At 38.7% G+C, this 112854-nt stretch overlaps 4 protein-coding genes and 3 pseudogenes across 7 annotated transcripts; 2 read left to right on the top strand and 5 right to left on the bottom strand.

Moving 5' to 3' along the window:
• Positions 1 to 4098: 4098 nt before the first annotated feature.
• On the bottom strand, positions 4099 to 4572 carry LOC149008042 (non-specific lipid-transfer protein pseudogene; annotated as a pseudogene).
• Positions 4573 to 19936: 15364 nt separating this feature from the next.
• LOC149008041 (non-specific lipid-transfer protein 1 pseudogene) lies at positions 19937 to 20410 on the bottom strand (annotated as a pseudogene).
• Positions 20411 to 33623: 13213 nt separating this feature from the next.
• LOC149008040 (non-specific lipid-transfer protein pseudogene) lies at positions 33624 to 34116 on the top strand (annotated as a pseudogene).
• A 4717-nt stretch (positions 34117 to 38833) lies between these two features.
• Positions 38834 to 82333, bottom strand: LOC149008039 (uncharacterized). 2 transcript variants are annotated; one of them, XM_089166808.1, is made up of 7 exons: positions 82163 to 82333; positions 81772 to 81886; positions 43085 to 43172; positions 41083 to 41694; positions 40817 to 40963; positions 39636 to 39986; positions 38834 to 39558 (listed from the first exon to the last, which is right to left on the bottom strand). In XM_089166808.1, exons 3-7 carry the CDS (start codon positions 43085 to 43087, stop codon positions 39055 to 39057), a joined length of 1617 nt encoding a protein of 538 aa, XP_089022934.1. In that variant the 5' UTR covers positions 43088 to 43172; positions 81772 to 81886; positions 82163 to 82333; the 3' UTR covers positions 38834 to 39054. The 2 variants fall into 2 exon arrangements, with proteins under 2 accessions (XP_089022934.1, XP_089022935.1); XM_089166809.1 differs by lacking the exon at positions 43085 to 43172.
• Positions 82334 to 84184: 1851 nt separating this feature from the next.
• On the bottom strand, positions 84185 to 91940 carry LOC149008038 (Basic-leucine zipper (bZIP) transcription factor family protein). The gene is made up of 4 exons (XM_089166283.1): positions 91103 to 91940; positions 88987 to 89119; positions 87471 to 87555; positions 84185 to 85964 (listed from the first exon to the last, which is right to left on the bottom strand). The coding sequence occupies exons 1-4, from the start codon at positions 91690 to 91692 to the stop codon at positions 85597 to 85599; spliced, it is 1176 nt and encodes a 391-aa protein (XP_089022409.1). The 5' UTR covers positions 91693 to 91940; the 3' UTR covers positions 84185 to 85596.
• Positions 91941 to 101693: 9753 nt separating this feature from the next.
• Positions 101694 to 103236, top strand: LOC149008037 (uncharacterized). 3 transcript variants are annotated; one of them, XM_089167515.1, is made up of 2 exons: positions 101694 to 102032; positions 102248 to 103236. In XM_089167515.1, exon 2 carries the CDS (start codon positions 102463 to 102465, stop codon positions 103087 to 103089), a length of 627 nt encoding a protein of 208 aa, XP_089023641.1. In that variant the 5' UTR covers positions 101694 to 102032; positions 102248 to 102462; the 3' UTR covers positions 103090 to 103236. The 3 variants fall into 3 exon arrangements, with proteins under 3 accessions (XP_089023641.1, XP_089023639.1, XP_089023640.1); XM_089167513.1 differs by having other exon boundaries at positions 102210 to 103236; XM_089167514.1 differs by having other exon boundaries at positions 102207 to 103236.
• A 6889-nt stretch (positions 103237 to 110125) lies between these two features.
• CHIL (Chalcone-flavanone isomerase family protein) lies at positions 110126 to 111464 on the bottom strand. The gene is made up of 5 exons (XM_089167466.1): positions 111356 to 111464; positions 111125 to 111208; positions 110856 to 111011; positions 110535 to 110761; positions 110126 to 110432 (listed from the first exon to the last, which is right to left on the bottom strand). Coding segments are annotated over exons 1-5 (630 nt in total). The 5' UTR covers positions 111357 to 111464; the 3' UTR covers positions 110126 to 110270.
• Between the last annotated feature and the right edge of the window lie 1390 nt (positions 111465 to 112854).

Genomic DNA, 112854 nt, shown 5'->3' with positions numbered 1-112854 from the left:
ATTTCTTGGTGTTCACTTTATTTATCAAAACCAGTAGCAAAGAGGAGGGCTTCTTTTGCCTTGCAAGATTTTCCTCTTCTTATCATCAATGAGATGGCAGTTTATGCTTTGGAATAACACCAGTTTTGAAAATTTTCCCCACTGTCACTTTCATTGTTTGGCAAGCTTGTCTCCTACTAATTGTTGGTGAGAAATTTAATGATGCTAGTTGTTGTCATTTAATTTCCTGCTTTAACTTTCGAAGAGTAAAGTTCTTTCAATTTTTAATTTAGTAGAAATGCTTCCTAGTACCAAGGGAAAAAAATGAATAAAATGCAATTAATTTTAAACAAATAATAAAACCAATCCATAATTTATGCAACCTAATTCAACATTCATTTATCATATAAAAAAATATTATGAAAATCTATTGTAAAGGCTCAAAATGGTAGACCATATACACCCTATCGAGATACACAAAGTATGTTTAAGAAACTTTGGCTTCCTACCTACTTAAATCTTACTAATTTGGAAATTATTGCCTTAATGTATTAAATGGAAGCCCTCATGGTCCGTTGGATAGTGCGCCATACACTAGGGATTTGAATTTTATATCCTTCCAAGTGTATCTTGCACCATAAATGCATGATGACCGGTCAAGAAAATGAAAAGCCGCAAACCCCCAAAACATGGTAGCATTGATTGGTTAATATCTTAAACATTATCCTTGTTGGGAAATGCCATGTCAGCATTGCCACATCAGCCTTCATTAGTTTTGATGATAGCAAACACGAAAGTACTAATGTCCATATCAAGTTGTGACTGTCCAGTTATTATGAAAGAAAGTGGACCATACCCAATTCATTGGACCAAACTCACCGGATGTCTAAAGTTAAGGCCAAGATCAAGCCAAGATGGACATGAAGTCTAAGTCAAGATGAGCATGAAAAATGGAGTACAAGAAGACTCAACAACATCAATGATCATCAACTCAAGCTCAAGCAAGAAGACTTAGAAAATGAGGACTTAAGTCACTTCATGTACATTCATACGTAATTGCACTCAAGTATACACATATATTGTCATTAGACTGACCTAGGACATGTTAGGAAAATGTATGAGGCTTAGGGTTGGCAAGAAATACAAAACATCCAATCAAGTCCCTGTTTGCATCTAACTGAGTTGTCTATGCTTTAGACGGACGTCCATCTGATCTAGACCTTCGTTGGTTTGGTCATAGACAGCCAGACGTCCGTCCGTCTGGTTTTGACTGAAGCCTCAACAACTAGTTTTTAAACGGCTACTTTCCAGACAGACGTCCGTCTAGACTGAAATCTGGACTAAAATATGCTCGTTTTCTCTTCGTTGGGGATTGGGTTAAGGCATTCAAAGGCCATCTATATAAGCCCAATTCACCCCATTTGAGACCTGGAACCTTGTCAATTGATCAACTACTCCCCAAGTACTCTCAAGCTCTCAAATTATAAGGAATCAATTGGGTTTTGCCTCTCATCTTCACTCTACCTTGAAGAACATACCAAGGTGTTAAGCAAGCTTGTAGAAGCCAAGTTTGAGGTGATTGAAGGCGTGGTGGTGCATTCATTTTCATTTGAGCATATACTCTCATTGCATCACACTCACACAAGAAGTAAAGTGTCACACCTCTTGTTAGGTAACATCTTTCTCTTGTATTTGTTCAATTTTAGTCTAAGTAGATTAGAATTGATTTTGGATACTCCTGTCTGTGAACAAAGATTGTTTGGGTACTCTTGCCCGTGAACAAAGATTGAAGAGGGTGCTCTTGCCCTAGGATAAACAAAGATTGTAAAGAATGCTCTTGCTTTATTTAGAAAAAAGATTATAAATGGTGTTCTTGCCCTATTGAACATAGATTGTAAGGGTTTGATCTCTACCCATTGTATTGAAAGAGAATAACTAGTGGGAATATCTTTTGTGACCAAGAGATGAGTGGATGTAGACTTGTAAAGTTGAACCACTATAAATTCTTGTGTTGTGGTTGTTTGTTATTGTTTAAATTTATTTGAATATTCAATTTATCTTGAATTTGCAATGAAACCGGAAAATTGGGCGATTTCACTTTTTGCAACCTTATCACCCCCCTCTAGGTTGCACCAACAATCCCTTTCCACAAAAATTTGGCTCAAGGATGGCATCTAATCTATTTTTAGATTTATGTCACAAACTACTAACTTTTAATGAGGAATTCTGTGTGCGTTTGCGTGTGTGTACATAGACGTGTATATATATGAAAAATTTTCGGTTAACCGGATTGTCAACTGACCAAATTATCAATTGCTTTTCTTATGCTCATCAATCAAACTTCTTAACTGTGAATTGATGTCAGCATTTGTAAGATTTTTTTAGTTAAATCTAGGTTTTCTTTTCATTTCGTGTGTAGGTAAAGAATATGAATGCCCAAAAATTAAGGAAGTGAGTCTGCTCCAATTGGCTTTAGTGCACTTGAACATTAACAGAATCAAGGCTTACATAACATATCTATGAGGGGGTTTGAATTAGGAACCCTACCCGATGGTGTTGCTAGAAAAGGCTAAGCCAAGGTCAAGGCCTTGACCTTGGCTTAGCCTGGCCTCACCCAATCCTAGCATATCCTTCTCAACCTAATCTCTGTATTTCCTATCCTCCTCCGCCAAGGTCGGGCTTGCTTAGGCCCACGCCAGAGGTATGCACCAAAATAATGGGAAATGTGGTTCAAGATTGATCCATAAAGCATCACAAGCGGAAGGGTAGTATTATATAGCAATGTCATATTGGATAGATCGGCAAAATGGGACAAATTCTCTTTGATATCCGTTGAAAACTATTTATTCTCTTACTCCTTTTTTGTATGTTAGTGTAATGTTCTAGTCTCCATGCAAGGAGAAGGTTGTTATTTATTCAAGATCATTTTTAGGGATGTCAACAGTGCAGTTTGGGGCGGTTTCGGGCTGAAAAACACCTAGCCCAAACACGGCCCATTAGCAAAATAACGGTTTCGGGCTGATTGCGGTTTGGTGCGGTTTGGGTTAACGGTTTAGATTCGGGTTGACTAACGGTTTATTGTGTGTAAGAAAAAGAACAAGAAGAAACAATTGAGCATTCTACAACAAAAGCGAAAATTATATGGAAAGCAAAGTTGCTATTGGTCAATTTCCATTAAAAAAAACCACCCATTCTATAGAAATCAAGAACCTAGATATTAAGTATAGTAAAATGACTATTTGATCTTTGAATTCATGCTGAATTTTTTTTAATTGTCTATACCAAGTTACCAACTACCTCATGGTAATATAATGATTCAAATACTATTTAATGTAAAATTACAAAACGGGTTATAATGGGTTGCAGTTTGGTTTCGGGTTGGTGCGGGCTCCACAACCCTCAGCCCAATTACGGCCCATTAAGGTTCGGTTCGGGCCGGTTCGAGCTACAACGGGCCGGTGCGGTTTGGGCTATAACACTTGAGGGGCTTAACTATTGGATATTAGGATATGTATAATTCAATAAAGCATTCAATAACATATTGATTAGATTTCTTTTCAACAAGACAAAATTAATTTTTCCTTACATCAATTAAGAGATTAGATTTTTATCAACACTAAAACAATGACAATTTCCATTTTCAGATAATAAACAGATGGGCATGACAGTAAATCCATGTCCAACAATGTTTGGGTGTTAATGTGATGCCTAACGCCTGAGTGGCCTTCGGTTGATTCATACCAGTTTTGATTGGGTTGGGCCAGCCTCTATTTAAGGCCTTAACCTTGGCTTAACCTGAAAGTAACTCAAGGTCAAAAGCTCCTAATTTTGCCCTTCTGATTTATCGGTAAAATCTCAACTTAATTAATTCATCTTCATATCAGAAGAATTCTCAAACACACACTATTAAAGTATTATTATTACTGGTTCATACAATCTCATTTTATTCAATCCGTAGTCCACCATAGATGGTGAGACCACAGGGCTTGTTAGAGAAACAGAAAAAACAGAAAAACATGACAACTGAGTACCACAGACAAATTACACTCAAAATGAAAATTTCCACGTTGGGCGTCTACTGAATCATGTCTGAGTCCAAGCTCTCGTCGCATCTCAGTTTCACTGCACCCTGCAACGATAACAAGAACCCTTATTTAGTTATCCATTTCTTCCACTCTAAGTTAATGGATGTTTCACAGTAGAGATAACTTAAAATCCAAGAAGAAAAATTCAAAGAGCTTACTTGGAACAGTCAGTGGAGGTGCTGATCTTGTAATGGAAGTTGCTGATACCACAAGCACTAGGGAGTTTAGAAGCGTAATTGAGATTGATACCAGAGATAGAACTGTATAGGGTCTTCAAGCACTGACAAGTTTTCTGACGATCGGCGGTGGTTTTAGCTTCAGAGTTAAGGGCCCTCGCACCATTGCAGCAAGTGGAAGAGACGGAACCACCATTACGCATGTAGCTGAGGCAGCCTGAAAGCTTGGTCTCCACCTCAGAGCATGTGATGGTAGCTTCAGCATAGGGTGCAACCACCACCATGAACGCCAGAACAAGGCACACAAGCTTCCCAACTCCAGAAATGGCCATGGCTACGTACTAAACCCTCCTGAAGTCTTTTGAGCTGAACTGAAATGAAATGAACGCCTTTTATGGTTTCCATGTCTAAGTTCGTATGCTTATATAGAGAATTGTAGAGAAAAAGTAAGAAAGCGTTGGATCCAAATTTCAGTCTAGGTGAAGGAGGTAATGGCAGGTAGTTGAGCAAAATTATTTTGGTTCTCATATCAGTTGGACTTAGACTGGACTAATTAAATACCTTGCACGCTTTCATGGCTGTTTGGATTCAGGCAATGAAAAATACATTTGCTCTTCAACACTACTATTAGTTGCATTTTGTCAAAGAGATAGAAAAAATACAGTATCTCTGGCATGATGTCTCAAAACAAAGCTATTGAGACCGGATTGTAAACACAACCATAAGTAGGTAAATGCGACCATCTCTTAACTAATGAAGCGATTACTGAAGCAACCTAACAGAGTAATGAGTGATGGATCACGTTTCACGCCAAGGCTCCAACAAAAAAATAAGGTAAGAGGTACAGCATGCATCTGTAATTGACAATGCAGAAGTATTGAAGTTTACAGTCGATCGGATGCATTCAAAATGCAGACTTATGTGATTCACCTAAGGTAAGCTAAATCTAGATCCAAAATCAAGTGAACTTCCGTCATTTCTAAAGTTATGATTCAAGTCCCTATGTAATGGGGATGAAATTAACGCATTAATGAGCAAGCACCACTTATTATCAAATCCTAGGAACTGGAAAAGTTTAATCAAGATGGTCCTGTCCGCCCTATCATATGCTTTAGACATATCCAGCTTTAAGGCTATAAAACCTTTCTTATTGTGTGTCTTGCATATAATGAAAGATTTCATGAGCCACCATAATGTTATCCGTGATTTGTTTGTTGGACACAAAAGCTCCCTGATTAGGGGAGATAAAACTAGGAAGAAAAGCTTTTCGCCTCTTGGCCAAGGTTTTAGCAATGATTTTATACGACACATTACACAGGCTGATAGGTCTAACATCAGAAACCAGTTTTGCCTCATTCTTCTTAGGGATGAAAAGAAACAAAGTGTGATTAACCCCATGGGGGAGGACACCATCCACGAAGAAACCGATAATGAACCTAAAAACATCATCACATAATAGATCCCACGATTTTTGGTAGAAAAACCCATTGAACTCATCCATCCCAGGTGCTTTGTGTGGTCCAAGTGAGAACATTGCATTCTTGATTTCTGTCATGTCCGATGCATCAGATAGACCTCCTCCAGCAAGGTCGATGGGCGGAAACCAAGCATTCAATAAATTCAGGGTCAAGGGTTCCATGCGGCTGATAAAGTTTTTCCATGTATCCTACAAACACCTCGACAATCTCAATCGGGTTTTAAACAAGTCGCCCATCAGCTTCAATCACCGAAATTCCTCTTTTGTGAAGATTGATTTTACTAGCAAGATGATAGAATGTAGTATTTCTATCCCTATCCGAAATGTACATACCTCGATATTTCTGAAACCAAAACATTTCTTCAGCTTCAATAGCCCAAGCCATCATTTGTTTTTTTTTTTTCTTCTTTTTCTTCCTGAATGGGGTTTCGATCAGGGTCTCCACTTTATTCCAACACATCAATTTCAAGAGACTCTATGGAAAATATTATCCACAAGCCCGAATACCGAGGAATTCCAATTTTTTAAAAAACGGGACAAGTTGGCCAAGTTCAAGTTTTTTCCCAAGCTGATTGTAAATCCAAAGAGAATCTAGGATGAGAAACCACGCATTTTGAAAGTGAAACAACTTCCGATTAAACACGGTGTTACCCAACGGATTAAGGATCAAAGGGTTATGGTCGGACCCCATAGTCGGTAATTTTTCAACTCTTTGATTTGGAAACCAACTAATCCAGCTAGGAGAGGAGAAGACTCTATCTAATTTCTCCTTGACAAGGTTAGGGGTTTTTTGTTTATTTATCCAAGTGAAAGAACAACCTGGCGTGGAGATTTCTGAAAGATTTTCCTCATTTGTGATCTCCTTCAACCCACACACCGCACCCGACATTCTAAACACCCCCCAAGTTTGTCATTGGCATCCAATAATTCATTGAAATCCTCCCAAAATCACAAACGGATCCGAAATTTGTTTCAAAAGACAAGCCAGGTTCGACCAAAATAGTGTTCGATCAATATAATTAGGTGGGGCATTAATGAAAAAAATAAAAAAAGGTTCCCATTCCTCCATCCTTTAATCAGAAACAAGGATTGATCCGAGTGGACCACCTCAGCCTTGAAATTGATCGAGTTCAGGGCCACAATCCCTCCTTTCAGCCCTTTAGAACCATAGCTGGCTTCATGTCCCAGAATACAATATTGGTTGCACAGATTCCTTTTCTCCGCAAAGAAGGTCAAGTGATCCCGGCATTTTGTTTCAAAAAGGAAAACAAGATCTGATCGATGTTTCTTTAGGATTTATTTTAAACACTGTTGGGTGATATTTCCATTAATCCCCCTCACATTCCATGTCAAAAATTTCATAACGTAAAAGAAAGCATAGAAGTAGCTAATCAAATCCTTCCACCTATTAACAACAAATTTCTGTCGCTTATCTCCCCAAGACCGAATCCAAAGAAACGTATATTGGAACTAAAGAGATAATAGGATAACAAATAAAAAAGATTGGTCAGGAAAGAAGAAACCAGAATTCTCCAGCTAAACTCAAGCATTCAAGCAGATCTAACTAGAAGCAGATTTAAATACAACAAATATTCAAAAGTTAAGCAGAGAACCTATTCCTAGATTTAGGTGATCCCGAGTGGCCGAATATGGACTCGAAACTGTCACCGATGATCTTCACCTGCAAGTACAGACCAAAGAAAGAAAAAACACAAAGACACAAAAATAGACTGCAGCTACCAGAACCAGTGGGACAAGAACGCACAAAATGGACTAGAAAGGTAAGAAAATCGTTGCCGAAGAGAATGAAATTATGGGAGTAAATGCCTTGCAGCAAGTACCGTTCCATGGTTAAGAAAAACGCAGAGAAGTAAAGGCGGTAGCTGAGGGTCACTGTAGCTGAAAAGGAACATAAATTCCTCCCAGCAGAAGCTCGTTACATTCTCAACCTCCCATCTCAAACACTTCCTTACCTGTTTCGTTCTTGTGGTGGCATTCCCATTACTGACACCCCCAGAAGGGATTTAGCTGCTGGAAACTAAGAGAAACTCGACCAAAAATCTGATAGGGTGGAGAGAGCAGAGGGGGAAGGGGAGATAAGACGATAGCTTCATGTTTTCGTTTGACTACCTGAAGATCATAATTGTGTGGCTCTTCCTCCAACATGGAGGCCAACGAGACTCTAATAGAGATATTCAGTTGTATGGGATTTTTGACACTGGGAGGTGGCGGGGGTTTAATGGTCCTTTCACATGTGTATATGCTTCATGTGTTCTGGTGCAAGATCACAACACTGATTATCATTTAAACTAGATGACTGAAAAATGTTAAGTTACCTACATATAGGGAGGTTATAGTTAAAAACTAAAACAAAACCAAATTTAAACCACCAAAGTTTTTCAAAATTAATGGAACTCATGCATGAAAGGACTTAATTGAGATTGGGTTTATTTGTTTCCATGGATCTTCACATTCTTCTTATTGTAGGATTGTACCTACCTGTACATGAGCTATGCTTCTTAAAATAGTTCGCTTCGCTTGCCATTTTGTTAATTACAACGGCTGGTCAACCAAAAAAATATAATTAGGGAGAGCGTTTAAGCTACAAAAACGCTTCCAATTTTAGAGACAATCAAGCTAAGCAAAACAACAAACGCATCGAAGAGCATTCAATTTCAAACCACCTTCCATCTTCCATGCAAGAAGAGGAGACCCACACCGACCTTATTAATCCTATAAATAGTCACATAGAGAAGAGTATGTCATTTCGTTGATCAAGCAAAACACGAATGGGAAAGAAAGAAAGGCAGTGAGTGTTAAAGAGATAGCAAGTGTGTGTAGCTATGGCAAATTTTGGTGTCATGAAGGTTGTGTGCTTTGTTCTAGCTTGCATGGTTTTGGCAGCACCAGATGCTGCAAATGCCCTCACATGCAGGCAAGTGGTCTCGTGGTTGGCTTCTTGCCTCACCTATCCACACAAAGGATGCAAGGTGTCTTGGGCTTGTCGCGACTTCATGAGGGCACTCAACTCCGCCACTAGAACCGCTCCTGACCATTGGGCAACTTGCCGCTGTCTCAAGAGCACATATAGAGCTACTCTGGCATCAAGGCAGCCTATGTTGCTGCACTTCCTAGCAAATGTGGTTTCCATCTTCCCAACATGATTAGCCCTTCCACTGACTACTCCAAGTGTATTTCTTTTGCCTAGATAACCCTATGAATTTTCATATCCTTTATGCTCCTATCATGCATCTCAAACTCCTTGCTCATTGAATTGATAATGGTCAGCTCACAATTTGGTTTTCGTTATGTTTGCAGGGTGAGCTGAAGCGCCAGTGCTCAAAGTGAAGAAGATCAATCAATTTGTGTAGATCATGCAAATCCGTATTAGTGATAGAGAAGTTTGAGAGACTTTGGTTATCAGTGTATGCTCAAGAGCGCATGCAAGGTCATCTAGGTACATGGAGAAGCCAATAGCGAGACCACTTGCTTGATTGCATGTGGGCATCTGCAGCATGTGTTGCTGCCAAAACCATGTATGCTAGAACAAAGCACACAACCTTCATGACACCAGAATTATCTATAGCTACACACACTTGCTAGCTCTTTAACACTCACTGACTCTTTATTTTCTGTTAGTGTTTTGCTTGATCAATGAAATGACATAATCTTCCTTATGTGTTTAGTTATGCAATGCCCCAATCTCCATGTAGAGGAGGAGGTCGTCATTTATCCAAGATCAACGTTACTTAGGTAGTGAACTAGAAACGCTTGAGGGGGTTTATCTATAGGTTAGGTAGATTTCTATAATCATTCAATAAAACATAACTGATTTGTAGCGGCATTTAATCATCTCATATAAAATAAAACATCTCCATAATAGCCATAAATCTTTAAAGTCCCCAAGTACACTTAATCTTTCAAGAATTACAATCAAATTAATCAAACTATCCTAAAAATGTAATAGACATGGTGTTCTTCCTCCTTCACTTAACCATATCATCCCTTGGTTTCAGTTCATCATCTGTAGAAGTTTTGGCTAAATTTCAAGAGGAAACTTAGCAAGTACAACCATATAGCCAAAAAATCTGCTGCTGAATTCATTCCTCAAAAACAGTGGGAGATTTTCCATTCAATGTTATTCAAAAGTACAGCAGATAAACCCAACCTCACTGGTTCTGCTATTAAAGATAAGATAGAAAACATTTCGTAATCTAACTGAACCTGGACCTTGGGAGCTCCATGGCATTCTACTGTAACTCCTTTTAAATATGTTCAGGTAAATAATTGTTGACTTACTTATAATCAAATTTCTAATTTAATTTAATTTGGGTGTTTTAGAATCAAAATTCTAATAAAACCATTGTACATTTTAAAAGTCATAAGTTTAAGGTCACAAATCGTTACTCTTAAGCTAGGGCATTTTATGCTCAAAATTCTATTTAAATTATTCTAGGTGTTTTTTAATGATCAAAGCGCAAACAAGTTTAACTCAAATCTTAGTACCAATGTAAATATGTGTACCAACCTCATACTATAATCAATAATTGAAAGCCAATTCAAGTAATTCTTGCACCTAAGCATATGTTTTATAGATCGAAAATCCTAATTTGGAGCATCTATGTTAAATTTCAAAAAACAAAGGTTTCCAAGAGAAATTTGAATTACATGATCTATTTAACTTTTTATTTTTTATTTTTTTTATATACCACATAATGTATTTAAAAAATATTTTTTAACCATATTGATTATTGATAGAAAGATGGTGTCTCAGTCTCAAATGATGTGAAATATCTAATATCTTTTATATATCATTTTTATGAATGAATGAATCAATCAAATGAACATGAAATCAATTTGCAAAGCGGTTGACAAATAAATCATTATCAGAATGTAATTCATAGTTTTTCTTTATAAAAATCTTATTTTTCAACTCAAAAATTGCCAAAACTATTGGTATATTTGAAAAAAAAGTTCAGTTAAGAAGAATAAAATCATACTAACTTTTATTCCAAGTAAATGCAATTTACACTTCTTTCTCTTTTTTTGGGTACATAAAATGGTATTTACATTTCTTTTTTTTTTTAGGTAAAAACAACTGGGTTTTAATCAAAAGGATATGATAGATACTTTGCGTCTTTGTCTTTTAAAATGTATTATGTTGATGGGGAATACTAGGAATATTAAATGTGCCACTGTTATTTTGAATTTTTTTCTCCTTTTGGGTGACATTATTGTTTTTTTTGTTTTTGGAACAAGTGATTTATATATATATATATATATATATATATAACAGATGGGAATTTTTGGGTTTTTATAAATCATGAAATACTGTGATATTTTGTTTATACCGTATACATTGTATATATAAAATTCCCTTTTGCACCCCTTTTTCAAAAGTTCTTGAATGTCCTACACATCAAGCTATTGCAGGCATGAGCATCTTTGGTTCCTGAGTGTGTGTATTTCAATCTTGAGGTTCTAATAAAAGTCAAATACTTTATTTAAAAAAGAGTTTGCAATAAGGAGCAATGTTAACATTTATTTCGTACAATCACCCTCATAAGAAGATACACAACAAACTCAGCTGCCTTACGTATACACATATTAGTACAATTCAAACTTCTCTATCGCGTACTCATGTGGATTTTTAGGATCTAGACAAATTTATTGATCTTCTTCACCTTCAAGCACTCTCACTTCACCTCACCTGCAAACGTAATGAAAACCAATTTGTTAGCTATAAAAGAACACCTAGACCATCATCAAATTCTCTTAGCTAATAGTTTGAGATCCATGCTAGGAGCAGAAAGGATCTGAAAATTTATAGTGTTATCTAGATGAAGAAACTATACTTGGGGCAGTCAATGGAAGGGCTGATCTTGTAGCGAAGGTAGAAACCACATTTGCTAGGAAGTGCAGCAGCATAGGCTGCGTTGATGCTTGCATTGGCTCTGTAGGCACTCTTGAGACAATGACAAGCTGTTCGGCGGTCAGGAGTGCATCTAGCAGCGGAGTTCAGTGCCCACACTAACTCAAAACAAGCCCAGGACACCTTGCCTCCTTTGAGTGTAACAACCTGTGAATCTATTTGGAAAATGTGGTGTCCACCTTCCCTACAAGATCAGCCCTTCCATTGACTGTTCAAAGTATATTTCTTCCTCTAACAACCCGTGAATCTTTTAGATCTTTTTTTTCTCTTGACCATTGGATTCGAAACTCATAGCTAAGTGAATTTAATAATGGTGGTTATGATTCTTTTATGGCTGATAAATTGATTTTTGTAATGTTTGCAACGTGAGGTGAAGTGAAGATGCTTGAAGGGGAGGAAGATCAATAAAGTTGCTTAGATTATTCAGTATAGTAAAATTTATGTGTAACATCTAAGTTGGTTTTTGTCATGTTGTGGTGGTAACTATATGAAACAAATGTAAACATTACTCCTTATTACGAATGCATTTAATTTTCTACAAGACAAAATTAATCTTTCCTTACATCAATTAAGAGATTAGATTTCTGCTAGAACCAGAAGACCAGAGGCACAGTACAGACAGACCAATAACAGAATAAAAAAGAAATAAATATATAACGAAATCTTTATGTCAGTATCACTTACCCGAATGTAGTAGAATGAACGAAAGGAAAACAGCACGAACTTTCACAAGGTGAGTTGAGGTGTACGAACTGTACTTTTCCTTAAGGTATTTGAACGCCCCCTTTATGCTGCTGGGTTTGACCTTGACGTTCTTACCTCCAAGATACAACAACTCTTAGATCCGAAGGCAGCACTCCAACGGAGTCTACTTGCAAAGGAGATCCGAAGGTAATATACCGGCACCGAATGAAGAAAACAAAAGAAGGAATTTTCTAACACTAGATTTTCGAAATTCTGTTTTTCACCAAAAAACGGAATTGCCTCTTGTTCAAAGCTTAACTCTATTTACTAACTCGTATGGACACCTTCAGAGGGCTGCATATGTACGTAAGGTCATCTGCAGAGAGTTGTGACTGTATGATCGACCACCTCTCTCCCGCAAAACCCAAAGCCGGGGTTTTTAGATCCATGACCCGCTTTCTAGATCCATGACCCACGACCCACGTCCCCAAGTCCCAAGTCCCATCATAGACAACTTAATATTATTTATATAATATTAAGGTGCCCCATGGCTTGGTTAGACTAGGGTCTACGGACCACTACCGCAACCACGCCCGACTTGGTCCAGCTCGTTGCATACGCGTGATCCACACATAGCTCTCTACCAGCATACACCCCACTTAGGAGCTATATACGATTATATAATCATATAATCATTCGCTCCATCCGATGTGGGACTAAACGCATATGGTAATCTAAATCACCTAATATACATCCGGAAGAGTCCTATAGAAACAAGAGTCCTAAAACAAAACTAGGGAGATAGAGTTTTAATGATTTTGAAACTTATCTAAATAGTATATTATATTATATTATTTTTTTTAAAAAAAAATAACAACCCCACAAGAAAAACGGAAAGAAGAGGGATAAATTTGACTAGTAGGACACAGGGAGGGCGGATGAACCACACAGGGAGAACAGCGAGTATGGGGAAGGGATGAACCCACAAGGGAGCCACCACATGCACAGGGGATCTCGAAAAACAATGGGACAAGGTACCTACTTGGCTATGAGTGTTTAAAGAGTTGCCTAAAACTCTATCGAGGGCGGCCACACCTCTACACTCACAGGTAGCCGAGGACAGTAACACACCCACAGAGGATTGGAAAAGAGCCGCCAAGAATGTTATCCCACAGGCAGTATTGAGGTCTCATAGACCACATGGATTATGTGAATGACAAAATAGACCAATCGTTGGTGAATTTAAAAGGTGGAAAAGAGATGCGGCCGACCAAATAGGGGCGTTTGCTGAGAGCAAAGGACAAACGAGAACGAACGAGGCAAAGAGAATGGCAGGGCAAGGAACAGGAAGAACGGAAGAATGCCTCGAACTGATAAGTGTATTGTACGTTGAGTATGCCATATGATATGGGATGCTCTCTCGAAGAAATACACATTGGAGGATGGGCGATGGTAAATATGTGGTGGCAAATTTCCAAATTTCATAATGAACGATGATGAGGAAATTCCAAGATGACAAATCGAGCGAGGCAAGTTAGCCAAGGAAAGGATGATTGCGGATGCTTTGTTACTCACTCTTTGATTGAGAAGCTCCTAACTCTTGGAATATTTTAAGTTGAATAGAAACACAAGAGGAAGGAGTGGACATTTGAGCGGTTGTTGTGAATAAAAATTGAAGAGAGGACAGAGCAAGGGACAAGAAAGAAAAGGCAGGAGTTGAAAGTCAAGGCAAACTGTGGAAACGGAAAGCGAAGCTCAGAGAGGTCTTCAAGTGAGGAAGGATAAAGACTTCAAGAAGAAGAATAGGAGTTGCTTTACATGTGGTAAACCGGGTCACTACAAGAAGGACGGGGTTAAGAGGAAGGTTGAAAAAACCAAGATTAATCTCATTGAGGAAGACATCTAAGCGATGACAGAAATTAATTCGGTTGAAAAACCAAGAAAGCGGGTCAGATCGGGGCAATGAGACATATTTGCAAGACGAACATGTTCCAAAGTACACTCCGAGTTATTCGGAGATAAGGTCTTCATGGGAAATGGATTCCTCTTTTGTAGTTGGCAAGGGCCAAGTGACTTTGAAGCTACATCGGGAAGACTTTGGTGTTGGACAACGTGCTTCATGTGCAGGATATTAGGAGGAATTTGGTGTCGGGGCCTCTTCGAACAAGGTGGGATGAAATTGTCTTTTGATTCGATAAATTAATTATTACTAAAAATAATGTATTTGTGGGCAAGGGATATTTGAATGAGGGGCTATTTGTACTCAGTATTCATGATTCAATAAATGATAAGCGATTCTGTTTACTTTGTTGAGTTGTATGACTTATGGCATGCTAGATTAGGTCATGCGGTACTCCTACATTAAGAAAATGTGTAAGATTGGCTTAATTGAAGGAAATCTAAAACCTTCTTTAAATAAGTGTCGGACATGCGTTGAGGCTAAATTTACAAAGAAGCCTCATAAGTCGATAAATAGACAAAGTGAATTACTTGGTTTGGTACACGGTGATCTATGTGATTTTAAATCTTACGAGTCTAGAGGTGGAAAAAAATATATGGTGACTTTCATTGATGATTTTTCACGGTATACTATGGTATATTTAATTCACTCTAAGGATGAAGCATCTAATGCTTTTATTACATACAAAACGAAGTTGAGAACCAACTAGGTAAGAGGATTAAAAGACTTAGAACCGATAGAGGTTGAGTATTTTAACGCAGTTTTCTTGAGAGTAATGGAATAATACATGAGACAACAGCACCATATCAACCAGAATCCAATGGAATAGCTGAAAGAAAAAACAGAACTTTAAAGGAAATGATGAATTCATTACTTATTAGTTCGGTTTGTCTTTTGATATGTGGGGGAAGCTATGCTAACGACTTGTTTCATCTAAATCGTATACCTCACAAAAGTTTGGTATGATTCCCTATGAACTATGGTTTAATAGAAAACCCAATCTTAAATATTTAAGAATGCGGGGCTGTTTGGCTAAGGTAGCAATACCTATACCAAAGAAAAGGAAAGTAGGACCAAAGACTTTGATTGCGTATTTATTGGGTATGCAAAACATAGTTCAGCATATAGATTTATGATCCTTAAGACCTTAGATGGAATATGTGAAGAAGGGGACATAAGAGAATCTAGGGATGCAGAATTTTTTGAGAATATCTTACCTTTTAAGTTGCCTTCAATACAAGAAAAGGGAGTTAGTGGTGAGTCGTGTCGGTCAAAGAAAGGATTTGGAGAAGTTGCTAGTGATCAAATAGAAAATGATGATCACTTATCAAGTGGTGAAGGTTGAGCAACCTTCGAGAGGTAAAAGACAAAGAACCTCTAAACACTTTGGAAATGATTGGATAGTCTACTCAATAGATGATAATCCAACTTGGTTGGCTTATCTAATAGATAAGGATCCTTTTTCGTATAGGGAAGCAGTGACATCAACAGAGATGTTTTTCGGAAAGAAGCCATCAAAAGTGAGTTGGACTCAATCATTTCCAATCACACTTGGGAGTTGGTTGAACTCCTGAGGTTCTAAAATCTTAGACACTAAGTGGATATTCCCAAGAAATTAAAGGCGGATGGATCACTTGATAAGTATAAGGCAAGACTAGTAGTTAAAGGCTTAAACGAAGCAAAACATTGATTACTTTGACACTTTTGCTCCAGTAGCAAGGATCACTGCTGTAAGGATAATGATAGCTCTTGCATCCATTTACAAGTTGGTTATTCACCAAATGGATGTAAAAACAGCTTTTCTAAATGGTGACTTAGAAGAAGAAATCTATATAAGACAACCTGAAGGTTGTGTAGTACCTGGCCAAGAGCAGAAGGTATGCAAACTCAAAAAATCATTATATGGTTTGAAACAAGCGCCCAAACAGTGGCATGAAAAGCTAGATACAGTACTTCTAGCTAGTGGCTTTCTGGTAAACGATGTGGAAAGATGTTTATACAGTAGGTTCCATCAAGGTAAAGGTGTGTTTATCTTGGTATATGTAGATGACATGCTCATAATGGGAACAAATTTGGACATAGTGCAACAAACTAAGAAACTTTTAATGTCAAAATTTGACACAAAAGACATGGGTGAAGCGGATGTTATTCTTGGAATCAAGATTATCCGAAAGAATGAGGAGATAATATTATCTCAAGCACACTATGTTGAGAACTTGCTCAAGAAGTATAATTCGGGATGAGAAAGCGGTCAAGACACCATTTGAAACGACTTGTCATCTTAAAAAGAATTTGGGAGATCCGGTTAACCAAGCGTTACTCCCAGATTATGGTCAGATTTGACTTGATGAACTGTACTAGACCGGATATTGCTTTAGCAGTTGGGAAGTTGAGTCAATATACTCACAATCCCGGATTACAACATTGGACTGCCATTAATAGATTATTACGGTATCTAAAGGGAACAGTGACTTATAGTCTATGTTACAGTGGGAATCCTGCTGTACTAGAAGGATATTGCGATGCAAATTGGATCTCCGATACCAATGAGTCATTAGCAACAAGTGGATATGTATTCACACTTGGCGGTGGAGCAATATCCTGGAAATCTGTTAAGCAATCTTGTGGAACTAGCTCCACAATGGAAGCTGAATTCGTAGCCTTAGAGAAGGCAGGGACCGAAGCAGAATGGCTTCGGAGTTTTATGGCTGATATTCCGTTATGGCACAAACCAATGCCCTCGATATCACTTCACTGTGATAACATGGCAGCAATAGCTAAGGCTAAAAATCGTGTATATAACGGAAAAAGGAGACATATTCGGCTGAGACACAATTTGGTTAGGCAATACATAAGTGAAGGAACGATAGCTATCGATTTCGTAAAGTCTGAAAAGAACTTAGCGGACATGTTCACAAAGGCATTGCCAACTTCATTAATTAATGAAGCATCTAAAGGAATGAGCGTGAGGCCTATGTCAAAGGTCTTGTGATGGACACCCAACCTATGTGAAGAGGTTTTAACCACGAATTAGGTTCAAAGGGTAAAAACGAAGTCACGAGGGGACCTGTTTAGTACTACTATTGTTTTGCTCATTCTGGTTAGATGGTAAAGTAGTACCACCACAATGTACGAGGTTGAGCAGTGGGCTCTTAATTAGCCAAATCCTACGAAATGTGGGGGTGTGTTAACTGTGGTGCGCATCGGGCTAACCTAAGTGAGTGTAGAGGGTGTGGCCGCCCTCGATAAGAGTTTTAAGGCGAACTCTTTAAACACTCATAAGACCAAGATAGGGGATAGGGCCTAGAATGTCCCATTGATATATTTCGGGAGATACGGACGTCGACTAGTGGGACATGGATGGTGAGCTAGCCAGCTATGATGAAGAGGAAGGGTTCAAGAAGTCTGACTTCACCCATACTCTGTAGCGTAGTTCATCAGACCTAGTGTAGGTTCAAGTCCAGAAGACACCTCCAACGATGTGTCCTACTAAGTCAAAATTTATACAGCACCTCTTCGTTTTACTGATATTTTGAAACTTGTGGGGGATTGTTGGATTTTGTTTTTAAAAAAAAAAAATAATATAATATAATATACTATTTAGATAAGTTTCAAAATCATTAAAACTCTATCTCCCTAGTTTTGTTTTAGGACTCTTGTTTCTATAGGACTCTTACGGATGTATATTAGGTGATTTAGATTACCATATGCGTTTAGTCCCACATCGGATGGAGCGAATGATTATATGATTATATAATCGATATAGCTCCTAAGTGGGGTGTATGCTGGTAGAGAGCTATGTGTGGATCACGCGTATGCAACGAGCTGGACCAAGTCGGGCGTGGTTGCGGTAGTGGTCCGTAGACCCTAGTCTAACCAAGCCATGGGGCACCTTAATATTATATAAATAATATTAAGTTGTCTATGATGGGACTTGGGACTTGGGGACGTGGGCGTGGGTCATGGATCTAGAAAGCGGGTCATGGATCTAAAAAACCGGCTTTGGGTTTGGGAGAGAGGTGATGATCATACGGTCACAACTCTCTGGAGATGACCTACGACATATGCAGCCCTCGAAGGTGTCCATACGAGTTAGTAAATAGAGTTAAGCTTGAACAAGAGGCAATCCGTTTTGGTGCAGAATTCGAAAATCTAGTGTTAGAAAATTCCTCTTTGTTTTCTCATGGTGATATACCCGGATCTCCTTTGCAAGTAGACTCCGTGAGCGCTCGGATCTAAGAGTTGTTGTATCTTGGAGGTAAGAACGCAAGGTCAAACCCAAGGCATAAAGGGGGCGTCAAATACCTAAGGAAAAGACGGCGACACCTCAACTCACCTTGTGAAAGTCGCGTTCCTTTCGTCATTCTACTACATTCGGGTCAACCATCGGTTTAGGGGTTTTAAAACCCTATATCTCGCTCGAGAGAGGCATATCTCGCCTCTCTCTCACTGCAACCCTCAAAACTTGCCGGAAACTTTATTTTTGCCAGAATTTGTTAGAGATTCAACTTCTAAAGATCCTTAAAACATTTACAACATCAGATTATCATTATTCAAGCCTATTTCAACTAGATCTTCAACAAATGTAAGATTTTTCCCCCAAACTTGATTTTTTTTTCAAATAAAATGTTCTACAATGGGTGTGTGAGTCTAGCATAAATACATGTTGATGTACTAATTTTGATCTACACTTTCATGAAAACAAATTTAATGTGACATTTAAACTGACATGTGACATACTACAGTGATGAGTTGACTAGGGAATCATATGTGGCCACCGTTCAGAATTAGTTGATGCAGAATGTTGAGCGATACTCTTGTTGTCTTGTAATCTTGTTATTTTTATATTCTTGTGATTGTGAACTTATGGATTATGATTTATGACTTACTAAAAGTCTAAAACTTCTTATGGTTTTAAAATTTTTAAGACATTTAAGTTCTTTCATAGTTTGATGTGTAATGTATTTGATACTTGATAGTTGATAAACATGAATTACTTGATATCTCCAAATTACATGTTGTCTAACCTTGCATTTCACATCATTTCAGTTTCACACATAGGGTGGAATAGAAGACATACTTAGGGTTATTTTCTCACAAATCTAAGGCTACCAATGTGTTCAAAAGGCTTTAAATAGGCTAAATACCAAGTTTCAACCCAACTGGGGCCCTAAAACCCACCGAAATTACGCCAGAATTTTGGTAGATCTCGACCTAGATCTCGCTCGAGAGTGAGATCTCCCACCATGCATATCAGTTTTGATTGGGTTGGGCCAGCCTCTATTTTAAGCGTTAACCTTGGCTTAACCTGACAATAAATCAAGGTCAAAAGCTCTGAATTTTTCTCTTCTGATTTATCGGTAAAATACCAACTTATTCGATTCATCCTCATATCGGAAGAATTCTCAAATACATACTATTATTGTATTATTATTACTGGTTTATACAATCTCATTTTATTCAATCCGTAGTCCACCATGTATGGTGAGACCAGAGAGCTTCTAAGAGAAACAGAAAAAAACAGAAAAACTTGACGACTGAGTACCACAGACAAATTACACTCAAAATGAAAATTTCCACGTTGGGCATCAAACGTCCTTTATTGAATCATGTCTGAATCCAAGCTCTCGTCGCATCTCAGATTCACTGCACCCTGCAACCATAACAAGAGCCCTTATTTAGTTATCCATTTCTTCCACTCTAAGTTAATGGATGTTTCACAGTAGAGATAACTTAAAATCTAAGAAGAAAAATTCAAAGAGCTTACTTGGAACAGTCAGTGGAGGTGCTGATCTTGTAATGGAAGTTGCTGATACCACAAGCACTAGGGAGTTTAGAAGCGTAATTGAGATTGATACCAGAGATAGAACTGTATAGGGTCTTCAAGCACTGACAAGTTTTCTGACGATCGGCGGTGGTTTTAGCTTCAGAGTTAAGGGCCCTCGCACCATTGCAGCAAGTGGAAGAGACGGAACCACCATTACGCATGTAGCTGAGGCAGCCTGAAAGCTTGGTCTCCACCTCAGAGCATGTGATGGTAGCTTCAGCATAGGGTGCAACCACCACCATGAACGCCAGAACAAGGCACACTAGCTTCCCAACTACAGAAATGGCCATGGCTACGTACTAAACCCTCCTGAAGTCTTTTGAGCTGAACTGAAATGAAATGAACGCCTTTTATGGTTTCCATGTCTAAGTTCGCATGCTTATATAGAGAATTGTAGAGACAAAGTAAGAAAGCGTTGGATCCAAATTTCAGTCTAGGTGAAGGAGGTAATGGCAGGTAGTTGAGCAAAATTATTTTGGTTCTCATATCAGTTAGACTTAGACTGGACTAATTAAATGCCTTGCACGCTTTCATGGCTGTTTAGATTCAGTCAGGCGATGAAAAATACAGTTGCTCTTCAACACTACTATTAGTTGCATTTTGTCAAAGAGATTGAAAAAATACAGTATGATCTGGCTTGATGTCTCAAAACAAAGCTATTGAGACCGGATTGTAAACACAACCATAAGTAGGTAAATGCAACCATCTCTTAACTAATGAAGCAATTACGTACTGAAGCAACCTAACAGAGTAATGAGTGATGGATCACATTTCACGCCAAGGCTCCAACAAAAAAATAAGGTAAGAGGTACAGCATGCATCTGTAATTGACAATGCAGAAGTATTGGAGTTTACAGTCCATCGGATGCATTCAAAATGCAGACTTATGTGATTCACCTAAGGTAAGCTAAATCTAGATCCAAAATCAAGTTGAACTTCCGTCATTTCTAAAGTTATGATTCAAGTCCCTATGTAATGGGGATGAAATTAACACATTAATGAGCAAGCACCACTTATTATCAAATCCTAGGAACTGGAAAAGTTTAATCAAGATGGTCCTGTCCGCCCTATCATATGCTTTAGACATATCCAGCTTTAAGGCTATAAAACCTTTCTTATTGTGTATCTTGCATATAATGAAAGATTTCATGAGCCACCATAATGTTATCCGTGATTTGTTTGTTGGACACAAAAGCTCCCTGATTAGGGAGATAAAACTAGGTAGAAAAGCTTTTAGCCTCTTGGACAAGGTTTTAGCAATGATTTTATACGACACATTACACAGGCTGATAGGTCTAACATCAGAAACCAGTTTTGCCTCATTCTTCTTAGGGATGAAAAGAAACAAAGTGTGATTAACCCCATGGGGGAGGACACCATCCACGAAGAAACCGATAATGAACCTAAAAACATCATCACATAATAGATCCCACGATTTTTGGTAGAAAAACCCATTGAACTCATCCATCCCAGGTGCTTTGTGTGGTCCAAGTGAGAACATTGCATTCTTGATTTCTGTCATGTCCGGTGCATCAGATAGACCTCCTCCAGCAAGGTCGATGGGCGGAAACCAAGCATTCAATAAATTTAGGGTCAAGGGTTCCATGCGGCTGATAAAGTTTTTCCATGTATCCTACAAACACCCCAACAATCTCAATCGAGTTTGAAACAAGTCGCCCATCAGCTTCAATCACCGAAATTCCTCTTTTGTGAAGATTGATTTTACTAGCAAGATGATAGAATGTAGTATTTCTATCCCTATCCGAAATGTACATACCTCGATATTTCTGAAACCAAAACATTTCTTCAGCTTCAATAGCACAAGCCATCATTTGTTTTTTTTTTTTCTTTTCTTTTTCTTCCTGAATGGGGTTTCGATCAGGGTCTCCACTTTATTCCAACACATCAATTTCAAGAGACACTCTATGGAAAATATTATCCACAAGCCCGAATACCGAGGAATTCCAATTTTTTAAAAAACGGGACAAGTTGGCCAATTTTCATTGAAAGGGGGTTCAAGTTTTTTTTCCCAAGCTGATTGTAAATCCAAAGAGAATCTAGGATGAGAAACCACGCATTTTGAAAGTGAAACAACTTTCGATTAAACACGGTGTTACCCAACGGATTAAGGATCAAAGGGTTATGGTCGGACCCCGTAGCCGGTAATTTTTCAACTCTTTGATTTGGAAAACAACTAATCCAGCTAGGAGAGGAGAAGACTCTATCTAATTTCTCCTTGACAAGGTTAGGGGCTTTTTGTTTATTTATCCAAGTGAAAGAACAACCTGGCGTGGAGATTTCTGAAAGATTTTCCTCATTTGTGATCTCCTTCAACCCACGCACCGCACCCGACATTCAAAACACCCCCCGAGTTTGTCATTGGCATCCAATAATTCATTGAAATCCTCCCAAAATCACAAACGGATCCGAAATTTGTTTCAAAAGACAAGCCAGGTTCGACCAAAATAGTGTTCGATCAATATAATTAGGTGGGGCATTAATGAAAAAAATAAAAAAGGGTTCCCATTCCTCCATCCTTTAATCAGAAACAAGGATTGATCCGAGTGGACCACCTCAGCCTTGAAATTGATCGAGTTCAGGGCCACAATCCCTCCTTTCAGCCCTTTAGAACCATAGCTGGCTTCATGTCCCAGAATACAATATTGGTTGCACAGATTCCTTTTCTCCGCAAAGAAGGTCAAGTGATCCCGGCATTTTGTTTCAAAAAAGAAAACAAGATCCGATTGATGTTTCTTCAGGATTTATTTTAAACACTGTTGGGTGATATTTCCATTAATCCCCTTCACATTCCATGTCAAAAATTTCATAACGTAAAAGAAAGCATAGAAGTAGCTAATCAAATCCTTCCACCTATTAACAACAAATTTCTGTCGCTTATCTCCCCAAGACCGAATCCAAAGAAAGGTATATTGGAACTAAAGAGATAATAGGATAACAAATAAAAAAGGATTGGTAAGGAAAGAAGAACCCAGAATTCTCCAGCTAAACACAAGCATTCAAGCAGATCTAACTAGAAGCAGATTTAAATACAACAAATATTCAAAAGTTAAGCAGAGAACCTATTCCTAGATTTAGGCTTGATTTTTTTCACCCAACTATTAATCACCGAGAAAAAAAACAAACAAAAAAAAACAAAAAAAAGGGGGGGGGGGCCGCTCCCCCCCCCCCCCCCCCGGCCGCCCTTGGGGGGGGGGCCCCCCCCCCCCCCCCCCCCCCCCCCCCCCCCCCCCCCCCCCCCCCCCCCCCCCCCCCCCCCCCCCCCCCCCCCCCCCCCCCCCCCCCCCCCCCCCCCCCCCCCCCCCCCCAGGTGATCCCGAGTGGCCGAATATGGACTCGAAACCGTCACCGATGATCTTCACCTGCAAGTACAGACCAAAGAAAGAAAAAATACAAAGACACAAAAATAGACTGCAGCTACCAGAACCAGTGGGACAAGAACGCACAAAATGGACTAGAAAGGTAAGAAAATCGTTGCCGAAGAGAATGAAATTATGGGAGTAGATGCCTTGCAGCAAGTACCGTTCCATGGTTAAGAAAAACACAGAGAAGTAAAGGCGGTAGCTGAGGGTCACTGTAGCTGAAAAGGAACATAAATTCCTCCCAGCAGAAGCTCGTTACATTCTCAACCTCCCATCTCAAACACTTCCTTACCTGTTTCGTTCTTGTGGTGGCATTCCCATTACTGACACCCCCAGAAGGGATTTAGCTGCTGGAAACTAAGAGAAACTCGACCAAAAATCTGATAGGGTGGAGAGAGTAGAGGGGGAAGGGAAGATAAGACGATAGCTTCATGTTTTCGTTTGACTACCTGAAGATCTTAATTGTGTGGCTCTTCCTCCAACATGGAGGCCAACGAGACTCTAATAGAGATATTCAGTTGTATGTGATTTTTGACACTGGGAGGTGGCGAGGGTTTAATGGTCCTTTCACATGTGTATATGCTTCATGTGTTCTGGTGCAAGATCACAACACTGATTATCATTTAAACTAGATGACTAAAAAATGTTAAGTTACGTACATATAGGGAGGTTATAGTTAAAAACTAAAACAAAACCAAATTTAAACCACCAAAGTTTTTCAAAATTAATGGAACTCATGCATGAAAGGACTTAATTGAGATTGGGTTTATTTGTTTCCATGGATCTTCACATTCTTCTTATTGTAGGGTTGTACCTACCTGTACATGAGCTATGCTTCTCAAAATAGTTCGCTTCGCTTGCCATTTTGTTAATTACAACTGCTGGTCAACCAAAAAAATATAATTAGGGAGAGCGTTTAAGCTACAAAAACGCTTCCAATTTTAGAGACAAACAAGCTAAGCAAAACAACAAACGCATCGAAGAACATTCAATTTCAAACCACCTTCCATCTTCCATGCAAGAAGAGGAGACCCACACCGACCTTATTAATCCTATAAATACTCACATAGAGAAGAGTATATCATTTCGTTGATCAAGCAAAACACGAATGGGAAAGAAAGAAAGGCAGTGAGTGTTAAAGAGATAGCAAGTGTGTGTAGCTATGGCAAATTTTGGTGTCATGAAGGTTGTGTGCTTTGTTCTAGCTTGCATGGTTTTGGCAGCACCAGATGCTGCAAATGCCCTCACATGCAAGCAAGTGGTCTTGTGGTTGGCTTCTTGCCTCACCTATCCACACAAAGGATGCAATGTGTCTTGGGCTTGTCGCGACTTCATGAGGGCACTCAACTCCGCCACTAGAACCGCTCTTGACCATTGGGCAACTTGCCGTTGTCTCAAGAGCACATATAGAGCCACTCTGGCATCAAGGCAGCCTATGTTGCTGCACTTCCTAGCAAATGTGGTTTCCATCTTCCCAACATGATTAGCCCTTCCACTGACTACTCCAAGTGTATTTCTTTTGCCTAGATAACCCTATGAATTTTCATATCCTTTATGCTCCTATCATGCATCTCAAACTCCTTGCTCATTGAATTGATAATGGTCAGCTCACAATTTGGTTTTCGTTATGTTTGCAGGGTGAGCTGAAGCGCCAGTGCTCAAAGTGAAGAAGATCAATCAATTTGTGTAGATCATGCAAATCCGTATTAGTGATAGAGAAGTTTGAGAGACTTTGGTTATCAGTGTATGCTCAAGAGCGCATGCAAGGTCATCTAGGTACATGGAGAAGCCAATAGCGAGACCACTTGCTTGATTGCATGTGGGCATCTGCAGCATGTGTTGCTGCCAAAACCATGTATGCTAGAACAAAGCACACAACCTTCATGACACCAGAATTATCTATAGCTACACACACTTGCTAGCTCTTTAACACTCACTGACTCTCTTTATTTTCTATTAGTGTTTTGCTTGATCAATGAAATGACATAATCTTCCTTATGTGTTTAGTTATGCAATGCCCCAATCTCCATGTAGAGGAGGAGGTCATCATTTATCCAAGATCAACGTTACTTAGGTAGGGAACTAGAAACACTTGAGGGGGTTTATCTATTGGTTAGGTAGATTTCTATAATCATTCAATAAAACATAACTGATTTGCAGCGGCATTTAATCATCTCATATAAAATAAAACATCTCCATAATAGCCATAAATCTTTAAAGTCCCCAAGTACACTTAATCTTTCAAGAATTACAATCAAATTAATCAAACTATCCTAAAAATGTAATAGACATGGTGTTCTTCCTCCTTCACTTAACCATCATCCCTTGGTTTCAGTTCATCATCTGTAGAAGTTTGGGCTAAGTTTCAAGAGGAAACTTAGCAAGTACAACCATATGGACAAAAAATCTGTTGCTGAATTCATTCCTCAAAAACAGTGGGAGATTTTCTATTCAATGTTATTCAAAAGTACAGCAGATAAACCCAACCTCACTGGTTCTACTATCAAAGATAAGATAGAAAACATTTCGTAATCTAACTGAACCTGGACCTTGGGAGCTCCATGGCATTCTACTGTAACTCCTTTTAAATATGTTCAGGTAAATAATTATTGACTTACTTATAATCAAAATTCTAATTTAATTTAATTTGGGTGTTTTAGAATCAAAATTCTAATTAAACCATTGTACATTTTAAAAGTCATAAGTTTAAGGTCACAAATCGTTACTCTTAAGCTAGGGCATTTTATGCTCAAAATTCTATTTAAACTATTCTAGGTGTTTTTTAATGATCAAAGCGCAAACAAGTTTAACTCAAATCTTAGTACCAATGTAAATATGTGTACCAACCTCATACTATAATCAATAATTGAAAACCAATTTAAGTAATTCTTGCACCTAAGCATATGTTTTATAGATCGAAAATCCTAATTTGGAACATCTATGTTAAATTTCAAAAAATAAATGTTTCCAAGAGAAATTTGAATTACATGATCTATTTAACTTTTTATTTTTTATTTTTTTTATATACCACATAATGTATTTAAAAAATATTTTTTAACCATATTGATTATTGATAGAAAGATGGTGTCTCAGTCTCAAATGATGTGAAATATCTAATATCTTTTATATATCATTTTTATGAATGAATCAATCAAATGAATTTCTTTATAAGAATCTTATTTTTCAACTCAAAAATTGCCAAAACTATTGGTATATTTGAAAAAAAAAATTCAGTTAAGAAGAATAAAATCATACTAACCTTTATTCCAAGTAAATGCAATTTACATTTCTTTCTCTTTTTTTGGGTACATAAAATGGTATTTACATTTCTTTTTTTTTTTTTAGGTAAAAACAACTGGTTTTTAATCAAAAGGATATGATAGATACTTTGCGTCTTTGTCTTTTAAAATGTATTATGTTGATGGGGAATACTAGGAATATTAAATGTGCCACTGTTATTTTGAATTTTTTTCTCCTTTTGGGTGACATTATTGTTTTTTTGTTTTTGGAACAAGTGATTTTTATATATATATAGCAGATGGGAAATTTTGGGTTTTCATATTAAAAGATAAATCATGAAATACCGTGATATTTTGTTTATACCATATACATTGTAGTATATAAAATTCCCTTTTGCACCCCTTTTTCAAAAGTTCTTGAATGTCCTACACATCAAGCTATTGCAGGCATGAGCATCTTTGGTTCCTGAGTGTGTGTATTTCAATCTTGAGGTTCTAATAAAAGTCAAATACTTTATTTAAAAAAGAGTTTGCAATAAGGAGCAATGTTAACATTTATTTTATACAATCACCCTCATAAGAAGATACACAACAAACTCAGCTGCCTTACGTATACACATATTAGTACAATTCAAACTTCTCTATCACTAATGTGGATTTTTAGGATCTAGACAAATTTATTGATCTTCTTCACCTTCAAGCACTCTCACTTCACCTCACCCTGCAAACGTAATGAAAACCAATTTGTTAGCTATAAAAGAACACCTAGACTATCATCAAATTCTCTTAGCTAATAGTTTGAGATCCATGCTAGGAGCAGAAAGGATCTGAAAATTTATAGTGTTATCTAGATGAAGAAACTATACTTGGGGCAGTCAATGGAAGGGCTGATCTTGTAGCGAAGGTGGAAACCACATTTGCTAGGAAGTGCAGCAGCATAGGCTGCGTTGATGCTTGCATTGGCTTTGTAGGCACTCTTGAGACAATGACAAGCTGTTCGGCGGTCAGGAGTGCTTCTAGCAGCGGAGTTTAGTGCCCACACTAACTCAGAACAAGCCCAAGACACCTTGCCTCCTTTGAGTGTAACAACCTGTGAATCTTTCTGGAAAATGTGGTGTCCACCTTCCCTACAAGATCAGCCCTTCCATTGATTGTTCAAAGTATATTTCTTCCTCTAACAACCCGTGAATCTTTTAGATCTTTTTTTTCTCCGACCATTGGATTCGAAACTCATAGCTAAGTGAATTTAATAATGGTGGTTATGATTCTTTTATGGCTGATAAATTGATTTTTGTAATGTTTGCAACGTGAGGTGAAGTGAAGATGCTTGAAGGGGAGGAAGATCAATAAAGTTGCTTAGATTATTCAGTATAGCAAAATTTATGTGTAACATCTAAGTTGGTTTTTGTCATTTTGTGGTGGTAACTATATGAAACAAATGTAAACATTACTCCTTATTACGAATGCATTTATTTTTCTACAAGACAAAATTAATCTTTCCTTACATCAATTAAGAGATTAGATTTCATCAACAATAAAACAATGACAATTTCCATTTTTCAGATAATAGATAGATGGGCATGGCAACAAATCCATGTCCAACAATGTTTGGGTGTTAATGTGGATGCCTAATGCTAGAGTGGCCTTCGGTTGATTCATACCAGCATGGTGGAAGATCTCGCGAGATATCTCGCTATTTTGAGATAGCGAGACGAGATCTAAGAGATCTCGCCACATCTTGGTGAGATCTCGCCATTTTCTGGTCCAACCACTGGTTTAGGGGGTTTTAAAACCACATATCTCTCACTGCAACCCTCAAAACTTGCCGGAAACTTGATTTTTTGCCAAAATTTGTTGGGGATTCAACTTCTAAACATCCTTAAAACATTTACAACATCAGATTATCATCATTCAACAAACTTGAATTTTTTTTTCAAATAAAATGTTCTACAATGGGTGTGTGAGTCTAGCATAAATACATGTTGATGTACTAATTTTGATCTACACTTTCATGAAAACAAATTTAATGTGACATTTAAACTGACATGTGACATACTACAGTGATGAGTTGACTAGGGAGTCATATGTGGCCACCGTTCAGAATTAGTTGATGCAGAATGCTGAGCGATACTCTTGTTGTCTTGTAATCTTGTTACTTTTGTACTCTTGTGATTGTGAACTTATGGATTATGATTTATGACTTACTAAAAGTCTAAAACTTCTTATGGTTTTAAAATTTTGAAGACATTTAAGTTATTTCATAGTTTGATGTGTAATGTATTTGATACTTGATAGTTGATAACATGAATTACTTGATATCTCCACATTACATGTTGTCTAACCTTGCATTTCACATCATTTCAGTTTCACACATAGGGTGGACATAGAAGACATACTTAGGGTTATTTTCTCACAAATCTAAGGCCACCAATATGTTCAAAAGGCTTTAAATAGGCTAAATACCAAGTTTTAACCCAACTGGGGCCCTAAAACCCACCGAGATTACGCAAGAATTTTGGTAGATCTCGACCTAGATCTTGCTCGAGAGTGAGATCTCCCACCATGCATATCAGTTTTGATTGGGTTGGGCCAGCCTCTATTTAAAGCGTTAACCTTTGCTTAACCTGACAATAAATCAAGGTCAAAAGCTCTGAATTTTTCTCTTCTGATTTATCGGTAAAATACCAACTTATTTGATTCATCCTCATATCAGAAGAATTCTCAAATACATACTATTATAGTATTATTATTACTGGTTCATACAATCTCATTTTATTCAATCCGTAGTCCACCATGTATGGTGAGACCAGAGAGCTTCTAAGAGAAACAGAAAAAAACAGAAAAACTTGACGACTGAGTACCACAGACAAATTACACTCAAAATGAAAATTTCCACGTTGGGCATCAAACGTCCTTTATTGAACCATGTCTGAATCCAAGCTCTCGTCGCATCTCAGATTCACTGCACCCTGCAACCATAACAAGAGCCCTTATTTAGTTATCCATTTCTTCCACTCTAATTTAATGGATGTTTCACAGTAGAGATAACTTAAAATCCAAGAAGAAAAATTCAAAGAGCTTACTTGGAACAGTCAGTGGAGGTGCTGATCTTGTAATGGAAGTTGCTGATACCACAAGCACTAGGGAGTTTAGAAGCGTAATTGAGATTGATACCAGAGATAGAACTGTATAGGGTCTTCAAGCACTGACAAGTTTTCTGACGATCGGCGGTGGTTTTAGCTTCAGAGTTAAGGGCCCTCGCACCATTGCAGCAAGTGGAAGAGACGGAACCACCATTACGCATGTAGCTGAGGCAGCCTGAAAGCTTGGTCTCCACCTCAGAGCATGTGATGGTAGCTTCTGCATAGGGTGCAACCACCACCATGAACGCCAGAACAAGGCACACAAGCTTCCCAACTCCAGAAATGGCCATGGCTACGTACTAAACCCTCCTGAAGTCTTTTGAGCTGAACTGAAATGAAATGAATGCCTTTTATGGTTTCCATGTCTAAGTTCGTATGCTTATATAGAGAATTGTAGAGACAAAGTGAGAAGGCGTTGGATCCAATTTTCAGTCTAGTTGAAGGAGGTAATGGCTGGTAGTTGAGCAAAATTATTTTAGTTCTCATATCAGTTGGACTTAGACTGGACTAATTAAATGCCTTGCACGCTTTCATGGCTGTTTAGATTCAGTCAGGCGATGAAAAATACAGTTGCTCTTCAACACTACTATTAGTTGCATTTTGTCAAAGAGAAAGAAAAAATACAGTATGATCTGGCTTGATGTCTCAAAACAAAGCTATTGAGACCGGATTGTAAACACAACCATAAGCAGGTAAATGCAACCATCTCTTAACTAATGAAGCAATTACGTACTGAAGCAACCTAACAGAGTAATGAGTGATGGATCACGTTTCACGCCCAAGGCTCCAACAAAAAATAAGGTAAGAGGTACAGCATGCATCTGTAATTGACAATGCAGAAGTATTGGAGTTTACAGTCGATCGGATGCATTCAAAACGCAGATTAATGTGATTCATCTAAGGTAAGCTAAATCTAGATCCAAACATCATGTTGAACTTCCGTCATTTCTAAAGTTATGATTCAAGCCCCTATGTAAGGGGTCTCAGAGAGTGCAAGATTGAGTAGAAATGAGGATGGTCTCCTAAGGCAAAATGCTTGTCAAGCTGGGTCAGCTCAACCTGAACCCAACTGGCTGGAAACATGTCTGGAAAATAATTCAATGGATTGATGCAAGAAACATCTTTTACCTTCTGGGAAAAGAACTTTTTGTAGTGAAAAAGAAGATTATATTCGCATAAAAGGCAAGTTTGCATTTTTAGGATTACTGAAACTGAACAAGAAATATACTAATGATAGCCATTTATGCTAAATACCTAACAGTGATGGTTATATCGGGGTTTGGATTCACTCCATATATTACAGAATGATATTGTGTACACGAATAATAGCATTGTGAAAATTATCTAGGATTGAGCTCCAAAAAAAATAGGATCAGAGTTTCTCTCAATCTCTTCTTCTTTCGTTTTATTTTCATTTTTTTCTTCAAAATTTGAATGATGGCAGCAGCCGCTGTTGGCCCCCAGCAAGCTCAGTGCCCTCCAGCCACCATTTCTTATGCCAAGAGTGGTTAGAGTAGGAGCGGCTGTATCCTTGGAAGGCTTATTGCCTGAGCTGATTCAGGCTGGAGATCTCAAAAGGTGTAGGTTTCCACAGGGGAAACCCTAGGGTTAGGTAAGGGAGGGTTCGGTCTTCCTGGGATCCCTAAGAGGGGAGGCTGCCCTAGCACAGAGAGAAGTTGTTGATGTGAAGTGGGGGATACCTTACTGGCAAGGAAGGGAACGCCGTTCATCAAACAACATGGCGTGAAATAATTGTCTTCCCAGTGCTAGTGCATCAAAACACTTGTATCCACAATGAAGTGAGCTATATCCCAAAAAAAATTGCATTATAAACCGAAATTCCAGCCGATGCTTATTATATTGACACAAGCAAGGATAGCATCCACAACCAAAAATTCTCAAGAAGTAATAACCAGGCATCACTTTGAGCAATTTATATAATGGAGAAACATTTTTCAGAATTTTCAACAACCACCGATTTATCAGAAATACAGCTGTTTCAAATGCAAGAATCCAAAACCGTCTAGGGCAAGAGGAGTGTGCCAAAAGTGATAGACCAGTCTCTACAATATGTCTACGGCAACATTCAACAACCCCATTTTGCTCATAGGTATGGAGGTTGAGATGGAAGAGTAGAATTAAAACTCCCTCTATAGGTCTATAGGGCTGTTTTGGAGGTTGAACTCCACTAATATGAGTGCTAGCCAGATTGGCCGTAGCTGAGATGAACCAATATTAGAGAGTTCATCTTTTAAAGGAATCTCTTGCATCAACAACATACCTCATAATTCACCATAGGAGAACCAGAGTTGTAACAGTGGTCACAAATGGAGAGTATTCAACTCCCAAACCATTAAAAACATGAAGACATAATTCTTCATCATTGACAGGCTTTCCAATAGTTGCAAGTTAGTCAGAAATAGTATTGGTTAGAAGGAGGTAATCATGAATGTTGTTGTTACCTCTTTTGACATTTTGACTTTGAAGACAAAGGTGCATAACACGAACGGAAGAAGACGTTGAATGGATATGCTCTAGTTGCAGCCATACATTTGGAAAGTGGTATATCCAATGATTTGGGTGTGAACTGATTCGGTTAAGGATGCAATAATCCAGCCCATCAATAGTTGATCTTAGCGATTCCGCTTCTAATATTTAGAATTTGGCTTGAAAATTGCAGCAGTTGCACCATTGGAGGTACAACAAACAAGGTATTGGGAGAGCAAAGAAAGGATCCATCCACAATATCATAGAGTCCATACATCTTGAGACCTCCATAGAGATAATTCATTTCAGCTAACTTAATAAAGAGAAAACCATTGAGGGAGGGAAAGGATTCAGAGGGTTGGGAAGGAACCTGGAGCTTTGATGCCATGTTGAAAGCCATGTGTAGCCAGGATTTTCTTCTTCTTCTTTTTTTTTTTTTTTTGGCTAGAAATGTTGGCTAGGGTTGAGAGGTAGGAAACATGCAATGGAGAGAAAGAGAGAGAGTGTTTACATTTCTTCAACTGAACTGTGCACCCTACGTCTACAGAAGAGATAATAATTTGATCATCCTTGATTGTTTGTGATTGTGATACATCTCATATAAATAAGTTAGAGTCGTTGTTCATCCCAAATTTAGGACTCATGCACCCACACAAGTAAGGCTAGTGATGAGATGGTGGCTAGGGCAACCCTGGGTTCGGCTAGGGTTGGTTATGAATTGCTAGATATCCTTAACAAAAAATCTCCCTCTTTTTTTCTTTTGAGGGGGTAGGGTAGGAAGACGAGTGATTTTTCCCTATAAAAAGTAGGGGTTTTGTTTAAAATTTCAAACTTCATGGAACTCATGCATGAAAAGATTTAATTAAGACTGGATTTATTTGTTCCCATGGATCTTCAAATTCTTTCTGTTGTAGGTTTGTGAATACCTATAAGTGAGCTATGGTTCTCAAAATAGTTTGTTTGGCTCGCCATTTTGTTAATTATAACAGCAAGTCAACCAAAAAAATATAACTAGGGAGAGTTTAGGCTTCTAATTTTAGAGACAATCAAGGCAAGCAAAACAACAGATGTATCGAAAAGCATTCAATTCCAAACCACCTTCCATCTTCCATGCAAGAAGAGGAGACCCACACTAACCTTATTAATCCTATAAATAATCACATAGAGAAGAGTATATCATTTCATTGTCAAGCAAAACACTAATAGAAAAGAAAGAGTGAGTGAGTGTTAAAGAGCTAGCAAGTGTGTGTAGCTATGGCAAATTCTGGTGTCATGAAGGTTGTGTGCTCTGTTCTAGATTGCATGGTTTTGACAGCACCACATGCTGCAGATGCCCTCACATGCAGGCAAGTGGTCTCGTGATTTGCTTCGTGCCTCACCTATCTACACAAAAGAGGCAAGGTGTCTTCAGCTAGTCATAACTCCGTGAGGGCACTCAACTCCACTGCTAGAACCACTCCTGACTGTCGGGCAGCTTGCCGTTGTCTCAAGAGTGCCTACAGAGCCACTCCAGCATCAAGGCAGCCTATGTTGCTGCACTTCCTGGAAAATGTGGTGTCCACCTTCCTTGCATGATCAGTCCTTCCATTGACTACTCCAATTGTATTTTCTTCATCTAGATAACCCTATGAATTTTCATATCCTTTCTACTCCTACCATGCATCTCAAACTCTTTGCTTGTGAATTTGATAATGGTCTGGTGATTCTTTTATGCTAACCATTTGGTTTCGTTATCTTTGCAGGGTGAGGTGAAGCAATGGTGCTCAAAGTGAAGATGATTAATAAATTTATGAAGATCATGCAAGTCCACATTAGTGATAGAGAAGTTTGAGAGTCTCTCATTATTAGTGTACGCTCAAGAGTGCATATGAGGTTGTCTGGGTACATATAGGAGCCAATGGCAAGACCACTTGCCTACATGTGGATATTGTAGCATGTGTTGCTGCTAAAACCATGCATACAAGAACAAAGCACACAACTTTCATGACACCAGAACTATCCATAGCTACACACACTTGCTAGGTCTTTAACACTCACTCACTATCATTATTTCCTATTTGTAACAACCCCCGTATTTCTAACTTGGGATCCCTATTGCATGTCCGAGTACCCAAAGGTCTAATCGAAATAAACTGTGGAGTATCCGGATGAAATCCAAGATCCATACCCTGAGCCCATGGATCTAGATTCCACCGATGAATAACCTATCTTACTAAGAATTCGAAGAAGAATCCGTAGAAACCTTGATGGACTGGGAAAGTGGATCACCAGTCGAAGTCAAGTTGTGATTGAAGATGTCCGGGATCAAGGTAAGGACACTCCCACATGTTGTTTAGGGTTAGGTTAGTGTTGGGGATCAATCGGTTGAGTAAGGCACCCAAATATTGAAAAGTACTAGGGGGCGGTTGCTTAAGGCGGTTGATTGATCAACCAACCGCCCCAAGTGATCGCCCAGGTTTGCTTGCAGGAATTATATATATCTTTTATTGGACTTTTTTTTTTTAATAGAAAAAAGACCTCTTATAAAGCTAATGATAACTATCTTTTCTAATTGTTTTGATAGGTAAAGTAGTCTCTCTTTTTTTTTTTTTTTTTTTTTTCAACAAAGTTGTCAATTTAATTACCATTTTTTTCCTTTTTTACAAAATCAAATAGAATTATCTCATTTCCTTGATTCTCTCACACATACTGTTGTCCATGAAAATCATGAATACCCACTGAATTGTATGCCTTTATTCTCTTCTTCACTCTTGTTTTCTATGAGAAAACCTTGAATGTCTACTACCCTTCTTGTAAAGGAGAACAATAAAAATTTGCAAATTCTTTTATTCCAAAATTATTATCAAATCTTTTATAAAAATGGGATAGGTGTTTCAGTTAGTAATCTAGGTTCCCAAAGGATCATTTATACAAAAAATGAATAGAGGAAATTTTTAATTTCATTTTCTGGGCCATGGAGTAGGAATGCATTGCAACATTGCATACATAGCACTCTTACAGTATGGAATGTTTTGGTAGAATGATATATTAGCATTCATTTTCATGTAACAGAAAATCATGTGATATATATGATCATATGATTAGTTATCCGTTGGTTTAATAGGTGACCATTTGATCTGTTATCCATTGGTTTTGCTGAGAATATCATCTTGTGTTGTCTTTGGACTCAGTTATTTACTGTTCCATTCCTGGAGAGTTTGTTTAATAGATAGATTGTGATTCAGGCTTCATTTGATCACCCAAAAAAAGAGGAATGTAATTTTAACCATTGGTTGTATACTGATCCACATGGCAGATTCTCAAAGCTCACTAGACACTCGTGGGGAGATATTTTCCCTAGAGAGGAGACACTTGCACCAACGTTGACACCAATGGGAGTGCAACAAAGATATTGAGTTGAATGGAATTTTCAAATTCACTGGGGTTGATTGATATTCCACACATCCGTATATATGATTCATGCATTGAGTGCAAGAACCGCACTTGAATGATCGTCATTTGAAAATTGAAACCAATTGATCAAAGTTTATAAATACGTATAAATTGGGTGGTTTGACGTCAAACTAAAACAAAACCAAACTCAAATAGAACGATTACGTCAACTGTATGCTTCTCAAACTGGTCCACTATGGACTACTATTTTGTTAATTCGAACACCAAATCAACCACACACCAAAAAAAAGAAGTTATTAGAAAAGCTTTTCAGCTTCCCAATTTCATAAATAATCCAAGCAAGCAAAACAACAGGCACATCGAAAAGCATTCAATTTCCAACCACTATCCGTCTTCCATGCCAGACGAAGAGACCACACCCACCTAATTAGTCATTAACGTCTTTCTCTCATAAATAAACACATAGAAAATACCATATCATTGCATTGATCCAGCAAAACACTAAGAAGAAAAAAAGAGAGTAAGTGAACGTTAAGGAGCTAGCAAGTGTGTGTATCTATGACCAATTCTAGTGTGATGAAGGTTGTGTGTCTTGTTCTCGTCTACATGGTTGTGGCAGCACCACATGCTGCAAATGCCCTCACATGGATAAATGGTCTCTCGATTGGATCTTGCCTCACCCACCTGCGCAAACAAGGCAAGGTGTCTTGGGGTTGTTGCGATTCTATGAGGGCACTCAACTCTATTGCTAGAACCACTCCTAACCGTCAAACAGCTTGTCACTGTCTCAAGAGTGCCTATAGAACCACTTTTGGCATCAAGGTAGCCTATGCTGTTGCACTTCTTGGAAAATGTGGTGTCCAAGTTCCTTTCAAGATCAACAATTCCATTGACTGCTCAAAGTTTATTTTCTTCCTCTAAAAACCTTGTTCAGATCTCTTTTACTCAAACCATGGATTCAAAACTCATAGCTAAGGCTACGTTTGTTTGCTGGAATAAAGGTGGGGTGGGAAAACTGAAAAAATGTAGATTTCACTTTCCTTAATTCCCAAAAGGAGATGGGTGCTGGGGGGGGGGAGACAGCCGAATCAAGGAAACTGTCTGGAGGGCATCCCAACCCCACCCCAGCTATTTTAAAACCCCACATATTTGGTGGGACTTTGTGGGAAAGTTGGGAAAAGTAAAAAGTGAGACCCACCCCTATCACTTTTCCACAAAACCCTTTCCTTTCCTTTCCTTCTCCTTCACCCCACTACACATGGGACCCACATGTTTATTTCTCCCACCCCACCTTTGCAAACAAACGCAGCCTAAGAGAATTGGATAATGGTTTGTGATTCTTTTGTGGCTAATAAATTGATTTTTGTTATGTTTGCAGGGTGAGAGGTGAAGTGAGGATACTTGAACAGGAGGAAACTCAATAAAGTTGCTTAGATTATTAGGTAGCAACATCTATTATGGCATCTAAGTTGGCTTTCTACTTTTGGTGGTGACCATATGAAATAAATATGAATGCTAATTGCTCTTATTGCAAACTCATTTTTCCTTGTACAAGACAAAATTAACCTTTTTTTACATTAATTAAGAGATTAGTCTTCCTAAACACAAACAATTTCAGTTTCAGATTTTAAATAATAGACGGGCACGACAGTAAATTCTTGTTCGACAATGTTTGGCGTAAATGAATGTTTGATGCCCAACACCAGTAGTCTTCCGTGGGTTCATACCAGTTTTCATTAGTTGGGCAAGCCTCTATTCAAGGCCTTAACCTTGCTTCAAGGTTTAAAATATACCATGATATGATACTTATTTATATTGAATTCAACCAATACAATATATATTGACACATCTCTCTACTGGGATGCATTAAAATACGTTGGTCAACAAGATACAATACTCGATAGGAGACAATACATCTCTTAAAATCTCCTGACTGATACGATACTAGATTCCGATACTTTAAACCTTGCTTAGCTTAACTTGGCCTAGCAATAGAGAGTTTAGAAGCGTAATTAAGATTGATACCAGAGATGGAACTGTATAGGGTCTTGAAGCACAGACTAGTTTTCTGACAATCGATGGTGATTTCAGCTTCAGAGTTAAGCACCATTGCAGCAAGTGGAAGAGATGGAACCACCATTACGCAGGTAGCTGAGGCAGCCTGCAAGCTTTTTCTCCACCTCAGAGCATGTAATGGTAGCTTCTGCATAGGATGCAACCACCACCATGAACGCCAGAACAAGGCACACAAGCTTCATGACTCTAGAAATGGCCATGGCTATGCACTAAACTCTTAAAATCTTTCGAGCTGAAATCAAATTTATGACTTATGGCTGGTCTCCCATGTCTTAACTCGTATGCTTATATAGAGAACCATAGAAACAAAGTGAGAGGGCGTTGGATTCAATTCTTAGTCTAGGTGGAGATAATGGCCTGTAGTTGAGCAAAATTATTTTGGTGCTCATATCAGTTGGACTTTGACAGGACTAATTGAATGCCTTGCATGCTTTCAGGGTATGCCTTAGAAGAAGTGTTTAGGTTTAGTCAAATAATGACTCGTATAGTTGCTCTCATACCCGATTACTTGCATTTTATCAGAGAGAGAAAAATACAGTATGAACTGGCTTTATGTCTCAAAATTATGCTATTGAGACCTGATTGTCAACACAACCATAAGTAGGTGAATGCAACCATCCTTAACTAGTAAAGCAATTGCTGAAGCAACAAGCAAAGAGATGCAGCATGTATCTGTAATTGACAATGAAGAAGTATTGGAGTCTATGATCGATCAAATGCATGTGTTCAAAACACAGATTTACATGATTCACCAAAGGTAAGCTAAATCTACAGCCAGTCATTAAGTTTGAACTTCTATTCAAGCCCTAACACCCCAATATACGGGGTCTCAGACAATGAAACATAAAATAGAATAAATGAGGAAGGTCTCACTAAGACAAAATGCTCATCAAGCTGGGTCAGCTCAACCTGAACCCAACAGGCTGGAAACCTGTCGGGAAAATAGGAGTTCATTGGATTGATGCAAGAAACATCAATTTTCACCTTCTGGGAAAAGAACCTTTTGCTGTGAAAAAGAAAGATTATATTCACATAAAAGACAAGGTTGCATTAGGATTACTAAAACAGAACAAGACTTACTAATGATAGCCATTTATGCTAAATACCTAAACAGTGATGATTATTTTGGGGTTGGGATTCACTCATACATTACAGAATGATACTGTGTACATGAATAATAGCATTATGAAAATTATCTAGCATCTCTGAGCAGGTCCTACTGATCATTTAAGTCCTCACTCAGCACAATTCTTTCCAGATGATCAATAAAGTTATTGGAAGATAAAAGATGATTTCTTAGGAACTCATTTTCCCTTCTTAATTCTTTTATCACCCCTTCCATATCCGAAATTTGCTTTCCTGACATCTGATTTCTGCTGAGATCTTTTGTTTGTAATGCTTCTATCACTTCCTCCATTTCTGAAACCTGATTTTCAAGCATTTCTTTTTCATTTTTTAAGCTATCAACTGCCTGTATTTGTTTTTCTGACGTCTGATTCATCTTGAGATTTTCCCTTCGTAACTCTTCTATCACTTCCTCCATTTCTGAAACCTGTTTTTCAAGCATTTCTTTTTCATTTCTTAAGTTATCAACTACCTGCATTTGTTTTTCTGACATCTGTTTCCTTTCGAGATTTTCCTTTTGTAACTCTTCTATCACTTCCTCCATTTCTGAAACCTGTTTTTCAAGCATTTCTTTTTCACTCCTCAAGCTATCTACCTGCATTGACAGCACATTTTATGTTTTAGGTTCTTGCAGAAGATAGAAAAACAATACAGAAAATAGAAGACACTCACTTCATCTGTATTAACTGCAGAAGAGCTTTGTGATGCTTGTGTTTCCTCAACAATTACATTCCATATTTCTGGTGGTTCTCGGTCTATATCAATGGCTGTATCCTCTGATGTTACTCCATCATCGGTTACTGTATACTCTGATGTTTCTGCATTTACTGGAAGATATGTATCACCTACAGAAGGGCTCTCTGATTCTTGTGTCGCCTCCATGGCTACCTTCTGAACTTCAGATGTTCCTCCAATTACACCTGATGTAGATGGCAACTCCAAGCTTTCTTTTTGCATCTCTAGTAGCTCCCTAACAGTGTCTATCCGAGAGTCCTCAGCAGTTGGGTTCAGCTCCCAGATTACCTAACTTGGAACCACTACTTGTTAAAGCAGAAAAAGTAGAATAAAAACAAACAAGACATTACTCCAGTGTCTGGGTACAATCCAGTTGCATGAGGCTTCCTGATTTGAACCCAAAGATCTAGAGGGATTTTATGCCTCATAAGCAACCCAAGGTCCCAAACTCTAAAACAATACAATATAAGGTTTGAGTTAAAAACAACTGATTCAGGTTGAATACAGCCCAGGTTGAGTCCTTGCAAGACACCATAGATTACTCATTCCTCACCAGTCAGTATTTGGAATTTACAAAGCAAGCCCCAATACTATGATATCTAGGTCAACATGATCAAACATTGCTCTCTGCAAGGCAGACAACATCTCTAATAAAAACTGAAGTAATTCTGATGCAGAATCAAACCCAACAAAAATAGGCATGCTACCCTCAGAAGCCTAATAAACCCAACAAAAATAGCCTAGTTAATTTCTTTACCATATATTATTTCAGTCTTTCTGTTTTTAGTTTCCTATGCAAAAGAGAGAGTTGGACAGGCTTGAGTTGAAAGCTTATTGCAGGTTGTTATTTCAATCTATAGCCTTATTAGGAGTCCTCGGCACTGGGTTCGCCAATTTTTCAGTCGTATTAGGAGTCTTGCTCGTTACTTTATAATTTGCTTGAATAGGGTGAATTGAATAGAAGGTAGAGATTATTTTGAGAGAGTGTGGTAGTTTGATCCATGTTCCCCTTCTCCTGCAAATGTTTTGATGCCTTCAGCCTACAGGTCCATCATTAAATTGCGTTCACACACTAGTATACCACAATGCACATAATAAATTATCTGCAAATTATTTACCTGATCCTCGATCAATTTATCAAATTTTTCTGTGAACCATTGTCTAGTGTATGAAGAAGAGTTTTTCCACCGGCAAAACCGAGGGAAGTGCAAGTTTCGCCCTTCCTGAAGTGGTCGGGCAATATCTATATGAGCATAACACCAGACCTGTGAAGAAAATATGAGAAGAATCAAGTAGATAATGTAACAACCACCACCATAACCTTATCCTAAATCAGTAAATTGTGTAATGCATTATCAAGAGACTCAAGGAGAAAGAATCATACTTGGATAAATATGAGACAACCTCCCACATATTCTATCCTTTGCTTTTTTCTTTTCTCTAACCAGAGATGCAGATTCTCACGGACTGCTGCTCCCCATGCATATCCCTGCAGCTTATCCACATCTTCCATAAAAGAAAGATAACGAGAATCCACCGTTCCATTGGCATTTGGAAAAAGAAGCACTCCAAATGTAAATAATAGAAATGTCCTAATAAAATCATCATTAACTGTCATTTTGAGTGACTCGAGCCTCTTTTCAATTGCTGCTATTGGAATATCTCTCTTTTCTGGTATAGCACCATACTCTCTTTCCAAATCTGAGAAGGGCTTATCACTTAGGACCACTGGCTCACCCACCACAGGTAGTCCTAAAATCAAGGCCACATCCATGAGGGAAAACCCTATGTCACCAGGGGGAAGTACAAATGCCTTCTTTTTGCAACTCCATCTGTCCATGAGTACTGCTAACAGAGTCTTGCTTAGCTTTTGGTTAGGCATAAGAAGCAAAGGACCAAATCCTGTTTTCTTTATTGCATCCTTTTGCCCAACTGAGAGTTTCCCTACTTGTTTGACAAATGCTGAGACAGTAAACTTCGTATTAATATTCTCAACCTGCCCAAATTAAAGCAAAAATCACAAAGCTTTGTCAGTCAAACCAGGTTAACCGGGAAATGAAATTGTTTGAAGTTATTGTAACAAAGAAAGCATTCCCTTTCCCTTTAACTAATATAGGAACATATTGGTGTATATAGACTTCCTACAGGATTCTATTAGATCACTTGTTTGTTGCTCATGTCAAGGATTATACTACCAGACATATGAAGTACACTGAAGTTTTGATCTTTCGTGTTCGACTTGATATTTAATGATTTCCAGACTCCAGGGAGTAAGATAAAGGTTTGTTTATTGGGACCAAGTGGCCATGGGTCTGAGTCCAGATATAGTCCCTTTACAAAAGTAGGGGTGAGGCTGCATACATTACAATGCTCCAGCGTGCAGTAGCAGGATTGTATTGCACTGCATATGCCCTTTTGGACTCCAGGAGAAAGGGAAAAGGGCGGGCACCCTGTGACTGTATCTCTTCCTACACCCATTGAAAAGCCGCCAGGTTCTTCTTCCCATCCTACCAGCCCATCGGTCAAGGCCCACTTGCCTGAAGCAGAGGCATGCCCAACCTCTTCCGAGGGAGCAAATAAAAGACAAGAAAAAGATGTATAGATTTTAAAGGACATAGGCTTTCTTATAACACAACCTACTGACAAATTAGTTGTTGACTGATCAATATTTGGTTGCCAGGAATGTTTAAAGACACTTTCGTGCGTGGAACTGGAAACTCTTTATTCGTAAAAGTTGAAGCCTGATATCTGTTCTCTTCGGTTTCTCACATTCCAACTTACAGATTACAGAACATCTTAGTTCTTGACTAGTGCTTCGATGTAGCTGGGACTTCACACAAACAATATGTGACTGACACTCTTTAGGAGTTGAATTCAGCTCCCCTTTATTCTTTAAAAGTTTTGTGCCCAATATATACTCTCTTCTGTCTTCCTCATTCAAATTTTCTACCATTTTGACTTTCTTCACAAATTATTGTCACAATTCTAACAAATAAGAATATCAATTTGCAGTGTTTCTTTTTACCGGCCCCCACCCCACCCAAAAAAACTCACGACTCCTTTTATTTTGGACAAGAAGGAAAAAAAAGTAGCCAACAATCCAGAGTCAAGCCTAAGCATAAAGGAGGTGTAGCAAATGATTTTTTTTTTTTTTGGGGGATGAATATAAAAGAAATTTAATTAATATTGGGACAACAGTTTAACCTGCCATTATTAATGAGTAATTTCTCGAAGTCCATGAGAACTCCCTCAGACAAATTACTACAAGTGCTACATCCTTAACCATGACACCATATTAATGCCAACAAAAATATTTATCAAATGGTTCGGTATCTCTTGGAAAAACATTAATAGAATTAAAATTTGGCAAGAATAGATTTACCAACCATGGTTAATGGGTAAATCTTCTATCCACAAAAGAGGCTCTTGAACAAATCATGGTATTCATTTCACCATATCCGAGATTCCCTGACACTGATAACAAGAAGAATCAGCCATCATATGATATTTATTCATTTCAACAATGAGGAGAAGATTGCGCAAGAGTGAAATTTGGTGATGCATAGAGTGCAAGTGATGAATTCAGAATCTATATGCAATCCTATGGAGTTCATAGAAATGATTAAGAAAGCTGAAATCCAGATTTATAATAGATTGTAGGGGGGCTTCAGTCCTTGTATGAGATAATATCTAGGAGGCTATCAAAGCTTTCATTGGAACCTGGAGATCTCGTTTGGCTTATTTGCCACTGGAGCATCATCCCACTAGAAGCTCAATACTGATCGAAAGCTTGGACCACTTAAAGCTCATGAACGAATCAATATTGCCTTCTGAGTGAAGCTTCCTCCTGACAAGAAGATCCATAATGCATTCAATGTCCTAACCCTTGAAACCTTATGTGAGAGATTCTTTCAATGATGGTGACTCGAATTCGTCCACGAATTCTTCTAAATAAGGGGGGAATGATGGAGCCCAACATGACAAGTGCACCCAAGCAAGGAGATCGGCCTGTATTCAAGCTCAATCCAACGCTAGCCTGGTCTAGTTCTAGTTCAAGTACAATTCCAGCCCAAGAAGCAAGAACTAGTTCAAATGTTCCATTTAGACTTCATTATTCGTCATACAATGAAGCTTGCATTAGAGCTGGCACAAGGAGCATTGGAACCACTACTTCATTGGAGCTTGCTTCAAAGTACTTTGGAACAACACTACTTATTGGAATTATTTATTATTTATTTTATTTCTAGTTTCTAAGTTAACTCTAAGTCTTATGACAATCTACACCATTGGAAACCCTTTGAAACCAAGGGTTCAAATTTCATAATAATTAGATACATTTTCCTTTATTTTGCCTATAAAAGGCTATCTTGTTTTGTAAATGGAAGATATATAAGCTTGAATGAAATATTGACTAAGTGCATCTCCATTGAACCTTGAAAAATTCCCCCTTGAATACTAACAAGAACCCACGAACCGAATGCGAAATTGATATTATTTAATTGATAGAATAACGAAGAACAATGATAAACTGGTTAGAGTGGTGCCAATCACCCCCATAGCATGTTGTTGCCCCTCATCCTACGGCTGCCCAAACACTCACATAAACAATCCTTTTTTTACTACTCACATCTTACCCCTATTTATAACCCCTAATCAATCCTAATCTCCCCAAATCTCTCTCATTCAGTAGTAAATTATTTGCCTGTCCCCAAATCTCTTTTATTTAGTAATAAATATTCTGCAATATCCAAATCCCTCTTATTCAGTTGTAAATATTCTGCAATATCCAAATCCCTCTTATTCAGTAGTAAATATTTTTGGAATATTCTACAAATCATTCTCTATTCAGCAACCTCCTTCTCAGGACCATATCTAATTGCCTTCCCTAGCTGTTGTTTGCCAAATCCAGCTTTCTTCTTGTGCTTGCGAGAATACAGACAAGATATGAGGGGCCTATCAAATACCTTAACGAGTTTTCAGTCCTTCCTTGAAAAGTAGAAGCATTTCTAAGTGTGCATCCTAGAAGAGTTGCACCCATCAATCTAGAAGCATTGAAGCCCTCTTGAGCTTTCATTGGAGGCCTAGAAGAGAAGCCTTTGAAGTTCTACTCATCCCCTTCATTTTCTACCAAAACCCCCAAACCTGTCCACTCATATTCTCTCACTTCCATCCTCAATTCAGTCCTGTTCCAGAACTAATCTAAGGAAACTCAAAACAAAACAGTTGTAGTTCTACAAGTCCTTGAATATTAGCTTTTTAATCAGGTCAATCCAACCTATATCGAAGAAGATACGCCCTTTTTCCCAAACCATTGCAGAACAGAAATTTTCCTCACAGTTGTGACCAGTTTTGGTGTGTGCTAGTCATTCTCCCGATCTTATTGCTCCAGTAGCTCCACTTGGGGCTAACATCATTCGATATTTGGAAGGCCATGCAAGTTGTAGACTACTTTGAAAAATAGCTCAGCAATGCATAAAGCATCCATGGTCTTGCGACAAGGAATGAAATGTGTCATTTTTTAAAACCTCTCAACAACCACAAAAGCTTAATCCATGCCCCTCAGCATGCGCGGCAATCCAAGGACAAAGTCCATAGAGATGTCTTCCCCAGGGGCTTGTAGTGTAGTTAGGGGCACAGAGGCCGGAATCAGTAATATGTCCATTTCCTATTTGGCATTGTTGACTTCTCAACACATAGCAATGTATCTCGCTTTTGATGTGGCCAATAGTACTTGGTGGAGATAAGTTGCAAAGTTTTGCCACACCCAAAATGGGGCATTGTTGTGTGCTTCTTCAATCACCTTTTGTCAAAGAGCAATCGGGCACACAGGCGATTTCCTTTAAAAGAAGCTATCACATAGGGTAAAATCAGAGAGGAAAAAAAAAAGCTCTGAAAGGAAAATGAAGAACCCTCCCGATGACCCTCTCCCCTCTCTCCGTTGACCTCCTCCGGTAATCTCCTATGGCCTCCCCTGCTTTCTCCGATGACCCTCCCGTTCATAACCTCTCCCAACCACCCTCTCCCCCTAACCCTCCCGCCTCCTCTACCTCAAACAAACCTTGGAACTCCCTCTTCTCTCACCACCACCATCATCCTACCAATTTTGACCTCGACCTTACGTTCATTCCTTCCATCTCAAACGATCCCATACCTTTAGCTCATTGCCCTTCTGTCTCTACTATTGTAGGTATCCAGCGATTGACCTCTGCAGTTCTTGGTCAATTTCTTGGTCCCCCACCCTCCTTTGGTATTCTTTAAACTTCCCTTACCAAACAATGGAAAGCTCATGGTCATCTGGATATTCATCTTATTGACTCTGGTGTTTTCCTGTTCAAATTTTCCTCCCCTGACTGCCGCTCTCGTGCCCTTGAAGGGTCTCCCTGGTTTGTGGGAAAATCCCCTATATTCCTACAACCTTGGACCCCTTCACTTCCCCTCTGCAGGGTCGACTTCAGCTCCCTTCCCCTGTGGATCAACTTACCTGGTCTCCCGCTGGAATTTTGGAACTCCGATTGTCTGAGTAGAATCGGATCTGCCCTTGGAAAGCCTCTTCGTACTGATGCAAAAACTTTGAATATGAATCGCCTGTCCTATGCGAGACTACGTGTTGAATTTCTCTCGCCTCAAAAGATCTGCCCTCTAGTGTAACTATTGCTGATGATCTTGGCCTCAAGTACAATCAGGTCATTGCTTACGACTGGATTCCCTTTCGTTGTGACCTTTGCTCGTCGTTTGGTTATGAATCATCTGGTTGTTCATTTGCTTCTCTCCATCAAGCTAATCAAATAGCCCCTGTCGCTGCTGCTGCTTCAAGTGATCATACAAGTTCTATGCTCTCGGCCGACCCTAGATTATCTGTTGAAGCTCTCTTAAAGATGAAGACTATTGACGCTTTAGAGATAATCTTTGTTCCATCATTTGCTGCAAATACAATTCATATTACAACTGCTGCAAACAAATCGACTACTTCTGTTGCTGCTGATTGCCCGCCGCGTGTTGCCGGAAAGTCCTCTACGGTAACCAAATCGTACTGTAGAAGAAGAAGGAAGAATAAAGCTGCTGCTATTCCAGATCTCCAGAATCCTAACTCTGATTCCGTCAACCCTATTGACGTCGACCTTTCGAGAAAGTCTGCAATTCCTACCAGTTACTCTGCGGATGAAGAAGCTTATGTTCCTGGGTTTCCTGCTCCTGCCGACGATGCCGTTGATGCCGCCAGAGCCCCTGTTAGGTCTGTAGAGGTATTTGATTCTCTCCCAGTAGACTTTTTGCCCCTGCCTTTCCCAAATGATGCTAAGCCGACTGTTGAAGACCCAAAAGTATCGCCAAGAGTCCCCTGCAATCTCCCAAACCCTCTCCCAATAAATAAAAACCTTCCCCATTACGCTACCTCCCTTCCCCTTTTACCGACTCCCTCACACCTTTAGCTGGGACCCACCATGTACAACCACTCCCATCGCCATCGCCCTTTATCACTTAGTCTACCGCCTCCCTCACTTGGGCCAAGGCCCATCGTGAAACCATTTTCCTCTTCTCTTGGGCCTTTTATGTCTAGTGGGTCTCGGCCCATCCGTTCTCTAAATGCTATTAATATGCCCATTTCCTCAAATATCATTGAGCCCATGATATCCTCGGTGCTTTCTAATTATAAAGATGCAAATCCATTTGATGTCTTATGTCCTTTGGCCCAACCGAACCCCTCTTTTGCAACCTCTCATCTTGAAAACTCATCTCCCTCTTTCCAAAACCTCTCCTCATCAACTGAGCCTTCAACCCCAAATTCAACTTCCTCCATTGACCCAAATATTTTCGAAACACCTTCCCCTTGGGATTCCACCTTGTGTGAGACTAACTCTCCTTGCTCGCCCCACCAATTAGCCTCCCTTGACCCCAATTTTAGTTGTTAACTCCCCCCCCCCCTTTTTTTTATTATGTCTGAGTTTATTGTGTGGAATGTTCGCGGTCTTAATCTTGTAGCTAAGCAAAGGGAAATCAAAAAATTCCTTTTGGACTCCAAAGCCTCTTTTTGTGCCATCCTTGAGACTCGGGTCCAAGCTGATAATTTCCATCGGATTGCCCAATACTTGGCCCCGTCTTGGTCTTTCCTTTCTAATTACTCCCATTGCTCCAATGGGCGAATTTGGATTCTTTGGGATCCCACCTCCCTTTCTATTGCCCTCATCAATTCTTCTCTCCTTCCATTGCTATCTCCTCCTTTCCTCACCATAGTCTATGGGTTTAATCGGGCGGCTGACCGCGCTCCTCTGTGGGACTCCATTCGTTCCTTGTCCTCCTTTGGGAACCTTCCCTGGGGTATTGCGGGTGATTTTAACATTGTTCGATTCTCCCATGAGAGGGTGGGTGGTCGTCCCCCTAACCCGGTTGCAGTCGATGGTTTCAATTCTTGTATTGATGACTCTAGTCTCACTGATCTTCATTGGTCGGGCCACTCTCTCTCTTGGCATAACCGGCGTATCGGTGTAGATAGAATTGCCTCTAAACTTGATCGCTTTCTTGTTAACCATCACTGGCTCTCCTCCTTCCCGGACTCCCATGCCTCTTTCTCTCCAGCTTGCCTTTCTGATCACTCTCCCTGCCTTGTCCGCCTTCTCCCCTTCTCCTCGTTCGGTCCTAAGCCTTTCAAATTCTTTGATATGAGGAGCTCCAACCAATCCTTCCTCCCCACTGTTAAAGAAGCCTGGGAGAAGCCTATCCATTGTCACTCACTTCCCCTAATCGCTTTTGCCCGTCGCCTTAGGAACACTAAGGAAGCTCTCCGTCGTTGGAACTCCTCTACTTTCAGAGATATTTCCTCTAAGGTTTCTAATTGTCGTTGAAATCACCTAAGTACCCAAGCCCTTCTCCAAAGTGACCCCCTCAATCCTCTACTCGCGGAGAATGAGAGGGATCTCTCTTTTGAGTTATCATCTTTTGTTTCCCTTGAAGAAAGTTTCCTCCGGCAAAAAGCCAGAATTAATTGGCTCCAACTTGGAGACTCTAATACTGCTTTCTTCCATCGCTCTCTTAAAGCCCGCAATAATCACAACTCCATTCCTGCCCTTCTTTCTAGTAATGGTACTTGGATCCTTGACCCCTCGGGAATCAAAGCCGAGTTATGTCTTATTTTTCTAATCTTCTCTCTCTGTCTTCCCTCCCGCATCGCCCTCCTCTCCCCCTGGTCTCATCAATAAATTCGTTGACCCCCTCTCTTCCCTCTCTTTTCTCAATTCCTTCCCATGATGAGATTACTCTGGCTATCCGTTCCCACAAATCAAACCGTGCCCCGGGCCCCGATGGATTCAGTATGGGGTTCTTCTCTTGTGCTTGGGATCTCATTGAGGGTGACCTTATTCGAGCTGTCCGTAGTTTCTTTCTCAATCACTTTCAACTCTCTTCCATCAACCAAACATTCCTCTTTCTTATCCCTAAAAAAGTTGGAGCCTCTTCTGTCTCTGATTTTCGCCCCATCTCCCTTTGCAATCTTCTCTACAAATTCATCTCCAAAATCCTAGTGAATAGGCTCAAGAAGGTTATGCCAAACCTAGTTAGTCCTAACCAATCTGCTTTTATCCCAGGTCGTAGCATTGTGGATAATATTCTCCTTTGTGCCGAGGTTGTCAGGGGGTTTGAAAGATCCTCTCACTCCCCTGCAGCCCTCCTCAAAGTCGATCTCCACAAAGCATTTGACTCTATCCGCTAGGACTTTATCAGTGATGTTCTTTCCGCTATGGGTTTCCCCCCTTCCTTCATCCATTGGATCGAGGTCTGCATCTCTACTCCCTTCTTCTCTGTTCTAACCAATGGCTCGCCGGCGGGCTTCTTTCCCTCTTAGGTTGGTATTCGCCAAGGTTGTCCCCTTTCCACCTTCCTTTTCTCTCTGGCTCTAGAGGTGCTCTCCCGTATTCTCCAAGCCAAGACTGATCAGCTCCTGATTTCTCCAATCCCGAAATGTACAGCTATCAATCTCACCAATCTTGCTTTTGCAGATGATCTCATGATCTTCGCTAAAGCTGACCATAGTTCCATCTCTTCCATCATCTCAGCCCTCTCCTTCTTTGAGTCTATCTCCGGCCTTAAGGTCAACCTTGATAAATCTTCCCTCTTCCTTTCGGGTGTGTCTGAGCCTCTGCGTTCAAATCTCCTTAATCTTTCAGGGTTTAAGTTTGGCTCCTTCCCTATGGTTTACCTTGGTCTCCCTCTTATCTCGGGTAGGCTTTCCCGCCACCATTGTTTGCCCATGTTGGATCATATCCGTAAATGCCTCCAACTCTGGAAAAGCCGACTACTGTCGTTCGTGGGTAGGGTTGAGCTCATTCGATCTGTGCTCCAATCTTCCTACCTCTATTGGTGTGGCATTTTCCTAATCCCCAAGGCCATCTCGTCTGCAATGGAATCTCTCTTCTGTGCTTTTCTTTGGAAAGGCCAGGAATCTGTGCGATTCCTTCGCCCCATTAGTTGGGCCAACATTTGTCAGCCCAAATCTAAAGGGGGTCTTGGAATCCGCAGAATCCAAGAAGTCAATTCCGCTGCTTTTCTCAAACTCATTTGGAAAATTGTCACTAACCATGACTCTATCTGTGTTAAATGGGTTCAATCTAACCTTCTCAAATCTGACTCATTCTGGACTGCCCCTATCCCTCCTAATCTTTCCTGGACCTGGAGGAAACTGCTTCTCCTCAAACCCCATGCTCTCCCTGCCATCACCATCCAGATCTCCTCTGGCTCCTCTACTTCTTTTTGGCTAGATCCTTGGCATTCGATGGGTATTCTTCTCAATCATTTTACTCCCCGCACTGTCTACGAGACTCGCATTCCCAAATCTACCCGCCTCTCGCATTTTATCTTTAGTGGTTCCTAGGCCCATCCTCCTCACCATAGTTTCACACCAGTTTGGAACTCTCTCCCCCCTAGCCTTCCCCTTCCCCATGATAGAGTTATTTGGATCCCCATTACTTCCAAAATATTCACCACTCATTCTACTTAGAACCTATTTCGTTCCCCCTCCCCTCCCCCCCTATGGCCACCTTTGGTTTGGTTCAAGGGCCATATCCCTTGTCATTCTCTTACCCTTTGGAGAGCCCTAAACACAGCCTTACCAACCCAGTCTTTCCTTGTTTCCCGCCACATCCCTGTGAACCTAAATTGCATTCTTTGCTAGAATGGCACCGAGGACATCGAGCATTTGTTCTTTTCTTGCCCTTTCTCTAGTGCACGTTGGAGAAAAGCCCTTAACTTCATTTGGCCCTGATCTTGTCGCTCATTTGGGTTTATCAAGGACTGATCTTGGGTTTTAAGTAACTTTCCGGTACCTCTATCTTGTGACCGAATAGGCAAGCTTGTCTTTGATGCTTCAGTCCACCATCTGTGGTGGGAGCGAAATCTTCGGCACTGGACTTCTAAATCCCGATCCATAGATGCTATTTGGAATGCTATTTATTTTGAGGTGTCCTCTAAAATTTCTGCTTTTCCCCCCCCCCCCCGGTTGTTGACTCCCCAAGGAACAAACTCATTGTTGTTGCCTGGGGCCTCAACTCCCAAATCCATTCTCCCCCTTAATCCTCGTCCTTTGGATCTTCCTTTGTATTAGTTCTCGTCTTTTAATTGATTAATTATTCATCCAAAAAACAAAATCAGAGAGCTTCTTCTCTTGTGCATCATATATGACCTTAGAGAAGTAAGGATCTTCTCAATACAGCTCTTGGAAAGAACCAAATCCAAGGACGGTAGAGTGCATACCACATGGTATGGAGCGGGCCCTTCTTTCGGCTAAGAGCGTCGGCGACTTGGTTTTGAACTCCAGCTTGTGCTTAATGTGAAATGTGAATTCTTGACGATATTCAGCCCATTTTGCACACCTCGAGTTGAGCTTTTGCTGACCTGAAATGTACTTGAGAGCTTCATGGCCAGTGTACAAAATAAACTCTTTATGAATATCTCTAACGCTCAAAAGTGTACGAAACGATGCACAAAATTCTAAGTCAAGGGTGTTGTAGCGAAGCTTGGCACCATTCAATTTCTCACTAAAGAAGACAATAGGGCGACCTACTTGACTTATAACTCCTCCTATGCCCAAATAGGATGCATCACAATGCACTTCAAATACAAAATCAAAGTTGGGAAGGGCAAGGACCTGGGCTATGCTAAACTTTTCTTTAAGCATCTCAAAGCATCTTTGTACTTTGCTTGTCCACTATAAAACACCTTTTTTCATGCAAGATGTGACCTGCAATGGTGCTATAGTGTGTAATTGTTGTAATGTGAGGAATTGCTCCTTTAAAAGTATATTATTCACAAGACCCCAATAGGGTATTTATAGTTACAACCTAGTTAAGTCTCATATTAAGTAGGAAAATGAAATATAAAACAAATAGAAATAAAACTCTAGACTTATTAGGAAACTAATTAGAAAACCTCAGTCCATGTTTTCAACACTCCCCCTCAAGTTTGAGCATAGATAATTATCATGCCTAACTTGCTCATAATATAATTGAATATCTTCGTGCTCAAGCTCTGTGTGAGCACATCAGCCCGTTGCTCGTTTGAAGTAACAAAGGTGATATGGATCAGCCCAGCCTCAACCTTCTTTTTGATGAAATGTCTGTCAATCTCCACATGCTTAGTCCTATCATGTTGTACTGGGTTATGAGCTATGTTGATTGCTGACTTACTATCTGTGTATAACTGTATAAGAACCTCCAAATCTGTCACAACCTCTTGAAGCAACTCTTTAAGCCCTAGTACCTCACAAATGCTTTAAGCAATCACCCTAAACTCGGCCTCGGCACTGGACCACGCAACCACAGCCTGTTTCTTGCTTCTCCAAGTCACAAGGTTACCTCCCACATATACACAATACCCAGAGGTAGACCTCCTATCATTTGGACATTCTGCCCAGTCTGCATCTGTATATGCCTCAATCTTTATATGTTCATGAGCTGAAATTAAAATTCCTTTTCCTGGAGTAGTCTTCAAGTATCTCAAGATCCGATATACTGCATCCAAATGTGAGGAAGAAGGATCATGCATATACTGGCTAACAAGACTAACTGCAAATGTGATGTCAGGTCTAGTGTGAGATAGATAGACAACTTTCCCACTAATTTTTTATACCTTATCTGGTCAACTGGTTCTCCTTCCTTTGCCTTCAAGTGTAGGTTAGGCTCAATAGGAGTCTCAGCAGACTTACATCCTAGTATTCCAGTTTCCTCAAGAAGATCCAATGTATACTTCCTCTGGGATAGAGATACACCGCTAGTAGAATATGCAACCTGTAAACCTAAGAAATATCTTAGTTTTCCCAAATCTTTGATCTCAAATTTAGTTCCCAAAAAAGTCTTTAATGCTGAAATCTCATCCTCACTACTGCTTGTGATCACAATATCACCCACATATACTAAAAGTATAGTAGTGTGGCAACCATCTCTTTTAATAAACAAAGTGTGGTCTGCATTATAGTCATTAGATATCATTGCCTTATGGAACCTTCTAAACCACGCTCTTGGAGATTGCTTCAACCCATATAAAGCCCTCTTTAACTTGCACACTTTCCTATAAGTCTTTGTAGTAGAATAACCAGGTGGTATATCCATATATACTTCTTCTCGGAGTTCTCCATGCAAAAAGGCATTCTTCACATCTAATTGTTGTAAATTCCATCCTTTATTAATTGCACATGAAATAATAATATGAACTGCGTTCATCTTGGCAACAGGGGCAAATGTCTCCTGGTAGTCAATGCCATAAGTCTGAGTGAAACCTTTGGCCACCAATCTTGCCTTGACCTTTCAACAGTCCCATCTACCTTGTACTTGATCACAAACACCCATTTGCACCCAACAGTCTGCTTTCCTATGGACAAAGTCACCAAGTCCCACGTTTTGTTTTTTTCCAGAGCATGCATTTCCTCATCCATAGCTTCTTTCCAGTTTGAGTGAGATAATGCCTCCTGCCAAGTGTTAGGAATAGAAGTAGAGGACAAGGAGAAATAAAACTTTGAAATTCTGGAGATAGAGACTGATATGAAACATAATTGGAAATAGGATGTTTGCTGCAAGTTCAAGGCTGCTTTCTTAATGCAATTGATAAGTCCAAATTAGGATTAGAAGAAGGGTCAAAAACAGACTCACCTGGAGGAACGGATTGTTTAGGGCCAGGAACCAAAGCTTTTGACTGGCTTGGTTCAGAAGGGGTCACTTGTTACTTTTTTTTATAGGTCTTCAGAGATCTAGTCTCCCCTTGTATATCATCCACCACCAGTTCCTGTCCGGTCATTCCATCTTCCAAAGGAGGATCATCTGCAGCAATTTCAGGAAAAATATCGAAAGAAAGAATCAACACTGGAACCTCTTCACTAAAACTCTCCCCTTGAAGAGGTGTAGAGGAAAAATAAGGAATTTGTTCCTAGAACACAACATCCATATAGACGAAAAAACGACGAGAACTAGGATGATAACACTTATACCCCTTCTGTGTAGGTGGATAACCCAAGAAAATGCACTTTAACCCACGAGGATCTAACTTTCTATGAACATGGTGGTTCTGGACAAAGGCAACACATCCAAAAACCTTAAGTGAGACTGTAGACTGTTGTCCCTAAAAGAACCTCAAGGGGGCATCGTTGGTTTAAGACTCGAGAAGGCATTCGGTTAATTAGATATGCTGTAGTAAGAACAGCTTCACCCCAAAACCAAAGAGGCACATGCATAGAAAACATGAGGGAACGTGCTACCTTAAGTAGATGTTTATTCTTGCGTTCAGCAACCCCATTTTGAGGTGGAGTGTCGACACAACTAGTTTGGTGTATGATGCCATGGTTTGCTAAGTAGGAAGGGAATGCGCAACCCAAGTACTTAGTTTCGTTATCCGTACGAAGGATTTTGACTGTCGCCCCAAACTGAGTCCTAATCATATTATGAAAATTTTGAAAGCACGAGAAAATGTCACTTTTGTTGTGAAGTAAACCCATGTGGTCCTAGTACAACAGTTAATACAGGTAACAAACCATCTATGACCAGATACAAACACGGTCCGAGAAAGACCCCACACATCGAGTGAATGACTTGAAAAAAGAATTTTACTACGATTATCTGAAATAGAGTAAACATGACTGGTTTGTTTGGCCAAAATACATGCCTCACAATAAAAATCATTCAAATTACACCTTTTAATCAGATCAGGAAATAATTTTGACAATATAGGTAAATGAACGTGGCTAAGACGACTATGCCACTGTAATAAGGTAAAAAGTGCAGGAGAGGTGGAACTAGAGACCGTAGAAAGAGCTGATGGGGACCCATCCATTAAGTAGAGCCCCCCCTTTATGTCTACCACTACCAATTGTAAGCCCCGTTTATAGGTCCTGAAACACACAATGAGAAGGAAAGAAAGTTATTTTGCAGTTCATATCACGAGTAAGGCTACTAATAAATAAAAGATTAGCCGAAAACTTAGGAACATGCATGACATTAGATAAGGTAAGAGAAGACGAACAGATAATAGATCATTTCCCAGAGATAGGGGAGAGGGACCCATCAGCCGTTCGAACATCCTGAGCAATAGGGACAGATGAATAAGTATGAAACAAAGTAGATGACCCTGTCATATGGTCGGTTGCCCCAAAGTCGATTACCTAGAAGAGATAAGTCAAATTGACATTGTGACAACCAAAAATACCTGTGGGGAATTGTGGATCAATAGAGGGAACAATGACAGAGGCTATACTCACACTGGAAGTCGGTACTGGAGAAGATGAGTCAAGTTTGGATATCAACTGGCGAAGGTGTTCGAGCACATCTGAGGAAAGAGGTGTTGGAGTACTCAGGGTGTCAGAACTGGCTTGATTTGCAAATGTTTGATTGCTGCCGTTGATTCCATTTCTAACTCTTCCACGGGAGTTTGTTGGACATCCATGCAACTTCCAACACTTGTCCTTTATATGACGCTCTTTTCCACAATACTTGCACTTTATTGGAGAGCGAAAATTACCAGAACTAGATTTATTATTGCCATAATCAGCCACCAATGCAGATCTATCATATGTTTGAGTGTGTAACATAGTTGTCCTTCGACTATCCTCGGTATCTACCATGGAATAGGCTTGAGCCAAAGAAGAGAAAGGCTCTCTAGAAAGGATCTGTTCGCAAATTTAATCAAATTCTATATTCAATCCTACCAAAAAATCATAAACTCTCTGTTTATCTTCCCATTGTTGATAGGCAATAGCATCTTCAACATTCTTCGGTGTAAACTTCCCATAGAAATCTAAAGTCTAGTAATATCCCTGAAGAGTGTTATAGTACTGAGAAAGAGGAAGGTCCTTCTGCTGTAACTGATTGATTTTTCGTCTAATTACAAAGCACTGTGCATCATTGCCAACTCTGAAGTATGTATCTTTAGTAACTTTCCAAATAGTTGCCACATCAGGAAGGAGGAGATAACTCTCTGCTATGCTAGATTCAATGGAGTTGATGAGAAAACCCATGACCAAGCATTCATCTGTATACCACTTGGAAAGTTGCAGACCAGGTGTGGAAGGTTTTGTAGAAGTCCCATCAAGATAGCCAGTAAGACCACGAGCACCAACAGCGAGGGAAACTGAACGAGACCATCTAAGATAATTTGTCCCATTAAGTTTCACAGTGGTTATCTGAAGCGGGGAAAATTCACAATCCTAATGAATGAAAGACATTGGAGACTCTAGAACTATTCAAATTAGCAAAAGCTGCCCTCACTTTCATCACGAACTGTTGTTGACTACAGAATAATTCCCACTAATTCACGTGAAAAATATCTACTCAGGTTACCTCCAATTGGTATATTGTTGAACCAAAATACACCAGGGAAAAACTGGAGGGACACAACCAGTCCGCTTACATACCAGACTCCTTAGACAAGATTTTCTTAGACATGCACTTAATCACCCAATATACATTTCCATGATACCCGAAAAGAAAACAAGCACGTGAATAGCGACTTCAAAAAAAAATTCTACAGCACCTCCGTAGGATGAAAACAAAATATTGCTCTAATACCATGTTGTAATGTGAGGAATTGCTCCTCTAAAGTATATTATTCACAAGAACCCAATAGGGTATTTATAGTTACAACCTAGTTAAGTCCTATACTAAGTAGGCAAAGAAAATATAAAACAAATAGAAATAAAACTCTAGACTTATTAGGAAACATAATCCTATTCTAATTAGAAAACCTCAGTCCATGTTTTCAACAGTAATGAACCTCAGGTAAAAGGAAGCAAGGCCATGAAAACGGCAAACTTCATCCACTTTTGTTGTAGTTGGCCATTCTTGAATCACCTTATTCTTAGCATCAACTATAACTTATCATTCTTCAACCCTACGTCTAGCATGCATACTCCACTATTACATGTATGAAAACATACCACGAAATTGATGAATGTTGATCAGGCATTCATGCATTAAGAACAAAATTGAAGAAAGCGAAGAGTAGAGGATTGTATTACATGAAAGAGAGAAATCAATAAATCAATTCATATAAGGATCCATCTACACTCTAGCAAAAAAAGTTTAGAACATCGTGAGAGAAGAAGAAGTTAAGGGAAACATCACTGTAGAGTTGAAGAAGAAGAGGAGACTCCAGCAGCAACTCTTCAAAATTCACCCCAAAGCAACACTCCAGCAGCAACTCCTCTCCAAATTCGTCCGTCGCAATCTTCTAAAGTCCAAAACATTTTTTTTATTGCTGGAGTATGCTCCCCTTTTATAGAGTGATTTCCTAGATTACATGGGATATGAATCCTTACAAGACATAGTTTGAAACAAACTCTGAGTTCCTAATCTGACTAAAGGCTGGAGTTCATGGAATTGTGAAGCGCAATAAGCTTAAAAGGAGGGAAATAGAAAAAGGCAAAGGGAGTTTTAGGAGGAAGTCTTGCAAGAGAGGCCTTAATTGATATTGATGAGGAGTTAGATGACGAGGAGGCCACGACGAATATGGGTGTGGAGTTAGTAGCCGAGTGGAGATAGATAAAGGTTGCATTTGAAGTTAGCAGGTTGTCCTTCTATTTTGACACTGTGAGGCAATATGAGCAGGCCCGAGGAGCAGGCGGATATAGGTCAAGGTCAGCAACTCCACCTAGTTTTTAGCAGGAGGTAAGAGGAGGAGGAAGACCAGACACAAGAAGGAGCAAGCTTACGGTAGGGTGGACTCCACATTTGAGCAAGGCCCCACCCTCTTCAGGTAGCAGGGTACTTACCAAAGAACCATCCCTCACATGTTTGGTGGAGGCAGTAGGGAGGATCAGGCTAGGGAGGCAATCAATGGATTCATGTACAAAAACATTGCAACCAACATAGCTAATATTCCATACTACTAAGGGATGATTGATGCAATAGCTAGGGCAAATGTAGGGGTGAGAGGCCCAACCCCATGGGATTTGATGCATAAATACTTGCCAAAGGTGAAGGAGCTACTCTCCAACTATGTGGCATTAAAAAGCTTCTAGAAGAAAGTGGTCGGTCTCAGCACTTGTTTGCAAATCAAAAGTGGTTATCTGGCCTGGATTGGATTATCTGGCCTAGATCTAACACAACTAAAGAAAGAGAAGCCCAACAAAGCATTGCTGATGATTCCTTTTAAAGGGAGCTTAACAGGACTGTAGGCATTTTGGATCCTATAGTGTTTGTGTTGAGGATGGTGGATGCTAAGAAGAAGCCCATATATACGTTGTGATAAGCACATTTACGTGTGAAATCTTACAGCATAAAGCATGCATTTACACACTTAGTGTGGAGCTACCCTGGGTTTTTTTTTGTTTTTGCATATTTTAGAATATTTTAGGACCTAAGCATATATTTGGAGTTTTCAGGTACAATTCACCCAAAGAGGTCCAACTTTATTTCTCAAGTACAAAAAGGGCTCAATTCTATGCATTATGGGCTAGAAGTGTATCGAGATGCGATTATGGGCCAACTCCAAGAATATCTTAGAAATAAAAAAAACCAATTTTGATCGACGGTTGAGATTAGTTAGAATTTTATTTTTTGTTGAAAAAGAAAAATATTTGCATATGTATGGGTCCCACAAGTAGTCAAGGATTAGGATCTTTCAATTTTTCCATAGATTTTCTACAATATTTTATTTTATAAGATTTTATTTATTTCCTTAATTATTTTTCTCTCTCCCCCACTTTCAATTTCTTTTACTTCACAATTATTTTTTTAATAACCCACATTTATTTTCTTAAAAATATCTTTTTCCTCCCTTTCCTCCCTCTTTCTTCCCCACATTTCTACAATACCATTTTTTTTCTTTCCACTCATTCTCTCTCTATTCCATTCTCAAATGATTTCTTTTTCTTTATTTATTTTTTTTCCTCTCTACTCTATCATTCCCTAATTTTCTCTCTTTATTTAATTAATCTATTTTCTATTCTTTGATTTAATTTTACACAATTATCAAGGTAACCCTTCCCTTCTTTGAAACACTTTCGTATTGCTCTTGGATCAGAAGGAAAATAATGAATCAGAGCACATGGAGCCATCTTGTTATTTTTCTATCAAGAAAAAATATGGCGGATTAACTGAGATTTATATTAGTTGATGAAAGAACCCAATGCAAAAAAAAAATACATGTTGGGTCTTTGAAGCTGTTCGAATCATTCCGATAAAAAGTTTAATCTATTTTACCCAGAAGGTCATCGGTTCAAGTCCGTGTAGGCCTATCTAAATCTAATCTAGAATTTGATTATTCTATTCCAAATTAGAATAATTGAGATTTCAATTCAATTAAAAAAATTAATTTAAATAATAAAATTTAAATATTAAATAATATTATTATTATTTTCTTTCCTTATTTGTAACCCCCTCACCAACTCCTATAAATACCCCTCTCCTCTTAGACTTAGGTTCAACTTTCTTTTCTCTTTAGTTTGTTTAGGCCTTCTCTAGTTCTTTGAATTCTTTGTGGGTTTCTAGTTTTTAGATTCAATGTTTAGGTTCAATTTTTTTTTTTTTTTTAATGTAATGCATTAATTATTCAAGTTATTTAGTTTCCTTTATGCAAATGTTTTTTTTATTTCAATCAATGTAATTTCAATTTCGATTTCAAGTTCAAGTTTAAGTTTTAAGAGGATTCATTTTTCTCTAGGTATAACAACTGCAGATTTTGTTCATTTCAGATCAGTTGTTAAGAGTCCGTTGGACTTCAAATCGACCAAAGTTTTTTTTTGTTATTTAGATTTGAAGATGCATGTAGCTTTCGTCAATAATTTCTCTCCCCCATCCATTCCCACTTTTTTCTACCATTCTATATTCTTAACTTAGGATTTATTTTTCAGCATTTATTTATGACGAAATATGAATTGAAATGTTTGATTCTTCTGTATACTATTCAGAAGTTTACAATCAATATATACACAGCTGCTATCTATGAAATAGGAAAGAAGCTATACAGGTGCCATCTACAGAATAGGAAGATATCCTATACAGCTACTATCTACATAATAGGAAAAAATATCCTACCTAGAAGATTAGAATAAATGAGAAATCTACCTAGAATAGAAGATTGCAATAATAAGAAAAATACATGTAATAGAATATTACAATCTGATCTACTTAGATAAAGATACTAATAAAATATTATGATATGGTTCTAAGATTTTCCACACTCCCCCTCAAGTTGGTGAATAGGCATTCTCCATTCCCAGCTTGGATATGCATTTTTGAAAGGCTGAGCTGCTCAATCCTTTAGTAAGTACATCAGCAAGTTGACTATGTGTAGACACATATGGCGTACAAATCAGTCCGCTATCCAGGTTCTCTTTGATGAAGTGTCTGTCAATCTCAATGTGCTTGGTTCGGTCATGTTGAACAGGGTTATGTGCTATACTGATTGCTGATTTTTTGTCACAGTAGAGTCTCATTGGTCCACCCCATTCAACCTTTAGGTCTTCTAAGATAATCTTCAACCAAAGTAATTCACATATTTCTTGAGCCATTGCACGAAATTCGACTTCTGCACTTGACCGGGCCACAACATTCTGCTTCTTGCTCCTCCATGTCACAAGATTGCCACCAAGAAATGTGCAATATCCTATGGTCGACCTTCTATCTACTGCTAACCCTGCATAATCAGCATCAATGTATGCTTCTAGTATCATTCCTTTATTCCTTCTAAGTAAAAGGCCTCTCCTTGGCGTCCCTTTTAAATATTGTACCACACGGTGAGCTACATGCAAGTGAATTTCCTTTGGACTGTGCATGAATTGGCTGATTACACTAACTGCATATGCTATGTTTGGCCTTGTGTGAGACAAGTAGATTAGTCTTCCTACTAGTCTTTGATACATCTCTCGGTCCACAACAACATCTTCTTCTGCATTCCCAAGTTTACGGTTGGGATCTATTGGAGTGCTTGCTGGTTTACACGCGGCCATTCCTGTTTCTTTAAGGAGATCAGTGATATACTTTTGTTGAGAGATGAAAATGCCTTGTTGAGAGTGAGCAACTTCAATGCCAAGGAAGTATTTTAATCTTCCTAAAGCCTTGATCTCAAATTCCTTAGCCAAGCATTGAGTCAAATTTTGTTTCTCTTTTTCTTCATTTCCTGTCACTATTATGTCATCAACATACACAAGTAGTGTCGTGACTCCCCCAGATGATGAGTGCTTGATGAACAATGTATGGTCTACTTGACTTTGCTTGTAACCCATACTAATCATGACTTTAGTAATCTGCCAAACCATGCCCGCAGTGACTGTTTGAGTCCATGTAAGGCCTTTTTCAACTTGCATACAATATTAGCAGCTAAATCCTTCTCATAACTCGGTGGAACCTCCATGTAAATTTCTTCGTTTAGTTCACCATGCAAGAATGCATTTTTAACATCAAACTGTTGCAAGTCCCAACCATAATTTGCCGCCAAGGATAGTAAGATTCGACCAGTATTCATTTTTGCAACTGGAGCAAATGTTTCAAGGTAGTCAATCCCGTAAGTCTGGGTGTAGCCCTTGGCTACCAACCTTGCTTTGTACCTTTAAAAGATCCATCTACTCGATACTTCAATGTATATACCCATTTGCACCCCACAGGTTTCTTCCCTTCTGGTAATCTTACAAGTTCCCATGTTCCATTGCTTTCTAATGCTTCCATCTCCACATTCATAGCTTGCTTCCACTCTTTATTGGATAAAGCCTCAGATAAGGTGTTAGGAATGGCAATGGTGTTTAAACTTACCAGAAAGGCTCTATGAGATGGGGGAAAATGTTTAAAGGACAAGAATTGGGCAAGAGGGTACATGGGTTTCATTGTGCATTCTCTAGTGCCTTTCCTAATGGCAATAGGAAGGTCTATTTCATTATTATCTGTGGGCACATCAGATTCGGTTTGTAGTGAAGGATTAGTCATTTGTACCTCATTTCCAGAATTTGGATTGGAGTCTTGAACTTGCACTGATTCTGGAACAAGATTCTTCTTCCTTGAGAACACCTTTCCTTTGCCAAATCTCACATGCTCAATATCAAAAATAGGCTCATTCATTTCAAAGTTTGACATATGTTCATGTTGTTCACAGTTTGACACAGGCAAGTCTGACACAAGTTTAGGTTGTTCACAGTTTGACTCAGGTGACATAGTGAAGTATTTGGGAGTGAACTCTAAGTCAAGTAAGGAATTCCCATTCTTATCTTCCATTATTGAATGCTCCCCCTGAAGATGAGGTGTGGAAAAATAAGACTTATGTTCATGAAAAGTGACATCAATGGAAACATAGAAACTTTTTGATGGAGGGTGATAGCACTTATAGCCCTTTTAAGTGGAGGAATATCCTATAAATAAACATTTGAGTGCTCTAGGATCTAATTTACCCCGATGTGGTCCATGAATATGAACAAATGAGACACACCCAAAAATTCGAGGAACAAGGTTATTTGTCGTTTGTAGGTTTGGGTAGAACTGGGAAAGGACATCCATTGGACTCTTGAATCCTAAGACTCTCGAAGGCAGCCGATTTATGAGATGAGTTGCTGTGAGGACTGGTTCCCCCCAAAATGACTTAGGCACATTGTATTGGAATAGGGAGGCTCTAGTTACATCAAGAAGGTGGCCATTTTTTCGTTCAGCTACTCTGTTTTGCTGTGGGGTATCAACGCACGATGACTCATGTATAATTCCCTCCCTTTGAAAGAATGGAGTTAGAATTTGATTGAAATAGTCTCTGGCATTATCAGATCTAAATCTTTTTATACTAACTCCAAATTGGTTTTTAACCATGGAATGGAAGTTGGGAAGAACACAACTAACGTCGGATTTGTTTTTGAGTAGAAAAATCCATGAGACACGAGTGCAATCATCAATGAATGACACGAACCACCTAGCCCCAGACACATTAGGAACTCTAGAAGGACCCCAAATATCACTATGAATGAGATAAAAGGAGATGGAACTTCTTTTCTTGCTTAAAGGAAGTGGTACACGCTTGTGTTTAGCAAGCTCACACACATCACAATGAAACTCATCGACATGTATGCCTTGAGACAAAGAAGGAAACAAAAGACTAATTACCCTAAAGGAAGGATGTCCAAGTCTGTGATGGTAAAGCCAGATTTTTTCTTTATTGGTTTGAGAAGGACTACCATTAGTAGCATGTGATTGGCTCGGTGCCTCAAGGTAGTAGAGTCCATCCCTTTCTCTAGCATGTCTAATCGTCCTCCCTGAATCCTTGTCCTAAAATATACAATGACTATGGTGAAAGACTACATTACAATGTAAATCTTGCGTGAGTTTCTTCACAGAAACGAGATTTGTAGATAGTCTAGGAACATGTAGGACATTTTTCAAGGTGAGGGATGAGTTGAGCTCAATATTTCCAGTTCCAGCCATAGTAGTTAACGAGCCATCAGCAGTAGCTATCTTCCTACTACTTGGACAGGGAGAATATGTGGCGAAAAGATTTGGTGAGTGTGTCATGTTGTCAGTTGCACCTGAATCTATGATCCAGGGGCTTGGAAGAGAATTACTAGAGACATTTAATCCAATAGAAAGTGGAAACTCACCTGAATATGCCAAAGAACATGTACCTGGTTTTTTGTTAAGGTTGCTCAAAAGAGTTTTTACACATTCTATGTCCTATTGATTAAGGCTAGCAACCTCTTTATTAGTGGCTTCAAGTTGCTTGTGCGAAGTAACATGCGCCTGACCATTATTTCCAGATTGCTCTCCTTTGTGCCGCCACTCTCGGCTAGGAGGTTTACCATGAAGTTTCCAGCATCTTTCCCGTGTGTGACGAGCTTTCTTGCAATAGGTACCCCATAAATTGTCTCTGTTTTGCAATTCTCCATTCTGCAGATTTTTTATTGCCTGATCAAATGCAGTCCCGAAAGTTACCTCTCTTGGTTCTGACATACTCTTTGTAGGTGCTTAAAAATAGTATGTGAAACAGTAACCAAAGGTGCAATAGAACGACAAATAAGGCGGAGAAAGAAAAAATATGTTTTTCAGGTAAGGAAAAATAAACAAAACAGAGCTGAATAAAGAATGGCAATAAAGGCCAAAGGAAGAATAATCTCTGTGTGGCGAAAACACCATAGATTAAAGGCAATGAAGGCCTGAAAGCTGGACAGCAATCCCAAGATTGGTTGGCTCTGATGCCATGACGAAATATGAATTGAAACGTTTGATTCTTCTGTATATTATTCAGAACTTTACAATCAATATATACACAGCTGCTATCTATGAAATAGGAAAGAAGCTATATAGCTGCCATCTACAGAATAGGAAGATATCCTATACAACTAATATCTATAGAATAGGAAAAAATATCCTACCTAGAAGATTAGAATAAATGAGAAATCTACCTAGAATAGAAGATTACAATAAATGAGAAATCTACCTAGAATAGAAGATTACAATCAATGAGAAATCTACCTAGAATAAAAGATTGCAATAATAAGAAAAATACCTGTAATAGAATATTACAATCTGATCTACTTAGATTAAAGATACTAATAAAATATTATGATATGATTCTAAGATTTTCCACAATTTACTGCTTTTCTTTCTCCTTGGATCCTTATCAAAGATGCCTACAGTCATGCCTCTCTTTGGTTAAGGTTCCCTTTTTATTTATTGCTTTGCTATTTATTCTACTATTTACTTGCTGCATTTTCTTTCTTTTATATATGTTCCCTGATCAGTGGACTATAAGCTACAGCAAAGGGTCCACAATCAAAGTCATCTTAGTTGCACTCCTCTTCCCTCGATCCAGAGCTGACACTCGGATCACCTCCATTTTCTTTATTTATTTTTCTATTGTGATCAATTTGTATTCATATCCTTGTTTATTTATGCCTTTTCTTTTATTATATGATGAATGAATAGGTTGTGTCTATTTTTATTGTTACTTCCAATTCGATCGTGTTAGATGCATGTTGTAAGACCATTAATTTAATTTAATTAGTTAAAAACTTGAATCTTCTCACTCTCGCATTACCATTAAAAGGGTTTAGTTAAAGTGATACATCTCCCTGAGATCGACCAGTTAACTACATGATATTGTGCGCTTGCGGTTACTTATTTTGCAAAGATGTTGCCCTCACGCAGATGAAGGAATTGGTCAAAGCCGCTGCCCCTAGATCCTCCAATGCCTACCTGAGGATCATTGATGAGAGATTGGAGAAGCACTTAATGCATCCTTTGCATTTCGCTAGTGAATCACTTTAACTTTATGCTGCACAATTTATATCTTGTTGATTGCATTTTTATAAACAACAAAGTCAATAACCAAGTTTTTAATTTCCTCAAAACAAACTTACTACCTCAACCCCAAGAACCACTTCAAGAATAATCTGGGGATTGAGGTCCGTTTGATGATTGCAGTGCAAGAGGTGGCGGAGAAGCTAATGCCAAATCCCGCCATGAAGGGGTTAATCAATGGAGAGGTGAGAACTTATTTCATGGATTGTTCACCTTCTTGCATATACCAGTAATTAGACTTGCACTAAGTTTTTGTCAATATTCGAAACCTAGGCATGCACATCAAGGATTTCAAAGATGGCTTAGGGACTTCTGGCAAGCCTGTTGCAATTGCAACTAAGAATAAAGGAGATCTTGGTAGGTAGTCAAACACTATAAGTATTAAGATCTACTTGCCAAAACCCTAATACTAATGGCCTAATGCATTCTTATATTTTGTGATGCAACTAACCGGTGGGTGCTATATAGAACTAGTGCCCCAAATCTGAGGGAAATAGCAATTAAGGTTCTATCACAGACACGCTCATCCTCTGGTTGTGAGAGGAATTTAAGCACCTTCAAACTCATCCACAATAAGATATGCAATAGATTGGGGAGAAAGAGGCTTGAGGATTTGGTGTATGTGCATTATAACATGAGGTTGAGAGTAGGGCACATACATGATGATATGGATGACGACACTCGGGACCCAATGAAGTTGTTAGATATATTCCACAAACCATCTGCAGAGGATGAAGGGGATGAAGTGACATACCAATGGGTTAGGGATCAAGATACATCAGTGATGATTCAACCAAGAGGGCAACCAGATCCTACTATTGCTGCTGCCATGGACCCAGCAATTGTGGATGCTCATATGTCTTTTGATAATATGGTGTATACAATTGCAGCCAAAGGACTAGTTATACCATTTGTGGAGCCACTACAGCAGATGATCATGAGTGGGAGCTCAAATGATGATGGTGATAATACTCTCCCTTCAAGTTAGCCTCCAAGTCAAGGAGGTAGTCAGCTTGATGGTGTAGTTGCAAGTGGGGGATCACCTCTACTGAAGCAGATTAGATGCACTGGATAGTCCCAAGTTTACCTATGCCACATAGGATGTTGACCACGGTGCCCGTGACACATCCTGGACTTAAAAGTAAGAAGACCAGATCAGGTCAGGGGCACATAAATGACATGAGCATGCAGGATATGGCAGAGGGCATGGGGAGCATAAGCATAGACCACAATGGTATTCAGCAGCAAAGTTGGCAGTCCTCAGAGTATGCATACCAGGATTACACCAATTGTTCGGATTATAATGGCTATAGTTCATATAGAGGGCACCCTATTCCTCAAGACCCTAACCCTAGAGAATACTCATATGGGAGTGAAGGTGGGTTGTTGACTGAGTTGTTCAGGAACCCCTACCAATATGTTCAACAGGAGTAGCAACAACAATAGCAAGAGTTAAGATGGCAACCACCCATCACTGAAGGTTACCTAAGAGTTCTATTCGTCCAATATCTAACATGGAGACATACTGGGGCCACATACACGCATATGAGACATACTACAGTAACTCATTGACTTGGGAGTTAGGTACGAAGGTTTGGTAAAAATTTTCAATTCGCTTCTTGGCGAACTTGGTGAACCAGTGAATTTCACTAAGCTTTCGGACAAAAGTTTGCTAGGTTTTGGCAAAATTTGGGACGCTGATGGAAGGAAACCACTCAATGCTACACTTGTCAAACTATCCAGACCCCAAAAGAGAACCGCTATGACTTGGCTCGACTTCTCATAAAATTAAAGCATGTGATAAGGTGCTATCGCCAAAGTAAATAGAGTGAGGATTGACGAATAATTAACTTTGCAGAACACACCTCCGGTCTCTCTGGGTTCAGGGCATGGCTGCCACCCACTGCTCTCACTCTTTCCATTCGTCTCTATGTTGCAATTCAGAGTTCTACAAGAAGAAAGCGCTTGTATGTTTGGTTTGATTTCTCTATGATGTTCTAGTATATGATTCACCGCCATCGAGAAGGGAATCGTATGTGGGCACTATTCAGAATGAGATGTGTGGAATGTTAAGTGATAATCACCAGTCACCAAGTTCAAAATTGAAACTTTGAACTTTTACAGGTGTACAAGTAATTTAATTATTTTATTTTACCATTGATTAAAATTAAATATGATGGTTTTAACTTTTTATTTCTATTTACAGGTTGATAATCATCCCTGGAGGACAATGATGTTGCTTGGCAACATGGAGTCCTCGTGGATCCACAGGGCCAGAGGATCACTTGCAACTACTGCAACAAAGTCCTCAATGGAAGCAAATGCCGGTTCAAGCAATACTTAGCTGGTGGCTATTATAATACACCTAGGTGTCTTGTTGTCCCTCATTCTGTGGGGGGTGATATGGTAGACCATCTCATAGCGTTGGAGGGCCGACATGTAGCCGCCAGTAAACGACGTGATCATGGTCATCGTGCTGCTGGAGCAGGTGGACCTAATGCTGGAGTTGGTGGTGGAGCTAGACTCGATTGATTTTAATTTCACCATCTTCTATTATGAACATATGACTTATATAGAAGTTATAACGGTTGTATTATTCTATTCTCGAGATTCAAGAATGTGGTACTCATATAGATGGAATTTCGTAGATATTTAAGTTATTTGATGTATCTCATCACTTGCTTTTCATGTATATGTCTTCAAGGTTATATATTTCATGTTTTGTACCTTGCATGTTCATTCCTGCAGCATTTCGATTTCAAACTTAGGGTCAAGTTAAAAATCACACATACAGTTGCTATATCAAAATCTAAGACCACCGGTGTGTTCAGAAGGCCTAAATTAGGCTAACTACCAAGTTTGAGCCCAACCTAGGCCTTAAAACCTCCCAAGATGGGCCATCAAGTTTTATCGAGCTAGCCCAACAAAAAATGCAAAATCTCGCCAACTCGAGCGAGATCTTGCTTTTTTTGGGGGGCAAGATGGGTGTCTAGAGCGAGATTTCTTACCATGACAGATCCTCCTTGTGAGATTGTAGATTGATTAATACTTGTGAATGAAGTTTTTGAGTATAGGGATGTTCTTGATGATCACCGAGTTGGCATCATTGTTATGCGATTTCGTGGCAAGGCCATTATGTGGTGGTGACATGAAAAGCAAACACGTCAGTTTGTTAGCAAGACTCCTAACACTCAATGGAGGACAAAATTCGGAAGTATTTTTTTCTTAAAGGCTACAAAAGAGAGCATTATCAACGGCACCAAAACTTGAGACAAAGTACGACCAATACACCAATGAGTTGAATGAATTGGTGATTCAGAACATACAAGATCCGGAGGAAGTACTTGGTCTCCAAATTTATATACAAGAAGATGCCTTGGAAGGTCTTGACATTTAGGATCTTGGAGACGCACATCAATGCACACTTAAAGTGGAGATATCTCTCTCTAAGAGACAACAATCCGCTATCATGCCAAATCAAATCATGAAACTGTGAAAGGCACATCTAGTTTACATGAACCCGCTTCTGGGGTTAGGGTTTCTAAGAGGATTTCCCTAGAATTTAGGATTCGCCTAGAATCTTCCAACAAATAATGGTAAAAAAATACGGGAATGTTTTAGGGATATTATAGGACTCTAAATACAAGTTAGGAATTAACTAATTTTATATGGGCAGGGTTCTATCCAAGTCTTTATTGGATGGTTTTGAGATATCCAAAATTACCTTAGGGTTAATGGGAAAGAAGAACAGGATAAATCTAGATCACTACGGGTTGGATTTTCGACAAATAAGCAATCCCAAATACGTAGAAACTTTGAAGGGAAAACAATTCAATTTGTGGGATAGGGTGGGATTGAAGATCTTGGACAACCTTTCTTTTCTACTTTCTTTCTTTTTGTCTCTTCTTTCATCCTTTTTTCTCTTTCTTTCTTTTTTTCTGTTTTTCTGGTTGCCACGAGTCAGAGGGGGAGGAGAAGAGAGTCTGAGAGAGAGGGTGGGGGCTATCGCAAGGGCTGGGGAGGGTGTGGGATGGGTTAGGAAGGGTCGTAAGGGGTAGGGGCAGGGAATAGAGTAGTCGCAGTGGGTGGGGAATGCTGCTGTTGTGATGCAACAGCAAGGGGAAGGGGCATAGGGCAATGCCCAGAACAGGGGAGGGGCAAGGAATGGCTTGCAGGGCTCTAGGGGAGGTGGTGGAGGGGTAGGGGGTTGCCGTAACTGCAGCATAATGGGAGGGGGGGAGGAGGGGCTCCGTAGGGCTTGCAATGGGATTTGGGAGGTGAATGGGAATGCTGTACTTACTTGTTAAGGCTGCTGTGGTTGTCAATGGCTGCTGGAGATTGTTGAAGACTGTAGAGAGATGCAAGAACTTGAAGAAGCTTGAAGAAAGGTGCTGAATATTGAACTTATTAAAATTTGCCGTGGCCCCTCAACAAGAACCACAGTCCTCAAAAACTTTTCATTCAATAATCAGACTTAACTTACAAAGAAAGAGTAGACTCTTATTTATAGCCCACTAAAAGACCTTAACACTAAGTGGGATTCCTTTATAGATTAGGATCTCACCACATTAATCACAACTGAAATAAAAATTAGAATATCTAATGGACGCTAACTGACACATGCTGAAATAAAATTCTAAGTAACTTAACACTCTAACTAGCACTTGCTAAAGTCTATTTAATTAGAATTCTAATTGGCATGTGATAGACCAAGAACTCTTACTCAACTACTAACTCAAATTAAGACTTCTCGACAAAATTTGACTGTAAAATTTAAACTGATTTTCTAGAATTAATTCCAGCAACTAAATAGGGCTGAAAATGCCCAAAATACCTTCCATAAGGGTTCAGCAAGCTAGTTTGGAGGGACCTTGGGGCCCACTCTAGAACTCGGCCAGGGGGTCAATCCATATTCACAAAACTAGTACAACCAGAGTTGCTCAATCTTCTTCAAATGCTTCCAACAAAACAAAGTCTTCTACTCAATCTAATACTCTCAAACAAACACCTACAAGCAGTCAAAGATCTACAATAGGTTTGCGTTGTTACTCTTGTGGAGAAATGAGTCATCGTGCTAGCAATTGTAAAAACAACAAAAATAGACCCACTGGAAAGGTTTTATTGGTGGACAATGAATCTGATGATAATATTGCAGAAGCTCCTCAAGATGACTTGAAAGATAATGAAGTTCATAGGGAAGATGAACAAGTGATCCACGGTGATTCTGGTAAGCTTCTCATCATGAGAAAGATTTTTCTTACTCCTAAGCATGACAGTGGAGATAGATGGGTTCATTCCAACATTTTTCACTCCACTTGCACAATTACCAGAAAGGTATGTCAATTATTATTGACTCTGGCTGCTGTGAGAATGTTATTTCTGAAATGGCTGCAAGCAAGTTGAAGTTGGAACAAAAAGAGCATCCAACCCCTTACAACATGTCATCGTTGAAGAAGGGTACCGAGGTAACGATTTCTAAACACTGCCTTATGTATCTTACCATTGGTATGATCTATTTTGATAAGATATGATGTGGCGTTCTACCCGTGGATGCTAGTCATAGTATTCTTGGCCGTCCTTGGCAATTTGATAATTTGATAGAAAGACCACTAATGATGGATATCACAAGAGTCACTCTTTTATTTATGGTGGAAAGAAAATGATTTCGGCATCTAGTAAGGAGCATCTTAAGCCTCCTCTGGTTGAAAATACCTCATATCCAAATCTACTCACAATGAAAGATGTAAAAGGTGCTATTCAAGGGGTTAATGAAGTATATGTCTCACTTAACAAGGCTGACAGGAGAGGTATAGATTTGCCTACTATACCTCATCAAGTTCAGCCTCTTGTGAAAGAATTTAAAGATGTGTGTTGAAGATTGGAGAATTAAGGCTGAATCTTATACGCAAGACAAGCTACAAAGAGAAAGTAACGTTTGAACTTGGAGATCTTGTTTGGGCTCATTTACCACTGAAGCGTCATCCCACTAGAAGCTACAATAGTGATCCAAAGCTTGGGCCACTTGAAATTCTTGCACAAATCAACCCTAGTGCCTACCAATTGAAGCTTCCTCCTCACATGAAGATCCAAGATGTGTTCACTGTCCAATACTTAACACCTTATTATGTGGGAGATTCTCTCAATGATGGTGACCCGAATTCAGGGACGAATTCTACCATAGAAGGGGGGAATGATGCAGCCCGCCTTGAAGCCCAACATGACAAGCACATTGTTAGTGTGCGGCCTATGCAAGCCGTACCTAACTTGTTCCCCAAGTTATGGACTCCTAGTTACGAGTTGTAATTAGGGTCACTGCCCTCTATAAATATGACATTAAAAAATAAAATAAAGGAACCGAATTTGCTCACATTGAGTAAAGGCTCTTCTCCTCCTCTCTCACCATTTCAGTCTTTCTCATTCTCTCAATTTCTCTTTTTTCTTGTTTTGTTTCATGGCATCAGAGCAGTGTTAAACAGATCAAGAAACCCGCCCTCCACTCTTTTTCTTTCCACCGCCATCTTCTTCTCTTTCTCAAAACCCTCTCTCGGCTGACTGAACCCTAGTTCCTCAATCTTCACCGCAGCTTCACACTGCTACTTTACTACCCTACACAACAAAAGAGATAGACAAGACCTATTGATTCTAAACCTTGATACAACTAATTCTTGGACTGTTGCACTACTATCACTATGGCAGATTCAACAAAACAAGATTCGCTTCAGCTGCAAATTACCACCATCAAACTCAATGGAGTTGCAAACTACCAACTGTGGGCATAGGCTGTCCCAGCTTTTATACCAGCCAAGGGCAAATCAAAGCATCTAAAGGACTCTCCACCTGTACTTGATTCGAAAGATACCACTTCAGTTACAAACTATAAAAGGTGGATCAAGGATGATAGCACCATTTGTATGGCTTTGGAGCAGCACAGAACCGTCAATTGTTGCGACAGTTATGTTTCATTCAACCGCAAAGGCAATATGGGGCGATTTGAAGAAGACTTTCTACCAAGAGAAGATATCACTTGTATCTATGATTTATACAATCAGTTTTTAATCTCAAGCAGAATGGAAATACTCTTCCAGAATATTACAGTTCATTCAAAGGAGTTGTTGAGGAATTATCTGTTCATTAGCCGACAACTACAGATGCTACTGAATTAAAGAAACAGAAAACAGAAGTTCTGGTTGCTAAATTTCTTGCAGGATTAGATCCAAAATATGCTACGATGAAGGGTACTATTCTAGCGGGAGAATCAGCTCCGTAAAAAATTTTCCAGGCTTCCACGATTGGTAGTTTCAAAGACTTCATGTAATACTTCTGAACATTCGGCATGGTAGCATGTAAAGGCCGTGGCTCAATTTCCTCTACCAAAGACTGAGGTCCTCTCGCCGCAGGGGTGTGGTCTATTTAATTCTATGGATCGCGGTTCTAGATTATGTACTCATTGTGGAAAAACAACTCATGTTGAGGAAACATGTTGGATCAAACACGGAAAACCTAAGTGGGCTAATTCGTTGGGTAATGGGGCTTCTGTTGATATGGCTAAATATATTGATACGGCATCTACTTCAACCAGGAGGGTACAGTCAATTACTATCTCGCATGATGATTATTCGAACCTTCTGAAACATCTTCAACAGTTAGAATCCACTCACTCTATATCACCACCACCCACTGTGATTCTCACTAATACAGGTACTACCTCCTTATTGCATCTTCGCCTACGCCTTAGGTTATTGACTCAGGTGTGACTGCTGATATGATGGATAGATCTCACCTCTTTTCTACCTTAAACCATATTGACCAAGATACGCTTGTTACTCTTGCTAATGGTACTCTTACCCCATCTACGAGTATCAGTACAATTTCTTTATCCTCCACCTTACCTTTAAATTCCGTATTACATGTGCCAAATTTTCTTATGAACTTATTATTTGTTAGTCAATTAACTAGTGACTTACATTGCTCTGTCTCCTTTTTCCCGACTCATTGTGAATTTCAGATCTCAAGACAAGGAAGACAATTGGTTGCAGGCATGATAAGGACGAACTTATTGTTTTCCACTGCATGATGTTCATGTTGTTGCTACTGGTAGTCTTATTGATCCATTTATTTGGCATGTCTGATTAGGTCACCTCCCCCAAACCATCTTAGGCTAATGGTTCCCCATATTTCATCTTCAACATCCTTTCAATGCAAAGCATGCAAGCTAAGGAAACATCATCGCACTACTTTTCCTTCTAGAATAAATCGTCGTAGTAATCGTCTATTTGCTTTGGTTCATTCAGACATTTGGGGACCGTGTGAAATTGCAAATCATAATAATTTTCATTATTTTGTGACATTTGTGGATGACTTTTCAAGAATCACACGAGTTTATTTAATCCACAATCGATTTGAGTTTTTATCTATCTTTGAAAAATTTTATCAAGAAATTTTTACTCAATTTGATATAGCAATTAAATGCCTAACAACTGATAATGCCTTTGAATACACTCAAAATGCTATTTCTGAACTTGTGGTACTAACGGTATATTAGACTAGTTGCTCCTACAACCCTCAACAAAATGGAGTGGTAGAATGCAAAAATAGGCATCTTCTGGAAACTACTCATTCTCTGTTGATACAAATGTGACTAAATCTTTTTGGTGTGATGCTATTCTCACAGCCACTTATTTAATAAATAGAATGCCCTTGATTGTTTTGGATGACCAAATTCCCTTTTCTCTTGTTTATTCTGGTTTTTCATTGTTTCACGTTCCACCACGTACCTTGGGGTGTGTATGTTTTGTTAAGGTTTAAACAGCTCCTAACAACAAATTATCTCCGTGGGCAATGAAGTGTGTTTTCTTGGGCTATTCTAAAACTCAAAAGGGATATAAACATTATGATTCCAAAACTCATAAGCAATTTATTAATGCAGATGTAACCTTTTTTGAAGATCAATCTTATCTTTCCTCCATTGATTTTTCCCCTAATGATGTTTTTAATCCACCTCTACCAGTCTTAGTTGATTTTCCTATTCTTAAAGATAATCAAAATCAAACAGATCTTCATCTTGACACCCAACTAGATGTTTCGATACCTACCCCAGCATTACTTCCCTCACTACCCCCTAGTGACCCTCCCATCCTGCCTGGTAATTTCGCTCCTGGTGCCCCACCCTCTAGCAACCCGACCCCATCGACTTCCCACAGCCACCATTTATTTTTTTCCCTCCCAACTAGTACCCTCAAAGCAATATGCCAGGAACAGCAAACATTGTCAGACTCAAACAGCTGATCCTTCTTCCACTGCTAAGCCATTAGTTCCTTCTGTGTCACCAAATCTCAATGTTCCCATTACAATCCACAAAGGTAAGCGCATTCATACCTACCCACCCCGATATCAAGGTAATATTATTTACCCTATTCAAGATTACTTTACTCCAGCCCATTTACCCACTCACTACTGAGCTTTAGCTGCACCTTTATTGGATACTTCTATTCCTACTATTGTTGATGACGCTCTCGTTCACTTTGGTTGGCGTGTTGCCATGAACGAAGAGATGTCTATTTTATATGATCATCATACCTGGTCGTTGGTTGACTTACCACCTGGGAAATAGTTGATCCCATGTTGATGGGTTTATGTTGTGAAGCATAAGGCTGATGGGAGTATTGAGCGCTTGAAAGCTCGCCTGGTGGCCAAAGGTTTTTCTCAAACCTACGGCATTGATTTTTATGAGATTTTCTCTCCTGTTGCTCGTATCCAATCTGTGAGGGCATTGTTATCTTTTGCAGCTAATCTTGATTGGCCTTTGTACCAAATGGACATTAACAATTTGTTCCACTATGGTGATTTACATTAAGAGGTATAAATGGAGCAACCTCCTAGGTATGTTGCTCAGGGGGATATCTGATAAGGTATGCAAGTTATATAAATCTATTTATGGCCTTAAGCAGTCACCACATGCCTGGTTTGACAAATTGACTACACCCTCACTTCTGCTGGTTTTAAGCACGGATATTCTAATCATTCAATGTTTGTGCAAAATTGAGATGGTGCTATATCAATTTTGGCTGTTTACTTCGATTTATAATCGTTTCTGTTGAGAAATATGAAATTGGTAAAATGGCTTATTGATCCATAATCTCAAGCCCTCTATTTATAATTAAGTGGAAAGTAGACTATTACAAGGAATAGAAGTTTACAAGAATGCAAACTCTAATTTAACTCCTATACAAACTCTTATTAGACTCTTAATAGAATCCAACACTCCCCCTCAAGTTGAGGCATGGATATCACACATGCCCAACTTGACCAAAAAAGTATAAAACATCTGTCCAGGTAAACATCTGCAATTTGATCTTCAAACTTATAGTTATGGCTGCCTTATAGACTTCCATTTGCTTTGTCCTCATCTTTACTGCAACTTTATGTCTCCAAGGAAGAAAGCCCAAGAAAAAATGTAGAATCTTCAAATGTTGAGAAGACTAAATTTCTGCGCAAATCTGAGGGAAAATATATTTTTGGGGTAACAATTGCTAGGGTAAAACAGCCAAAGTGAAACTTTTGATTTGTAGCAATGTTAGATCTTTAAAGGGAAAGTTTGCCAAGGGACAATCTCCAAAGGTAGGGGAAAATTTGTCAAGATAAGTGACAATCTCCAAAGGTAATAGTGATCAAGTTCTGCAAAGGTCAAACGACAAATCTTTTGCAAGGTTAGATCTCCGAAGGGAAGATGTCAAGTTAAGGGGCAAATCTCCAGGGTTAACAGAGATCAAGTTCTGCATAGTCAAAAAGATAGCTCTATAGCAATGTTAGATCTCCAAAGTAGAAGATTGCGAAGGTAAGGGACAAACTTTCAAAGGAGTAGAAGATTGCGAAGTTAAGGGACAAACTTTCAAAGGTAACAAAGATCAAATTCTACATAAGGAAGTCTACATGAAAGGCATTGAATTGTAGACATCTTCAATCTCCCCCTCACGTGTAGCTTTACACGTGGGAAAACAATAACAAAGGAAAGGAAGAAATTGTAATGGTAAGATAAAAGTATCATGAAAAGGTGTGGATAGAAATCAGGGTAAGAAAAAAATCATTACCATGGAAAAAAAACTATTCTAACCCAAACGAAAAGAAAGCACAATGGAACAAATCTAGAGAAAATGACAAAATTTGAAAGGGGGTTGACCGAGCCTACGGTGCCACTGATGAAGGTCTGATATTACCGAATGGACCGGATTAGAAGATGTAGTCAAAGCAGAAGTAGATCCTCCAATTGGCTCGAGCAAATAAAGTCCATTTACCACGTCCAATCTCCTTCCCCAGATCCTGAAGTAGCTAGGTAGGAGTTGGTAGGGGTAGTAGAGGAAGCAATGGTCGAGGCTGTACCGGCAGTAGAAGACCGCAAAACACGTCGCAAAGTAGCGAACTCCTCCTGTGAAAAACCAACGTCTGCAGAGGGCGTGGTGGAAACTGTCTCAGAAAGATTAGCCTTTGGTTTTCCCTGTCTTTGTGCTTGTTTTTGCTCAAAATCAACAAGCTTCCCATGCAGTTTCCAACAATTTTCCTTGGTATGATATGGTTTGTGACAGTGTTCACACTTGACAATCTCCTTAGCCGGATCAGATTTAGTGCGAACAGACTGTAAAGCTGATTTCTCCATAATAGGAGTATGAAGCATGATTAATCGACAACTTTCCTCACACTGAACAAGAGCATAAGACTGTTCTAGTGTAGGAAAGGGAGAACGACTTAAGACTTGCACTCTGATCTGATCGTACTCCACGTTCAAACCTGCCAAGAAGTCATATACTCGAATCTTATCAATGTACTTCTTATATGTCGCCACATCATCTGGATTAGTGGGGTGATAATCCCCATAATAATCCAACTTTTGCCAAAGAGATCGCAACTCAGAATAATAATGGGCCACAGTTAGTTCCTTTTGGGTAGTCTCCTGAAGCTTCTTTCGTAGCTCATAAACCTGTGCATCATTCCCCAACCGTCCATATGTTTCAGTAGTAGCCTTCCAGATTTAGGCTGCAGTATCAAGTAATAGGTAACCCTAGGCAATATTTGGATGCATGGAATTCAAAAGGAATGACATAATAAAAGAGTCATTTGATATCCATTTATCCTGTAAAACACATGCGGTAGTGGGTTTGATAGTGGTGCCTGTAATGTATCCAACTAGTCCTCTTCCAGCAATCGTCAGGTAAGCAGATCGAGACCAGATCAAGTAATTTGTGCCGTCAAATCTTACCGAAAGAGAATGAAGAGTGGGAAAATGTTCGGATCCAGTGGGAGCAGTAGTACCATCGATAGTGGCCATGTTGAAAAAAGTGTCTGCAGTTCTTCAGTCTTCACCTTTTGAAAAAAAACTAAAACGTCACAGAATGCAATAGCCAAACAACTCAAGACAAAAATTTTCTCTTTTTCCCCTTCTTTTTTTTTTCTCTAACAGAATAGCAGATTATAAAAAAGAAAATAAAATGGTTCGGCCAAATATGCAATGGGCTGGTTTGGTCTAAATTTGGATTGGTTATATGGAAAAAAAACCAAAATCTGGTTCGACCAAAGATGAATTGGTTTTAAAGGGATTTTAGGAATACTATTGCATCGTCGAGTTTCAAGGGTTTAGTTTACCTAGCTTCGATGGCGATGGTGGGTGAATAAGACTCGGTTGATGACTAATGGCTGAAGACGATGATGGCAGCGATGGCGGCTATGGCTGAAGGCAGCGATGGCTGAAGGAGTTTGGTTCTAGAATATCGTTTCAGAAATCAGAATTTCTTGCGATGGCTGAAGGAGTCTAGTTCCAGAAATTCAGGAAATTCAGAATATCGTTCCAAAAATCAGAACTGCGATGGTGATGGAGTGCAGCGGATCTTTTTCTCTTTTTCTTTTTCTTCCTTTCTGTTCTTGGTGTTGTCGATTTGAATGCACTAGAAAAAAACGATGGGTTTCGATCCTTTTCTATGACAGAGACAGCAAGAGAGGCGAGGAGGTAAGTTCGACACTCTTCTCTATTTTTTTTCTTAATTTCCTAATCGAGATTAGGCTCTAATGCCATGTTGAGAAATATGAAATTGGTAGAATGGCTTATTGATCCATAATCTCAAGCCCTCTATTTATAATTAAGTGGAAAGTAGACTATTACAAGGAATAGAAGTTTACAAGAATGCAAACTCTAATTTAACTCCTATACAAACTCTTATTAGACTCCTAATAGAATCCAACAGTTTCTAAACCTATGGAAACTCCCATGGATCCCCATTATAAACTAACGGTGGATGAAGGTATAGACTTTGATGATCCACAACGGAATAGGAGACTTGTTGGTAAGTTGATTTATTTGACTATTACCAGGCCGGATATTTCATGCATAGGAGTGGTGACTCAGTATATGCAAAATCCCAAACGGCGTCATTGGGATGTGCATGCAGAATACTATAGTATATAAAGAAAGCACCAGGCCAAGGACTTGTGTATAAAAGAAATTTGAGGATTATTTTGACGGCATATTCAAATGTGGATTAGGGAGGTGCACTTGATGATCAATGCTCTACTTCAGGTCAGTGTTTCTTTTTGGGTGGTAGTCTCATCACTTGGAGAAGCAAGAAGCCATCTATTGTGGCCAAGTCTAGTGCTGAAGCGGAGTATCATGCTATGGCTCATACAGTCTCTGAAATTTTATGGGTTCACTCTCAAGAACTTGGTTTGGGTATATAAAAGTCCATAAAAATGTTCTATGATAATCAAGTGTCGATATATATTGCAAGTAATCCAGTGTTTTGTGAAAGAACGAAATATGTGGAAATGGATCTTCATTTTGTTCGTGATGCTGTTATGATAGGAGTGGTGTCTACTCCATTTGTTACCTCTGCTGATTAGATTGCTAATGTTTTCACAAAGGCATTGTTTGGTCCTTCATTTAATAAGAATTGCAAGTTTTTGGGTGTGAAAACTTGTTTGCTCCAGCTTGAGGGGGCGTGTCAGCGTGCAACCTACGCAAGTCGTACCTAAATTGTTCACCAAGTAACTTGTTCCCCAAGTTATGGACTCTTGGTTATGAGTTGTAATTAGGGTCATTGCCCTTTATAAATATGAGACTAAAAAATAAAATAAAGGAATCGAGTCTGCTCACATTAAGTAACGGCACTTCTCCTCCTCTCTAACGATTTCTCTTTCTCATTCTCTCAATTTCTCTTCATTCTTATTTTGTTTCACCACCCAAGTAAGGAGATCAGCCCGGATTCAACCTCAGTCCAACTCTATCTGGTCTATTTCTTGTTCAAATAAAATTCTAGTCCAAGAATTAGTTCCATTTTGACTTTGTTATTCTCTATACATCAGAGCTTGCATTAAGGAGCATTCGAACCACTACTTCATTAAAGCTTGCATCAAAGAGCATTGGAACCACTACTTCATTGGAGCTTGCGTCGAGGAGCATTGAAACGAAACTACTTCATTTGAGCTTGCTTCAAAGTAATTTGGAACAATACTAGTTAAGTCTTATGTCAATCTCAACCACTAAAACCCCTTGTAATCAAGGATTGAGATTTTGTAGTAATTAGATACATTTTCCTTTACTTTGCCCATAAAAGGCCATCATGTTTTGTAAATGGAAGATATAGAAGTTTGAATGAATTATTGTCGAAGAGCATTTCCATTGAACCTTAAAGAGTTCTCCTCTTGAAAACCTTAACGAATTTTCACTCCTTCCTTGAAGAGTAGGAGCGTTTCCTTAAGTGTGCATCCTTGAAGAGTTACACCATCAATCTGGAAGAATTGATGCCCTTAGAGCTTTCATTGGAGGTCTAAAAGAGCAGCCTTTGGAATCCTACTCATCCCCTTCATTTTCTACCCCCCCCCCCCCAAAACAAAAAAATCTGTCCACCCATATTCTTTCACTTACATCCTCATTTCGGTCCTATTCTAGTCCTTGTTTGAGTAAACTCTAAGCACACAAGTTGTAGACTTACAAGCCCTTGAAATATTGGCTTTTGAATCAAGTCAATCCGACCTAGATTGAAAACGACACACCATTTTTCCCGAACCACTACAAAATAGAAAATTTTGCTCGTGGTTATGACCAGTCTTGGTGGTGCTAGTCACTCTACTGATCCTATTGTTCCAGTAGCTCTGTTTGGGATACATCAGTATGCTTCCAAGTAGGTTTCCTTCCCCTTCCTCAATAAGGCTGCGTTTGTTTGCTGGAATAAAGGTGGGGTGAGAAAATTCTTGAAAAAAGCAAATTTTTTCTACTTTTCCTTTAAGTGTATATTGTTTGGTTGCTTGGGGTGGGAAAGTGAGAGACAAGCTTCCTTGAATCAAGGAAACTTGTCTGATGAGGTGGCAGCCCAACTTTCCACCCCAAGGCTTTTTAAAACCCCACAAATTTTGTGGGATTTTGTGGAAAAGTTAGGAAAAGTAAAAAGTGGGACCTACCACTATCACTTTTCCACAAAAACCTTTCCTTTTCTTTCTTTCTCCCTCACCCCACTACACATGGGGCCCACTTTTTTTTCCCACCCCACCTTTGCAAACAAACGCAGCCTATGGGGTTTCTTAAGAAGTTCCTTTCGTAATGATCCTTTCATTAAAAAATATATATATACTTATCAAAAAAAATTGGTGATGCAATAAAAATTGACATAGATCAAAGCATGATGAATAGGCCAAAACATATTCAGGTGAACAATGTCACAGTCCCAATTTGAGAGAGCTGGAACCTTATCCCCAGTCTATCTTCCTATGTTTACATCTTTTGTTTTTTATGTTTGCATTCATACTTTCACATTCAATAGAAAACAGCAATGGAATTCATTTAATTTTGTCCTTTAATTGTGTCGATCCTGGTTGTAATGATCTCCCACTGGTTTTCACCAATTTGAGTTCTATCCCGCACTGGAAAAATTCCAAAACCATGGATTTAACTATATTTGTCCACTTTGAGTGTGCTATCAGCACTATGAATCCAAATCAGGTCATTACCTCTGATCCTCTGTCCATCAACCTACTGTCACAGGTAAATGGATCCATCTTTCATTCATTGTGGGCTAGAGCATTTGTCTTTTTTAAGAACCTGACCTAAGTATTGAAGGGTATTTTCCAGCTTAGTTCAAGTTTTCTAATTTTTGTTCACTTGGTGATCAGACGGCACAGATTTAGCAAGAGGAAGAATACTGAAGTATGAATCGTTGGATGATGAGAGATTTTTAAGTAATTAAGTGTCATCACTTTAAAAAGATGCTCAAAATATATATTAGCCATTTGAAATTGTGTTCTTGTAAAGTAACAGGATCCACTAACTACAAAAGTTAGAGCAGTGTGCTCTGAAGATCAAGGATCCATACCATTATTCGGGACCTTCTTTTACCCAGAAACGAAGACGATCTAGTCAGGCTTATTTTAGAGAAGTGTACACTTAAACCGGAATATATGCACAGGAAAGTATTTTCCACCTGTTACCTACCAAGATCAACGCATATTTCGCGTAAGATTACAGCAAGCAAAGAGAAAAGTGCCACTGAACTATAAAGGAGAAAGATAGAAAAACAGAACAAGCATATAAAATGGGGGAATGCAATTTTTCTTATGAGAGACGAGAAATCATTTCCTGTAGGAATTAGAAAGAGAAAATAGACAATTTCATCGACTGTAGTAATGGCGCATAGATAAAGCAACATATAGAAGAGGGAAATTAAGAACAAGATTTCGATTTTCCGAAGAAAATTTAGACTATACCTCAGAGATCGAGAGACTAAACATTCAGATTATGTAGCTCTTCCATTTCGCAGAACTTCCTTAGATGTATATGATTAAAGTCCTCGGCTACGGGGACGATTCAGAAGCACAAGCCGAATGGGATAGAGAGAAATGCAAAGCTTCTGAGGCAAGCTTCCAAAAGGCGGGAAAAGTAATGTCTCAAACCACGTGGTGGTAATATGTTGGACAAGAATGAGATATTTACAATCGTCACCTCGTTTTAGCTTTTTGATTTATTAATTGATTGATGATTGGAGAGAGGAACACCGAGCTGCTTATGGTCATGATTGAATCAAGTGATCGAGGTGGAAATCTAGACCATTTATTTTGCTTTTTTTTTTTTTTTTTTTGTCACAGATAGTATGGCTGAACAAGTAATAAAAAAAAATTGGATGGTCGAGATTTCAACCTGGATCACTTCGCTTGATCATGTCCATACACAACTCAATATTACGCATTAATTGTGCAGCACTGAAGCTCTTCACTCCTATCACACCCCTCCATCATACATTTAGAGGGAGACTCATTTCTAAACCTTGAGGGTAAAAGACTATACTCCCCTTACACTACTTTGCGGCATGTTGGGTAAATGATTGATTTGGTATGTCTTAATGTAAGCAAATATGATCAATCCAATTTCGAAGGAAAGTAGGCAAGCAATGCAACCCTAACCCCTTTTAGGAGCTTTGTTCCTCCTAGCCTTATTCTATGCATTATGGCTTTTTAGTCCTCCACCTATCCCTTCATTCTTCTAATAACAGACAGCGAAAGATGCTAGGCACACTTTTATCGTTTTAAACCTTGCCAATCTCTCTTAGCTATTGAGCCTATTCTAATTCATGCCCAGGAGTCAACTAACTGGGCTTGGAAAGTCACACACTACTATACTATCCTATTTTTCTTTTCAAGAAACCGGACTTATTCCCTTTGTCATTCCCATAACACTAAAACTATCGTTTCCTATGTCCGGTGACTAATTTCTTCCTTGTTAATGTGCCTTTCGCCGACTTGTTGGGAGCCGAGGCAGAACCCTACAAGTTGAGAGATTGGTTTTTGATTTCTTAGTACTTGTTTAAAATAAGTAAAGCCCCTTGAAAATATCCATTGAATTATGGAATTATCTCCTAGAACGGCAGAACTAACAACTCTATTCATGCTGTCAAATTACCAACTTTTACATGAATTTTCAAGTGGATGAGATCGGGCTTGCAGTGCAAGGAAAAAATGAATTCAAATAAAAATTGCAAGGTGTATTGACAGAAAAGAAATTGCGCATGTTGAATGGATCAAAGAAGGTAGGGTTCCCCTACAAACCATTCAAGCTAAAATTGATTATTGTGCCCATAAAGTTCGAACTATCTATGGAGTATTAGGCATAAAAATTTGGATACTGATAGAAGAAGAATAATGATCCTTCCCCCCCACCTCTTAAATTGTGGCAGTGGAGTATGAGAGGAGTTCAATCATCCACTCGTGCAAGTAGAGGATTCAGGCTCCTGGGTGATGGGATGCCTTTCCTTGAAGTGCATCTCTCCAATAAGGCATTTCATGACCATGATTTTATATTTCACACAATGTTTGAACCCATTGACAACAAACCACGACACTTGAATCTGATGATGATATAGAAAATCTCTGGGGAGCTTATATATTAGGTCTCCAAGGTATTTGGACTCTTGACTTTTACTTATAAGGTGTTTACCAACTTATCCAAACCCTTGGGGATTTTAAGCTAATGTTATTCCAATCAAAATTCCTAATTTAATCCCTAATTCTATTTCATAACCCTAACTACAAGGAATCATCAATACCATATTCAAAACTGCTAACACCCCCCCCCCCCCCAAAGAAAAGAGCACCTTTGTGTAACCATATACGACAAGTTGATCTCAAGGCAGGTGCCCCTAGGCATTTTGTCCTGAATATGATGAGTACCTCCTCTTGGCCTATGCAAGGATGGATTGTCAACTGTTCCTCTCTTGAACATGTTGATGCGCCAAGGCAGCCAAGTTTTCTGTACATGTTCAATTACATCCGACCGGTTTATATTACAACAACTAACAGTGGAGCAAGCAGTTGCAGTTCTAGCAAACTCGGCAATGCTACAGTAGTAATAGAGGCAAGTACCAGCTTAGCGAGGGTTGACGAAAAAACTAGCAAACAGGATCCTCCAGCGTGTCGTATGCTCGGGGACCCTATGGTTGCTACCTTGCAAGTATCTCCCATGCAGCTTTCAGATCTTAACACATGAAGATCTAACTGAAGTGATTACAAACAAAAGAGAGATCTTAGTTATTAATAGAATCTTGAAAATATCACATATCAAAATCCAAGAGCTACGTGAAAGATATTCGCATGGCAGCAAACAAGAATTCATTTTCAGTGGGTACTCCCAGCTGGGCATTGGGCGTCGCCGGAGAGAAGCTGGATTTGTTGGCACTGTTAGTTCTCCTGAAACCCTGCCTGAAGTCTCTTTCTTCCACTCTTGAATTCTAAGACCATAAGATACACGAAGCTCTCTACAATATGATGGCCAAGAAACCATCTTGGCATTATGAGAACAACTATCATTGTATAAAATCTCCCAACCAAGGTTTTAGTAGTCCTACAACCATCAATTCTTACTTTATACAGCATCTGGAAAAAAATTAGTAATCACTACATAAGTAACTCTGAGAATTTAATGAACCAAAAAATAAATTCTCAAATAAACCCAAAAGATGAAAAGCACAGACTTAATCGGTCAAATAAATCAAAACATTAAAACGACACAACTACAAGCAATTCAATCAGCTGCAATAATAAACTTTCTACAGTAACTAAAACAATTTGACAAACATACAGTTTCAAGGGGCCCCAATAAATCCAAGTTTACAAGAGTATAGTTAAATAGGATCCAGTCAACTCCAATAAATCAGATCATTACATGAATCAGAAATGGGGATCGATGATTCTTACTTCATCAAAAATTAAAAAAGCAAGAGAAAAATACACCAACAAAAAAATAAAGATACAGAGAGTAGGGACTCAACCACCCGGAGAACACATGGGACATAGAAAAAGAAAGATAAGACTCTGGAAACTACAATAAAAATACTGCAGGAACTTTGACATAAAAATACATAAATAACAGGAACAATGAAAGCACCAAGGTTTTTTTTTTTTTTTTTTTTTGGGGGTGGGGGGGGGGGGGGGCGACGAGAGAAGCAGTGGTTGGGTTGGATATCCCTAAAAACAAACCAAAATGATTTTGAGAACCAAGAAGGACAACAATGGAGTCAAATAAATTGTATTGAAACAAAGAATGAGGATGAAAGATTGGGTAATTGACTGGATGTCAAGCTATGGACAATCTAACAAATGAAATGGGGCCAATAGTAGGTCAGTGAGTTGGTAACGGTATCAAGTTCAATTCAAAAATTGCTGCCGCTTTCACTGGCAGATATTGAAGGGCCTTCAGACTTCACAAGATGTGAACCCCTGTTACTGATGTCAAGGCCCTGTAATCTGCCGAGTTGGTCCTGTTGCAGCATGTCTGAGAGGGAATGAGATTGGCCTGAAAGAAGGTGATGACTTCCCATATTGGCCTGGGAAGAATGGAACTGTTGCAAATGAAAGTTCTGATGGCCTCCAGGACCTGGTTGTTGCGGCAGTGAGAAGAACGATGATGAGCCATACTGCATGTGGTGCATCCCCAAGCTAAATGTCTCACCAGGGCTTGACACTTCCCCTGTGGCAATTTTAAGCCGTTCAACCTCCTGTTTCAATGCTTCGTTCAAGGCTGCAATTACAATCAACACCATCAATTGTATGCTTAAAGGATCACTTGAGACCATACAACAGATGATAGCAGAAAATGTCATACAAGATTCCCCTGATACATTAAGTAAGCAACAATATAAAAAGAAGACTCTTTCTCACTATCACCCACCATTATTGTGCCATTTGGACAAATGATGTGGCTATTCTGACTACTTGACTGAGAGGAATAGTCCCTCGTGTAATATTTCAAAGCCCAATTCAATAATAGCCTCAAGTGTATTGGCAAGCAGCCCACATACATCCATGCATGCCTACCATACTCGACCACTATTAGGCACTATCTCACTGTTCTGATTCTTCAAAGCTCTATTTTGCAATTTAGCAAATATAACATGTGAGAGCTGACATTGGGATCTATGTAGTTCAATGTGTTGATGTACATTGTTGTGACCCTTACTGCTCAAGCTTTTGAGATAAGTAGTTCCAACAGTCTCATAAGGCCCTCCATCACGTAGATGGTACCGAACAGATCAAGATGCTACAGCATGAATTGCTCATAGATTTTCTCAATAATAATTCTGGAAACATTTATCACTAATATAAAAAAATTAGCTTTCACTATTTTGGATTCAATCACCAATGGGATTACATGGGATTAAGTATTCTGCATTCACAAGTCCCTAGTTTTGTTTGTCTGCCATTTGTTTAATGTAAACCTAGATCCCTTCTCTTCTTTGAAAAGGGGGGGGGGGGGGGTAAGGAGGTGTGGTATAGGAAATTGATTATATTGATCTTTAATTGTAAACCTATCTAAGTTGGGGGTTCTATTGGGATTGGATTTATAGTCCTCGCCATCGCTTTGTGAAGGGTTGAAGTAAACGGTTGTTTCTGAGTCATTCTTGGGGCTGAAATACACCACCTTGGATTACTGCTTGCAATAAAGTAGGGCAGTGTTGAATATGGAAAGGGTGTTCATGAGCTGTATCTGCATTTAAAAGTTACTAGGGAAAGTGAATATTGAGCTTAGCTTGACCATTACTTTGTGGATGTGGATGCATTGCTCTCTTGTGTTTCTTCTAGTTTCGTCATTATTGTTTGGATATTGGAGTGCCATTTCAATAACAGGATGGGGAGCACTATTTGGTGGAACTGACCACTTTGTGGAGAAGGTAGACATACAGTTGTCTTAGCATTCAGGCACACCTCAAATTTTACCTACCTCAACCGCCTTGAATAGCCTAGACGCCTTGACAACCATGGGTACAAGTGCAGACAAGTACGTGTTTGGGAATATCATTGGCAAGAAAGTTTCTGGCTGCTGATTCTCAAGACCCCAACCCCTCACCCCCAAGAAAAGAAAAACACCAAAATAAAGAACTTTCTCCTATTGTCAACCTAGGAATATGTACAAGCAAAGCTATCCAATAACCATGGTTTTATGCATGAGAAATCTGTTGGGAACATAATTAACAGAGTAAATTTCGCATTATGTTGCATATGAGACAAGCTGAAAATAAAACATTACCATCACGTAATTGAGCTTGTTGTTCCATAGCTTGTAACCTAAGCTTAAGCTCCGCATTCTCAGAGGTCAAACCAGTTGTATCTCTCTGCAGGGGAATATACAACATAAATAGAAATCAATACACTCCTGTAGCACTCTAAACAAATATACAAAAGCTATATATCAGATAAAGTCAAGAATTAATAAGATCATAGACAACTGCATGATTGGACAACTTTTAAATCAAAGGACTGTAGTCAAAAGGCTCAAAAAACACTTGGATTGGACATGTGATGAACCAGCATGGTTCTGTTAAATTGTTGTCCAGGATGTCAAGGACAAAGAGATTAAGCTCATTCCACTGTCATCAAAGTTGAGCACCGGCATAGGGAATGCATGCATAATCTGGATTATAAATTAGTACAACCACATCCTTACCCGAGAGTTCTAGAAACAAATCACCATCTCTAATACAAATTAAATGTAATGTACGATTATGGACAATTTAGAAAATAAAGACTATGAATACATTGAAGCACAATGGATATAAAAATTGGTTGGGATTAGCATGTGATGTTTGGAAAATTATGGATATACTGCTTCATTTTTCTAATTTTGTTTTAATAATTTTCTGTATTGCATGTATATTTGGCCTAAGCAGAATAGCTTGGTTGCACCATTTCTGGAGAACACTTCCAACATATGAGTTTTGAAGCCCACAACTGTCTATGGTATTAGAGTATCAGTACATGTAGAAAAACCTCATGCTTTATGCATAATCAACAAAATCTAATTGTCTTGTCATACCTTGTTTTTGTCTCTATATATAAAATAGATTAGATGTTACTTTTTTTTACACAATAAATTGTACTTTGCATTTGTCCTTTGCATTTCCATGTATATCATCAATATTTCTTTCAGCCATTCGAAACAATACGATACAATACTCTCAAAATTGACCTTCCAAAACCGATACTTAGGTCCTTGCATGGACAGGTTTCAACAAGCCAAATGTTCCCGAGGTTCCATAGGCATTCACAGCATTTATGGTTGCCCCAGAAATGGACAAACCATTAATGGCAACACTTGAAACTTGGCAATAGGGATTGTGTATCAAACAAAAAGGAACTAAATTTCTAATTCTCAGGCACCTCCCTGTAGAAAATCCTACCACACGTTCCAATAAGTTTTGAGAACTTTGGCTGCTTGAACAGAGTATTAATAATCTAATGACATCCTCACCATGGAACCACTACAACATTTCTTTTCTTCCTTTTTGTTAGAAAAGGGCAAAAAACAAGAACAAACAAATAAAAGAAAAAAGGGGGCGGATTCCAACTCCACGTTTGCCACTATGCTCTGAAATAATACCTACAGAAGTTTTATTAACAAGAACAAAGATTGAAAACATCAACCAAATTAAAGAGAATGGTGCACACTGATTTTAACTGATCTATTATTCCTGTCCCACCGTACAGGGGCATCAGGCTAGATTTAGGAGCAACGAACAGAACACAGGTTTGCACAAAATACAAACCTGGAATAACGTGAGCTGGGCAGAAAGAGTAGTCGCTTCAGTTTGTAATGTCTGAACTTTTCGCTCAAGCTCTGAGATATAACGGGCTTTCCTCTCTTTTGAGCGAGCAGCAGATTGCCTATTTGCTAGAATCCTGTATATTCAAAAGTCGAAGCTCTAATAATGGTTACAGAATTTCACAAGCAACAATCCCAAAATTATAGAACTATATCCATAAACACAAAAACTATAAAAAATCAGTTTTACATTACTAACTGGTGGTCAAAATGGAATGTCAGCAAATGGTTTTGTAGCTGAACCAACCCCCAAAAGAAAAAAGAAGAAGGAAAAATAAAAAGAGTACAAAGAAAGAAAAAAAGCTGCATGATTGACTGGCTGCTGCCTTAATAATTGGTCAGTTACTTGCTGCTGCCACTCTGGATTTTCAATGACTTGAAGTTTCACTCGACATGCTTCAAATTTTTAATTGTTCATGAATGTGCAAATATCCGGATATTTATAGAAGCAAAAGATGTATGGTTTGAGTCAATAACATGCTCTGGGTCGGGAATCTTTGCTCCTCTTTTGCATTTCCACTGCCTGCATTCTTCTTTGCGTCCGTCCATATCGCAAAGCTGGTCGACACTAGCTGTAATGGTTGAAAATAGGGGGCCAACTAATAAAGCTTCGTTCGATAAAGCAAACGATTCGTTTTGACAACTTCAGACCAGATTAAGCCCTATGAATTTGCCAATCTTACAAGATCGATTGGGCAGGCTGGTTGGGAAGGGGTGATGAGCAGAGAAAGGAATTGCTGAGAGAGAGATTGGTATTACCTTTCATCAGGACAAATGAGTGACTGTGAAGCATGCTTCAGAGGAGATTGACCCTTCCCCAAGTCAGTCCAGTCAGAAAGGGGAGGGCCAGCTGCCTAAACTGCATCTCGAGAGTTTGAACACCATCATATTTCAACAAAATATACAACCCTGTCAAAGGTATCTAACCTTCCTTCCTTATGAGTGGAAATCCAATCCTTATTGTGCAATGCAACAATATAGACTTGCAAACATCTTAACATGACCCAGTGTTACTCCTCCTGCTATACAAGTCACATTCTACTATTCACCTCTGTCAAAGCGTATAGTTATATTAAGCTCCATGAAAAAATAGGACTAGACAAATTTTAGGCAGAAAACTATTCTTTACAGTAGGAGTGTAAATGCAATGAAGCCACATGGTCAGCCACCTAACCCGGGCAACTGCCAATTAGCTAGATGACTTCCTCAAACAGCATTAATGATTATACGATTTTCACCATTGGAAAGCCAATTCCTCTCGAACTTAAGAATCGAGAAATGCAACAGGTATCACGGATTTTAGTGGATCTAAGATGAAGTACCCAAGCAACTCCTGACATGCAGAATGTTGGATATATAAATTGGTTAAAATGCCTATACCAGGGTGAGCAGCTAGTATGCCTTTTGTTGTTTCCTTTGTGAGTCTGTACTCTGTTTTTAGCCCCTTATTTGATTGGTGAGTTCTTAGTGTGAGATACTGATACTTACACCAATGTTCCTGCAAATTTTATCAGGAAAGATAACCGGTTTCCCCTACTCGATAAGTTTTTTTCTTTTTTCTAATACACTATTGCCAAAAAGAGCTGACTGATAGATTGGTCAAGTTGAAACCTTCACTTTAAAAACCCTGAACCCAAGCAGATCTTGTAATCGAAAATATTCACCCGAAGGTCCTAAATCAATATAGCACCGGCAAGCTAAGTTTCCTGCACCAGTTAGCCCATACATTCTACCAGAGAAGGCACATCTGGTCTCAACTTCATAAATCACATAATTCAAATTGAAAACAACAACCCTTCTGGACATATTAGGAACTCAGTCAACGAAAGATGACAGCTGAACTTACTATACATCAGCATTAATATTCTCTCCTTTTTCTTTTTCTTGTTTCAATTAAAAAAAAAAATTGAAATTCTTATCATTCCATTATACGAGACAGTAACTTCACAACTAAACACACCAAAAACAAGTCTATTTAACTGAAGCAAAGGCGGCGAATCAATCTTCAAGTACAGAAACCAGAAACGATAAAAGGGGGGGAAAAAGAAATAAAGACAAACCTTTTGGCACGTTTGGGATCGATTGCCCAAAGCTCAGCAAGCTTATCAGGAGCCATTGCCTTCTTGGCATCCATTGTCTCCTCGAAAAGTGATTCTCCTCTCGAGATCGAAGACCCATCAACCGAATTACTATGTCGATGCCGAGGCCTTGCACTCTTCTCACCAACGTTGTTGTCATTCTGTGCACTTCCACCACCACCTCCTGCACCATCTACTCCTCCTCCTCCACTACTCTGATCCACACAATTCCCTGCAGGTGGAGCAACAGATTCATCATTGATTCGAAAATCCCCAGTCTTGTTTCCCTCATTTGGGTTATCCTCAATTCTGGATCCAAGCTTCTCAATGTCCATGTAAGTGCAGAAAAGGTCATCCTCAGATCCAATCTCTTCAAAACTCCCCGTTGACGCGTCAAATGGATCATTGATGAGATCTATATCAAATGGGATTCGGAAATTAACCTCAGAGTGTGCTCGTCGATGGTGAGAGCCCCTAAATGAATTGCTGCTAGTAGGGTTTCCAAGCATTGTTGTCTCCTTTGACTTTTGAGTGTTTTGAGAGTTGGGATTTGCAGAACCTTGCATTTCCATGGCTGTTTGCTCCTTGCTGGTGGTGCTGTTGGTGTAATGCTATCGCTCTCGTCGTCTCAGCCGAACAAGAAATTCAGATTTGGTCACGTTGAATTTGGTCTGGTTTCTAACATTGTAAACGTAATGTCTGTTAGAGAGACCTGCTTATAAATGGATAGAAAAAAGCTTTAAGCTCGATTTAGTTCGTCAAATCTCACCGAAAGGGGTTTAGTTCGTCAATTAAAATAAATGGGAAGATGTTGCGGTCACATGTTCATGTGTTTTCCTTTTTCTTTTCGAATTTTGATTATAATTTATAAGAACTTGTTTACCCAAAAAAAAATATTTATTATAAAAAACCTCATTTGCCTTCCGAAGATCTTATGGGCTTTTCTATAGAAAATTTTAGTTCAGGTGATATTGGAAACGACTCCCTGAGATGTGCCGTGGCTCAGTTTGACTTTGAGTGGAGGTGTTAGTTAAGTAAATTGCTTGGTGATGATTTTGATGTTAATCTATTTTTCCTAGGGGCTTTTACGTATTAAAAGTTAAACTTGACCTCTTTGTTAAGAGTTGTTGCTCAATTTTGACTTCAATCTTATATGAGATTCTTCTTAGGAAGTGATAAAATGTCATAGGAATGTCATTTTATAGCTTGAACCATTAAAATCAAATCGCACTAGCCCAGACCAAACATTAACGCGTTGTGTTAGGGCGGAGGGTGGTGGTGCTTGCACCAGCCGACACCGAACCGCAACCTGTCAGTTGGTATAGACAATTAGAAAAATTAAGCGTAAATTCAATGATCAAATAGTCATTCTACTTCTTTTAAGGGACAAGTAGAAGGCTTAAAAGTATGAATGTCCAACCGAATGTATTAAGTTTGATTAATTTGAATAAATATTTATCCAATATAGATGTATTTATTTTGCATATCAAACTAAATGTCAACCTAAAAACAAAATGGATTTCATGGGAGGAAGGGGAACCCAATTTCAAGACAATCAATTAAACACAAAATAAAATTTAACATGATATTGGAGAGGATTTGTTATGATTGCCCATTTTTCAAAACGAATCAATCATGTTGCTAAAACTATCTAGGTTCTTGACTTTTATAAGTGGGTGGATTTTCTATAACGTGGAATGACTCTTAATAATTTAATGGAAATTGACCAACAGCAATTTTGCTTTACAGGTGATTTTGGCTTTTTTTGTAGGATGTTCAATTGTTTATTTTTGTTATTTTTCTTGCACGCCATAAACCATTAGTCAAATCGAATCTAAACTGTTAGCCCAAACCTAAACCGCACCAAACCGAAACCGTTATTTTTCTAATGGGCTATGTTTGGGTTGGTGTTTTTCAGCCCGAAACTGTTAAGCCCAGCCTGCACCTTGACACCCCTACATGTCGATAGGGGTGTTAATGGGCTAGGTTGGGCCGGCCCATCCATGAACCCCAACCTTATTCCAAGACTGAAAATTGAAACCCAATCCCTATCAGGGTTTAAAAATTCCTAACCCTAATCCTAATAGGATTGGTTGACGTCAAAATTGCCACTAGGCAGAATCAAACCCATGACCTATTTTTTGAAAGTTGTTGGTCTTACCAACTTAGCAACATTGGGCTGATATATTATTTATGGTATCAAATCCAATTTCTAACTATAACTTTAATTAAACTAACATAGGATCGGGTTGCTGAGCTAGATTGATCTGTGAGATAAATCTAAACCCGACCCAACCCTATTAGGGCTCAGTATTTTGTAACTTAAGCCCACCCTTCAAGTTGAAAAAATGAGGCCGGGCTTAAGACATGTTTGGCCGGGCCAGGTCACCAGGATTTTATTAACACCCCTAAATATCTTTTTTTTGGGTAACCACACCCCTAAATGTCAACACGACATTAAATGATTTATTGTATTAAACAGGCCTCTATTTGTTTTCTTTTTTTTTTGAAGAATATATTTTTATGGACTATTTTACCCCTATCTATATTGTTTCATCGACATTTTTACAAAAATCCAGTTATAATGGCTTTTGTAACTCACGAAGAGGTGTCAATTTGGCGACCGACCCGTTCGTTAAAGCCCGAACTGATACATAAATGGGTCGATTTAAGACCCGAATTGATTTAAAGCACGTAAGTCTCAGTCTTTTTATCCAACCCGTATAGAAGACCAGGAAACTAAAACGCAAAACTAGGGCTTTCTTTTCCTCTTCTTGTGATTGCAGATCTGCGGCAACTCGAAGATTCTTCAAGTGATTGAGAACAGAAAGGGAAGTGGAATTCAACTCTTTGTGGGATTGTGTTTGGGAGGGGAAACAAGGAAAGTGGTGATTGAGACTGAAAGGGAAAGAATAAAGATCAAAGATCACGAGAGTTTGAGACCCTAAACCCTATTATCACTTTTTTTTCTTCTTCGAATCTTCATGTGCTACAACTCTAGAACTTCTTCTTTTGGGTTTTTTTGTTGCCAACCCCGGTTTTCAAGGCTTTGCCCTGACTAATCCGGTGTTCGACTTGGGTCGTACACACCGTGGTGGGTGAGTCTATGGTGGGTGCATTCACAAGATTTGGATACCGGAATCTTGCTTAAGCGGACCATTTTGCATTCACAAAGTTTCAATACGGAAATCTTGCTTAAGCGAACCAAGCTACTTACCACTTTGACCAACCCTCATTGGTTATATGTAGATATTTATATTCTAACAATAAATATAAGAGACTTTTACTAGCTAAACCTCTCAAACAAAATAAGCATAGACCTAAACCTAACTTCCAATTCACAAAACTCTAAATTTTGCCATATCCTAATTGGTCTAATTCATGCAAGATTCTGTTAATAAATTCTTAGTTGAACCCCTCAACATGAGCTACATCGCCTTAGACATTTCATTTACAATGAAACTATCACATCCCACCCAGCTGGTTCTCCGCACATACCCGAATATCCGTGAGGGTGATATACTACATGATCTAGGTTCATGGACAATACACAACTATATAATACAATATAGCTTAATCCAAAAGAGAAAGGGAAATAAAGAGTATCAAAACATAAAATGTTATTACAATCATCCTCAAAGTATTAATCATAGTTAATCAAAATCATAATCAGAGTTTATAAGAAAATGAATTGTTTAAAAGCTGAAGTCTAAGTATTGTCCCAAAAATGCCTTCCAAACAATCCCAACTAGTCCCAAAAAAAAAACTCCAATTTGGTTATTAAAAAACCGCCTGCACACATCTTAGAGAGGATGAATTGGTCTCAAAATGAAAAGATATCATGATTCATCACTCAAAGTAGTGGTTGAAAAACATAATGAGAAATAAGAATAAACATTCAATTTATACCAACTTCCACTACTTTCATTATCATTGCAAACAACCACATTAAATACTATGAAATAATAGTTGCAAATAGGATTTTTAGAGTCTTATCACCTCAACACGTGATTATCCTTATGATTCATGCTTCAGCACCATTAATCGCACAAAGATTTCTCCAATCTCTAAGTTCTTCTCTTATCCCAAGCTTTTAGCCTCCAAGTAGCATTTACAATTCATTTATGAGGTTAGAAAACAATAAAATTTGTTTCTTAACTTAAAATCTCGAAACTACCATTTTCTAGGTAGGGGGCGGTAAGTTAAATTGATCATCCACCCTTATCAACCACCCACATAACTTTCACACGTGAAAACGATTTTCGATGGGCTTTGGAGGGTAAACTCTTCTAAACATTCTTAAATCAATGGTATACTTTACCTTAGCATTGGAGTCCTCTAGCATAAGTTTTCTTGCATGCCAAAATATTATTTTTAAGCCTTATTGAATGACTTTCTCTCTCCTCTTGAAGTCAATTAAAATAGTCGGGTCATCTCCTTATTCATCCAAGTCCATAGGTTGATTTTCGAACTTTTGATCTCAACTCTGATGGTCCAAAGTTGTCTTCTACTTGCACTTCCATACTTAACACCTCCTCCAAAAGCCAACAATTGTTATTGAATATACTTTTTGATTTGATGCACCCTATAGGTGTGAGCATACCACTTTAGTAATATACTGACCAAATAATGAGCATATAAACAATGTCTAATTGCATTGTTTATAAAATCTCGTATTGACAACTCTCATAGGTGGTTTAATTGGCAAAAAATCAACACTTTCACGTAGGAGTTTAGAGTTTGAATCTCCTCTTAGAGCATAAGGCAAAGCCTCAACTTATATTTAAATTATATATAACAACTAACCCCGAGAATATAATCAAAGTGCGTGCCTAACCTAGCTGAAGCGAACCTCAATTCCAAAAGAAAGATCTCATAATGACTACACATGTTATGAGGAAATTTGATATTTTTGATGACGAACCACATATTTATAGAGGGAAAATTTTCTCAGATCAATGGGATTAAAACATCATTTACAAAGTCTCTCTAGCGTAAAAGAAAATAGAACTTACAAAAGCATTTTTTTTTCTTTCGAAAACATTAATTTAATACTTCAATTCTGAAAAGAAAAAAAATTAACGCTTAAATTTATGATTTGCCTAGTGTTTAGTTAGTTTAAGTGAGATCTGGTGGGCCCAAGCTAAACTGGAGACCTTGACCTCACCCTAAAAGGCTGATGGGCTGAAATTCCAGCCCAACCCAGTCTGGGCCTTTTGTTAGGTCAATCCATTTTAAACTTTTCTCATAAAAGATTTATAAATAAAAATAAAGGACTTTTTTCCCCTTCTCATCTACTCATATGAAGGGAAAATTCTGCTTTGAAATTGGACATGTATTAAAAATCTGATTATGTGAATTGGAAATTTTCTTCTCCATGTAGATAGAAGATCCAAACTCATTCCTTTTCTATCACTAAGCCACTACCATTGAGTCTCACTTTTTTATCTTTTTCGTTTTTGTCCTCTCTTGCAAAGAGATGGTTTCTAAAAAGAATAATTTACGAAATTTTTTTTTTGGAAAAAAGTTGAACAAACATTTATAACACAATTTAACTTTTAATCATTTTTTTTTGGGTAATCAAACTTTCATTTGGACAGGTTGAGCCAAGGAAACAAGAGTACAAAGACTTAGTAACCAAGGAGAGGAGGAAAACTACACACTATCATCTGAAAGACCTTATGTTTTATGGACTAGGATGTCAGCAATATTATTGCAACTCCTAGAAATATAAGAAAAATATACAGATAAAAAGGCAGAACCAATCTTCATAATATCCTTCACAATGAACTTGATGCATGATCGAGGGATGGGATATCCATGTGTTTTTGTGTGTTTGATTAGCTCTAGGTTGTTTGATTCCAAGTGCACAGGGATCATGAATCTCTGCTATGGTTTGATGAGCACCACTTCTAAGCGCTAAGGCTTCCCCCACCAGGGTATTATCAAAATGAGCAATTTGAGATGCTGCGAACAAAGGGCTACCTCTCGAATCTCTTATAATGAAGCCGAGTCCTCCTACTTTACCTCAATCTGTGTTAATTTTAACTGAACCAAGAGGGGGGGGGAGTCCATTCCTTTGATGTGTTAACATAAATAGAAGGTCCCTCTAACTTCTAACTTCTAATCACCTAAGGATTGTATCAAGAGATGATTAAGGTCTTAAGCATGTGAGGCCTAGCCAGCATTACCGACAATTTGGATCCATCCTTAAACTTTCTCATCAATTATGTTCAATATGATCCATCGAATTTGGACCAGTCACATCCATGGACATAAGTACAAGCTAATTTCCAAATTTCAAAAGGTATGGAATTTATATATGATCTATATCATGGTTGAGATTTATCCCCACCTATACCCATATGGGTATTACCATATTGGTGTTAAATAGGGGGACCATGAGGACATGTTTGGAATCTTGCTTCCTAAGGAAGCTACTGATGTGGGTGTTATGGTCATTTTGGGTGACTCTCACCCCCACAAGCCACAAGCTGGACCATGAGACAGTTACCCAAGAGTCACAGGTCACTGTCCTTTATTAATACTACCAGTTTTTCTTTAGCCAACGATGGATAAAGAGAATCTTTTAGTGGCCCCACTCAGCTATTGACACGATAGATTTATTAGGGTTTGGCAAAGTAGTTGAGCACATTGAATGGTTCTGATGGAACTTGAACGGTCCAGATTTGATTTTGAACCGGACGGTCACGTCGGACCAAACATGTACATGAACCACATCACCGCCTTAGCTAGGCATAGTCATCAGATCTACGTGTACGTTCGTCCTCTTCATATGTCCTTTCTCAGTGGGGGCCACGGAAATAGGTGGTCACAGTATCTGACTAACGGAGAATTTTCCGTCGTGTCCTGTTAACTTAAACATGGTTTTATCTTTTATGTGATTCTCTTTAATAAAGCATGCCTTCACTTTAAATTATGCAAATTAATGCTTAAGAGACACATTTTATTTCACCTTTTTAATCTTAATCTCAAGTGTAATTAAATTGAGATTAATTATGGCGGTCCCCTGTATTTATGATGGTAAAGCTGTCGAGGAGCACAGAGTGTTATCCGGTAGCTGATCCGAACTCGGTAGTGGTCTAGTGGTCCCAAGCTTACTTCCAAGTGGTTTGATAGTTATCATATCCCATGTTTGAATCTCCTCTGCTCCTCGATCTATTTCACACATTGGGCAGTCGTGTGCCCTTTAGCCTGAGTATGAAATCACTATCAGCTTTTGTAGACTATACTAAGGCTCCAGTGAACTACGCTGACAGGGCCAATGCTTGCACTAGTAATTCACAGGACTAATACTTGCATAGCTTGAATTCGAAAGTCTAAACATTACGAAGCAGGAGGGGTAGTGTCTCCACTACTCTTTTCATACCCCTAATCTAATCTCGAGACCTTCTATCTCAGTCCAAGCCCATCCTAGCTTTACCTCAGGGTTAAAAAAAGTCTCAACCTCGACCCTATTCTATCAGCTTCAACCGAGCTTAGTCCTACCCTAATTGATCTTGATCTAGCTAAACCAGGGCGAGTTGGAACCGATAATGTGTTCTGTAAATGTGCAAAGCTAATCAAGATTAGATCTACTCGAATCATCAAGGCCAAATTTGCATCCCTCTAGATTGCATACCTAGTTTGTCTTCTTCATTCAATTATAACATGCAATATATCAAATTAAATTCCTTTTATTTACAGTTGTGTGCTTGTTATTTGACTAGAAAAAGATGGTTTAAAGTTTAAGCTCAAAAAAAGAGAAAAGCCTAAATTGGTATTGACATGATAAAAAAACAGCCACAACCATAGTGGTTTCGATTTTAAGGCTTTTTTATTCTCAAACTTCATCATAATTGAAATCGAGCAAAATTGACAATTTGACTTTCCTTTGTCAAAGGAATTCTTCCCTAATTTTTGTTTATCAGGCTTTTCATAATAACAATGACCTCGTACCAAACAAAAAAGCAATGTATTCTACTTTTGATTTTCTTTACTACCAAGAGCACAGACTTTTTATAGTTCTTTTTGCAAATGGTTAAAATTACTTTCACCCAAAGTATAAAGAATCTTCCATACAAAATCAAAGAAGGTGAAAGAATCTCAAAAAGAAACCAAATCAGGACATTGATATGAAATGTAGGTCCCAATTCTTAATTTGAACTTGAATCATAGGTAGATGTGGGTTCACATCTTCTACAATTTCCACCATCTGCAATTCTCTGTAATTTCTATCTAGGATTGCAATCAGGGTAAGAGTCAGGATTGAAAATTGGAGGGTATAATGAGTCTCCGATCACCTCTCTGTTGATTGAATACTTATGTTTAAAAATTTTCACCATACATATTATATGGGTCAATGTGGGACCTACTGTGGGTTCCATCTTTTAGTTATTTTATTACATTCTGACGTTGATATTAAAAATTTAGGAAAATTAATAGAAAGACTAAAATATAGATAACACAATTATAAGTAAATTATAAAAATATATTGAAATAAAGCATAGAGACCAAGATTGTGGGAGAACAACTTTAAGAAATCATGAAAGAAAAAATGTGGGAAAGAAATTGGGAGAAATTGTAAGGAAAAAAAGATAGATTTGAAGTCTATTAACTAAATGTGGGGAAAACAATCAATTTTCATAAATTAAGTAAAAAAAAATCAATGATTATAGTTAGTAGGGATGTCAATGATGCGGTTTGTGGAGGTTTCGGGCTGGGCTTAACGGTTTCGGGCTAAAAACATTCAGCCCAAACACGGCCCTTTAGTAAAATAACGGTTTCGTGCTGCAAATTAACACCCCTAATAGTTAGATCTAATAATATCCAACTAATAAAACTTCAAATTTAAATTGTTATTAGTAAGAAAGAAAAAAAACTTAGCCAATGTAGCTGTTTTAGTGGTAAAACCAACACCCCTTAGAGAAGAGGTCGTGGGTTCGACCTTTGTTGAGGCATATTAATATCCCCATCCCTGATTTAATAAAGCCCCTTTGTAACAAAAAAAAAAAAAAAAACTTAGTAGAAAGTTTAGGGATTTAAAAATAAAATTAAATGATTACGATCGATGATTATGATCCGATAAATTGAAAAAAGAAATTCAGTAATGCTTACTAGTAAAATCGTGGGTGAAATGAAAGAGTAATTTGAGAAAGAGAGTGGTTAGTTACAGAATACTTATAATTGTGGAGAAGATAAACTTCAATGTCGGAGAGTGTTTTAAATTGAAAAAAATCCACGGGGCCATGACCCCCTCGGCCCAATGGCTCCTAATTGCAATATGTAGCCCTTAATTATTTAAGGGTGATGATTAAAATTCAATTAAGAACTGAACCTAATAAATCTATAAAATTAAACCTTAAGAAAAGACGAGTTCTTGGTGGAAATTGTAGAGGATGTGAACCTAGCTAAAAGGACTCAATTTTCTCTTCACCCATGCTGATAAGATGCTATGATCGCCTATTGGTTCTTCATCCACGATCAATCTCCCAACTCTTAAGCTGCGTTTGTTTGTTGGAATGAAAGTGGGGTGGGAAAATTTTTGAAAAAAAACAATTTTTTTTTTTTTTTTTAAACTTTTCTAAAAGTGTATATTGTTTGGTTGCTTGGGGTAGGAAAGTGAGAGACAAGTTTTCGATCAATCTCCCAACTCTTAGGCTGTGTTTGTTTGCTGGAATGAAAGTGGGGTGGGAAAATTTTTGAAAAAAACAAATTTTTTTTTTTACTTTCCTAAAAGTGTATATTTTTTGGTTGGTTGGGGTGGGAAAGTGAGAGACAAGTTTCTTTAAATCATCGAAACTTGTCCGGTGAGGTGGCAACCCAACTTTTCCACCCAAAGCTTTTTAAAACCTCACAAATTTAGTGGAATTTTGTAGAAAAGTTTAGAAAAGTAAAAAGTGAGATCACCATTATCACTTTTCCACAAAACCCTTTCATTTCCTTCTCCCTCATCCAAATGCACATGGGAGTCCGGATCAGCTACCAGTCAGGGAAGCACTCTGTGCTCCCGACTGCTTTACCACCATAAATACAGGGGGACCCAGGGGTTGGGTTATTTTTTTATTTTTTACCCCTGGCCCCCACAAGATTTGTGGTGGTAAACCTGTAGGGGAGTACATAGTGCTCCCTAACGGCGTGATGATCCAGATTCTATATATGGGACCTATATGTTTTTTTTTCCCACCTCTTTTTTCTCACCCTACCTTTGCACTGACGGGATGATGATCTGAATTCTACATATGGAACCTATATGTTTTTTTTTCCACCATTTTTTTCACCCCACCTTTGCAAACAAACAAAACCTAAGAAAATATGAATTATTGGTGGTGAGATGTGAACCCAGCTGAAGGACTCAATTTTCTCTTGACTCATGCTTATAAGATGCTGATCATCCATTGGTTCCTCATCCACGATCAATCTCCCAACTCTTATTGATATGATCTATCACCCCAAGGGTCTAATCAGAAGGTCAGATTTGTTGGACGAAGATATTCTCACCCCACCATGGATGGAGAGTAAAATAGGTCCATTTGTGAACACACCGTTAACATGATTAGGTGAGAGAGAGAGAGGTAATGTTATGCTCACCTTTTCCATGGTATAAGCTTTACCGCCTCACTTGTTCTATTTCTTTTCCTCTTGTTACTTCACGTAAAGCTAACGCCGGTAGTGATTTCGCTTCACCCAAAACGGTTTAAAGCACAAACTATTATCTCTCCCTCTCTCTCTCTCTCTCACTGTGATTCTGATTTCTGACCTCTCCTTCCATGTCTTAAATGACAGTGACATAACCCCCCTTAGCATAGCAACTCCTGGCTTATCTGATTACAATACCAATCTCCTTGTTCTGCTTCTCGCAGCAGCAGAAGAAGAATACCCACCTCAGATTCAGTAACGATGAAGCTTTCAGGTAACTTTGTTCTCTCTTTCTCTCCGCTAATCTTTCTTGGTTATTGGGTTTGAAGCAATTCGATCTGAATTTCTGATTTAGAAGCTTGGAATCCTATATCCACTACCTAGATTTGGATAACACTCAGTTCTCATCTGGAGTCTCTGTTTTTTCTCTCTCTCAATACTTTTAAAGCAGAGTTGCCTTCTGATCTCTCGGTCTTCTTTATCAAGTAGATCAAAGAAGAGATCTATAAAACCCAGAAAAAAAGAGAATAGCGTCCAAGAAGAGCTTGGAATTTCGAGTCTGTTTTCTTTTACAGAGATCTTCAGTTTACAAGGAAGAAGGAAGGAGAGAGAGAGAGATGTTTTCTCTTCTGCTAATCTCCTTTGTGGTTCGGTTTATTTTTCGAATTCGCTTGTATTGAACGGCTCACGGGAAGATTCACTAAATGCAAGTGATGATTCGATGCCGTCAGATTAGCATCTGCCTGAAGAAGAGTATTGATTTTCAACGAGTACGTATGGAGCACCATAAGCCGCCGACGAATGGAAGCAGCAACGGCAACAGCAGTAGCAGTAGCAGTAGCAGAGCCTACAACACCGAAGCTAACTTCGATACCAATATGGTTATCATTCTTGCAGCTTTGCTGTGTGCGTTAATATGCGCCCTTGGATTGAATTCAATCGTACGGTGCGCGTTACGTTGCGGTCGTCGATTTGCTTTCCAATCTGCCGGTGAAACTGCAGCAAGATTTGCTGCTAGAGGAATTAAGAAGAGCACGCTGCGTCGGATTCCTGTGACAGCATACGGGTCGGGTACGTGTACGGGTATCCGAGCTACTGAATGCCCGATTTGTTTGGGAGAGTTTGTGGAGGGAGAAAAGCTGCGTGTTTTGCCAAAATGCAATCACGGTTTCCATGTGAAGTGTATTGACACGTGGCTCGTCTCGCATTCGTCTTGTCCGACTTGCCGTCACTCTTTGTTGGATCGTCCTACGGGTCCGGATGTGGATAGTGGGCCCGCCCCGGCAACTGGAGAAAATTCTGTGGTTGTTGATCTAGACGATATTGGTTGAGGTATTTATGAATTTCAGTTTTTGTTTTATAAAATTTTATCTAAGAGATGTAATTTTATAAGTAACAGAGAAACAAGACAGAAGAAAGAAAGGAGTGGTTTTTGTGATTTTATTTTGTTAAATGGAGGTCATTATTGACTTTTCTCATGATCCTAAAGATTATATATATGATGGAGGGTAAATTTCAAGATAAGTGGGGCCTAACTTTGCTTATACTTGACTCAATGCATTTGCTTTTCCTTACCAAAAAAAATTAAATAAAATTACTGGTGCTTATTCTTAGAATTTAATTTTGTTCTCCTTTGATAGTAGTGTATAAAATTACTATCAGTCGTGCTACTATAAGTAGGGGTGTAACTGGATAACCGAAATTCACTTTCGAATTCGTATCCGCATCCGTTGAGGGGTATTCGAATCCGTTCGATTACTAATAAGATGCGGATATGATATACCCCTTCCTTATTGAAATTATTCGATTAAGTTAATTATTTAGATTTATTTTTATAAATTTTATGTGTGATATGTGACTATTTTTCTAGATTTTCTATTAAAATACTTACCAAAGTTGCTAAATTTTTTAAATTTCAAATTTAGTCCTCACAAATAAAATGATAAAGATGTAAACAGGTAGTCGAAAACTTAAATTCAATATGTATTCATGTCCATTTAGAATAATCTACTTAAGAAAATAACTATTCGATTATCATCTGAATCCGACTGAATCCTTCCGAAAACTGATAGAATATTATCCGAATCCGTCTAAATATAATAGGATGCGGATATGGTATTACCACTATCCGATCTGAATCCAATCCGCTTACACCCCTAACTATAAGTAGTGAAGTCTATTTGAACTAATCAATTAGACAAGTAGAAATTGTTTCGGGTTGCAATTGAATCCCAGATGGTCATCTAATTCTTTTTTCTTTTTTTTTTTGGTTGAAACATTGATTAAGAAGAAAGAGGCACAGGTGCTGGAGAAGGAACAGACTCCTTTAACCAGCAAGTGGAAATAGGCCAATCTATCGCAGCCTCACACGATAGGGCTTCCTGGGCTAGGGAGTGAGCCACAGAGTTGGCACTCCTTGGAATAAAAGAGAAAATTCATGAAATGGGGCTAAGGCCATCCTTCTTCAGTAACTCTCCATAGGCAGTGTTTGATCCCCAAAGCTTCTCCAACACTCGCTTCACCGAAAATAAGGGGGATTGATGTGGCCAGAACTGGATCCCCTCTCCAATCTTTGGCAATGAAACCAATACCACTCTTATTACTATTCGATTTTAAAGCTGCATCAGAATTGAGTTTGATTACCCTTCTTGCTGGTGGACTCCATGCTTGCTCTCTTACGCCACTTCTCCGATGAATGAAGGATTCTGATGTGGCCAGATGGTCATCTAATTCTTGCAACCATCGCACGTGATTTTGGATTTTGAATCCCTTATATATACGATGTATTATGTAACTTCATTTTTCGTTTTTTTTTTTTTTTTTTTTTTTGGAGCTAGTGCAAGAACTACATGACAAGGTAATCATCTTTTGCCTTTATCTTTTTATATAGATGTGGATTTTTGAGTAATTTTCACTTGGACCCCATGAGGTTTTACAATCGAAGTCATTTTTAATATAAAAAGTGGCATTTTGCATTTAACTCTCTTGTGATATCTTATAAAATTAATTTAAAAACATGTCATTATTTTTATGATCAAGTTGTCCTTATGCATTTTCCATTTAAAGGTAATTAAAAAGGTATAAAAACATTTTGGTCATAAAAATTATCAATTTATTTATTTAAATTCATATCAAATCTTAGGGATTCAAATGAAAACTACTCTATACTTCTCAATAGAAAAAAGGGGAGGGGTTAGGGATTCAAATGAAAATTACTCTATACTTCTCAATAGAAAAAAGGAGAGGGGGGAATCCACCTTAAACTTTTCAAAACAGTCCAAAATATTTGTAATATAACAAATTGGATGGGACCAAAGCTTTGTTGAAAGGTAAACATCAAGTTCTTTAAAACAAATTTTCAAAATATAAAAAATTAGAATCAATAGTAATGAATTTAGTAAATAATATGCTTTAAAATAGTTAATAGAACCATGCAACGTATACATTTGAACTTGATGGCTACTTAACTTTGTCTCATTGAAATGGAATCGGCTATATGAATTCAAATGATGACAAGATAAAAAGATAAATTAGTTTAAAGTTACATAAACAAATTGATTATAGTGAGTAAGCGAATCCTTTTCCTCAAATCACCTTTATTTTATTATACGATAAACACTTAAACTTCTCAAAGGAGCTTGTTTAGAAATAAGTCATCGTTGTGAATCATAATAATTTTATAAATTTATAAAATACTTTCACTTAAGAATTAAAATTCTCCTATAATAAATTAAAAAAATCTCTTCCTATATAAATTTAAAAGTAAAAAAAAAACATATATATATATATATATATAGTGCCTTTTGAGCCCCTAAGGGGGGGGGGGTGGGGTGGGGGGAAAAGAATTTCTAATACTTCATGAAAACAAAGAAGAGGGTTTGATATGATTGGAAATGTAACACGTAAAAGTAGGTCCGAAGCATTTGAAGTTTGAACGGTATTCTTGGCAATCATGGCAAAAAAATTCTTTTCATATATTCCCCCTTACATGGGGTAAAACACAAGAAACATTTTGATTTTATTTAGAAATTCCAGAGTTCTATCGATATGAATTTGACATATATACCCATGTTTTTTTTGTAAATTAATTTATTGTAAAACCTATTTACCATGATTCCACAATCAAAATCAATATCAATTGATGATTTCAGTTTTTATTTTGACAAAAAAAGAAAAGAAATATCAATTGAGATATAAATATTTCAGACCAAGCTCCCAATTACTCATTCTTAGTGGCTTATTAGACCTTTTCTTTTATCTCCCGTAAAATTGGATACCGGGGGTGGTGGTCTAGTGGTCCCACGCTAGTGCCAAGTGGTTTGGTAAATCTCATGGTCATTTCCTAGTTTTGGATGAATTCTAATAAAACCCCGTCCATGTCTCCCCTCCTATATTTACCCTGAATCCCCTCTTTTCTTCTGTTTCTTACATTGGATAGTTGTATGCTCTAGGCCTCCGTTCTAGTGGGGCTCCAAAAATAAAATTCGAGATGGGCCGGGGTCCCACTGGCCCACCGGCCCCCCCATGTCAACCCGCTCCCGCGGATATGAGTCATATTAACCACCGGGGGTGGTGGTCTAGTGGTACCACGCTAGTGCCAAGTGGTTTGGACTAATGCTTGCATATGTGTCGCACTCAATAAAAAGTCCGAACATTGCGTATTGCGTAGCGGGGGGCATTAGGTCGCCGGTACTACATCCCCTCTCTCTTTTTGTTTACCAAAAAAATAAAAAAAATGAGTCATATTATAGGTACTGGATTAGTATGTCAAAACTTTCAAAGCTGTATAATATATGTCAATATTAGGCTGACCTAATTTAGTATTCGTATACCAAATTAAGACCCATTAGGAACATAACGGACATGACACAATTTTAAAGAACTCTCTTGTATCACTTGTTCATCTATGGCTTGTTCATCACTTTGACTTTCTAATGACGCTTGTTCGAAGTCCATCAGCTATTACTCTCTATTCTAGTCATAAGTTAGATCTTTCTTAATTTGCGCTAAATTTAGCTCTATTGGCGTGTACCAATGAGAGCTCTTATACCCTGTAACTTTTGCTTGCATTTAGTTTATTTTCTTAAAAAAGAAAAAGGCACTTTAAACTTGATCATAAGTGGCATCAATAGTACTAAACTACTAAATGGTAATAATTAGAAGGTCATTTCAAAGTGCATCTAGATCCTCTTCGCTAGGTGCTCGGTGCACTCAACTTTTCCTCTTACAAGTTACAATCCACCTGACACATGTGGGTCCAGAACGGCCTGTGTCAGATGGGATTGTAAGAGATAAAAGTTGGGTGCACCGTGCACTCCGGTGGAAGAAATCTAAATCCTTTCAAATTAGGAGTGGAGGAATCTATTTAAAATTTTGAACAAATTGCACTTGCACCCCAAAATGGAGGCCTTAAAACACTGACACCCCACTTTATGTTTAAAAAGCACAGATACCCCAAAATTGAATTTTTATTGGATATATTTGTCCAATTTATCACTAACTCACTGTTTATTTTCAAAAATATTCCTATAATAAACAGTGTTTGAAAGGTTTTCAGTAACAAATTGGACAAATATATCCAATGAAAATCCAATTTTGGAGTCTCTGTGCTTTTTAAACATAAAGTGGGGTGTAGTGCTTTAAAGCCTCCATTTTGGGATGCCAGTGCAATTTACTCTAAATTTTTTTCCTTTCCATTGACCATTATTTAGGGATCAGAACTAGGTTTATCTGGACTATGGAACACAAGGAAAGGAATCATAATAAATTTTTATGGACTCACCATGATAGGAATCGAATATATGGGTCCCTGTTTTTCTTCTTCAAGTTCTGTACTTCATCTGTGGGCCTAAAAGTAATAGTGGGAGTTTTGGATTCTTTAAGGTGTGAAAGTGATTGATTGATGAGAAACATTGAGGATTGAGGGGAACATATTGATGAGAAAAAGGTATTTGTGTTCATGTTATATATGATACTGTTCAACGATTCGATTTGAATCCACTTTCAAAGTTGTAGAATACAGCATTAATGCTACTAATAGCATCGTACAAAGGATTAAACTTTTCTAAGGATAGGATTTGTTGTTAATGAATAGACATTTATTTCTTATTATTATTGGAAGCTGAGGTTCATCCAGGCCAGCTTGCGCGCACCTTGATTACATCCTCAAGGGGGAAGACGCTGTCTACAAGGGTCGAATCCACGACCTCTCCACTGAGAAGCATAGATCTCTACCACTCTACCAACTCTGGATCTCTACTACTCTACCACTAAGAAGCATGGATCTCTATAAATGAATAGACATTTATTTATTGTGAGAAAATGTGAGAAAAGATTATATAGAAAATGGATAACAATTATATTTTGATTAAGTAAAAAACTTATTGAAAAAAAAAGGAGTTATTATAAGCGTCATCATCTACATTACAAAGTCGTAGAAGTTAGGGAATTGTTAGAAACTCAATCGATTGAGCCAATCTAATCAAGGAATCTACCAATATACTGAAAAACCTTAGAACATAAGAGAAAATACAATAGCTAAAGAACAATTGCAATGCGAATGGCTTGTGTGGTAGAAGTATATATCAAGATTAGGGGAAGAAGAGTTTAGGATTGTCACCAATCTTTGATGGGATAAAGATTAGACTATATAATTTTTATCCAACATAAAAATAGTCTTCTTAGCTAGAGAATCCGTAAAAAAATTGCTTATATAGGAATATATGCAAAGTTGGTTTTATTAAAGGTAACTTACCATGTGAATATGAGTGTTGATAGCTACATGCTCTGACTTCGTCTTGAAGTCATCAATGCAGAGAGAGAGAAACAAACCCATTTCATTTCACCTTCAAAAATGAAGTGAAAGAGATGAACTTTGGGTTTTAGAAGGACCCAAATTGGATGGAGTTGGGATTTTTATCTACGAGGGTAGAGAACTATGCTGTCCTCACACTCATCAACTCTAGTTTAGGAGAGAAATTCATAGATGGTTCATTTTGTTAGTGCTCAAAGATGAATGGCTCCCCCTGTAAAATTTTTTCGTAAATGAAAGAGGGGATACATTAGCAGCGCCCCCGCTACACAATGTTCGGACTTTTTGATCGAGTACGACCTATGCAAGCATTAGCCCTGTGCACTACTAGTGCAAGCACTGGACCCATCAACGGAGCCCCACCGAAGGCCTAGTATAGTCCACAGAAGCCGGTAGCACTCATGCCCAAGCCAAAGAACACACAATTGTCCAATGCAAGAAACAGAGGAGCATAGGGGATTCGAAACCTAGGACATGAGGTTTACCAAACCACTTGGGAGTGAGCTTGGGACTACTAGGCCCCACCCCCGGTGGTGGCTCCCCCTGTAAATATTTGGTGGGGAAGTATGAGGGGAGCACAATCTTCTACCTATAGGAATAGATGATCCAGACTCTTTTGAAAAGACAGGTTGGTTAGACTAGTCATGAAATTTGTCAGTTAACTACTTTAACGGTCATGAAACAAGAATATCTGACTCCTCTTATTGGAGAAAATTTCTTAATAAGTGTCCATTGAATAATAAGATTTAATCACCTGTAATAATCTAATCTATGAGTACCCATTAGGTTTTTCCCATTCCATGAATTTGGATACTCCGTGTAATTGAATCTTATAATGCATTAGACACACATTAGGGGAGACCCTCTAAGGAGTCTAGATCAGCTCCCCGACTGCTTCCCGACCACAAAAACAGTGGGGCCCACGGTGAAAAACACTTTTTGGGGAAAAATATAAAAATAAAAAAACTCAAAATTTCACCTGTGGGCCCCACCATGATTTTGTGGTTGGGAAGTTGTCAGGAAGCACTTTGTGCTCCTCCGATGGGGAGATGATCCCGATCCTCTAAGAAGGGATTGGGATCATCTCCCTGTTGGGGGAGCACAAACGACAACTTCCCAACTATAGGTGAATTTTTTATTTTTTCCAATAAGTGTTTTTCACCGTGGGCCCCACTATTTTTGTGGTCGGGAAGCTGATCCGGACTCTCTAAGAAGTAGATCCAAACTCCGAGAAGATTAAGACAGATAACCATGATTGAGGAGAGAGTGGGTTAGCCCCTGACATGAGACTATGGTGAGTATGTGATCCACCTCTAAGGTGTAAGATCCATAGACTCCATACACTATTGATAGTGTAGATCTGAGCCCACATATACTCCATTGGATCTATTTGAGGCCCATGATAGGCTATGATCCATTCAGCTAAACCAACCCATCAATGAAGTGTAACATTAAATTGGACTCATTGGGTAAATTATTTGAGGCCCATTAGTATAAAACCCATGGTAGTATTTAATTTAGTAATTTAATTCATTACCAACACTCCAAGCTTCTTCCCACTAAACCACATAAAACCCACTCTTAATTTATTGAACTTAGTAGCAAAAAAGGGGTAAATTGAACACAGACATCTTCTCACCAAAGCAGAAAAGGAGAAAGAAACCCAACTAGTTCATGGAACAGAGACTCATTATTTCATTCTCAGTTAGACAAGTGAGATGAAATGTTGTCAGCCAAGGAAGCAATGGTTGATGGAGAAACTCCCCTTGTTCCTCCCAAATACCATTTCTTGATCATCTCCACAACATTAGCATTCTCCACTTTCATCTTCACTTCATCTTTTCCTTCTGTTGTAAAACTAATCTGCAAAAATTTAACAACCAAAACCACATCAGATCATGAAAATATAACATGTAAGCCAAGTTTAGTAATGTTTTTTTTGGTTATTGGGCAGTGCTTGCTTGCCTCAGCATGGGTTGCGGTTGCAGGGAAATGGAAGGTGATGATGGAACCCTTCTTGAAGTATTTGCTCTGGAAGAATTCTACAACTTTCTCAAGAGCTTCTTCTTCTTCTTCCTCATACTTATCCTCTGCAGCCAATCGATCCCTCACTGCACTCTCTAGTTGCACACCATACTGTGAGCCCTTGATTTCTTTGATCACTACAACTCTGAGAAACTTCTCTGCTGGAGCTGCAAAGTGAAAGAACATTTATTTGATTCAGTACAGTTGATTTGGTGATGATCTTTCACAAGCAAGAGTTTTGAATTTCTGGGTTCATTAGACCTGAAATAAGAGCTTCAAAGAAGTCATCATTCTCTGCAAGCTCCTTCCCAGATTTACCCTTCCATGATTGTAAATGGCTCACAATCTCAGGTTCCAAATAAACCCCAATTGCAGTGAACTTGATCTGAAGAAAATGTATCTCAATGTCTGTAATACCTGTTTACACAATTGATTGGATCATCAGGTAATTTTCCAAATAGGGTTTCCAGTTGAAAGATCAGAGATTAAATACTAATAAAATTTCCCATTATAAGAAAAATGTTTCTTACCATGCCCAAGCAGAGATAATGGTTTTGATGTGGTAATCTGTGGAGGAAAAGCCATCTCATCGACCATCACCATTTCAGTACCCACTGTAATACATACATAGAAGGTTATCACTCCAGTCCAATCTTTAAGCAGAAGAAACTAAACAAATTAACCACTAATCAATTAAACACACTTCATTTCCACAAACACACAGGGACAGAGAGAGAGAGAGAGAGAGAGAGAGAGATTACTTGTTCTTGGTGCAGAGTTGCAGATTGCAGAACCTGGGCTAGAGGAAAGGGAGTGTTTGGTTACAGAAGAAGGTTAGGGAGAGCTGGACGAGATAGCAGGGAGGTGGGTCTAAGATATTTAAGGCTATCCACGCTGCCAACTACTTCCTCTTCCAGATCTGTTGCTCATGGGCCGCGGGTAGGTATAGCTTGTGGTGTATCTCACTTTCCTCCCTCTCCCTCTACTTTCCTTCTTACTTTGACGGGCAGATTTTTATGGTTTATTGCAATTACCAAACTTTTTTCTACAAATAAGAGTAAGTTGGGGCAGGAGTGGGTCCTCTCTGATGAATAGGCATCCAACGGTTCGATGTCGCTAAACACATTTCATCCATTGGTTGAACAGATTTTTATTTGCCGCAGCGATTGTTGCCAGCAGCGGATTGTCGTACTTTGTACAAAGATAAGTCAATAGTTGGGAGAGACAACATAGATACATATGGAGTCGGGATCAGCTCCCCCGACGGGGAGTACAGAGTGCTCCGCGTCGGCTTCCCAACCACAAAAGGCAGTGGTCCCACTGGTGAAAAACACATTTTAGGAAGAAAAAAAACTTATTTTTCACCTGCGGGACCCACTGGTTTTTGTGGTTGGGAAGCCGACGGAGAGATGATCTTGATCCACACATATGATATGTACATACAAGTTTTGTGTTACACTCAAAAGGTTTATTATTTTGTAAATTTACACAATGAAAACCTTGACTCTACCCGACTCAGAACCCCCTATTTCACAAGCTTGAGGTGTGAATAAGTCTTCCTCGACAGCGAAAGGGCTTGCGGAATACGGGTTTAGAGTCGGGTAGAGACAGGGTTTTATAACTTTATTTTTTAAAAACAAATTTTGCATTTACATATATACAATGTGTTTCTCTCACAACTTTTAGATTTATTCTTGTACATATGGCGAGATCATAATGGCTTGTAGTTGGTAGCAATCGTTGTGGCAAATAAAAATCCATGATTGAACAGATATGATAAGATCCAAAGATTGTGATCTCCCCAACTCTTATAATCACTGACCTTGTATCCTAAAAGATTTAGGTATCGTCTTTTGAGAGCCATGTGGTTATCTCTCGCATGGTAGTAAACAAAGAATGTAGATTGTTAGAATAGGCGATCTGTATCAATTTTGGCTAACCATTAATCCCAATTCCAAAAACGATCATTTCTAATGTCAGAAATGGACCATCCATTTTCCCTTTGGATGAATGACACATGTCCATCAGTCACATCCAAAGGTTCAATTTAAATTAAAATAAAAAAATTTATATCTTTTAAACCTTACCTTAACCTTTGGATGTGACTGATGGACATGTGTCCTTCATTCAGAGAGAAATGATTGGTCGAAAATGGACCTGATAAAATTCCATTTCAAAAAGCAACGTGGATAATGGAACAAAGTATTGGGCTGCCATAATGGACCTCAGCTTAGCCCAAGTGTTGCCGATTAGTAAATGG

Source organism: Hakea prostrata, chromosome 8, assembly GCF_041222555.1.
Source record: "Hakea prostrata isolate BN-2017 chromosome 8, UWA_Hpros_2, whole genome shotgun sequence".
NCBI lineage: Eukaryota > Viridiplantae > Streptophyta > Magnoliopsida > Proteales > Proteaceae > Hakea > Hakea prostrata.
Note: the sequence above shows the minus strand (reverse complement) of the source record. Positions and strands in the feature narration are given on the sequence as shown.

What these genes read in the sequence shown, in the direction of transcription:
- LOC149008039 (XM_089166808.1), bottom strand. An exon ending in ATAAATTGATCGAGGATCAG is followed by an intron (nt 39,987 to 40,816) that starts GTAAATAATTTG and finishes GTTCCAAGTTAG; the next exon opens with GTAATCTGGGAGCTGAACCC. An exon ending in CTGCAGTTAATACAGATGAA is followed by an intron (nt 39,559 to 39,635) that starts GTGAGTGTCTTC and finishes CTGTCAATGCAG; the next exon opens with GTAGATAGCTTGAGGAGTGA.
- LOC149008037 (XM_089167515.1), top strand. Translation starts at nt 102,463, where the DNA reads ATGCAAGTGATGATTCGATGCCGTCAGATTAGCATCTGCCTGAAGAAG.
- CHIL (XM_089167466.1), bottom strand. An exon ending in CTTTGAAGCTCTTATTTCAG is followed by an intron (nt 110,762 to 110,855) that starts GTCTAATGAACC and finishes TTCACTTTGCAG; the next exon opens with CTCCAGCAGAGAAGTTTCTC. An exon ending in CAACCGCAACCCATGCTGAG is followed by an intron (nt 110,433 to 110,534) that starts GCAAGCAAGCAC and finishes AAATTTTTGCAG; the next exon opens with ATTAGTTTTACAACAGAAGG.
- LOC149008038 (XM_089166283.1), bottom strand. Translation starts at nt 91,692, where the DNA reads ATGGAAATGCAAGGTTCTGCAAATCCCAACTCTCAAAACACTCAAAAG. An exon ending in GATCCCAAACGTGCCAAAAG is followed by an intron (nt 89,120 to 91,102) that starts GTTTGTCTTTAT and finishes TTGAATATACAG; the next exon opens with GATTCTAGCAAATAGGCAAT. An exon ending in CCCAGCTCACGTTATTCCAG is followed by an intron (nt 87,556 to 88,986) that starts GTTTGTATTTTG and finishes ATTCCCCTGCAG; the next exon opens with AGAGATACAACTGGTTTGAC.